This window comes from Lepidochelys kempii, chromosome 27 (genome assembly GCF_965140285.1).
Source record: "Lepidochelys kempii isolate rLepKem1 chromosome 27, rLepKem1.hap1, whole genome shotgun sequence".
NCBI classification, from domain to species: Eukaryota; Metazoa; Chordata; order Testudines; family Cheloniidae; genus Lepidochelys; species Lepidochelys kempii.
Genome location: NC_136406.1, coordinates 4,992,481 through 5,101,286, shown reverse-complemented (window position 1 = coordinate 5,101,286; position 108,806 = coordinate 4,992,481). Strand labels below are relative to the sequence as shown.

The 108,806-nt window shown below is 46.7% G+C and overlaps 3 protein-coding genes across 8 annotated transcripts in view; 2 read left to right on the top strand and 1 right to left on the bottom strand.

Moving 5' to 3' along the window:
- The window catches only part of LOC140903759 (ADP-ribosylation factor 2), a 19,812-nt gene extending 13,236 nt beyond the window's left edge, over positions 1-6,576 (top strand). For all 3 annotated transcript variants that reach the window (XM_073325527.2, XM_073325528.2, XM_073325529.2), the window contains exons 3-5: positions 1,580-1,690; positions 3,047-3,171; positions 4,789-6,576. In XM_073325527.2, the coding sequence (XP_073181628.1) occupies positions 1,580-1,690; positions 3,047-3,171; positions 4,789-4,950 (398 nt within the window). In that variant the 3' untranslated portion in view covers positions 4,951-6,576. The remainder of the gene's footprint in view (positions 1-1,579; positions 1,691-3,046; positions 3,172-4,788) is intronic.
- Positions 6,577-52,008: 45,432 nt separating this feature from the next.
- MEIOC (meiosis specific with coiled-coil domain) lies at positions 52,009-78,145 on the top strand. Of its 2 annotated transcripts, none has more exons than XM_073326058.1 (8): positions 52,009-52,160; positions 53,356-53,484; positions 58,617-58,777; positions 61,742-61,846; positions 68,527-68,623; positions 72,591-72,725; positions 75,516-75,696; positions 76,427-78,145. In XM_073326058.1, exons 1-8 carry the CDS (start codon positions 52,155-52,157, stop codon positions 76,654-76,656), a joined length of 1,044 nt encoding a protein of 347 aa, XP_073182159.1. In that variant the 5' UTR covers positions 52,009-52,154; the 3' UTR covers positions 76,657-78,145. The 2 variants fall into 2 exon arrangements, with proteins under 2 accessions (XP_073182159.1, XP_073182158.1); XM_073326057.1 differs by having other exon boundaries at positions 66,748-68,623.
- Positions 78,146-88,263: 10,118 nt separating this feature from the next.
- CCDC43 (coiled-coil domain containing 43) lies at positions 88,264-108,590 on the bottom strand. Of its 3 annotated transcripts, XR_012156342.1 has the most exons (7): positions 108,309-108,590; positions 106,315-106,402; positions 102,023-102,158; positions 100,969-101,027; positions 97,954-98,589; positions 89,694-89,867; positions 88,264-89,435 (listed from the first exon to the last, which is right to left on the bottom strand). XR_012156342.1 is itself a non-coding variant. In XM_073325631.1 (5 exons), the coding sequence occupies exons 1-5, from the start codon at positions 108,573-108,575 to the stop codon at positions 98,402-98,404; spliced, it is 738 nt and encodes a 245-aa protein (XP_073181732.1). In that variant the 5' UTR covers positions 108,576-108,590; the 3' UTR covers positions 96,917-98,401. The 3 variants fall into 3 exon arrangements, 1 of the variants encoding a protein (XP_073181732.1); XR_012156341.1 differs by having other exon boundaries at positions 88,264-89,867; XM_073325631.1 differs by lacking the exons at positions 88,264-89,435; positions 89,694-89,867 and having other exon boundaries at positions 96,917-98,589.
- Positions 108,591-108,806: the final 216 nt, after the last annotated feature.

The window sequence follows — 108,806 nt, the reverse complement described above, 5'->3', positions numbered from 1 at the left end:
GATTAACGAATTTCGTATTAACATGTTTTGCACACTTCCTTCTCAGTGTATCCAGCAACCTTCCAGCTCTGCCGGGTGGAGTGTAGCCTGGTCATAATGATTGAATCATGTCAATTAAATGTTTGTTCTAAAACAAGACTAAAGGGAAAAATTGTTCCATGAATGAACCAAACACACTTTTCATCTATGGAGTCTGGCTGGAATTTGCTCTTCATGCTTATGAACTCCTCCATGGTTTCTCTGGGTGATGGGTTTTTTTTCTTTTTTTTCTTTTTTTTTCTTTAAATACACTCAGGTAATTTGTCTGTTTAGTTACAGCTCTGCTGATGGGACCGGCAGATGATGAAGCTGTAGATATTGCAAATAAGTGTTCAATTCCCTTCGTCTAACCTAGACCATCGAAACAAAATGTTTTTTTTTAAAAAAGTCACTCTCTTACTCAGTGCAGGGTTTTTGTTTTAAAGGTCAGTGAAAGATTCCTCCTTGTTTAAATATATAACTTATTCTAAACCCAGTTTGACAGGGGAAATAAACAAATCATAAGGATTATATAAATCTATCTAACACCCTATCTCTAGCAACATACCAAACAGCTTGGGGAAAAAAAAATTTAATGTTAAAATTCATAAAGTCCTAATAAAACTGTACTTTTGAAGAGGAAATCTTCCCCTGGGGTGGTTGATTATGTTGAGCAATAAAAAATCATTTCAGAAGTCCGGCAGTGACAGTGAAAATGTAACTGATAAATACTTTGAAATTCATAAGTAATACACCAAAAACACACTTATGACCATCTAAGTGATCATTTCATAGACTATTAGCATTGGAAGAGACCTCAGGAGGTCATCTAGTCCCATCCCCTGCTCAAAGCAGGACCAACCCCAACTAAATCATCCCAGCAAGGGCTTTATCAAACCGGGCCTTAAAAACCTCTAAGCAGGGAGATTCCAGCACCACCTCCCTAGGTAACCCATTCCAGTGCTTCACCACCCTCCTAGTGAAATAGTGTTTCCTAATATCCAACCTAGACCTCCCCCACTGCAACTTGAGACCATTGCTTCTTGTTCTGTCATCTGCCACCACTGAACAACTGAGCTCTATCTTCTTTGGAACCCCCCTTCGGGTAGTTGAAGGCTGCTATCAAATCCCCCCTCATTCTTCTCTTCTGCAGACTAAACAAGCCCAGTTCCTTCAGCTTCTCCTCGTAAGTCATGTGCCCGAGCCCCCTAAACATTTTCATTGCCCTCTACTGGACTCTCTCCAATTTGTCCACATCCCTTCTGAGTGGGGCGGGGGGGTCCAAAACTGGATGCTGTACTCCAGATGTGGCCTCACCAGTGATGAGTAGAGGAGAATAATCACATCCCTCAATCTGCTGGCAGTGCTCCTACTAATGCAGCCCAATATGCTGTTGGCCTTCTTGGCAACAAGGGCACACTGCTGACTCATAGCCAGCTTCTCATCCACTGTAATTCCCAGGTCCTCTTCTGCAGAACTGCTGCTTAGCCAGCCGGTCCTCAGTCTGTAGCGGTGCATGGGATTCTTCCTTCCTAAGTTCTCTGACTTTCTTCCCATGCAGGTTTCAATGTGGAGACTGTAGAATACAAAAACATAAGCTTCACAGTCTGGGATGTGGGTGGCCAAGACAAAATCAGACCCCTCTGGCGACACTATTTCCAGAACACACAAGGTAAGTACACGTATTTAAACCGCATACGTACTGTGACTGTCACTTGGCTAAATGCTGTCAGCCTTGTGCATGTGACTGTTCAGGCCTCGGCCGTGGCTTCTCTAAGCCAACAAACGTCAGTCTTATATCTTGTCTTTCACTTCTCCCTCTGTGCCACTCTTTAATTCTTTACCTAGTTCTGGAGTGGCTGCTATGGTCTCCATAGTTAAGGTTTCTGTTTTAAAGCACTTTTTGAAACCACTCTTACCTGCCACACACACAGTTAAATCAATGTGACTGACATGGCAGTTCAGAGCCTGGATAGAGCCTTTTGTGTAAGTCCCCGGTAATTTAGTGAAGGGTTTCCTGCGATACAGCCCACACCTCCAAAATGGCCTATTTAAGAAATGCTTTTATTTGTGCAGCAATTGTGGGCGTGGAGGCCTTGAAAAGGATCCACATCCAGTTGATGCTGGATGCCCTCTGCTGAATTTTAGCACCTCGCTCTGGAAACAAGCTCAAACCAAGGTGGAAGTGTTGGAGTTTAGGTTTTGGCTCTGCAGAGCAAGTTGCTGGACTGCAGTGAGCCAGGCACGTTTTACAGTCCTGTGCACAGAGACTCTACTTCTTAGCTTACTCTAAGATGCACTGCTGACAAAACAGGCAGTTTGTTCAGTGATGGTTTTAGACGACCTCTGCTTACTAGGCCTTAAAAACATTGGGAGACCCAAATAGCTGGTTGGTTGTCCAGACAAAACTGTCCCAGAATCATATGATGCTGTGGCTTTGCTTGTGACAGTGATGGCCCAGGGTAGGCATTACTTTAACAGGCCTATAAAGAGGCAGTAGGGTTAGCTTTTTCTTGCAGCCTGCAGTAGAAATTGTCAGTTTCAATTTGACACTTTCAGAAATTGGGGTCTTTGGTTAAAATAAGATTGGCTGGGATGACACATTATCAATACTCCAACTTTACTTGGGTTTTACCAGGAGTGGAGGCTTGAGGAATTAGCCTTGCACAAGGTGAAAATTCATAATCTTTGGCTGTGTAATTGAAAGGACATGTTAGCTAATTTTTTCCTTCTCTGTGAACTAGGTCAAAGTGTGATGGAAGACCCACTAGTGACTATAGCCAAGATAGTCAGGGACACAACCCCATGCCCCAGGTGTCCCTAAACCCCCAACTGCCAAAAGCCAGGACTGGACAGCTGGGGTGGATCACTTGAAATTGCCATGTTCTGTTCATTCCCTTTGAAGCATCTGGCCAGTGTCCGAGGATACTGGGCTAGATGGACCATTGGTCTGACTCTGTATGGCCCTTCTTATGTGACCTAGTTATTACTGAACACTGATTGCATCTCTCCTCTTACTCCTGCTTAGGCTTAATCTTTGTAGTGGACAGCAATGATAGGGAGAGAGTGAATGAAGCAAGAGAAGAACTCACCAGAATGTTGGCAGAAGACGAGCTCCGGGATGCCGTTTTACTAGTGTTTGTAAACAAACAGGTGAGGTGTCTCCTGATCCCTATCTTTTCTAGGTCTTCATGGATGGCCCTTGTGATTGCCAGCATTGGCAGTCTTTAAATCTTCTGCAAGATCTGCTCTAGTTCAAAAGGAATTATTGTGGAGCAGTTCCAGGGCCTGTATTACACAGGATGTCAGACCAGATGATCACAATGGTTGCTTCTGGCTTTGGAATCTCTGATCCTAACCAGGAAAAGGTTCCAGGCTAGACAGTGAACTGGCTGTGGGGAATGAAAATATTTATCTTCTGAAACTGGAACTACCCTATGAGTTCTTGCTAGTGCACAGCCCTGGTGCAGTCTCTGCCTGGGAGAGATTAGATGGGGTGGAGGAAGAACTCCTGCATAGGTGAGATTGATGTTTTCGGACTTCTTGTAATTCAGCCTTTTTGAAATTTTGCTGCTCTGGGAAGAGTAAATCTTAATTTAGTGGAGCAAATATCCTTAGCATCTTAATTATCCTCATGAGGAGGGTGGGCAAACGGTATTTATACCTGAGCTGGTAAAATTTCAGTTGTTCTTGCAAGGCTGATCTGTTGTCACTCTGCCCCACTCTGCTGTCAATGTCTAGATTAGATTCTTCCAACTACAGTCAGCTCTTCAGTTAAAATTTGCTTGTAATCCATGCCAGCCTTACAATACTTGCCTGACATTCCCGCTGGTTCTTCCAGCCATTTTGCCTACCTGCTTAGGAATGTAGGGGTCATTAGTTCATTAGTGTGGCAGGCACAGCAAATCCAAATGACAAGTCAGACCTGTTCATACTGAAATTCATAGTCAGGCATAGGCTCATCTCCCCATCGTAGCAGACTTCAGTTAGTTGCTTCACTTTCATCTAAACCTTTCAGGTGTCCCTAAAACACTTGAAGTAAGTTGGGTTTAGATAGCAGACTGATGCAGGACCCCACCTATGTTCCCTCTAATTTTTTCCATCCGTATGCAGAATGAATTTTGTTATGTGCACCAATATCAAGGTGATGTGTCCCGCCAGTAGAAACAAAAATCCTAGATATAATATATACTTTTTTTAAAAGTTACCATAGGGATAATTACTCCAGCCAGGATAGGCATTTTAGTACTCACTACTCAAAGGATTAAATTTAAGCATAAGAGAAATAAAATGATAAAATGCACAGACCAGCCAAAACACTAAAATAGCAGCACTTTGAAAGAATAACATTACAGAGAAAGTGTGTGCATTGCAGGAAGTATCAAGAGGTAACAACAACAATAATACAAGTATGTGTTGGGAGGGGAGTGGGGGGGGTGTAGAAAGAGGGGCATGGGGGGTGTGGGTGTGACTATGAGAGATAGTGACGGGGGGGGTGAAGAGACACGGTGAATGTGTGAAGAGAGGCAGTGATTGTGTGTGAGGCGCGCGCGCGCTCTCTCTCTCTCTCTCTCTCACACACAGTCTCAGTTAGCTGGCAAGGATTCGGTAGTTTTGACAGAGCTCCACAGTGTACCGAGAGCTCTCTAGTTAAAGACCTGCGTTGGAATGTCCTGCCTTGTTTCAGTTTGAACGTTTAATCTTAATGTGTTTCAGTGGCTGCAAAGCATTTTTAGTTATAACATTCTGTGTGATTGAACTTCCCTTTAGGACCTTCCCAATGCTATGAATGCTGCAGAGATCACCGACAAACTTGGCTTGCATTCCCTTCGTCAGAGGAACTGGTACATCCAAGCAACATGTGCCACCAGCGGAGACGGGCTTTATGAGGGATTGGACTGGCTCTCCAACCAGCTCAAAAATCAGAAGTGATCAATTCCCTGAGCATCTCATCAGAACCAGCCAGCCTCTGCTGTGTGTGTGTGCGTGTGTGTGTCAGGGGGAGAGATCACACAGGTGTGCACGTCTGGGAGTGGGAGCAGCTTTCTCACACTGTGCCTTAAACATGCTGTAAAATAAAACCAATAGTATTCTATTTTAAACACTACCTTCCATAGCTTTGAACATAGCATTTTTACACCAGCAAGCAGAACTTAGGGTATTCAATGGGACATGATTGGAAAAAGGACCCTCAGCAACTGAAGGACAAGAAAACTCCGTTTTACACGCCAGGTTATCATTGCAGTTGTCTCATGCGAGTTTTGTGTTTTCCCCGTTATCAGTGCAGTCTGTTGCAGTGTATAGTTTGATCTCCTTCCTTCATCATTTTTCAGTAGAATAATTTTACTCTTTCTGAATGTTGCCATAGGACTATATACCAGCATGTTACTCAGTATTTCAAACCTCTGACCCACGCAACTTTCTGTAAAGCGAGATGTCTCTTCTGGTTCAGTTGAACAGTAGCATAGACAGTGTGTTCTGTGGTGGGAACTGTGTAATTTTCTCTGCTGTGTAGAACATACCTCATTGTAAAGTAATTTGTTTGGGGGGGTTGTGGGGCTTCTTTGGATCAAGGTTTCCCCAGCTCCAGTCATATATTAGCCCCTCTAGCTAATTCCTCTCTTGTGGGATGGCAGAAGCTCAGCTTGGGAGGAAGGATCAGATGTCTGGACAGGCCAAGTGACTTATTTCACAAAAGACCTTAGTTACTGGTATCCGTTAGAATCTCCATCGGCAGGCTGGAAACGAGGCTTCTGAGATTACTGCTCCCACTCCTGCTTTGTACAAAACATCCTATGCTCCCTTGGAACGGATAGCGATGTCTTGTACGGTTATCAATTCTAACTACCACTTTAGGTTATCTCTGTTACAGGAACCCTATCAGTCTGTGAACGTCAGTAATTTGGTGTCAAGGGGGAGAAAGGAATCGAATGATAAAGGGGATTTGGGGGACATGCATGGAGACTAGACTGGAGCAGCCTGGCTAGTGCTGTGTAAGCAATTCTCATGTTCAAAAAATCCATTCCAGTTTCAGCAAAACATATGTGGTTTGGCAAACGCTGCACTGTCTGATGTCATTGGGTGGGTCAAAAGTACTCTTCTGCCACTTGCATTTGCCATTCTCACCTGAAGTCTCCACTATCTCCTCATCCCTTTTGGTCCCAATGTGGAAGAACAGGCTGGTGCCCCTCTTCTTCCATTGATAGTAATGCTTTGCAGTGAACAGAATGTGCAGTTACTCCTTTGCCTCTTTTAAAAAAAAATAATAATAATAAAAAATGGAGGGGACCCAGTGGAAGGAGAGAATGTCTGTCAGTCTTTTAACCATTTGAAATCTACTTGGACTATTGAGAAAATGAAGCAGAAATGTCTTTTTAATAGAAAAGTTTCATATATTCATGTTCAAAAATGTACATCTATAAAAATACTACAGGGGGGCAGGGGAAGAAGTGAAGTGTGAATCAGATACAAGCCAAATGTGGATTTGGTTTTTGAACCATGTTGTAACTTCTCTGAGAAGTGCACTGTAATAAAGAGACTCTGTCTTGGAACAAGGAATGGGCTTGTGGTTGATGGCAGCCATATTCTTTTGTACACATGCATCCCTGTCAACAGTCCAAACTAAGAACACCAATCTCATTCCTGCAGTTCCTTATCTACTGATCAAGGAATCTTTCTCCCCGCACCATGCTCAAGGGAGCTGGTAAGTACAAAATTCTTTAATCTGTCCCAGATTTGCTCTGGGAACACAATTTTAGAACTTTGGTCTCTTCTGTTCCTGCAGGACTGGAAGTGTGGTGTGCATGTATAGTAGAGCATCTGTGCTCTGCGCTACCGTGCCTCAAGGAGCTAGACAGACCATAGAAAATGCATTTGGGAGGGCTGGAGGAAGCTGCCTTTTTCTGAAAGATTCCTCCCTCGGTGCCCAGCAGAGGAGCTGGGATTCATCTTGGAGAGCTTCATTTTCAGTATTGTAGGGCAAAGGGGAGACAACTGCCTTGTGGGGTCAGGATACAGCATATATGCTGTCATGTCAGCCAGGGCTGCTTTCTGCTCCCTGTTGCCTCCTTTTTCCATTTCTGCGGCTATACGCTACAGCTGGTTTTTGTAGAGATGGCTCACCAGCTGACCTAGCTACACAGCAAGAAGGGCTCCGAAGAACTCTGCCTGCTTGCATGCTGTGCTGACCACTGCTTGGTCTATTTCACAGAGCTTAAGGCCAGAAGGGACCATTATTACACCATTTAGTCTGACCTCCTGGGTCTGATGAGCCATTACATTTTGCTTGGATACCACTATATTCAGCACAAAAACTTCCATTAAACTAAAGCTTTTCAGTCCTCAGGAGACTAAGCTGTGTCAAGAACAGCAGAGACTGATTTCAGAGTGGCAGCCATTTTAGTCTGTATCAGCAAAAAGAACAGGAGGACTTGTGGCACCTTCGAGACTAACAAATTTATTTGAGCATAAGCTTTTGTGAGCTAAAACCCACTTCATCAGATGCGTGCCTGTCAGGGTTCCCTCCCCACTCTGAACTCTAGGATACAGATGGGGGGACACACATGAAAAACCGCCTCAGCTTATTTCTATCAGCTTAGGTTAAAACTTGTTCAAGGCACAAATTCTTTGCCCTTGGAGGGTACTATTGGATGAGCTATTACCAGCAGGATAGTGAGTTTGTGTGTGTGGTTTTTGTGAGGGGGTGAGAGAACCTGGATTTGTGCAGGAAATGGCCCAACTTTATTATCATGCACATTGTGTAAAGAGTTGTCACTTTGGATGGGCTATCACCAGCAGGAGAGTGAATTTGTGTCGGGGGGTGGAGGGTGAGAAAACCTGGATTTGTGCTGGAAATGGCCCACCTGATGATCACTTTAGATAAGCTATTACCAGCTGGACAATGGGGTGGGAGGAGGTATTTTTTCATATTCTCTGTGTATATATAAAGTCTGCTGCAGTTTCCACGGTATGCATCCGATGAAGTGAGCTGTAGCTCACGAAAGCTCATGCTCAAATAAATTGGTTAGGCTCTAAGGTGCCACAAGTACTCCTTTTCTTTTTGCGAATACAGACTAACACGGCTGTTACTCTGAAACCTGCCACCACCAAGTGATTTAACAAAGAATCAGGGAAAGGACCACTTGGAGTTCCTATTCCCCCAAGCCCTTACACCCCCTTTCCTGGGGAGGCTTGAGAATAATATCCTAACTAATTGATTACCAAGTGATCACAGACTCAAACCCCTGGGTCTTAGGACAATAGAGAAATCAGTCAGGTTCTTAAAAGAAGGATTTTTTTTTTTTTAAAGAAGTAAAAGTTACCTCTGTAAAATCAGGATGGAAAATAACTTTACAGGGTAACAAAAGATTCAAAAACACAGCAGAACTTCCTCTAGGCTTAGTTTCAAAGTTACAAAAAACAGGAATAAACCTCCCTCCAGCAAAGGAAAAATTCACAAGCAGAACAAAAGATAATCTAACACGCCTTGCCTGGCTTTTACTTACAATTTCTGTAATATGAGAGACTTTTAGGATGGTTTATAGAAGGAGTTTTCTGACCTGGTGCTTCTTTGCTTCCCAAGAGAACACACAAAACAAAGCCTTCCCCCCCGCCCCCCAAGATTTGAAAGTATCTTCTTTCCCCTTTGGTCCTTTTGGTCAGGTGCCAACCACATTATCTGAGCTTCTTAACCCCTTGCAAGTAAGGAGGAATTCTAGGCTACCCTTAGCTGTATGGTTATGACAATGCTAGACTAACAAATTTATTTGATCATAAATAAATCACACGAAAGCTTATGCTCAAATAAATTTGTTAATCTCGAAGGTGCCACATGTCCTCCTAATTCTTTTAGAAGAGACTGAGTGGCCACCACTGCCCAAGGCCCTGGCAGTGACAGGAAATGGATTAGGTGAGAGATTCCTAGATCATCCCAGCAGATGAACCACACTCCATGTTGTAAAGGAAGGCAAAAAAAAACAAAAAATCCAGCTCCCTGCCACTGTGACCTGGGGGAAAATTCCTTTCCAACACCACATGCGGTGATCAATTGGACCCTGAGCATGTGAGCAAAACACACCAGCCAGGCATCTAGAAAGGATTCTCTGTGCCACCTCAGAGCACTGCTTCTGCCCCCTCTAGGGTCTTGTCTCTAGCTGTAGCCAATCTCTGATGCTTCAGAGGAACGTGGGGGAAAAAATCCAGAACATATGTGGCCAAGTATGCAGTGAGGGACAAATTCCTTTCTGATCCCTACAGGTGACCAGCTGAAGCCTAGAAATGTGATATTAGTCATGTTCTTAATGCAGCACTGCGAGTATTATGGAGTCAGTCCTGTTCTCCACATGGAAGGAGATGAACAGGGGGACTTAGATTCACAGACTCCAAGGCCAGATGGGACCACCACGAACACTTAGCCTGACACCCCTTTTCCCCCTCCACCCACCCCGACAGGCTATAGAATTTCTTCCAGAAGCTGGATTGAAACATACCTTTTTAGAAAGAGATCTAATATCATCTTAGATGTCAAGTGCTTGTGAGTTCACCACCTCCCTTGATAAACTATTCTAATAATAAACCACATTCATGGTGAGAAAGCTGCATCTTATTTCAAGGTTCTAGCTATTGCAGGAGTCTCAAACATGTGGCCCGAGGAGTTATTTCCAGCGGCCTGCCAAACTCCCCTCACCCCCGGCTCCTGCTGCTCCACTGTTTGGCGGCGCTTAGGACTTTCCAGGAGGGAGTGGGGAGGAGCGCAGATGTGGCACACTCAGGGAAGGAGGCGGAGAAGAGGTGGGGTGGGGATTTGGGGAAGGGGTTGTATTTCCTATCCATGTGTCATGCCTAGATGCCATGATCACCTCTCAACGTTCTCTTTGATAAACTGAATAGATTTAGCTCAGCATTTCTCAAATGGGTCTGAGGACCCCTGGAGGTCCCCAAGGGAACCCCTGGGGATCCACTGGGCCCACTGATCAACTCCTCTTCCTCCCAGCGCCTCCTGCTCGCTAAAAGTCCGGTGGCGCACCGGGGCTAAAGCAGGATTCCTACCTGCCTGAGCCCCGCACTGCTCCCGGAAGTGGCCGGCACGTCCTGGGGGGCCAAAGGGTCTCCTTGTGCTGCCCTGAGCGCTGATTCCACAGCTCCCATTGGCCGGGAACTGTGGCCAATGGGAGCTGTGGGGGTGGTGTCTGCGGGCAGGGGCAGCACGTGGGAGACCCCCTGTCCTCCCGCAAGCACACACCTGGGAGCTACTGCCAGAGAGATATGCTAGTCGCTTTTGGGAGCCACCCAAGGTAAATACCACCCAGCCAGCACCCTCATCCCCTCCCTCACCCCAACCCCTGCCACAGCCTGGTGAAAGTGAGTGAGGGTGGGGGAGAGCAAGTGACAGAGGGGGGGAGGATGGAGTGAGTGGGTGCAGGGCCTTGGAAAAGGGGCAGGGCAGGGACATGGCCTCGGGCCAAGGGCTGAGCTGGGGGGGCTTGGGGTTCCTGAACATTTTTTAATCAAAATGGGGGTCCTTGGGTTGCTAAAACTTGAGAACTGTGATTTAGCTTCTTAACTGGTTAAGAGATAGGAAACAAAGGGAAGGAATAAATTATCAGTTTTTGGAATGAAGAGAGGTAAATAGTGGTGTCCCCCAGGGGTCTGTACTGGGACCAGTCCTAGTTAACATATTCATAAACCATCTGGAAAAAGGGGTAAACAGTGAGGTGGCAAAATTTGCAGATGATACAAAACTACTCATGATAGTTAAGTCTGAGGCAGACTGCGAAGAGCTACAAAAGGATCTCACAAAACTGGGTGACTGGGCAACAAAATGGCAGATGAAATTCAATGTTGATAATGTTGATAATGTAATGCAAAGTAATGCAGATTGGAAAACATAATCCCAGCTGTACATATAAAATGATGGGGTCTAAATTAGCTGTTACCACTCAAGAAAGAGCTCTTGGAGTCATTGTGGATAGTTCTCTGCAAACATCCACTCAATGTGAAGTAGAAGTCAAAAAAGCAAACAGAATGCTGTGAATAATTAAGAAAGGGATCAATAATAGGACAGAAAATATGCCTCTAAATAAATCCATGGTACGCCCACACCTTGAATACTGCGTTCAGATGTGGTCACCCCATCTCAAAAAAGATATATTGGAATTGGAAAAGGTTCAGAAAAGGGCAACGAAAATGATTAGGGGTATAGAATGGCTTCTGTATGAGGAGAGATTAATAAGACTGGGACTTTTCATCTTGGAAAAGAGGCAACTAAGGGGGGATATGATAGAGGTCTATAAAATCGTGAGTGGTATAGAGAAAGTAAACAAGGAAGTGTTATTTACTCTCTCATAATACAAGAGCAAGGGGCCACCAAATGAAATTAATAGGCAGCAGGTTTAAAACAAACACAAGAAAGTATTTTTTCATGCAACGCACTGTCAACCTCTGGAACTCCTTGCCAGAGGGTGTTGTGAAAGCCAGTACTATAACAGAGTTCAAAAGAGAGCTAGATAAATTCATGGAGGATAGGTCCATCGATGGCTATTAGCCAGGATGGGCAGGAATGGTGTCCCTAGCCTCTGTTTGCCAGAAGCTGGGATTGGGTGACAGGGCATGGATCACTTGATGATAACCTGTCTGTCCATTCCCTTTGGGGAACCTGCCATTGGCCACTGTTGGCAGACAGGATACTGGGCTTGATGGACCTTTGGTCTGACCCAGTGTGGCCATTCTTATGTGCATAAACGTCACATCATAAGGCTCATTTTCTAGCCCCTGGACCATTTTTGTGGGGCTCCTTTGAACTCTCTCCAATATTTCTGAATTCTTGAAGAGGGGACACCAGAGCTGGACACTTCTCAATGTGCTCAAGAGCCCTTTTTACTGCAGCACTGAACTGAAACCACCTGCTGAGACGATTTATCTACGATGAGTTCTCAATCCTTTTCCCATCATGTTAGGTATAACCTGTTTTCTTGGTTCCCACATTTATTATCTTGTATTGGCTGTGTTAAAACACATTTTGTTGCTTTGTTACCACTTTATCAGGTGATTCAGATCACTCTAGCAGGATCCTGTCCTCATGATTTACTGACCCCAAATCTCTGTGTCATCTGCAAACTTTACCAGCAAAAATTTGGTATCATTGTCTAGATCATTGATAACAATAGTAGCTAGCATTGGACTAAAAACTGATCCCTGGGGGACTCCACTGAAAACAACCCCACTTATTCATGTATCTCCTCATTGACCGCTACATTTTGAGATCTATCTGAAAACCAGTTTTTAATCCATCTAATGGGTTTCCTGTTAATTCCATGTCATGGAAGATTTTTTTAATCAAAATGTGTTCTGGTACAAAGTCAAATGTCTTAGAGAAATCCAAGGAAACTATATCAATACAGTTACCTTTATCAAACAGATCTATAATCCTTTAAAAAAAAACCAAAAAAGCAACAGGTTTCTCTGACAAGCCCTTACTTCTATGAAACCATGCTTACTGCATGGAGTACATTTTTAGCCTCTGATTCTTTGTTAATGAAGTCCTGAATTAGCCATTCCATTATTTTACCTGGAATTGGTGTCAGGCTAATTGCTCTGGCTCCCCTGGCTAACCCCTTTTGCCCTTTTTAAATATTGGAACTATGTTGACAATTCTCCAACCCTTTCGAATTTCCGCAAATGAATTAAATATTAGCATTACTGGTTTCAGAGAGCTCCTCACCTGGTTCCTTTAAGGTTCATGGGGTAAGTTGCTGGGCCTGGTGATCTGGAAATGTTTGATTTTTAGCAGATGCTTCCTCTCATCCTCTGCCATTGTAGCTGGTAAATTCCATCGCCAATAACTTGGCATAAACCAAATCCCATTGCATTTTTGACTGTCCTACAAACATATGTCTGATTTGCTGCCCAAACATTTACCTGCTGTTTCTAAGGTGTGCCCTCGGTGAATCTTTCAAATTATTTTCCCCATATGCATTTCCCCATGCTGCATTTTTCCATGAGTCTCCCACCATTGTTTTCTAAACACGTTTCTAACCTCTCTGGCTCCTTTTATATTGAATCCTTGTCCTCTTACTCCCCTCCCCACTTAACACCCTCGGTGTACTGTGCTAATGTTGTTTTACTCTCTGCTCTTCCAGATCACTCCCCAAAATGAACAAATGGGACCTATCAGAGCTCCCTGTGATCGCTCTAACCCGGTCGCTCTCAACCTATTTACCACTGTGGGCCTCCTATGCAGCTCTCTGGGTGTTGTGGGCTATATCCACACACTATACATACTAGCTGTGTGGCCCAGAAGATATCTCATGGGCCACAGCTGGGTGCTGATTGGACCACAATCGGGCCGCGGGAGCTGTTAAACGATAAGATCCTGATGCCCCTGCTGATCTGTTGGAAAATAGACAGTATGGTAAAGAGAGGCTGCTGTGAAGGATTCGGGGAAGTCATACTGCCTCACGACACCTGAGCAAGCAGAAGTGGAGGACAGAATCTTAGCAGCAGAAGAGCTTTGTAGCACTGGCCTGCCAGTAATCTCAATTTGTAAACCCAAAATTATATGGTCTTGCACTGTATAAAAATGTATATAGCATTGTCATAAGTATAGAGGGAAGAGTAGCATAAAATCCCTCCTTGGCAGCTGTACTGAATCGCCTTACCTGTAAGGGGTTAAACAGTTCAAATAACCTAGTTATGACTTATGAGGAGAGGCTGAGGGAACTGGGATTGTTTAGTCTGCAGAAGAGAAGAATGAGGGGGGATTTGATAGCTGCTTTCAACAACCTGAGAGGTGGTTCCAGAGAGGATGGTTCTAGACTGTTCTCAATGGTAGAAGAGGACAGGACAAGGAGTAATGGTCTCAGGTTGCAGTGGGGGAGGTTTAGGTTGGATATTAGGAAACACTATTTCACTAGGAGGGTGGTGAAACACTGGAATGCGTTACCTAGGGAGGTGGTAGAATCTCCTTCCTTAGATATTTTTAAGGTCAGGCTTGAGAAAGCCCTGGCTGGGCTGATTTAACTGGAAATTGGTCCTGCTTCGAGCAGGGGTTGGACTAGATGACCTTCTGGGGTCCCTTCCAACCCTGATATTCTATGATTCTATGATTCTAGTTGGCACCTGACCCAAAGGACCAATGAGGAAAGAAGATACTTTCAAATCTAGGAGGGGGAGGATTTGTTTGTTGGGCTCTTTTGTTGTTGTCCCCTCTCCGATGGAGGGAGAAGCCAAGCAGGTACAACATCTCCTGAAAATATACCTGGAATCATAGAATATCAGGGTTGGAAGGGACCCCAGAAGGTCATCTAGTCCAACCCCCTGCTCAAAGCAGGACCAATTCCCAGCCAGGGCTTTGTCAAGCCTGACCTTAAAAACCTCTAAGGAAGGAGATTCTACCACCTCCCTAGGCAACGCATTCCAGTGTTTCACCACCCTCCTAGTGAAAAAGTTTTTCCTAATATCCAACCTAAACCTCCCCCACTGCAACTTGAGACCATTACTCCTCGTTCTGTCATCTGCTACCATTGAGAACAGTCTAGAGCCATCCTCTTTGGAACCCCCTTTCAGGTAGTTGAAAGCAGCTATCAAATCCCCCCTCATTCTTCTCTTCTGCAGGCTAAACAATCCCAGCTCCCTCAGCCTCTCCTCATAAGTCATGTGTTCCAGGCCCCTAATCATTTTTGTTGCCCTTCGCTGGACTCTCTCCAATTTATCCACATCCTTCTTGTAGTGTGGGGCCCAAAACTGGACACAGTACTCCAGATGAGGCCTCACCAATGTCAAATAGAGGGGAACGATCACGTCCCTCGATCTGCTCGCTATGCCCCTACTTATACATCCCAAAATGCCATTGGCCTTCTTGGCAACAAGGGCACACTGCTGACTCATATCCAGCTTCTCGTCCACTGTCACCCCTAGGTCCTTTTCCGCAGAACTGCTGCCTAGCCATTCGGTCCCTAGTCTGTAGCGGTGCATTGGATTCTTCCGTCCTAAGTGCAGGACCCTGCACTTATCATTATTGAACCTCATCAGATTTCTTTTGGCCCAATCCTCCAATTTGTCTAGGTCCTTCTGTATCCTATCCCTCCCCTCCAGGGTATCTACCACTCCTCCCAGTTTAGTATCATCCGCAAATTTGCTGAGAGTGCAATCCACACCATCCTCCAGATCATTTATGAAGATATTGAACAAAACGGGCCCCAGGACCGACCCTTGGGGCACTCCACTTGATACCGGCTGCCAACTAGACATGGAGCCATTGATCACTACCCGTTGAGCCCGACAATCTAGCCAGCTTTCTACCCACCTTATAGTGCATTCATCCAGCCCATACTTCCTTAACTTGCTGACAAGAATACTGTGGGAGACCGTGTCAAAAGCTTTGCTAAAGTCAAGAAACAATACATCCACTGCTTTCCCTTCATCCACAGAACCAGTAATCTCATCATAAAAGGCGATTAGATTAGTCAGGCATGACCTTCCCTTGGTGAATCCATGCTGGCTGTTCCTGATCACTTTCCTCTCATGCAAATGCATCAGGATTGATTCTTTGAGGACCTGCTCCATGATTTTTCCAGGGACTGAGGTGAGGCTGACTGGCCTGTAGTTCCCAGGATCCTCCTTCTTCCCTTTTTAAAAGATTGGCACTACATTAGCCTTTTTCCAGTCATCCGGGACTTCCCCGGTTCGCCACGAGTTTTCAAAGATAATGGCCAATGGCTCTGCAATCACAGCCGCCAATTCCTTCAGCACTCTCGGATGCAACTTGTCCGGCCCCATGGACTTGTGCACGTCCAGCTTTTCTAAATAGTCCCTAACCACCTCTTTCTCCACAGAGGGCTGGCCATCTCTTCCCCATTTTGTGATGCCCAGCGCAGCAGTCTGGGAGCTGACCTTGTTAGTGAAGACAGAGGCAAAAAAAGCATTGAGTACATTAGCTTTTTCCACATCCTCTGTCACTAGGAATAATCCATCTAACACCATAGAAATTGTAAGTAGGGCAAGGAAATGCGTTAGGTTATCTTTTGTTTTAGCTTGTGAATTTTCCTATGCTACAAAAGTAGTTCTATTCCTGTTTTTGTAACTGTGAGGCTGAGCCCAGAGGGGAATCCTCTGTGTTTTAAATCTTTTTATTACCCTGTAAAGTTACTTTCAATCCTGATTTTGCAGATGTAATTCTTCTACTTTTTTCTTTATAATAAAGTCCTTCTTTTAAGAACCTGATTGATTTTAGTGTCCTGAAGACAAAGGGTCTGGTCTGTGCTAAGGTAATTCATTGGTATATTATTCTCAAGCCTCCCCAGGAAAGGGGGTGAAGGGGCTTGGGGGGATAGGGATTCCAAGTGACCCTTCCCTGAATTTTTGTGTAAATCACTTGGTGGTGGCAGCCATACCCTTCAAGGACAAGGAAAGGAATTTGTGCCTCGGGGAAGTTTTAACCTAAACTGGTAGATATAAGCTTAGGGGGTCTTTCATGCGGGTCCCCACATCTGCAACCCAGAATTCAGAGTGAGGGGGGCGGGAACCCTGACAATTGTAAGCTCATGAAATTCGCCTCCTCTGTCAATGTGGAGGAAGATATGCACAGCTTCCCCTCCACCACAGTTATGAAGTGCACAAACTGAGTTTTGCAATAAACAAAGAACAAGTTTATCAACTATAAAAGGTAAATTTTAAGTGTTTATAGGAGATAGCCAACAGAACAAGGCAGATTACTGAGCAAATAAAACAAAACACGCAAACTAATCTTAATACACAAGGAATACTGGCTACAAATAATAATTTTTTACCCTAAATGTTGTTTCAAGCAAGTTGCAGAATTTCTTGAAGGTAAACTGGACTGCTTGCAGCTTAAATCTTTTTTGCAGACTGAACTGTCTCACCTGGACTCAGCCCCCTACCCCAAGTTTAGATCCTTTGTTTCATCAGATGTTTTCAGAAGTCTTCCTTCTTGGGTGGGGAGGCAGTGGAAAAGAGCCTCGATTAATTTACTCCACAGCCTTAAATAGCATTTACATATGGCAGGAACCTTTTGTTTCCTAGTCTGACCCCCACCCCCCTCTTTTAATGGAAAAACACTGGAAGCCCAAGACAGGGGTCTAGTACCAGCTGTCATAATCACATGATTCTGTAGTGTCAAAGCAGCAACCCAGGAAGCTTCTCAGGAAAACAGGAGATTAGTCTTATTGTTCTTCCTAATGGCCCATCCAGGCTGATTGCCTACTCTCTGGTGGGTGTTCCCCAAGTACACACACATAGTTGTAATTGTTACATAGTCAATATTCCTAACTTCAGATACAGAAATGATACCTGCATACAAATTAGATAATCACATTCAGTAAATCAGAACCTTTCCAATGATATCTCACATGACCCATTTTGCATTAAACATCTTAGTTATGCCATATTCATATCATAAGTATATTTCTATAAAGAATATGGGGCATAACGTCACACCATTTATCTCTGGCTCAGCGTGGGCAGCATCTGCCATTAACATCACCAAAACATATCCATGAGAGGGGGAAACATTTCTTTAGGGGTAACAGATTTTGATTTGGTTGCTACCTGTCCCAGTTCCTGGGTGAACTGCACCTATGAACACTCCTGGCCTTGTCGAGTGCACGCCCTCCCACCTGTCAGGCCTGGGGCCATCACCTGGCTTGGGGAGGAATGATGTGATTCTCTGGCTCACAGATGGGCCCTGAGAGGCACTTCCCCGGGTCCTAGCTGTGATCACCTCACCAGATCTGATTTAGGCTCAGACCCTGCAGTTCTGGTCTCTCTTGGGCAATGAGAGTTAAAACCAGTGACCAAACAGCCTCCTTCCAGCGAACAATCATTTATTTAGAACAAAAGCATTTCAGAGAAAACAGCTTAAAAACAGCAAACCAGACATTCTGGATATCCAGCTTTTCCCCTAAGGCTTCCCAAGCCCTGGCTCTGAGGCGGTACAATTCCTTTAGCGTCCCTCCGCAGAGTCTCTCTCTGTCTCAGCCTGTCTCCCTCGACAGCTTCTGGTAGCTTCTTTTTAACTGTGTTTATCTCCTAGTTTCCAGCCTGGCAAAACAAACTTGCATCTTCTTCAGAGACAAACTCCTTGAAGCTAACAGCTTTCACCAGCTGTTCTCAAACTGGGTTGGGACCCCAAAGTGGGTCGTGACCCCATTTTAACAGGGTCACCAAGGGCTGGCATTAGCCTTGCTAGGGCCCAGGACCGAAGCCCAAGACCCACTGCCCAGGACCAAAACCCAAGGGCTTCAGCCTTGATGCAGGGGCTCAGGTTACAGGCCCCCTGCCAGGGGCTGAAGCCCTTGGGATTCAGCTTTGCCTTCCCGCCAAAAGTGGTGGGGCTCTGGCTTTGGCCCTGGCCTCCCTGCCTGGGGTGGCAGGGCTCAGGCGGGCTCAAGCTTCGCTCTACCCTCCTGGGGTCATGTAGCAATTTTTATTGTCACAAGGGGGTTGTGGTGCAAAGAAGTTTGAGAACCCCTGGCTTACACCATTGTCTTTCAAGTGTCTGCTGGGGGAGGGGTCTCTTTATCTAGATCTATTGTGTTGCTTGCTATGGTGACCTGTGATCTCCTAAACACCTGTTCTGTGACTCATCCTTTCATGGGGTGGGGAGGAGAGGGAGAGCTTAACCCCTTCTTCCCACTCCCTCTCACTGGGGGATCGCTGTCTCTTTGGTTCCCTCCTTGCCCCAGGCGGGTAGCTCTGCTGTCACTCCAAGACACCCTTTCCCTGGTCTCCACAAACACACACCCCAACATCACTAGAGCATGGAGCCGTTTGTGGGAGGCTAATTCAGCATGAGCTGGTCAGGTTAGCAGCCCTGCCTCTGCCCAATGGGATAGACACCTTAGGGAGAGGCACTTGCCTAGCTCTACTGGCCTCAGGTTTCCAAGCCAGCGTGGGTGGAGCACTTCCCTGGCTGCAATGGGAATGGGAAACGCTACAGTATCTGACACCCAGCCAAGTCTCTGCCTTTGTCCCGGGGGCTCTTTAGCAAGCAAACACCCCTGAGCACCAGCTGTGCACCCTGCCCACTGCACAGCTGGCTCTGAGCCTCCTGTCACCCGAGTATGGGGCCTGAAAGGGTCTGACTTACAGCAGCATCAGCATGGAGAGTCACACTCTGTCACTGGACCCAGAGCGGGAGAGTTCAGCCCAAATCATGGTGGGGCTAACTGGAGGATTAGAGCTGTGGGGTCCTCCGCCCAGAGAAGCAGTGTTCATTTGAGGCGGGGAGTGAGCAGCAATGCCAGCTACTCTGTGCATCCAGGTCAGTTTTTCCACATGGGCACAGGAGAGGGTGCAGGGGTTAGGGGCGCAGGGGGGAGGTGCAGGGGTTGAGGCAAAGGGGGCACAGTGCAGGGATTAGGGGTGCAGGAGGGGCGGTGCAATGACGGGAGTGCCGCACCCACAGGGGTGCCAAAATACAAGTTTGCCCAGGGCGCCATTTTCCCCTAAGGCTGGCCCTGCAGGCCAGTGACTGATCCCAAATGGAATCAAATGTCTGGAGGAGGCAAGCATCCAGCTCTGGGACCAGGGGTGTTTGTGGGAGGAAGGGGACAGCCAGTGATTGTTTGGAGCAGGGTTCTGAATCCTACTTGGCCCAACCAGGGCTAGCCCTGGAGCAGCTCGGGATTACACTGTACAGAGCTACAGCCCATTGTGTTTCTGTTTGCTGTCAAGAACCCATTCAGGGCATAGGAACCAAATACAAACCCTGCCTCTCAAGATGCCACAGAAACCCATTTTAAACAACTGCCTGCCTTAGAAATAAACCAGTCCAAGTCAGTCACAAATTGCTGACAGAGTGCTGATCAGTCTTTGTGCAGGGAGGGTGCAGTTCTGAGCACTCAAACACCACCGCCCCCTGCTAGCCAGGCTCAGTAGAGAGCCCAAGGCGTGAGTGGGCTCCAGAGACTGAGCTCCCTCTTGTCCCAATGGGAGCCCCTCCAGGGCAGGTGTGACATTGCACTCCATATGATTTGATGAAAATATGCTAATAAGAACATAAGAACGGCCATACTGGGTCAGACCAAAGGTCCATCCAGCCCAGTATCCTGTCTACTGACAGAGGCCAATGCCAGGTGCCCCAGAGGGAGTGAACCTAAGTGAACCTTATCCAGTTCTCTTTTAAGCCCTGTTATAGTCCTAGCCTTCACAACCTCCTCAGGCAAGGAGTTCCACAGGTTGACTGTGAGCTGAGTGAAGAAGAACTTCCTTTTGTTTTAAACCTGCTGCCCATTAATTTCATGGTGGCCCCTAGTTCTTATATTATGGGAGCAAGTAAATAACTTTTCCTTATTCACTTTCTCCACACCACTCATGATTTTATAGACCTCTATCATATCCCCCCTTAGTCTCCTCTTTTTCCAAGCTGAAAAGTCCTGGCCTCTTTAATCTCTCCTCATATGGGACCTGTTCCAAACCCCTAATAATTTTAGTTGCCCTTTTCTGAACCTTTCCTAATGCCAGTGTATCTTTTTTGCGATGAGGGAACCACATCTGTATGCAGTATTCAAGACATGGGCGTACCGTGGATTTATATAAGGGCAATAAGATATTCTCAGTCTTATTCTCTATCCCTTTCTTGATGACTCCCAACATTCTGTTTGCTTTTTGGACTGCCGCTGCACACTGCGTGGATGTCTTCAGAGAACTATCCACAATGACGCCAAGATCTTTCTCCTGATTAGCTGTAGCTAAATTAGCTCCCATAATATTGTATGTATAGTTGGGGTTATTTTTTCCAATGTGCATTACTTTACATTTATCCACTGTGACAAAGTTCCTCTTCTACCTTGGTGGGTCTTGTGCTTATTGGCAGGTTTGCTTGCCTTGGAGCTTCATGGCAGCCCTCAGTTTGGCCGTTTTCGTGAATCCACAGTCCAGGTGAACTCCTCCTGTGTCTGACCAGGAGTTGGGAGGATTTGGGGGGAACCCGGGCCCGCCCTCTACTCCGGGTTCCAGCCCAGGGCCCTGTGGAATGCAGCTGTCTAGAGTGCCTCCTAGAACAGCTGTGTGACAGCTACAACTCCCTGGGCTACTTCCCCATGGCCTCCTCCCAACACCTTCTTTATCCTCAACATAGGATCTTCCTCCTGGTGTCTGACAATGCTTGTACTCCTCAGTCCTCCAACAGTCTGCATTCTCACTCTCAGCTCCTAGCTTCTCTTGCTCCCAGCTCCTTACACGTGTACCACAAACTGAAGTGAGCTCCTTTTTTAAACCCAGGTGCCCTGATTAGCCTGCCTCAATTGATCCTAGCAGCTTCTTGATTGCCTGCAGGTGTTCTAATCAGCCTGTCTGTCTTAATTGTCTCCATAAGGTTCCTGATTGTTCTGGAACCTTCCCTGTTGGGAAACGGAACGTTCTTTGCTTGCTCCTTATCTATCTGCTTTCTATTCTTTCCTAAAGCCCCCTGGCCTGGATATTTCGTACTTTTTGCACCTGCCTTAGTCCCCCCCCCGACCAGGCCAGACGCCTTTTTTGCTTTGTTTTGATTTTTTGTGGATTTTTTTCGTCTACATGCTTTCGGGCGCAGCTATTTGCCTCAGCTGAGCCCCCCGGAGGAGAGGGGGGAAGATTGCCGATTTTGCTGTCCGGAGGGGGGAGTGAAAACCCCCAGACCCAGCCGTTTTGCTGGCAGCTCGGACTTTACAACATTCTCAGCATGCCGAAGGCCTTGGAACACAGCCAACACAGCTGGAGAAGAAGATTCAGAAGACAGGAGAAATAATCCAGGGAAGCTATAAATCATCGTGAAGGGGGCCGTAAAACTGAGTAATTTTCTGAATTATACTCTCGTGGGGGGGAGTTTGACTGTGGTTACTTGCGTTTGTGGCGGCACAGGGGGTGTGGCGCGGAGACCCCCAAACCCGATCCATCGGTGCCCCTAACTCCCCTACCCTTACTACAACTGTCACGGCCCCCCCGCCGTCCGTCCCTGCTGGCAACCTGCCATCTCCCTTCGGATCCAGCTGTTCGCTTTGAACTTTGCCTTTCAGATGGGATATAACAGCCGACCAAATGAGACTCTTTGGACAAACGTGCGTGGGTCTGCACACCACCCCCCCGGATTGCTTATCCCACAGCTTGCCCCTATTACCGGACCCCGATTTTGTTTTCCCCCCCCCTCCCAGTCCAACCCCTTTGGCATTCGCCCACCCCCCGCCTGCAGCACATAGGGAGGAGCGGCTACTCCGCTTCTCCCTTCCTCCTCCTCCTTCCAGTGTCTCCCCGTCTCTCCCTGCTCACAATGGCGGGGAATGAGAGGGGCGAGGCCCCTTTAACAATATCAGTTGTCCCTCCCCCCCACCACCTCTGCCCGACTCCCAAAGTCCCCCCCACCACTATTGTTAAGATACTTGCCACCCCCCCCTGCTGGGGCACCGGCAGCAGGAGGCACCGGGGTGATCGCTGCTGCTGCTGCACCCACCGCCCCCCCAGATTCTAGGAAACCCCCCCCGGTTGGCCAGAAGGGCCAGGGTGGGATGAAAGGAAAGGGCCCCGCTAAAACCACTAAGCCCTCCATGGCAGGGGCTGCCCCCACCGCTGCGGCCTCGTCATCAACCGTGGCACCCCTCCCTGCGTTTCCCTCCACCAGCTCTGCGATTGTTCCTCCCCCGGGCCCCAGGATGTATGCCCGAGCGGTGAGGGTTCCCCCCTGCCTGCCGCCTCGTCATCTCGACCCCCCCGCCTCCGCCACCATCACCAGCGGCCGGGGCCCTTTCCCTGCCTTGACCAGGAGGCACGGTGTCCGTTGCCTCCTGGTGCCCGCCTCGCCCCACGTGGAGACATACGTGCAGGCGTTGGCGAAGGTGATAGGACCCACGGCTATTGTGGTGGCCTCCAAGATGTATGGGAAGGTCGTTTTTTTCTTAGCTTCGGAGGCTGCCGCCCAGGAGACGGTGGAGAGGGGCCTGACGGCGGGGGGGGGGGTTTGTCCCCCTAGAACCATTAGAAGACCTGGGCGTTCGCCTCGTCCTCACCTCCATTACTCCCTTCTTACCCAATGCTGCCCTGTTACCCGCTCTTTCCACCCTGGGGAAACTTGTCTCTGTCATCAGCCCTCTCCCGTTGGGCTGCAAGGACCCCACCCTCCGTCATGTTTTTTCGTTCCGCCAGCAAGTGCAGCTTCTACCGCCGGCAGGGTCGCGTGATGAAGAGGCGCTCGAGGGGTCTTTTCTAGTCCCCTACCAGGGAGCCCGCTATCGGGTCTTTTACTCCACCAGAGAGGCCCGGTGCTACCTCTGCCGCTCAGCGGGGCATGTCCGCAGAGACTGCCCTTTGGCCCGGGGGGGAGGGGCACCCGAAACCCCCGAGACCCGGCAGGACATCGGCCCCGTCGCTGCCGACACCCCTGGCTGCCCGGCACCTGAAACCAACCCTCCTCCTACTCGACCCATCGCTGCTTCCGCCCGGGCCCAAGAGATACCTTCCCTATAATGCCCGGGCAAGCAAGGGAGTTCCACCCTTGCTAGTACCAATCCAGCAGAGCCCATGCAGGAGGGTGTGGCAAGGATATTACCGGGTATAGGAGAGGGCCCGCCCCAAGGAGAAACCCCCGCCCCTCATGCTGCCTCACCGCTACCCCCCCCGAACCCCTGAACCATCGCCTCCGCCCCCCGACATGACCCCTGCTAACCAGCCCCCAGATGACACTATGGAGGGCTGGACCCTAGTCCAGGGGAAGCGAGGCAAGCGGAAGGCTCGAGCTCCGCTGCATCCATCCGACGCAGAAGCCGCCCGGAAGACCAGGAAAGGAAGCACTGATATCGAGCCTCCCGCCACGGCCATGAGTGAGATCCATCTGCTGGTGTCGGGAGGGGAAGACGGACTGGCATTGGAGGGCAGAATCCCCCCTCCACGGGAGACCCTCCCCTCCGAGGCTTCTGAGGACGCCCCTTCTGCCTGGATACCACCCGAACCCCCCGCGGACCCCGAGGCGACCGTTGAGGCGGGCCCTAGAGGAGAGGCCCCCGGGGTGGCAGGAGCTGGCCTCTCCCCCCGTGTATGCGGAGATTGAGGCCCTAGATTTGACCCCGGTCACCCAGGGAGGGGATGATCTGCTGCCGGCTGGTCTCGAGCTGGGCAACCTTACCCCAGCCTCCCTTTCCCCATGCTCCCTCCCCTTAATTGCCTTCCCGGGCGAGCACCCTGCAGAAGGTGGTCCACCACCTGATGTCATGGCTGCTAAGACCACCATGGAGCCAGTGCCTAGCATTATTGGGAGCCCCCTCCCTTACCCCTTAACCCTTGACTCTGCTCAGGAGGCACTTTCCTTTAGCTGCTTGCCTCCTGAACCCCAGAGCCTTACCCCTGCCCCTGCCCCCACCCCTGTCCCTGCCCAAGTCCCCTCCTCCTGCAATGCTAATGCCGCCCCTGGGGTTATTTCCTTTCCGCCTTTCGCAGATTCCCCCCAGGGAGTAGTCTTTGCACTTTCTAGTCGCGACCCATTAGGAGTGGCAATTTTTTCCCTGCCATCCCCCTCCACCCCAAGGCGTGAAATGAATTTAATAACCCCAGCCTGTCGGACGCCCCGTCGGTGGTCCGCACCCTGTCTACCCGCCTTAGCGGACCACGAGGCTGTATTAAGAGTCGCACCAGGGAACACCTCAGAAATTGTAACCCCACCCCCCCATGAGCTGCGGCATGCGCTACGGAAGTTCCTAGAGCACTCCCGTGGCGCCCGCAATAGGGCACAGCTGGCTCTTCGGCTATGGGGGGACTTTGATCAACTCCTCCAGGCCACAAAGGCCCTTATAAAGGAGGGCAGGGGGCAAGGAAAGCGCGGTGCTGCGGCCTACGAGCGAGCCCGCAGCTTCCGAAGCGATCTACTCACCCACGGGATGGGTCATGGGTTGCTGCGCAACCCGCCGGGGGCCCTGAACCCCCCCGCCAATACAAGACCCCCACCCCCCCAGCCCTCCATATGATGCCTCTTATTATTGCGACCCTGAATACCAGGGGCTGTAGGATGGCTCTCCGCAGGTCCCAGGTGCTCTTTTACCTTCGGGAAGGGAGGTACTCTGTAGTTTTCCTGCAGGAGACCCATACGGACCCGGCCGCCGAGGACAGGTGGCAGCTGGAGTGGGGGGACGGGGTATATTTTAGCCACTTCGCGACCTGGTAAGCCGGAGTGGCGACCCTGTTCTCCCCCAACCTACGGCCCGAGGTGCTAGGGGTCACTGAGGCCGTGCCGGGCCACCTGCTGCACCTTCGAGTCCGTATGGAGGGGCTCATGGTCAATTTTGTTAACATCTATGCCCTGCAAATGAGCTCCAGGCGGCCACAATTTTATCAGCGGGTGTCCGACTTTCTCGGCCCCCTGGATTCGCACGAGTGCATGGTCCTGGGAGGGAACTTTAACACCACCCTCGAGGAATGGGACCGCTCAGGGGCCGAGCCGAGCCTGGCCGCCGCGAATATTCTTCGAGGGATAGTTGAACATCACTTCTTAGTGGACGTCTGGCGTGACCATCACCCAGATGACACTTCCACGTTTACCTTTGTCCGGGTGGAGGCCCATCGGTCATACCACTCGCGGTTGGACCGTATTTACTTATCCCGTTTCCATCTTTCACAGGCCCACTCCTCTGCCATTCGGCCGGCCCCGTTCTCCGATCATCATTTAGTCACCGTAACGGTCACCCTCCGTGCAAAGAGACCGGGGCCGGCCTATTGGCACTTTAATAACAGCCTGTTGGAGGATGAGAGCTTCGTGACGTCCTTCCGGGAGTTTTGGCTGGCCTGGCGAGAGCAGTGGCGTACCTTTCCCTCGGTGCGGCGATGGTGGGATCTCGGGAAGGTGCGCGCCAAGCTCTTCTGCCGTGACTACACTCGGGGCACCAGCCGACGGCGAAATGCGGCGATAGAGCAGTTGGAATGGGAGGTCTTAGAGATAGAGAGGCGCTTGGCCGCCAACCCCGAGGACCCGTCCCTCTGCGGAGCATGCCGGGAGAAGCAGGAGGAGCTCCGGGACCTCGAGGACCACCGGGCCCGAGGTGCCTTCGTTCGGTCCCACATCCGCCTCCTTCAGGAGATGGACTGCGGTTCCCACTTCTTCTATGCCCTGGAGAAAACGAGGGGGGCCAAGAAACATGTCACCTGCCTTCTTGCGGAACACGGCACCCCCCTCACGGATCCGGAGGAGATGTCTGGGAGGGCCCGTGACTTCTACACAAGCCTTTTCTCCCCGGATCCGACCGATCCTGGCGCTTGCAGGGTGCTCTGGGAGGAACTCCCCACGGTCAGCGTGGGCGACCGAGACTGACTAGAGCTGCCTCTCACCCTGGCCAAGTTCTCGGAAGACCTCCGTCGCATGCCCACCAATAAATCTCCGGGCATGGATGGGCTGACTGTGGAGTTTTACCGCGCGTTCTGGGACATCCTTGGCCCAGACCTAGTCACCGTCTGGGCTGAGTCCTTGCAGAGCGGGGTCCTCCCTCTGTCGTGCAGGCAAGCGGTGCTCGCCTTGCTGCCGAAGAAGGGGGACCTCCGCGATTTACGAAACTGGCGTCCCGTCTCACTCCTTAGCACGGATTACAAAATCGTAGCGAAAGCAATCTCGCTGCGGCTAGGGTCCATGATGGCGGACGTGATCCACCCAGACCAGACCTATACTGTCCTGGGTCACAGCATTTTTGACAACCTATTTCTAGTCCGAGACCTTTTGGAACTCGGGCGGAGAGATGGTCTGTAGTTCGCCCTCCTGTCTTTTGATCAGGAGAAGGCGTTCAATAGAGTAGACCACGGGTACCTCCTGAGCACTCTGCAGGCGTTTGGATTTGGACCTCAGTTTGTAAGTTTTCTCTGGGTGCTGTATGCCTCCGCGGAGTGTTTGGTTAGGCTCAACTGGACCCTGACCGAACCGGTCAGCTTCGGGAGAGGAGTGCGGCAGGGGTGCCCCCTCTCGGGCCAGCTGTATGCTCTGGCGATCGAGCCTTTCCTCTGTCTCCTCCACAGGAGGTTGACAGGGTTGGTGCTGCGGGAGCCGGAGCTGTGGCTGGTCCTGTCGGCATACGCCGATGACGTACTCCTCGTGGTCCAGGACCCGGGCGACTTGGCGTGAGTGGAGGCATGCCAGGCCATCTACTCTGCAGCCTCCTCCGCCCAAGTCAACTGGGTTAAGAGCTCTGGCTTGGCGGTGGGGGACTGGCGGCAGGTAAGCTCCCTCCCACCCGCGCTTCAGACGATCCGGTGGAGTGCGGGTCCACTGCTCTATCTCGGCATTTACCTTTCCGCCACGCACCCTTCCCCGCCGGAGAACTGGCAAAATTTAGAGGGCGGGGTGATAGGCGGATCCAGAAATGGACGAGGCTACTCCGATGTCTCTCCCTCCGAGGGAGAGCACTGGTGCTTAACCAACTAGTCCTGTCCACGCTCTGGTACCGGCTCAACACGCTGGCCCCGGCCCCGGGTTTCCTGACCCACCTCCGGAGATTGATTCTAGAGTTCTTTTGGTCAGGAATGCACTGGGCCCCTGTTGGAGTTCTTCATTTACCCCTGAAGGAAGGAGGGCAGGGCCTGAAGTGTCTGTACACTCAGGTCCACGTTTTCCGCCTCCAGGCCCTGCAGAGGCTCCTTTATAGTGCAGGTAGTTCGACGTGGAGCATATTGGCACACGCCTTCCTGCGCCGCTTCCAAGGGCTCCGATATGACCGGCAGCTCTTTTATCTCTGTCTGAGAGCTTTTCCGCAAGACCTCTCTGGGCTGCCGGTCTTCTACCAGGACCTCCTCCGGACCTGGAAACTGTTTCTAATGACCAGGTCCGTGGCGGCCACCACAGGAGCAGATCTCCTCACGGAGCCCCTGCTACACAATCCCCAACTCCGTGTGCAGGTGGCGGAGTCCCGCTCGGTGCGCCAGAGGTTGGTCCTGGCAGAAGTCACGAGGGTCGGAGACCTCCTGGACTACAACCGGAGAGACTGGCTGGATCCTCTGATGCTTGCTCTGCACATGGGGCTCTCTAGCCCTCGTACCCCCCGGCGCGTACTTCAGGAGGTGAAGGCCGCCTTGACCCCCGCTGCTCAGGCTTATGTCAACCGAGCCTTGCATGAGGGCGCACCCCGCCCATCCTCTACCTCAGGCCCGCCGGACCTTTCCATTGGGCCCCTACTCTGCCGATTTCAACAAACCCCTCACCCTTTCACTGCAAGCCGGCTGCATGAACTGCAGCCGGTCAGTTTTCAAATCGCACCATGGAAATATTTATACACACTCACGCTTCACACCCTTCATGCCCACACCCTGGTGTCCCGCCCCGATACAAAGTGGCGGGACCTCCTGCCACCTTTGGAGGGTGAGCAACCTCGGTGGGCCAGCCTGTATTCCACCTTGGTCCCGAGGCCCGTCGGGGACATCAGTTGGCGGCTCCTTCACGGAGCTGTGAGCACGGGCGTGTTTCTGACACAGTTTACCCCCATCCCGGACACTTGCCCTTTTTGTAATGTGAGGGAAACCCTGGCGCACGTATATTTAGAGTGTGCCAGATTGCAGCCCCTTTTCCGGCTCCTCACAAATATTCTATTGCGCTTTTGGCTTCATTTCTCCCCTCACCTTTTTAGCTATACACTTCCCATCCGTGGCCCCACAAAATCGCGAGATCTCCTGGTTAACCTCCTCCTAGCCTTGGCTAAAACAGCCATCTATAAAACCAGGGAGGGGAGGTTGGCCCATGAAGCATCTGGCAATTGTAGGGCCTTTTTCCGATCCTCAGTACATTCACGTATCCGGGCGGAGTTCCTCTGGGCAGCGTCCACCAACTCCCTTGACGCCTTCGAGGAGCGGTGGGCACTGTCCGGGGTTCTCTGCTCGGTGACCCCGTCCGGTTCCCTCCGTCTGACCCTTTGATTGAGGGGAAGAGCAAGAGACGCCAGCCCCAGCTGTTGCCGCTGTGGATACCATAATTACTGTCATCTAGGAGGGATCCTATAATACATGGGTGTCTACCCCACCACCACCAAACTGCCCACCCCGCAGCCGTGCCCATCTTGCCGGGCACTCTCAGGAGAGGGATAATCGGTGACACTGGGCGCGGCACTAGGTAACTCGAGGGGGTGGAAGACCACGAGTGTCAAGGAAGCCCCCCCGCTCTGGGTCCAGGCTAGCCTGAACACTTCTCCCTCCTGAAAGCTGCTGTGTTATACCTTCTGTTTGCATTGTTTTGTTGCATAGTTTGTTTTGTTTTCTTTGGTAATTCTTTGTAAGTGTTACACAATAAAATTCTTTTCTGTTTAAAAAAAAAACAACCTTCCCTGTTATCTTACCCAGGGAAAAGGGACCTACTTAACCTGGGGCTAATATATCTTCCTTCTATTACTCTCCTATAGTCACCTGGCCCGGCCCTATCACACCACATTAAATTTCATTTGTCATTTTGTTGCCCAATCACTTAGTTTTGTGAGCTCTTTTTGAAGTTCTTCACAGTCTGCTTTGGTCTTAACTATCCTGAGCAGGTTAGTATCATCTACAAACTTTGCCACCTCACTGTTTACCCCTTTCTCCAGATCATTTATGAATAAGTTGAATAGGATTGGTCCTAGGACTGACCCTTGGGGAAACACCACTAGTTACCCCTCTCCATTCTGAAAATTTACCATTTATTCCTACCCTTTGTTCCCTGTCTTTTAACCAGTTCTCAATCCATGAAAGGATCTTCCCTCTTATCCCATGACAACTTAATTTACAAGAGCCTTTGGTGAGGGACATTGTCAAAGGCTTTCTGGAAATCTAAGTACTCTATGTCCACTGGATCCCCCTTGTCCACGTTTGTTGACCCCCTTAAAGAACTCTAATAGATTAGTAAGACATGATCTCCCTTTACAGAAACCATGTTGACTTTTGCACAACAGTTTATGCTCTTCTGTGTGTCTGACAATTTTATTCTTTACTGTTGTTTCAACTAATTTGCCCGGTACGGACATTAGACTTACCTATCTGTAATTGCCAGGATCACCTCTAGAGCCCTTCTTAAATATTGGCATTACATTAGCTATCTTCCAGTCATTGGGTACAGTAGCTGATTTAAAGGACAGGTTACAAACCATAGTTACAGGTTTCAGAGTAGCAGCTGTGTTAGTCTGTATCTGCAGAAAGAACAGGAGTACTTGTGGCACCTTAGAGACTAAAATTTATTTGAGCATAAGCTTCCATGAGCTACAGCCCACTTCATCAGATGCATGCAGTGAAAATACAGTAGGACAATTTTATATACACAGAGAACATGAAACAATGGGTGTTACCATGCACACTATAACGAGAGTGATCAGTTAAGGTGAGCTATTACCAGCAGGAGAGAAAAAAAACCTTTTGTAGTGATAATCAAGATGGGCCATTTCCAGCAGTTGACAAGAATGAGTGAGGAACAGTAGGGGGGAAAAACAAACATGGGGAAATAGTTTTACTTTGTGTAATGACCCATCCACTCCCAGTCTTTATTCAAGCCTAAGTTAATGGTGTCCAGTTTGCAAATTAATTCCAATTCAGCAGTCTCTCATTGGAGTTATTAACTATTGTTAATAGTTCCGCAATTTCACATTTGAGTTCTTTCAGAACTCTTGGGTGAATGCCATCTGGTCCTGGTGACTTGTTACTGTTAAGGTTCTCAATTAATTCCAAAACCTCCTCTAGTGACACTTCAATCTGTGACAATTCCTCAGATTGATACTAAACTGGGAGGAGTGGTAGATACGCTGGAGGGGAGGGATAGGATACAGAAGGACCTAGACAAATCGGAGGATTGGGCCAAAAGAAATCTGATGAGGTTCAATAAGGATAAGTGCAGGGTCCTGCACTTAGGATGGAAGAATCCAATGCACCGCTACAGACTAGGGACCGAATGGCTAGGCAGCAGTTCTGCGGAAAAGGACCTAGGGGTGACAGTGGACAAGAAGCTGGATATGAGTCAGCAGTGTGCCCTTGTTGCCAAGAAGGCCAATGGCATTTTGGGATGTATAAGTAGGGGCATAGCGAGCAGATCGAGGGACGTGATCGTTCCCCTCTATTCGACATTGGTGAGGCCTCATCTGGAGTACTGTGTCCAGTTTTGGGCCCCACACTTCAAGAAGGATGTGGATAAATTGGAGAGAGTCCAGCGAAGGGCAACAAAAATGATTAGGGGTCTAGAACACATGACTTATGAGGAGAGGCTGAGGGATCTGGGATTGTTTAGTCTGCAGAAGAGAAGAATGAGGGGGGATTTGATAGCTGCTTTCAACTACCTGAAAGGGGGTTCCAAAGAGGATGGCTCTAGACTGTTCTCAATGGTAGCAGATGACAGAACGAGGAGTAATGGTCTCAAGTTGCAGTGGGGGAGGTTTAGATTGGATATTAGGAAAAACTTTTTCACTAAGAGGGTGGTGAAACACTGGAATGCGTTACCTAGGGAGGTGGTAGAATCTCCTTCCTTAGAGGTTTTTAAGGTCAGGCTTGACAAAGCCCTGGCTGGGATGATTTAACTGGGAATTGGTCCTGCTTCGAGCAGGGGGTTGGACTAGATGACCTTCTGGGGTCCCTTCCAACCCTGATATTCTATGATTCTATGATTTATCACCTACAAAAGATGGCTCAGGTTTGGGAATCTCCCTAACATCCTCAGCCGTGAAGACTGAAGCAAAGAATTCATTTAGTTTCTCTGCGATGACTTGATTGTCTTTAAGTGCTCCTTTTGTATCTCGATCATCCAGGGCCCCCACTGGTTGTTTAGCTGGCTTCCTGCTTCTGATGTATTTAAAAAACATTTCGTTATTACCTTTTGAGTTTTTGGCTAGCTGTTCTTCAAACTCCTTTTTGGCTTTTCTTATTACACTTTTACATTTAATTTGGCAGTGTTTATGTTCCTTTCTATTTACCTCACTAGGATTTGACTTCCACTTTTTAAAAGATGCCTTTTTATCTCTCACTGCTTCTTTTACATGGTTGTTAAGCCACAGTGGCTCTTTTTTAGTTTTTATTTTGTTTTTTGTTTTGGGGTATACATTTAAGTTGAGCCTCTATTATGGTGTCTTTGAAAAGTGTCCATGCAGCTTGCAGGGATTTCACTCTAGTCACTGTACCTTTTAATTTCTGTTTAACTAACCTCCTCATTTTTGCATAGTTCCCCTTTCTGAAATTAAATGCCACAGTGTTGGGCTGTTGAGGTGTTCTTCCCACCACAGGAATGTTAAATGTTATTATATTATGGTCACTATTTCCAAGCAGTCCTGTTATAGTTACCTCTTGGACCAGATCTTGCGCTCCATTCAGGACTAGATCGAGAGTTGCCTCTCCCCTTGTGGGTTCCTGCACCAGCTGCTCCAAGAAGCAGTCATTTAAAGTAGTTGAATAAGTGTGAATATAATGTCACTGGAATATGCTTCATGCAAAAGATCTCTTGTAAAGTATTATTACAAAGCTTATAATCTACTGAATGTGGTCATCCTATACATTGTATAAATGTATCACTCTTGTATCTGAAACTAGAAATATGAAATATAATTCTGAGGTCCTATTGTAGTTATGCAAAGTGTAGGCCATTAATGGTTGTTTGGAATCTTGATGGCTCCCATTAACCAGGACAATTGACTGTAGATGGCTCAGTTTACTTGCAAGCCTTCCTGTGAGCCAGGCTGGGAAGAATGAAGGTTTGGGGTTTCACAGGACATGTGACCATGTCACCTGGTACTGGAATCCATTTTAAACCTGGTGTTTTTCCATTTAGAAGGAGGAGTGGGAACCCAGAGCAGGACAGAGGATTCCCACCTTATGCCAAAGGTATACAAGGTGATGGAACAGAACAAAGGAAAACTCGTGGCGAACCGGGGAAGTCCCGGATGACTGGAAAAAGGCTAATGTAGTGCTAATCTTTAAAAAAGGGAAGAAGGAGGATCCTGGGAACTACAGGCCAGTCAGCCTCACCTCAGTCCCTGGAAAAATCATGGAGCAGGTCCTCAAAGAATCAATCCTGATGCACTTGCATGAGAGGAAAGTGATCAGCATGGATTCACCAAGGGAAAGTCATGCCTGACAAATCTAATCGCCTTTTATGATGAGATTACTGGTTCTGTGGATGAAGGGAAAGCAGTGGATGTATTGTTTCTTGACTTTAGCAAAGCTTTTGACACGGTCTCCCACAGTATTCTTGTCAGCAAGTTAAGGAAGTATGGGCTGGATGAATTCACTATAAGGTGGGTAGAAAGCTGGCTAGATTGTCAGGCTCAACGGTTAGTGATCAATGGCTCCATGTCTAGTTGGCAGCCGGTATCAAGTGGAGTGCCCCAAGGGTCGGTCCTGGGGCCGGTTTTGTTCAATATCTTCATAAATGATCTGGAGGATGGTGTGGATTGCACTCTCAGCAAATTTGCGGATGATACTAAACTGGGAGGAGTGGTAGATACGCTGGAGGGGAGGGATAGGATACAGAAGGACCTAGACAAATTGGAGGATTGGGCCAAAAGAAATCTGATGAGGTTCAATAAGGATAAGTGCAGGGTCCTGCACTTAGGATGGAAGAATCCAATGCACCGCTATAGACTAGGGACCGAATGGCTAGGCAGCAGTTCTGCGGAAAAGGACTTAGGGGTTACAGTGGACGAGAAGCTGGATATGAGTCAGCAGTGTGCCCTTGTTGCCAAGAAGGCCAATGGCATTTTGGGATGTATAAGTAGGGGCATAGCGAGCAGATCGAGGGACGTGATCGTTCCCCTCTATTTGACATTGGTGAGGCCTCATCTGGAGTACTGTGTCCAGTTTTGGGCCCCACACTACAAGAAGGATGTGGATAAATTGGAGAGAGTCCAGCGAAGGGCAACAAAAATGATTAGGGGTCTAGAACACATGACTTATGAGGAGAGGCTGAGGGAGCTGGGATTGTTTAGCCTGCAGAAGAGAAGAATGAGGGGGAATTTGATAGCTGCTTTCAACTACCTGAAAGGGGGTTCCAAAGAGGATGGCTCTAGACTGTTCTCAATGGTAGCAGATGACAGAACGAGGAGTAATGGTCTCAAGTTGCAGTGGGGGAGGTTTAGATTGGATATTAGGAAAAACTTTTTCACTAAGAGGGTGGTGAAACACTGGAATGCGTTACCTAGGGAGGTGGTAGAATCTCCTTCCTTAGAGGTTTTTAAGGTCAGGCTTGACAAAGCCCTGGCTGGGATGATTTAACTGGGAATTGGTCCTGCTTCGAGCAAGGGGTTGGACTAGATGACCTTCAGGGGTCCCTTCCAACCCTGATATTCTATGATTCTATGAAAGGGGGCTGCAGTCATGAAAAATCCCCTAGGTACCACCTGAGCTGAAAAAAGGACTGTACCAGGGGACATAGGCACTGACTCCATGGGTGCTCTGGGGTTGGAGCACCCATGAAGAAAAATTGGTGGGTGCTCTGCACACACTGGAAGCTCCCCCACCCCAGATCACCTCTGCCTCCTCCCCTGAGCGTACTGTCCCTGCTTCTCCTCCCAGCGCTTGCAGCCGTGAAACAGCTGTTTCACAGTGTAATAAGCTGTGGGAGGGAGGGGGGAGGAGCAGGAATGCAGCATGCTCCGGGGAGGAGGCAGGGAAGAGGCAGGGCTGGGGATTTGGGGAAGAAGTCTAATAGGGGCAAGTAGAGGGAGGAGTTGGGACAGGGACTTTGGGGAAGGGGTTGGAATGGGGGCAGGGCTGGGGTGGGACGGGAGGACGCAAGCACCCACCAGCACCAGGAAAAGTTGGCGCCTATGCCAGGGGAAAGGATTGGGCCCAGACTAGGAAGGAGTCTAGTCTGTGAAAGAAGCTTATTGGAACATCTCTGAGGGTGAGATTTACCTGCATTTCGTTTCCTACTGTATTAGGCTTAGACTTGTATGTTTTTGTTTTATTTTGCTTGGTAATTTACTTTGTTCTGTCTGTTATTACTTGGAACCACTTAAATCCTACTTTTTATACTTAATAAAATCACTTTTTGCTTATTAATTAACCCATAGCAACTAATTAATACCTGGGGGAGCAAACAGCTGTGCATCTCTCTCTATCAGTGTTATAGAGGGCAGACAATTTATGAGTTTGCCCTGTATAAGCTTTATACAGAGTAAAACGGATTTATTTGGGATTTGGATCCCATTGGGAACGTAATATCTGGGTGCTGTAGACAGGAAGCACTTCTTAAGCTGTTTTCAGTTAAGCCTGCAGCTTGTGGGGGACATGGCTCAGACCTGGGCCTGTGTTTGTAGCAGGCTAGCGTGTCTGGCACAACAAGGCAGGGCACTGAAGTCCCAAGCTGCCAGGGAAAACAGGCTCAGAGGTAGTTTCAGCCACATCAGGTGACAGTCCCAAGGGGGTCTCTGTGACCCAACCCGTCACAGCAGGATTAAGATACACTGGAGGGGGATGAGCAGGGGATGCTTGCCCTGCTGCTGCCTATGCTGGGCCTGCTCTGGAGAGAGGGGCTCTCCGTGCCATACCCTCTGTTTACACTGTCATCACCATAGACTGGGTTTAAACTCACTACCATGCTATACAAATGAACATGAGGGGTAACAGATGCCCTAATCACAAGTCCAGCCTTCTTCCCGAGTGGCTGCCTTGCCTAGTGGCCTCACTTTGGCCACCAGGGTGACACCATTCCACGCAGATCCTACAGGAATTTAGAGGTTGCCACACTGTCTCAGATCGGTGAGCTTTTGAGTCCAGGATTCTGTTTCCAACAGTGGCCAGGATGAACAGCTTCACAGGAAGGTGAAATTAACCCTGCAATGAGCAATGATGGACTAACCTGCCCCCAGAGAAGTTTCCTCCTGAAACATGCCCATTGTTAGAGATGCCCTGAAAAACGAGGGCCTCAATCCCTTCCAAAAGTTTTGTTCTGTCATCTTTATGATTATAACCAAATATTCCTGTCACACCCATAGATGTCCAGACCCGTTTTTGAATCCTGCATATTCTTGGCCTCAATGATTTTTTGTGGTCATGAGTTCCACAGGATAACTGTGGTTTGTGTGAAATAGTCTTTTCTTTGTTCAGTTTTAAATTTGCCATTTTTAAAAAATTTCATTGAATGTCCCCTTCTTCATCTATTATGAGAAGGCTGAATAGAAATTCCTGGTCTATTTTCTCTGGATCACTCAATTTTGTACTTTTATCAGGTCTCTTCTTCGTTTCCTTTCCAATGATTTCAATACCTCTTCATATGATTTTCCATATATTATTTTCATTGTGCTTCTCTGAATCTCCTCTGTTTCTGCAATACCATTTTTGAAAGAGAATGACCAGAGATGAGCAAGGATTCCAGGTGAGTGCCATGCTACTGATTTACATAAAGGCATTATAGCATTTTCCAATTATTCTCCAACCTATTCCTGGTGCATCCTAACATTTGTTTGTGTTCTTGACTGGTGGGCGTGAGGGGTGTCCAGCTTGCTACTGCCCTGCCCTTCCTCTGGGTGGTAGTAATCCCCCCCGAGTTCCATCCACTAGTCTTCTGGTCCGCATGGGAGCACACTCTTGGAACTCATGTAAATATTTAACAACTTCTTTATTAATGATGCAAGGCTACAGCCACTGGAGCTCTGCTGATCAAGCAGTGTCATGACGGGGTAACTGACCAGGAGATAGCTCCAAAGAACTGGTAACAGCATATAATACTTTATAGATAAACAAAGTAACCAAGTAACACAGAGTCTGAGCTGTTGCTGGGTAAAAAAGTTAACCAATTACAAGCTGTTGTTTGGTAAACCGGTGCCTCTCACATGAATTATAACCATAAGCAAGATTCTGAGACCTGCGTACTTCAGACCAGGAGTCCACTCTGCATGTGCAGACCCAAAAAGGTCACATAATGGGCACTTTGATTGACAGCCCTAGGTTGCACTTTGCTTGCCATAGCCTGGCAGTACAGCCTACATTGACCTTTACTGCATATTGAGAAACATCTTCATTGAGCTGTCCATTCTGAGTTAATGTACATCTACAGTTAATCTAGAACTCAGCGGTGGAACTGAGTAGTTCATATTATTCTGTGTGTATTTATTTGCATTTGTCAAAATTTAATGTTATCTGCCACCAGGCGGCACATTCACCCAGCTTGGTTATGTCCCTCTGAAGTTCCTCACAGCCTTCTTCGGTCTTGACAAATCTAAATAACTTTGTTTTATCTGCACATTTTACACCATCACTGCTTACCTTCTTTTCCAGATTATTCATACATATATTAGACAACAACTGTCATAGTATGAACCATTTTGGTTCCTGGCTTTCAGGCTTGGCCACGAAGAAGTTGACCTTTTATTCCTCCTTTTTGTTTTCTGTTTCTTACCTAATTTTTGGTCCAGGAAAGCACTTTGCCATTCTCTACAGGACAACTTAGAGGCCTTAGACGGCCCTAGTAAGGGGCTTTGTAAAAAATGTTTTTAAAGTCTACATAAATTGGTCATCTGGTTCCCCTTTATCAACTATTTATTGACACACTGTAAGGAGGGGTGCGTCTCTCCCCTTCTGACAGGGCGGGAGGCCACGCCTCCTCGCTGTTTCTTAAGCAGGGCGCAGCTCACCACTAGTGAGCCCTCCTGGTGATTAATCCAAGCAGCAGTTAGTCCCTCTGCCCAATCCCTCAATCACGGTAGTGAGCAGGCCTGGCTGACAATCAGCCCAGGCCTTAATTAGTCTTTCCACCCCAGTCCCTTAATCAGGGCAATTCACAGTTTATAGCTCCGGCTGAGTCTGTGCAATTCAGCCCAGCAATTCAGGGTGGGGAATTAGCTCCCAACCGGAAGCGACAGCGAATGTGCCTGGCACCCCAGCATCAGCAGGTGCCAGACCAATTCAGGCCTCCTGGCCTATCAGTGGGGAGGTGGCCAGGTGCCTGGGGTAGGGAGATGCAGGCCCTCCCACTCCCAGCCCTGGGCCCTAGTAGTGGCAGGGTAGTTCACCACTAGGTCAGCAGGGATCCACCCGCAACACGCTAGCCAGTTCACAATAATTCCACAGCCAAACCCTATTCAGTGTCCCTGGACTCCTTCCTACCCTCCCCAGTTTGGGGCACCTGGGTTCCGGGGTCATCTTCGGTCTCCCCTGGGTAAACAGCCAATGGCAGCCTCAGCAGTTCGTCAGCATTGCTGGTCTCCAGCAATTCAGGTAACTCCTCTGGACAGACAGGCAGCCACGTCTTTCAGCTCCAGGCTCCAGCAGCAAGGAAGAGACATCCTGCTCCTCTGGAAGCTCTCCCCCTACTGAGCTAGGAGGCTGGCCTTTTATAGTCCAGCTTCCTGTCCCACCCCTCTGCTTCCGGTTCTGCAACCACAAGTGGCCTGGTTCTGTCCACCAGAGGTTGATTTCAGGTCTTTCCCCTTCTAACAGGGCGGGAGGCCATGGCTTCTCACTACACAGACTAATAGAATTCTGAAAGATTAGTGAGATGTGATTTTCCTTTGCAGAAGCCATGCTGGTTAGATCCTGTCATATTATGATCCTCTAGGTGTTTTATTTTAATTATCATTTCAACCAATTTACCAAGTGCAAAGTAAGACTATTGCTCTGTATTTTCCTGGATCAGCCCCACTGTCTTCTTTAAACAGAGGTAGAATACTTGCTACCTCCAATCCTCTGGCATAGTAGCTCATTTTAATGAGAGATTGCATATTATTATTAACAGCTCAGCCTCTTCATTCTTAAAGTTCTTTCCAAACTCTGGAGTGTATGCCATCCAATTGTGTGGACTTGTTGCTCATTAATGTATCAGTCTGTACCATGGAGAAGGGACTTCATTAAGGATATTATCATATGATATCTTGCTCAATATATGCACAATTTTAAAAAGATGTTAAATGTCATCAAAGTCCCGGGCCTAACATTCCCAGGCCCACCATTAGGGACTAGACACCATTGGAAAATAAAATCTATTAGTCGTACGAGGGAATATGCAGACTAAGGGACAGATTGGGCATGAATGTATGGATGGCAAAGTAAGGTGACCACATAACAGTATTTAGTCCATTGGATCATCTTCAGTCCATGCATTATGCTTTTCTGGATCAATGGGTAAACATCCTCCCTGTAAAAATACAGAAAGTGGAGGAATGTAGTAGAAAGATAGCCTGAAACATAAGGCCTTGCCTGGTGTGAGGCCTAAGGCCTGAACTAAAGTAGTGGTCAAGCTTTGCAGATATAAAGCAAAGCAGCAAAGTGAGCAGAAGTCAGGCTTTGCCTGCTTGCAAGCTCACAGAACCTGGCAAGAACAGAGCTGGTATTGCAAAAACATACACATTCCTAAGAAAGGCTCGACACAGGACACACTCACAAACACATTTCAGAAGGATGGTACCAGAACATACCCCCCAAAGGAAATGAGAACACACTGACCCCTCCTGAAGATGCAGTCAAAATGACAGTGTGATGAATAGAGATGTTTTGATCAAACCAACATGTACAAGGTAATGAGCAGTAACTAATCACGTCAGAGGGGCAAATATGTAACTTGTTTGTATTGGTGTATAAAATGGAATCTGGAGCGTCTTTGGCCAGACAAGGTGGGAATGGAAAGTCCTGCCATTCACTGAGCTGTGTCCATTGTCACAGGCATACATGTCTTAGTATCCTTGTAGAGTCTGTCAGGTGCTATTACTGTGCTTTGTCGACAATAAACCTGGCTGGGTGCCTTCCCTACAAACCGAGTCAGTGGATTTATTGTGCAGTCTGACTGAGGTCTGCTGTCTCCACTATCTGCACAGAGCTGAGACAGCACACTGAAAGAACACACACGCAGCCAAACATCTGACAACCAGCAGTAGCGATGCTAGCAGTGTTGTATGAAGCAGATCCGAAGAGCAGTCTGTGTATCTGTTAGGATTCAGACTGGTAGTAATGGCCCTCACAGAATCAATGCCCATCTGGACCCAGAGGCTAGTGACATCAACCATCAGAAAATGAATTGCGCATTCAAAATATCTACCGCACACGTGGAAGCTTGCCTCCGCACAACCAGAAGACACGTATTTATGCAAAGTCAAAGTCCATCATAAGGACCAAGTGGAGGTGTCTAAACTTAAGAACCAAGTTGATGGATTGGCAAAGCAGGCAGCCCTATTGGGTGAGAAATAATTATGGATCAAATCCAACTCAAAGGCATTCAAAGTACAGCCACGAGATAATGAGGTTGACAGCCAATTGGACATTATTGAACTACAGAAGGAGGACAAATAAGTTCAGACATTGCTGCAGAAAGGGGAATGGAGAAACTACAATGTTTTCAAAAACTATGATGGATTAATCTTGGCCTGTAAAAAGGATCAGGCAGATGTGACACCGGTATTGGTCCTACCTACTTCTCTAAGGCGAGAGTTAGTCGGTCTCAAGTACAGTGAAGGCCACTTCTGTACTGAGAAAACCTTGAACAGGTTGTCATGAGTGGGATGGTGGCCAGAGATGTCCAAAGACGTGGACATACATATCAGGAACTGCTTAATGTGCACTGAGAACAACTCTGACCACAAAATAGTAAATAGGCCAATGCTCCACCAAAAAATAGTAGAACCATGGATTATATTACAGGTGAACTATATCACTGCTCCCGTGCACTAGCAGAGGAAATAAGTACTACCTGTTGGTGGTAGATGCATTTTCAAAGTGGATAGAAGCCTACCCCACCCATAACAATACAGCATTAACCACAGCCAGAGTGTTCTAGAACAGACCTTTGTGCAGTTTGGCTTACCTGAGGTCATTGACTCCGATCAAGGGCCTCACTTCGTGGGAGAAGTGATGAAGAGTGTTTGCCAAGCTTTTGACATCCAGCAACGGTTCCATATCGTGGGACATCCACAAAGTAGTGGTCTTGTGGAGCGTACTAACAGGATGATCAAAACCACCTTGCACAAAATAATAAGTAACACTGCAAGGATTAGGATCAGATGCTCCCACTAGTGTTGATGGCCATCAGATCAGCAATATCAGCACATGGGTTCACACCCCATGAGGTGTTTACTGGACGTACTATGCGAACCCCGGAGCACTGGTGGTTGGTGGGGAGTGCCTCCTGATAACTACCAGCCACAGGTCTTAATGGACGAATTTATGAAAAAGCTCCTGACCAACATTAGAGAGATGCAAAAGCAAGTTACCCAGCAGCTAAAAGCAAATATCAGATACATGGATAAACGGTAGGACAAAGTTTAAAAATTATTGAGTGGAATATCAGGGATAAAGTGATGTACCAATTTTATTCCAATAAATGGCATGTTTTGAGTCTGAAATGGGTGGGCCCGGTTACCATCGTCCGTAAAGTGAGCCCTAATGTTTACCAGGTTGAGTTGAAAGGGAAAAGGGGTAGGAGCTTAAAATGATTCCACTCATCTCAACTCAAAGAATGGAAAGGTTTTGTGACATGAGTGTCAAGGTAACCATGTCACCAACTGTTGTCTTTGTTTATGTCATAGGTTGTATCAAGCCTCAATCGCCTCATACGGTTACTAGTATGCATACACATGGGGAATATGTTACTTGTTAAAAATGAGGAACACCATTTTTGTGACGCAAAAAAAGATATATATAGTACAAGTAATACCAGTCTGTTGTATATGTTTGACATGGATATGACTCTGCATTGTTAGGGGTTACAGGCCCCATTGTTATCTATGTTTACAAGGAAGAGTCTAACTGTAAGCTTGTGTGGAGGAAGAGAAGGGCAGCCACGGCGTGATGGCCACTGCAGCAAGTAATGAGTCCCAGTCGACGACATCTTATAAAGGGGCAGGGCAATCAGTTTTGGTTAAAAAGGTTAAAAACCATTGTGAATGGATAATAGAGGACAAGCATTTAGAGTATTGCTCAAAGTCCCATATATAATGGTTAGAAAGCCCTCCAAATTGTACTTGTATTTCTTCTAATATAGAACCCCAAGTAAAGGTGGGAAACATACAAGTCAAAGTGTATATAAATCTACAATTTAATGTAAATAATGTAATGGCAAGATCACAGCTTCCATCTAAGTCATACTTTATAACTTTAAGCAGTATTACAATGCTTCATCCAGTGCTAATTGTTTCTGTTTTCTAAAAAGTCATGTAATGCTTATAACAGAGTGCAATGGTTTTGTAAATGTTAGTGTAAATATAAACAATGCAGGTTTGTGGACCATCATGGGATTGTATGGAGACAAACAGCAAATAAACATAAAAGTTGTATCAGAGCCATATGTTAGCCCCATAGGCCTAGAGGTTGTTAAGAAAAACTTTGAAAGATTACTGCTTGTCAATCCTAGGTACTCTTTAAAAAAGGTTATGGTGTCCCTGCAGATACTAGTGCAAGGCTTTGAGACAAAATGTAAACCCTTTGTGCAATCGCAAGTTAAGGGATGGTATGCTTGGGTAAAAAGCATTTTGCCTGGAAAGCATAAGATAAAAAGAAATCTAGTTGCTAAGGTACTAGGAGGGGTGGGAGCCGGTCTTGGGGTTGTAAACCCACTTAATACCGACAACTTGGCCAGAAAAATCAGCCATGTGGGGCATGATATGGCCTCACTGAGCCAGCCTCTAATGGCTTTCTTAAATCAAATAAGTGAGCTAGAATATGAAATCATAAAAACCCTTCCAGAGTGATACCATTTGCCGGAAAAAGATCATAAGAAAATAATCGATGCCTTGGGAGTTGTGCAATATAACGTCTCATGGGCACTTACCTGCATACAAACACAGGCCTGGCTGTTAAATGTGGCAGGCGAGATCCTCAGTGGAGGTTTCAGGGGTAATATCCCTACAGAGATAAAGAACATGCTGTTACGAAATGTTAGCCAATTTGAGAGTAACCACCATGAGTGGTGGAAATTGCTTAATTTCTCTTTTGGCCCTGAGTTAAATAAAGTGGCTAACTACCCATGTCCTAACCGCCCTCAATGCCAATGAGGATTGGGTTTATGCTTTAATCCCAGTGGGAATTAATGTAAATAATTCTACCATGACACCTACAGATATTCCCAAATGGGTGCAGAGAAATGGAACCAAATGTAATAGATTTAAGCATGTGTGTATGGGAACAAAATATGGGCTACACTTGTACTAATGAAGTGTATAAAGCTCCCCACATTTGCCTAAATGCGGACCAAGGTAAGTGCCATTATAACCTTCAACCCAGCTACAACAAGCATTCTGTCACTGTATTGACAAACAGCTACTGCATCTGTATCCGAAGCTGGTGTACAAAGTTTGTTGTCAATATATTTTATGAGGTAGAAAACAACCCTTATGTGTATTTGTTTTGTGGTGGCTGTAAGCGGTTGCAATGTTAATTTTGTGTCTCAGATAATTAAGTATTTATTTGTCGTATGTCTTATATGAACATATAGAACCTGTAAATGTAGAGCAGACCTTGAGGCTCTAAAACAACTAGTTAAGCATCTGAGTCTGGAAAGGCACCTTCAGGAATTAGCAAAAAAAGGTAATAACGTGATGCTAACTGTACATTACTCCTCCCAGAGAAGTGAGAAGATTTTACAAAGGTCAGGTGACCTAGAGAATTCTGCCTGGCAACTAGAGATTATAAAGGTGTGCAGTGTCCTGTGACGGGTGCTGTCCGTCATAGAGGCAGCCAAGTGCTAACATCTATTCCCTGCTGAGATGACTTGGCAAGCTGAGAAGAAAGAAGACAGAAGATTGCTTACCTGTTTCTGTCCTGGTGTCCTGAATATCCTGGTGTTTGTGTTCATGGTTCCTGTCCCTTGATGTCCTGTGGTCCTGGTGGTGTCCTTGGTTCCCGTGCGTCCAGGGTCCAATGTGAACAGCAAGAAGAATGGTGATGTGTTAACCCTTTTACTTTATCTTACCCACCTCTGGTGGTGTATGGTTTGGGGGCCTTGGCTTAAAGCCTGTTTGTATTGTTAACACCCGAGTGGTTTTCCCTGCTTGTTGTTTGGGTATAGTTGTTGGAGTTCTTTAATAAACTGTTATTTTGTTCTGCACTCAATCCTGCCTCCTTGGTTTCTTGGGAATAAATCAATAACTGATAATAGATGCGGAAGGAGTGGAAAGCTTCCAGTGTGGGGGTTTGGGCTTGATTTGGGTTTGATTTGGGAAGAAGAAGGATCCTGGGAACTACAGGCCAGTCAGCCTCACCTCAGTCCCTGGAAAAATTATGGAGCAGGTCCTCAAGGAATCAATTCTGAAGCACTTAGAGGAGAGGAAAGTGATCAGGAACAGTCAGCATGGATTCACCAAGGGCAAGTCATGCCTGACTAATCTAATTTCCTTCTATGACGAGATAACTGACTCTGTGGATGAAGGGAAAGCAGTGGACGTATTGTTCCTTGACTTTAGCAAAGCTTTGGACATGGTCTCCCACAGTATTCTTGCCAGCAAGTTAAAGAAGTATGGGCTGGATGAATGGATTATAAGGTGGATAGAAAGCTGGCTAGATTGTCGGGCTCAACGGGTAGTAATCAATGCCTCCATGTCTAGTTGGCAGCCGGTATCAAGTGGAGTGCCCCAGGGGTCAGTCCTCGGGCCGGTTTTGTTCAATATCTTCATAAATGATCTGGAGGATGGTGTGGATTGCAAGTTTGCAGATGACACTAAACTGGGAGGAGTGGTAGATACGCTGGAGGGTAGGGATAGGATACAGAGGGACCTAGACAAATTAGAGGATTGGGCCAAAAGAAATCTGATGAGGTTCAACAAGGACAAGTGCAGAGTCCTGCACTTAGGATGGAAGAATCCAATGCACCGCTACAGACTAGGGACCGAATGGCTCGGGAGCAGTTCTGCAGAAAAGGACCTAGGGGTTACAGTGGACGAGAAGTTGGATATGAGTCAACAGTGTGCCCTTGTTGCCAAGAAGGCCAATGGCATTTTGGGATGTATAAGTAGGGGCATTGCCAGTAGATTGAGGAACGTGATCGTTCCCCTCTATTCGACATTGGTGAGGCCTCATCTGGAGTACTGTGTCCAGTTTTGGGCCCCACACTACAAGAAGGATGTGGAAAAATTGGAAAGAGTCCAGCGAAGGGCAACAAAAATTATTAGTGGACTGGAACACATGACTTATGAGGAGAGGCTGAGGGAACTGGGGATGTTTAGTCTTCAGAAAAGAAGAATGAGGGGGGATTTGATAGCTGCTTTCAACTGCCTGAAAGGGGGTTCCAAAGAGGATGGCTCTAGACTGTTCTCAGTGGTAGCAGATGACAGAACAAGGAGTAATGGTCTCAAGTTGCAGTGGGGGAGATTTAGGTTGGATATTAGGAAAAACTTTTTCACTATGAGGGTGGTGAAACACTGGAATGCGTTACCTAGGGAGGTGGTGGAATCTCCTTTCCTAGAAGTTTTTAAGATCAGGCTTGACAAAGCCCTGGCTGGGATGATTTAGTTGGGGATCGGTCCTGCTTTGAGCAGGGGGTTGGACTAGATGACCTCCTGAGGTCCCTTCCAACCATGATATTCTATGATTCTGTGATTCCATGATTTCCAGCTCCCTTAAAGAGAAGGGAACTTTAGGGTTAACTAGATGGCTCCATGGCTAGACAGACATCTGGGCAGCGTGAATGAAATCTACCAATATGTGCTGAGGGTACAGCACTGAGCCTGGCGAAAGGACACGAGAAGGCGCTACCTGATTTTGCACTAATCCGGGTCAGAAGAAATCCAAGAGGAATGGCCCAGGATGCTACAGTGACACTAGGGTGAGCCGAGGCATGGTGGGGGGGGCCTTGTTGCAGGATGAGGTAGTGCAGGATCTTTTTATATAGCACACACAGTCACCCCCACACACATAGTCACTAGTTAACTACCTGGCAAAGAGATCTGCCAATTGCTCTGTGCTGGCCAGGAGGGGTAGAGATTGCCCCGTTTGCCTAAGGCAGCAGATACCTCCCAATCAATACACAAAGGAGCTCGCCCAGCCCCTTCCAACATGCGGGTCAAGAGGGCCTAGCACATTCGGACAGGAGAGGGGTCTTCAGTGATGAGCTGCCAGAAGCTCAAGAACCAGTTCCTTCACTTGCTCCAGGTCTTCGGCAGCACTTCGGCGGCATGTCCTTCAGTCCCTCCAGGTCTTCGGCGGCACTGAAGAACCCGCCGCTGAAATGCTGCCAAAGACCCGGAGTGAGTGAAGGACCTGCTGCCGAAGTGCTGCCGAAGGCTCAGAGTGCCGCCGGGTCAGTAAAAATTCACATGGGAGCCTCCCCAGCCGAGAGCTCAGGCAGGATGGACGGATGGTCCCACAGGCCACATCCTGTCTGTCTCGCCCCTTTAACAACCGGTTCTAAATCGACTTCAAAATTTAACAACCGGTTCGCGCGAACCGGTGCGAACTAGCTCCAGCTCACCACTGGCGGGCTTCCTGGCACAGGAAGGGTATTAGCCATCCCTCCCTATCTCATTAGATTTTGCTTCCCCATGCTTGGAGGTAGATTCATAAAGAGATTTAGGTGCCAAACTCCAAGAGAAGACTCATGGCTGAGATTCCCAAGCAGCGCTAGGCACTCTCCTTGGCATTTCCTATTGGCTAGTTTAAGCAGCTCCTGCTCAGCCAGCTGGATTTTGTGAATCCCGTTCTTAGGTGCCTAACTTTCCCCATGCAGCACACGGGGAGCCTGGTGCCTAACTCAGGGCTGTGGATTCCCCTAGTTGTCAGGGCACCTACAAGTTCGGCATTGCAACACTCAGCATTGAGGCACCTGTCATGGAGTCCCCAGGCAATGCTCTGGAACTGCTCCCTACAAAGCCAGTCAGGACTCTGAGGAAGTCTCCTCTCTGTGAGCAGATGGTCTGTAGGGCAAAAAGCTCACATAGCTGCCACCTTCCTGGGTCTGACCTCGGAGCATTCAGCATCCTCTGCCCCTCCCTATGCTTCCCACAGCAAGTCCACCCAGGCGGGCTCCTGGGGAAGCCAGGGGGTTCTGCACCCCAACTTCGCAGTCAGAGGTGACTCTTAGCCAGCCAGTAAAACAGAAGTTTTATTAGATGACAGGAACATGGTCTAAAACAGAGCTTGTAGGTACAGAGAACAGGACCCCTCAGCTGGGTCCATTTTGGGGGGCAATGAGTCAGACAACCACGTCTGCACTTCACTCCTCGTCCCCAGCCAGCCCCAAACTGACTCACCCTCCAGCCCCTCCTCCTCTGGGCTTTGTCCCTTTCCCGGGCCAGGAGGTCACCTGATTCCTTTGTTCTCCAACCCTTTAGCTCTTACCTTGCAGGGGGGAAGGGCCCAGGCCATCAGTTGCCAGGAGACAGAGTGTCAGCCATTTATGTACACTGGCCCTTTGTCTGCAACAATTACACCCCCTTATCCCACCACCTAGAGACTTAAGAAATGCACAGGGGAAACTGAGGCACCCCTACAGTATTCAGAGGAAACATTAAGAACAGTCCCACTTCGTCACAGCGCCTAAGACCCCACTTGTATGCTGTTGGCGCCGCCCAGTGGGAAAAACTGTCCATAATGGCTGCATCAAATGTCACTGGCATCTTATTCCTTCCCTGCCCCCCAGGAAGTAGACTCATAGACTCAAGGCCAGAATGGACCATCGTGATCATCTAGTCTGCACTCCTGCAGGCCACAGAACCTCACCCACCCATTCTTGCAATAGACCCATAACCTCTGGCTGAGTTAGTGAAGTCCTCAAATCATGCTTTAAAATCTTCAAGTGACAGAGAATCCACCATTGACACTAGTTTAAACCAGCAAGTGACCTGTGACTCATGCTGCAGAGAAGGCAAAAAAAAAACCCCAGTTTCTCTGCCAATAAGACCCAGGGGAAAATTCCTTCCTGACCCCAAATATGGAGATCAGTTAAATTCTGAGCATGTGGGCAAGACCCACAAGCCAGACACCTGGGAAAGAATTCTCTATAGTAACTCAAAGTCCTCCCCATCTAGTGTCATATCACTGGCTGTTGGGGATATTTGCTACTAGCAGTCACAGATCAGCCACATGCCATTGTCAGCAGTCTTATCATATCATCCCCTCCATAAATTTACCGAGCTCAATCTTGAAGCCAGTTAGGTTTTTTGCCCCCATTACTCTCCTTGGAAGGCTGTTCCAGAACTTCACTCCTCTGATGGTTAGTAACCTTCATCTAATTTCAAGACTAAACTTGTTAATGGCCAGTTTAAAGCCATTTGTTCTTGTGTCAATATTGGTGCCTAACTTAAATAACTCCTCTACCTTCCTGGTATTTATCCCTCTGATGTGTTTATAGAGAGCAATCATATCTCCCTTCAGCCTCCTTTTGGTTAGGCTAAACAAGCCAAGCTCTTTGAGTCTCCTCTCAGAAGGTAGATTTCCCATTCCTCAGATCATTCTAGTAGACCTTCTCTGCACCTGTTCCAGTCTGAATTCATCTTTCTTAAACATGGGAGACCAGAGCTGCACAGAGTGTTCCAGATGAGGTCTCACCAGTGTGTGTCTTGCTCTCTGGGATGTGGCCGCTGCTCAGATATACCTGACATGTTTCACTCTCCATCACTAAGGCAGGAAGGGTGTTACTAACTTGCTACATCTCCAAGACCCTGCTCTGCTGCAGGGAGGTCTCTAATGAAAATGAGGTCTTTTAATCCACAGTAGCATTAGGTTTCAGAGTAGCAGCCGTGTTAGTCTGTATCCGCAAAAAGAAAAGGAGGACTTGCAGCACCTGAGAGACTAACAAATTTATTTGAGCATAAGCTTTCGTGAGCTACAGCTCACTTCATCGGATGCATGTGTCATGCTCCCCTCTAGTAGCTGGACTACTAGAGGATAACAAATCTACTGCTGCTGGTGGTTAATGGAGTTGCTCCTTTAGCTCAAGTGGCAGTAGTTGCTAGTGAAGGTCTAGCAGCATCATTAGAGCTGCGCATTTGCAGAATCCCCAACTTGTCCTTTGTTCAACTTTCAAACAAAAGCAGCCTTCTTCAGTCATTTCAAACTCTGGTGGAACAGTAGATGCCTTCAAAGTTGCAGACGACAGCAGTATGAACCTTTCTCCCATGACCAACAAATACTTCCTAGGTTTATTCAAAAGATCAAGACCAGAGGAGGCAACCTCGTACTAATAACATCTGCTCCTGAGCAGTAGCGTCATCGGAGCAATCACAATTATCATTATACTGCAGTGGCACATAGAATCCCCGTTAAGAAATCTGGGCCTCATGCTGCTAGGCACTTTATACATATATAATACTCCCTGCTCAGTCATCTTTATCAACCAAATTTGTAATCCCATCAAAGAATGAAATCAGACCTTTTTTTCATAAAACCATATTGACTGGCATTAATGAAATTTCTGTCCTCCTAGGAACAAAGAATATATGTCACACTTATAAAATGAGGAGCTGTGTTTTGGAATGCAGTGACATTGAAATGTACTTAAGGGGCATTGAGAAGCTCCCAGTGTGATGCTGCAGCCTCTCCTGGATGTATAAGCAGAGGACTTTCAGGAAGGAGTGGGGAGGTAGATGATGTTGCCTCTCTATATGGCATTAATAAGACCATTTCTGGATATTGTGTCCAGTTCTGACATCCAAACTTCAAAAAGGATGTTAAAAAATTGAAAAGGCATTCAGAGTTACAAGAATGATCTGAGGTCTGGAAAACCTGTCTTGTAGAGTGGATATCTCTCTCTAACAGATATGCCTTTGCTTAATCAAAAGTTATTGACTTGATGCAAGAATCACTTGGTGCAATTCTCTCACCTATGTTATGCAGGTGGTCAGACTAGATTATCATAGTGGTCCTTTCTGGCCTTAAAAACTATGAATCTTTTAATTCACCCTACAATGTTGTCAAATACTATCTTAAACGCAATCTGAAAACTAGTGGCCCAGTGGAACATATGATGGAAAATGTCAGCGAGTACAAGAAAATTGATTGCTATGCTAGGAACTCAAAGTAAAATTGACATGAAAAATCCCACAGAAGCACAATACATCGAAAATGTTTCTAAATCTTCCATTTTGTTTCAAAGAGTCTCCTTTCAAACATGGACATCTTGGCATAACACCCAGGTCTAATATTTGCATGCTCATATGGGCAGATAGGCCATAAGAATCTGGATGTGCACTATTGCCAAGCTCAAATGTTCAAAAATCATGACTCAAATTCCAAAGAATCATGAGACTATCTTAAAAATTATAAGATTAAAAATAATAATAATAATAAATGTTAGATGCTTCTTATTTGCCTTCTGGTTTCTGAGTATTTAGGGGGATTTAATGAAAACCGAGTCTCATATAATCACCTGACTCCAGGAAGTGTTTTTTTAAAAAATGCCCCAAATGGCAAGACTTGCAATATAATAGCAAGAGTTGGCAACACTAGGTCCAATAAAGACAATGATGTTTGGAAAACTGGGTCCCAAGAGTATCCTCTTCACTGGTGTTCCCACTGCCACGCCCCCAGGCCCCTCCCTGCCCTGTTCTTTTGAAGCCAGCCTACTTCCAAACACCTCAGAAAAAATGGCAACTGAATACATGGGAGATGGGGCAGCCGTAGGCTTAGTCTCAGTAGGTGGCCACCACAATGGGCCACAACTAAGGAAGGCATCGATGGAACACCAGGACCACTGGGGCCACTCTCTGGTCAGTGGAAAGAGAAAGGGTACCCTTCTGCTTTCCTTTGGAACGGTGCAGTTGGCAACTTTGGGGTGAGGTGGAGGGAGTGTAGCCCTTTCTCTGAACCCTTTGCAGAAGCTGCTATCCCCTTTAGAAGTGCAGATCAGTGCCCTGGTGTGTGTGGGTCACTTTGGTATGGGGGGTAGGGCACTGCCCTCATGTAGGGCTGGTGAGTAGGGGAGTGCCCCGGTGTGTGGGGTCACTGACAGGGTCGTGGGCAGAGAACTGCCTTGGCATGTGGGATCACTGATGGAGCAGCAGGCAGGGCAGTGCCTGGTGTGTAGGGTCACTGATGGGGGTGGGGGACAGGGCAGTACCCCAGTGTGTGGGGTCACTGTAGGGTTGCCAGTTTCAGTTGTACTATTCCTGGAGGTTTCATCATATGACATAATCTTTAATTAAAGATTGAGCTTTAATTCCTGGAGACTCCCTTGGCAACCCTAGGTTACTGACAGGGGCAGGGCAGTGCCTGGTTTGTGGGGTCACTGACGGGTGGCGGTAGGACAGTGCCTGGTGTGCAGGGTCAGTGACGGGAGCAGGGCAGTGCCTGGTGTGTGGGGTCAGTGGCGGGTGGGGGCAAGGTAGAGACTGTTGTGTGGGGTCAGTGGCGGGGGCGGGGCAGGGCAGTGCCTGGTGTGTGGGGTCAGTGGCGGGGGCGGGGCAGGGCAGTGCCTGGTGTGAGGGGGGCAGTGGTGGGCAGGGGCAAGGTACAGACTATTGTGCGGGGTCAGGAGGAGAGGAGGGATCGCTCAGTGGTTTGAGCATTGGCCTGCTGAACCCAGGGTTGTGAGCTCAATCCTTGAGGGGGCCCTTGGGGGATTCGGGGCTCAAATTGGGGATTGGTCCAGCTTTGGCCTAGATACCTCCTGACGGTCCATTCCAGCTCTGAGAGTCTATGATGTGGGGGCGGGGCAGTGTCTTTGTGCGGACTGTGCACAAACTGCAATGTAGAAAAGCCCTAGCCAAAGGTGACCTCCGCTTCCCCCCCTGACCCTTTAGCCAATCACGCTGTTGGGTTTCTAAACCCTTCTGTTCCCAGATCCAATGAGCATCTACCCTGTTTTTGAGCGGGAAGGGGCTGCAGCGGCTGTAACCGTCCCTAACTAATCTCCTGGTAAACAAATCATTTGACGATTTCCCATTGGCTGGAAGGTAGCCAATCAGAGACTGGAGGTCACGAGATCAACTGGGCTAGAGTAGGGGGAATGAGTCGGCTCGTGATGCGCGTGTTGGTGGGAGCGGCGTGCGAGGCGATTCCTCATTGGTTAAGTGGCGGCCGTCGCGGGGCTCCAAGTGAATCTCCTATTGGCTTTCGGGAGGTCAATGCCCTCGTGGGATAGGGCATCACGAGGCGTTAGCGCCTCGAGGGAGTCAGGCGGTTTGTCATTGGCTAGGTGAGGGTGGCCAATCCTCTGGTGTAGTCCGCGCTCGAGATTGGCCCCTCCCGCGCTGTGGTGTGAGGGGTAACGGCCGCTCAGCGCCTTCCTCAGCCCGGCAGAGGAGAGCGTCGGCGGCTCCGGGCATGGGGGGGATCCCGCCGCTCAGCCGCCCCTGCGTGCCCCAGGTGCCATTATAGTCGGGGTCCGACCCTTCGCCGGCCGGCCGCCCATGGAGGTGAGGGGAAAAGGGGGCCGGGAGGAAGGAGTCAGGGAATGGATGGGGTAGGGCGGGGTAAGGGGGGAGCTGAGCTGCCGGGAGCGGGGCGGGTACTAGGTGTAGGCATGTGGGGCTGGAGGGGCAGAGCCCGAAGTGGGTCTGTGCCCCCTGGCGAGGCGGTGATACGTCCCTCATAGCGACCCTCTCACAGACAGGTTGGCCGGTGGTACCCAGGTGCCTTTGGTGGGCTTGGGTAGCTAAGGCCCCTTGCCTGCCCCAACCGTTCTCCAGCCTGGGGGGCCCAACTTGCCGGTCAGGAGATGCCATCGTCCCACGCCTGCAAGCCTCTCCCCTGTTCCCAGCCCTAGCAATGAGCTGTGGGAGAGCTGCTGCCCCACATGCAGCCACCTGCTGCTGACACAAAGTGACTTAGGGTTGGTCTGGGCCTGATTTTCCAAAGCGGTCCCCACGCACCGCTCTCACTATGATTTATGGTCAGACTGGGGGTGCTCAGGTCTTAAAAAGTCTAGTCTGATATATAACTGGCAGTGGGAGGATCACTCAGACTAGGGGATCTTCTGGCAGCATAGAGATGGTGTTGTGGTGCCTGTGCCACCCTCTTGTTGCTGTTGAAAGGGCAGTGTCTGGCTTCCTTACACCTGGCAATCTCCAGGTCCTACTTCAGCCAAATCAACCCCAAAAGGCTCCTGGGGGCTTTTGGCAGGTGGCATAATTTAGAGCTTTCAAGGTGTTCAAAAGTATGGTGGGTGAACAGCCTGGCATACAGGTGGCCCATGAGTCGGAGAGTGCAGAAGCCAGTTTTGTAATGGCCCCCTCCCTCAATCCCTCTATGCAGTCTTCATGCTTAGTCAAGGGTCTAGCCCATTAAATTAAGGGAAGGATTAATTTGGACCATTAGTATATAAAAGGGTTTTATTCTTCTTCTCAGGTGAACAATTTGCTGAAAACCACCTGGACAGAATCTGCAGGCAAATTTAGAAGAGTTAAACAAAAAGAAAAGGAGTACTTGTGGCATCTTAGAGACTAGTTAGTCTCTAAGGTGCCACAAGTACTCCTTTTCTTTTTGTGAATACAGACTAACACGGCTGTTACTCTGAAAAGAGTTAAACAGTTTGACATCAGAGTAAAATTAAAATCTTTACTTAGGTTAATGTGTAATTGTGTCTTTCTACCCCATTCTTTTTATACATAGCCTAAAGTTGCATTCAGAGGCACCAATCGCTGCTGGAGCAGCGCAGAAACCAGTGGAAGGCTAACTGATGTATTCAATAGTGTTATCATGACAGGCTCCAGCTCGTTCTATGATTGCTACAAATTACAGGTTCAGCTACTTATTTCTAAATAAATTTACATTTTACAGGCATTTGTTTTCACTAAGAAATGCCCGCAACTATTGTTAAATACAGCTGCATGGACAGCAGAGTATAAACAGTTTAGTTTTGTTTGAGTGTGTGCTTCATACTAACTCTTTATTTAAAAGGGTGGTACTCAAGTGAAGGAGTTTTTTCTTTATGGTGGCAACAATGGAAGATGACAGCTATTTTCAGTTTATATTCATTCTTCTATTCCCCTTCTTTCCCTTCCAAAAAGAAAGGGATGTAATCCGTGACCTTTCCCTTAATTGTCAAAAATATATAAAACAGAGAGAATTCCCCCCAAAAAGATACTTCAGTTTGAGAACTGTACTTTAGAATAACACACATGAGCTCCCTATTAACTCTTTTTCTGTTGTCTGATATATTAGGCCTATAATTTGTGGTGATTTAAAAGAAGCTTGGTTTATTATTACTTATTTATATAGCAGTAGTACCCAATGACCCCAGTCAAGAGCAGCTCCCCATTGCATTATGCTAGATCCACAGAGGTACTTAGGTACCCTACTGCCTCTTTAAACACTTAAATCCAACGTTCTCAGAACCACTGAGCTGCTGCCTAACCCCATATTTACCTAAAGTCCCATGGTATGTCTGAACTGCAACGTAAGCCCAAGCTCTAGCCTAACCCTCCTGTTTCTACACTGCAGTTACACTAGCCCAGAGCTGGAGGGCCCAAGCTCAAGTTAAGCTGGGACCCAGGGTCTGAGCCCTATTGCTTTGCATGGTAGATGTAGCCCTGCTTGATTCAGAACCTGGGAGTCAGCTAGAAGTATCCCATATTTCCATGGGACATCTTTCTTAGTTCTCTCTATCCCAACAATCTACCCTCCACACTGTTGCAAATGGAAACCACCCTCTGACCCCCACCTTTGCAAATGGCAGCAGCTCAGGTCAGTGCAACCCATTCTTTTCTGATCACTGATCTGCAAGCACACAGTCAGCCTCCTGAGCTTGCAATGAAGAGTGAACTGATTAAGCCTTTTGCAAAGCAAGCTGCTTCCTGATAACACGGCGGGGGGAGAAGAGAGAGAGTAAAATTTTCCCATAGTGCACCATAGTCCTAGGGATAGAGTTGTCACATTTCAGGGGGAGTGGGCACTAGGGACTCTTGGATATGGTTACTCTGGCCTGTGTGCTGCAATGTGATTGCCAGAGCCCTAGGTTTGAACATGGATTACAAAAGTCTTAACATTGGATTAAAATACAATTTAGACACTCAAGGTTAGGGTTCCCTAACATGGGTCACATGGCTTGAGTCCCACTGGCCCTGGGCTTACCTTGCAGTGTAAGTTACCACCTATAGGCAAGCTCACAGCCACTTAAATTCTGATGCAGCTCTGTAGCTAACAAACTGCACAGAGCCCTTGCTGAATCCCCAGCAGCCCTAAAGTGGGATTCTCAAATTAGGTATTCCCCACCTACCCTGTCAATGGGGCCTGATCCCATAGGTGTTCTCAGGGCATGCATAAAACTTGTTACTAAAGGCAGTCAGCTTAGGAATTTTTGGTATATCCCCATGCCTTGTGTTTAGAGCACTTACTGAGGCTGTGGGAAACATTTTTGTAAGACCCTGCTCTGCCAGATTTGGAGGAGGGAGTTGAACCCAGGTCTCCCATACCATAAGTGAGTGCCCTAGCCACCAACCTCATGGGTTTTTTGGAATGGGTCTGTCTCAGTCTCCTTTGAGCTGCTCCACTTTGTATAAATAATTCATTGATTGCACCTTTGTGAGACTGATTTGGATACTGGTTAGGGCGCTCATCTTAGATGTGGATGACCTGGGTACAAGTTCCTGCTCCAAATCAGGCAGAGTAGGGACTTGAACCCAGGTCTCCTACATAACTGCCCTAATTTCCATGCTATCTGCTATGAGAGAGTAGTTCTCTTGTTTTTCATGATAAATGTCTGGGTTTTGTCTACTAGGGTGTAGGCTGAGCTGGCTTAGGTATCGTAACTCTAGAAGAGGGTTCATAGTTGAGAATCCTGAGTGGAAATAGGTGTCTCACTCTAGCCTGTCAGTCAGATGCCTAGAGGTCCCAATCAATGGCAGTTAAGTCCCTGATATCTGACGGGGGGGCCTAGCCCCAGCCTTTCTTTTGCATTTCACTCCTGGCTAGTTTAGGTGGCTTTCTGCTAAACTTACTGTCTTCTGGGATTTCTTCCTTAGGCTCCTAACTCTCCCTATGTGTTGTATGGAGAGCCAAGGTGCCATGGGGATAGGGATTGCAATGCCTAAGTACATTTGTGGATTTAGCCTATAGTCTCTATTTCTAAGAAAACAAGTGATATACAAGGATGGAGGAAGAAATATAGCCATATATACAATTGATATATATTTGTATTTTTAAAAAATATGATGAATAGAGAATGATAAATTATCCCTATCCTGCCTCTTTATCTGTCATTAGTTGGCTGCTTCCTCATATACATCATAGCCAAAGTGGGTCTTGAGAAAAAATCAGGAGGAGGAGGATGCAATGGACATACAAGTAGCTCAGATTGAGTGTTCCATATGTACTGCGCAGTGTGGAAGAAGGCCCAGACATGTTTGTGTGGAAAGCTGACAGATGGGTAAGGTGGGTGGTGTTAATAGTGACAGAGAATGTTATGAGTGAAAAAGATGTTGGAGGAAGAATCAGGATTTCAGCTTAGCCATATTAAGTTTAAGTTAACAGCAAGACATGCAGAAGGAGATATCAGATATGTTAAGATGCAGGATTGGTTGAAGGGAAACAGGCCAGGAGTGTGAAGGTAGATCTTTGAGTCATCATCTTAAAGATGATAGTTGAAACTTTGAGTACTGATTTCAGAGTGGTAGCCGTGTTAATCTGTATCAGCAAAAATATTGAGGAGTCCTTGTGGCACCTTAGAGACTAACAAATTTATTTGGGCATAAGCTTTTGTGGGTTAGAACCCACTTCATCAGATGCATGGAGTGAAAATACAGGAGCAGGTATAAATACATGGAAGGATGGGGGTTGCTTTACCAAGTGTGAGGTCAGTCTAACAAGATAAATCAATTAAGAATAAATGGACACATCTGACATCAGGAATCATAACATTCAAAAACCAGTAGGAGAACACTTCAGTCTCTCTGGCCACTTTTAGGTCTGTTATTGAGTGACCGTTCTTCAACAAAAAAAACTTCAAAAACAGACTCCAGCATGAAGCTGGAGAACTGAAATTAATTTGCAAATTGGATACCATCAGATTAGGTCTGAATAGAGACTGGGAGTGGTTGGGTCATTACAAAACCTAAACTTAATTTCCCCAATACTAATTTCTCCCTATTGTTACTCACACCTTCTTGTCAACTGTCTGTAATGGGCCACTCTCTTACCACTTCAAAAGTTATTTTTCCTCCCTTGGTATCCTGCTGTTAATTGATTTATCTTCTTAGACTGACCTCACACTTGGTTAAGCAACCCTCCTCCTTTCATGTATTTATATCTGCTCCTGTATTTTCACCCCATGCATCTGATGAAGTGGGTTCTAACCCATGAAAGCTTATGCCAAAATAAATTTGTTTGTCTCTAAGGTGCCACAAGGATGGCTCGTTATTTTTGGGTACTGGTTTCACCTAGATAGTAAGTGTAAAGGGAAAAGAGGCTGGGGTGCCGAAGACTGAGAGTGTCACAAAGAGTGATTTAGGTGTTGGAGGACCTACCAAAGAAACAATTTGAGAAGTAGGAGAACAAGAGAGGACAGTCAAAAAAGGAAACAAAGAGCTCAAGGAGGAAGGTATGATCAAAAGCAGTAAGCAAGTCAAGAAGGGTGAAGTTAGAGTATAGCCCTTGATATTTGACCAGAAAAAGATAGAAAAATTGATGAGGGCAATTTTGGTGAACGAGAGAGGATAAAATCCAGACCTAGGGGAACCAGAATGTGGTTCCAACAGTGGTGAAGAGAGGAACTTGAGGTAAACATTATAAGTTACTCTTTATTTAGCTGTGAAGCAAGATAGTGTGGTTGGAAAAACAGGTGATTTCAAAGTTGGGGGATTTATTGTAGCTTACTCTTTTCAAATAGAAGTTCTATTTCTTTTCTAGATAGTTCTCTGCATTCTTTGGAAATATTTACACCAGCTGTCTTTTGTCTTTCAGTTAGTTCCATGCCCCCCTTAAGAATTTTGCCTAAAAGAGTCTTAGGTTCAAGATTTAAGTCATAGATTCCAAGGCTAGAAGGGACCATTGTAATCATTGTAGTCTTATTTCCTGCAAAACATGAGCCATAGAACTTTTCCAAAATAATTCCTCGAGTATATCTTTTAGAAAAACATCTAATCTTGATTTTAAAATTCAGTGATGAAGAACCTGTCACACCGCTTGGTAAATTGGTACAGAATCTCAATACTCCCTGTTAAAAATTTATGCCTTTTTCTAGTCTGAATTTGTCTAGCTTCAACTTCCAGCCATTGGATAAGGTGTGAGATCAGCTAGAGGAGTGCCTATAAACATATATAGTGTAAAGGAATATGCAGGTATTTTGGGCTCCAAAAGTAGTGTGTTTATCAAAATAAATTTTACAGAATGTTTGTGTTTTCATATATTAAGAAAATTCTGTGAAAATGTATGTTGTTTTTTTTTTAAATGTAAACACTTGTCTGCAGTGTTTACAACCAGAACATTGAAGCATCCTGCTGTTGTAGGAGAGCCATTAAACTGAAACTGACTAGGAACGAGAGTGTAACACAGTCTGTTTCCATTGTCCAGCACAATGTAGAATTAGTTATACCTGTAAAATTCTCAGGTTTAACAATTTATTAGCAAAACAGGTAAAGAACTTATCTATTGAATCCCAATAATAATAAGACTGATAGAAGGTAGTACATAGTCTTTGGGCTGGCAAAGAGTGAATTTCACTCTGCTGTGTGAAAATGTCCTGAGCTACGGTCAATGTCATTTAATTGTTCTAGAATAATTTTCTGTTATTAGTGTCCGTTTTTAAACTAATTGAACTGTTCACAACCTCACCCTTGCACCCCCCCTAGCATGAACCCAGTTACAGCATTGTACAGTGAAATAAATTACAAGTTTATATTATATTAATCCATTATTTTATTGCATTTAAAATATAGAATGAAGACAATGTAGACCTACATCAAACATACAGTTCTTCACTTTCTACATCATCAGAATATTCAACTTCTGTTGACTCTTCTCTCTTATATGCACCATGGTCTACATATGGAGATGATATTAAACAATCTGCTGTTTCTCAGATTAGTGTAAAGAACAGGTATGTTATTTTAATAAGTCATCCTGGCAGAATGAGCATCTACTTCTTAAAGGGAATATTTTTTTTGTTTGATTTAGGGTAAAACTTTCAAAGGGACTTTGTCGTACTGTCTTGAGTGGCTCACCACTGTGAGTGCCTATCTTAGCGCAGACTTTAAGAAAACAAGAGCAGACACCCCAAACTGGTGGTATATTCTATTAGATTTCACCAAGATAGTAACAAATGTGAACTGGATCACTAGACTAGTCTTACCATAGAGTCACCGACAGTCCCCTTAGACTCTCCAGCCTTTCTTGTCATCCAGACAAACTGAATTTAGTGATAATGGTCACATACATAGGTGCTGACTCCGCGGAGTACCCATGGGGAAAAAATTGATGGGTGCTCTGCACCTACCGGCAGCCAAGCTCCCCGCCCCAGCTCACCTCTTTCTCCTCCCCCGAGCAGGCCATCACATCATTTTGCAGCATAACAAGCTGTGGGAGGGAGGGGGGAAGAGGCGGGGCTGGGGAAGGAGTCCAGTAGTGGCAGGGAGGGGGCGGGGTTGGGGCAGGGACTTTAGGGAAGGGATTGGAATGGGGGCTGGGGTGGAGTCGGGGGGGGGGGCATGAGCACCCACCGGCGCCAGGAGATGTTGGGGCCTATGGTCACATAAACCAAAAATCACACCACATCAGGCTTCTCCCAGTCCCAAAGGACCAGTCACCCCCAGATCAATTGATACTCTAGATCTTACACTGGCAGCCAATTCTATAGTAAACTAACTATAGGTTTATTAGCTAAGAAAAAAGAATGAGTTATTGAGAAGTTAAAGCAGATAAAATTTAGTAACAGGTGAGTCAAAGTTTGTAAATCCAAAATGATAGCATAGATGTAGTAATCTGCCAGTTTCCCCAAAATCTTTTCAGGACTACCCAAAATAACTCTGGGGATCTCCACCTTCATGTTAAGTTATTCTGCCCTCTTAGAATCCAAACAGTCCAGAAATGGAGGATCTTCTTTTGAATCGGTACTTATAGCTTCTTCTCCAGACAACAATCTGATAAGTGTTTTTACTCACACAATGGCCACTTGCTTTGTAATTAGCATTTCCAGTTACGGTGCTTCATTAGCATTTTACAAGATTTCTTTGAGTAATTTGGTTACAGTGTTATACACAAATGCAATTGTTTGTAATAGCAAACAATAGAGTATTTCACTAGTTTTCATGAATTGAACAGCTGAATACATTCTCATACTAACATTCACTTTCATCTAGGGTTATATAATTATAGGGGTATACAAAATGTAAATGTAATTACAGGGTGTATGCAATGTAAATGTAATGGCAGACAACCGGTTACAGATAAGTGAATACAAAACATTAGCATCTCTTTTGATTAGCATTCAAGTGAATTAGTTTGAATACATACTAATACACTTAACACTTTGATATTCACCCACAAGTGAATTGGCCTGTATTGCTTTTCAAAGGTCTTAGGTGCCTAAAGATGCTGATAGGCACTAGTGGGTCATTCAAATTCAAAAGCAACTAAGCATGTTAGGTGTCTGACTCCCTTGATTTTAAAGGGAATTAGCACCTGACCTGCTTAGATGCTTTTGAACATCCCAGCAGGTGCCTATCTGCAATCCCATCAGGTTGCAGGGCTCTACTTTGAATAGTTCTAAGATCTGATACCTGTCAGACATAGCAAGAGGGCAGGTCGCCATTAGGTGGGTGAGCAGCACGGTACCTGTACAAAGGACAGCTGGAGGACGCATAGAGCAAGTGTAAGTGGTACTGGGTGTGAGCAGGAGGTGAAGGGAGAGATGTTTCAACTGCTAGCATAGGTGGTGGGTATAATAGGCCAGGGCAGGATGCCGGTTGCAGGTTGGATGGGGGAAGTTTTTGCTGCTTATTATGCTCCATGCAGGTTCCGGGGCAGCTGAGGAGGCAGTATCTGCTGTTCAGTGTCCTGGGTTCATAAGTAATCTCCTTGGACTCTAGGGAGATTATTGATGAACCCTGGAAGCATACCACCTCCTCAGCCGCCCGGAACCTGCATAGTGCATATCAAACACTCAGGTTCTTCTTCCGGAAGAGAGACGAAAGAAGAGCTTTTCCCATAAGGCGGTTTGGGGTCTGGGGAGGCATGGTGTGGCTGGGGGCTCCTCTGGCTATAGGGGGTAGGCGGGCTCAGGGCTCCAGCTGGCCCGGGGCTCCTCTGGCCAAAGAGGGGTGTCTTGGGGCTCCGGCTGCAGCAGGGATGGGGGGAGGGGGCAGAGTCGGGAGCTACCCTCCCCGAAGGAGGGCTCCACCCACAACTGCTAGGGCATGGACTACTTAAGCAGCTGAACTTGCTTAGCTACCTAAATCCAGAAGACTGTTCATAGCTGAGGATCTCGAGTGGATTGAGGCATCAACCTTTGGCTTATCAGCTATGCGCACTAGATCAGTACCTAAGCCCCTCTCCGCTCCCTGTCCCTCTCCTTCGCATTTCACTCCTGGCTATCTTACGTGTCTCCCTGCTTAGTTTGCTGGCTTCTGAGGAGCCTTTCCTTTACGTACCTAAATTAATACAATACAGTGCATGGGGTGCCTGAACACCTAGATCCGGGCTGAGAGACACTGTATTGGCAATTACACATGCAACAAAGACGGACATTGATAGACCTGTTAGTTTGGGTTTTTTTTTATGTAAAGACGGTTTGTTTTTACACGCTGAGCCCAATATTGTAAAGTGTTGAGTAAACTCAGTTCCGTTGAAGGTGTTCACAAGTTTCGGGAGCAGACCCTGTGTCAGTACACCCTATTTTTGCTCTACACAACATAGATTCATTTTGTTTACACACCAATTTTAGAATAAAGAAACATAAAGACTGTAAAATGAGTAGTATCTGGTGGCCATATTTGAGATTTTCACTGAGCCTTTTAAAGAGCGAATTCAAAGGAGGTAATTATCCTAATGTATATGATTTTTTCAGGATTCAAACGGAAAGAAATGATTATGGTAGTGAAACAGACTTATATGGACTTGTATCTAACATCTTGGAAGAACAAGATAAATCACAGCCGTATTTTGCTGAGGGGTTAGTATATTGTTGTACATGGACTACTAATCTTCCCCCCCCCCTTTGCAGAAGCATTTTCTTTCCTTTTTCCCTTGTTTGTTTCAATAGCCATTTCTGCATCTACTGGTCCTGGGGGGAAGCTTGCAACTTCTACAACCTATTTCAAACCCTACTAAAAGATGGGTGACCTTACTAAAAGCGATACGCGTTTTTGACCAGCTATTCAAATACTCCTTTTAGATTTTTCACTTGCTTTGTAGCAAGTGCTGTAAATACCAATTCCTTTTCATGGCATTCTGGAAATGGCTTATGCAAATATTATAAACTTATTCCATTGAATCCTACAGCCTTGTGCTAATTTTCTGCACCAGAATTTATTTAAATTTCAGGTTAGAATTTTATCTTTTTTTTCAGTTAAATGAAATGCTCAGAACAAGCAGGTATAATATTTTTTTCAATAAATTATTTTTCATTAATATTTGAGAAGATGGAGAAAAATCCTACCTGCAAACTGTAGAGCATAAAATATTCCTTTTAGTACTACCTATGCAGAATTTGGTTATTACCTAGCTTTCCAATTAATGCTTCATAGATATCATAATGGTCTCTTCTTCTAACCTTATTCTAAGGCCCCCATCTGAGCGCCTCACAATCTTTAAAGTATTTATCCTTGCAACAATGCTGTGAAGGAGATATTATTCCCATGTTACAGATGGGGGAACTGAGACTCAGTGAGATTAAATGACTTGCCAAAGGGCACACAGGACATCTGTGGTGGAGCAGGAAATTGAACACAGATCTCCAGAGTCTTAGACTAGCGTCTGAACCACTGCACCATCCTTCCTCTCTGATCTGCATAACACAGGCCAAAGAATTTAACCCAGTGATTCCTGCATCTAGCCCAATGATGTTTGGTTAAACCTAAGCATATCTTAGAATAAGATTCACCCTTGATTGAAAGACCTCCAAGTAAGGAAGAATTTACATAAAGTACAATTGGAAGTGGAGCTCTTCTTTCAGTGTCAATTTTGTGGTCTTCCTACATGGTTTAATGAGTTTTAGGTGTAATTCTAGTCTTTAATCTGTAAAGTAATAAGCAGACTTAGAATCATAGAATATCAGGGTTGGAAAGGACATCAGGAGGTCATCTAGTCCAACCCCTTGCTCAAAGCAGGACCAATCCCCAATTAAATCATCCCAGCCAGGGCTTTGTCAAGCCTGACCTTAAACTTCTAAGGAAGGAGATTCTACCACTTCCCTAGGTAACGCATTCCAGTGTTTCACCACCCTCCTAGTGAAAAAATTTTTGCTAATATCCAACCTAAACCTCCCCCACTGCAACTTGAGACCATTACTCCTTGTCCTGTCATCTTCTACCACTGAGAATAGTCTAGAACCATCCTCTTTGGAACCACCTCTCGTGTAGTTGAAAGCAGCTATCAAATCCCTCCTCATTCTTCTCTTCCGCAGAATAAACAATCCCAGTTCCCTCAGCCTCTCCTCATAAGTCATGTGTTCCAGACCCCTAATCATTTTTGTTGCCCTTCGCTGGACTCTCTCCATTTTTTCCACATCCTTCTTCTAGTGTGGGGCCCAAAACTGGACCCGGTACTCCAGGTGAGGCCTCACCAATGTCAAATAGAGGGGAACGATCATATCCCTCGATCTGCTGGCTATGCCCCTACTTATACATCCCAAAATGCCATTGGCCTTCTTGGCAACAAGGGCACACTGCTGATTCATATCCAGCTTCTCGTCCACTGTCACCCCTAGGTCCTTTTCTGCAGAACTGCTGCCTAGCCATTCGGTCCCTAGTCTGTAGCGGTGCATTGGATTCTTCCGTCCTAAGTGCAGGACCCTACACTAGTCCTTGTTGAACCTCATCAGATTTCTTTTGGCCCAATCCTCCAATTTGTCTAGGTCTCTTTGTATCCTATCCCTACCTGCCACCGTATCTACCACTCCTCCTAGTTTAGTATCATCCGCAAATTTGCTGAGAGTGCAATCCACACCATCCTTCAGATCATTTATGAAGATATTGAACAAAACCGGCCCCAGGACCGACCCTTGGGGCACTCCACTTGATACCGGCTGCCAACTAGACATGGAGCCATTGATCACTACCCGTTGAGCCCCACAATCTAGCCAACTTTCTACCCACCTTATAGTGCATTCATCCAGCCCATACTTCTTTAACTTGCTGGCAAGAATACTGTGGGAGACCGTGTCAAAAGCTTTGCTAAAGTCAAGAAACAATACATCCACTGCTTTCCCTTCATCCACAGAACCAGTAATCTCATCATAGAAGGTGATTAGATTGGTCAGGCATGACCTTCCCTTGGTGAATCCATGCTGACTGTTCCTGATCACTTTCCTCTCGTGTAAGTGCTTTAGGATTGATTGCTTGAGGACCTACTCCATGATTTTTCCGGGGACTGAGGTGAGGCTGACTGGCCTGTAGTTCCCAGGATCCTCCTCCTTCCCTTTTTTAAAGATTGGCACTACATTAACCTTTTTCCAGTCGTCCGGGACTTCCCCCGATTGCCACGAGATTTCAAAGATAATGGCCAATGGCTCTGCAATCACAGCCGCCAACTCCTTTAGCACTCTCGGAGGCAGCGCATCCGGTCCCATGGACTTGTGCACGTCCAGCTTTTCTAAATAGTCCCCAACCACTTCTTTCTCCACAGAGGGCTGGCCACGTACTCCCCATGCTGTGTTGCCCAGCGCAGCAGTCTGGGAGCTGACCTTGTTAGTGAAGACAGAGGCAAAAAAAGCATTGAGTACATTAGCTTTTCGCACATCCTCTGTCACTAGGTTGCCTCCCTCATTCAGTAAGGGGCCCACACTTTCCTTGGCTTTCTTCTTGTTGCCAACATACCTGAAGAAACCCTTCTTGTTACTCTTAACATCTCTTGCTAGCTGCAGCTCCAGGTGCGATTTGGCCCTCCTGATTTCATTCCTACATGCCCGAGCAATATTTTTATACTCTTCCCTGGTCATTTGTCCAATCTTCCACTTCTTGTAAGCTTCTTTTTTGTGTTTAAGATCTGCAAGGATTTCACCGTTAAGCCAAGCTGGTCGCCTGCCATATTTACTATTCTTTCGACACATCGGGATGGTTTGTCCCTGTAACCTCAATAGGGATTCCTTGAAATACAGCCAGCTCTCCTGGACTCCTTTCCCCCTCATGTTATTCCCCCAGGGGATCCTACCCATCAGTTCCGTGAGGGAGTCGAAGTCTGCTTTCCTGAAGTCCAGGGTCCGTATTCTGCTGCTTATCTTTCTTCCCTATGTCAGGATCCTGAACTTGACCAACTCATGGTCACTGCCTCCCAGATTCCCATCCACTTTTGCTTCCCCTACTAATTCTTCCCGGTTTGTGAGCAGCAGGTCAAGAAAAGCTCTCCCCCTAGTTGGCTCCTCCAGCACTTGCACCAGGAAATTGTCCTCTGCATTTTCCAAAATCTTCCTGGATTGTTCGTGCACCGCTGTAGTGCTCTCCCAGCAGATATCAGGATGATTAAAGTTGCCCATGAGAACCAGGACGTGCAATCTAGTAGCTTCTGCAAGTTGCCAGAAGAAAGCCTCGTCCATCTCATCCCCCTGGTCCGGTGGTCTATAGCAGACTCCCACCACTACATCACTCTTGTTGCTCACACTTCTAAACTTAATCCAGAGACACTCAGGTTTTTCATACCGGAGCTCTGAGCAGTCATACTGCTCCCTTACATACAGTGTTACTCCCCCACCTTTTCTGCCCTGCCTGTCCTTCCTGAATAGTCTATAACCATCCATGACAATACTCCAGTCATGTGAGTTATCCCACCAAGTCTCTGTTATTCCAATCATGTCATAATTCCCTGACATCACCAGGACCTCCCGTTCTCCCTGCTTGTTTCCAAGGCTTTGTGCATTTGTATATAGGCACTTGAGATAACGTGCTGATCGCCCCTCATTCTCAGTATGAGGTAGGAGCCCTCCCCTCCCAGACGTTCCTGCCTGTGCTTCCTCCCGGTGTCCCGCTTGCCCACTTACCTCAGGGCTTTGGTCTCCTTCCCCCGGTGAACCTAGTTTAAAGCCCTCCTCACTAGGTTAGCCAGGCTGCTCGCAAAGATGCTCTTCCCTCTCTTCGTTAGGTGGAGCCCGTCTCTGCCCAGCACTCCTCCTTCATGGAACACCATCCCATGGTCAAAGAATCCAAAGCCTTCTCTCCAACACCACCTGCGTAGCCATTCGTTGACTTCCACGATTCGACGGTCCCTAGCCCGGCCTTTTCCTTCGACGGGGACGATGGACAAGAACACCACTTGCGCCTCAAGTCTTCATTTTTTTTCTATATGTGTTACTCCACATAAGCAGCCAAAGTTAGTGTGCTGGCACATTCAGATTCCTTCATTTATGCTCAGTGGTTTGATTTGCCTATAGGACATAGCGACGTAATGTAAAGTACAAGCACTCCTGAAGATATAATCAAGATGGTACAGAGAAGCCTTATGTTCTGAGTACTGAAAGATGGATTTGGGGGTATTGTGGTGGTTTGGGTGTTATTTTGCAAGTTAAAATAAATACAATGGTCATAGAGTATCAGGATCTTTTAGTACTTTATTTCCATTTGAACAGCGTCAGATGGTAAATCTTTCTCCAGTGTGATATATGTATATATTGCTGCATTGACACAACCTAGCACTTTGAGGGAATTGTGCACCAGTTGGAAGCAGCCCTTCAGTTTAAAGGGAATGTTGAGTAGATGATAAAAGAATGATAGTGGTTATGATAATATATTGGGATATAGAATGTATAAAATATGGGGGAAATGGTGGGATCTAAGAGAAGAGAGATCTTCTATCTCTTTCCCCTGCTCCTTGGGAGGAATACAGAGGACAGAATTGTAAATACATGATGTTTACTTCTTCTAGGACCTGCTCCTCAAATTTAAAGTCAGTATGGCCTGTGAACACAACCAGATTTGCGGACCACCATGACCTGTTGTCAGAATCAAAAAGGCCTGTAGTTGCAGCCATCTCTCAACAGGTTTTTTATAGTGGTGAATCCGTATCTGCTGCTGAAAAAACGTGCTTGCACAGTGGCAATCTCGCATCACAACAGAAAATAGATGAACTTTATCATGGGTTTACTAGCATGGACCTTGAAGAGCAATGGTTGTACCCTTCTAGAAATGATCATGGCAGCTGTTACAACATGCAGACCAATGAGAATGCTAAAACACCTCCATTACAAAGCTATTCATATATCAAAAACTCTTTTATACCACAAACTGGTTTTTCAGAAGTAATAAAAGAATCAGGAGCAGATATTTATTCATATGGAAGAGATAAAGTGTGTTCCAAAGGACCTGAAGTACAGTTGCATCAAAAGCGGGCAGAAATGTTTCTTCCACAAATTAACAGATACAGTGAAACTGCAGATTATTGTAGATACCCAGAATATTCTCATCCCAGTAAAGCAAAGCACAATAAGAGTACAAACTTCAGTGTCCAAGATAGTAAAAAATTAACAAATGGAATACCTGAAGCACCAGCTGTAGATACAGATACCTACACTAAACTATTTCAAGTTAAGCCAGCAATTCAGAAAAAAATTGAAGATACAATTCCAGATCAGCAGAACTTTACATTTTCTAAAACTTCAGGACTCTTGTCAGAAAAGCAATTTGCAAATGAACCTTCATTTATCACTGACTTTGGGTTAAAATCTGAGTATGGACTAAAATCTCATGCAGCTTGTCCAGGGACTAGTGATTTTGCAAATGCCACGGAAAAACAGCTCTTTCCCAAATCTGATCCCCAGAATTCTGAATATTTTAAATCCCTGACTTTATTATCAAACTCAGCAACCACTTCAGCAGGCACTAGTGCAAGGCCAACTTGGATGAATATTCAAACTAAAAACAATACTTCTGTCCTGTACCAGAATCCAAGCACCTTGATGAAGTTGAGTAACCATCTGTCTGCTACTCCAAAAGGTTCCAATAATTCTAATGATTTTTCTCAATTGTCATCTTCAAATTTAACTTTAAATAGTAACTTGTTTCAGAAATTCTGCCAAGAAAATCCTTCAGCATTTTCTAGTTTTGATTTTGGTTATAACACTGCAGAACGAATTCAGCCTGCTAATCGTATGGAAGGACTAACTAAGGTTGGAGAAGAGAGTCTCTTTGAATCAATTACTGATAAAAAAATTAAGCAGTCAAACGGTTTTTGTGAGAACTATTCAGCTCAACAATATGGGATCACTGAAAATTTGAACAAACACAACTTCCAAGCTAAGCCACAAAGTGGACATTATGATCCTGAGGAAGGACAAAAACATTTAGATGGATTGCCACAGAACACATACCAGGATCTGTTGGAATCTCATGGTCACTTTAATAGCCACAGACAGGGAAGTGGAGATAGTAATATTGTCAGTAGCCGTGTAAATCGCACACAGGCTTCCTGCTTTTCAAACAATTATATGATGGGCGATTTAAGACACAATCATAACTTTCAACAACTTGGTTCAAATGGCTTTCCATTGCGATCCACACATCCATTTGGCCATTCAGTTGTTCCACTGATGGATTCCTATGATTTGTTTTCTTATGATGATTTAAGTCATTTATATCCTTATTTTAATGATATGATGTATGGTGATGGTTCTTTCTCTGGTTTTGTACCAACATTTGGCTTTCAAAGACCAATTAAAACTCGTAGTGGGCCTGCCAGTGAACTTCATATTAGACTGGAAGAATGTTATGAACAATGGAGAGCGTTGGAAAAGGAAAGAAAAAAGGTAATAATAACTATGACATGACTATCTCTGTCTTCTGTAGATAGCAAGTTTAAATCTAGACAGTTAATGTGTTAAGGTTTGAAAGTGATGAAGTCCTAAAATGGGGATTTAGGGAGAAAATTAGCTTTTTCTGTAAATTTAGCTTTTTCCTGAAAACAGGAAATAAGAAGTGAAATCTTGATATCTGTGATTATGTATGTTGGCTGCAGCTCCATAGTTAAGCTTGAATTGAGTTTTGCACTTAAACCAGGGTTCAACTTCTCTTATATTATATTTTTCATATATATCTTCACCAAAACTGCAGCACTTACTGTTTTGAGTGTACAATGAATTTCCAGAGAATTGACAAGTATTTCCATTAATTGGGTTAGGAGTTAATTTTAAAATGGATCCTTTAAGAAATTTAACAACTGGTGTCAGACTTTTTTTTTTTAATTCCCTAACAATCTTTATAATGGAATAGCAGACTTTTCAAACTTCTCTTCCAGTTAAACTCACTGGAATCTGGGGCATAGGCTGTATTTGAGGACTTATTTAGGATTAGAAGTAACTTTTTTTTGTCATTTTTCATAAATAAAATTTTGCCCTTTAAGAAAGGCTGAAGAATAACGTTCTTCTACAGAGAATTCCAGAAAAATCTGCCTTCTTTCTAAGGTATGTTTACACAGCATTTAGCTGTGCAGACAGCACTTTTAAGTTATGGCTCAGGCTGGAGCTCGGGCTCTGAAGCCCAGCCTAGGCAGGGGGCTGGGCTTCAGAGCCTGAGCTCCAGCCTGAGCCATAACTTAAAAGTGCTGTCTGCACAGCTGTTTTTAGAGCGCTAATGCAAGCCCCGTAGCCTGAACCTGCCGACATGAGCTAGGAGGCTCACCCTTGCGTGCTCCAAAACGTTGTGTAGACATTCCCATAATGGCTGCCATTTCCGGTGGTTCTCAGTGGGATTAAAGCCACAGGCTGTCTCTAGAAAAAACAGTTAAACTTGTGTGATAAGCTTTCGTAAGCTAAACCCACTTCTTCAGATGCATGGAGTGAAAAATACAGTGGGCAGGGGGGTGTGTGTGTGTGTGTATTACAGCACATGGAAAGGATGGGAGTTGCCTTACCAAGTCGGTCAGTGCTAACGGGGCTAGTTCAGTCAAGGTGGAAGTGGCCCATTCCCAACAGTTGACAAGAAGGGGTGAGTATCAACAGAGGAAAATTATTTTTTGTAGTGACCCAGCCACTCCAAGTCTTTATTCAGGCATAATTTGATGGTGTCAAGTTTGCAAATTAATTCCAGTTCTACAGTTTCTCGTTGAAGTTTTTTTGTTGAAGAATGGCCACTTTTAAGTCTGTTGAGTATCCAGGGAGATTGAAGTGCTCTCCTACTGGTTTTTGAATGTTACTATTCAGACAGGGTTTTAGCCCACAAAAGTTTATGCCCAATGAATTTGTTAGTCTCTAAGGTGCCACAAGGACTCCTCATTGTTTTTGCTGATACAGACTAACACGGCTACCCCTCTGAAACCTCTCAGTTAAACTCGTTCCTCTTCACCATCTGACACCATAGGGAGCTGCCATCTTCCATTAGGGAAGTTTAGCTAATGGGAAACAATGGGCCTCTGGCCATGTTGAAAGAGCAGTTCTTCCTGAGTTTTTTGTGAGGAAACTCCAGTCTCTGTTGAAAGAAAAGAACTTACGAAAAATATTGATAAAAATTACCATTAATCCCAAACACTTATTTTCAAAATCTCATTGTTGCACCACATTTGCTAAAGAGCAGGAGGGAGGAAGAACTAGTGGTTTTGTGTGTGTGTGTGTGTGTGTGTGTGTGTGTGTGAGAGAGACAGACAGACAAAGGGAGCAGTGTGTCTGTGCATGTGTGGTGAGGGAATGCTGAAAGTGCAGGAGGAAGAGGGAAACTAAGTTTTTGTGTGTCTGCAGAGCAGTGTAGAGAGGCTCCGGGGAGGGGTGGGAATTTGGAGAACAGGCAGAAGCGGTAAATTGGGGTGTATACGCTCAGGCTGCGTTGGTGAAACAAAGCAATTGTAAACCTAGCTTATCTGGCCAGTATGCTGTGGCTGCTTTGTGCTGCTCCAGAGAGGCATAAAATGGCCACAGTATATTGGTGAATCTGGTCATTAAAAGTTAAACCAAAAAAAACTTGGTTTGAAAAATTTCATATTTTCAAATCATTAAAATCGCATGGTAATGTTCTCCCTGAGTGTTTTGTTTAATATTCATATATGAAATTTTGAAATAAAAAATAAGGAAATTCCAGACCAAAACTGTTAAAATGGAATTAAGGTTGAGATGCATACAATTAATTCAACATAAAGTACATTGCAGGGATGGTGTTATCCAAAAAACTATTGTTAACCCAGGAAATTTGAGGTAAAGTTTAAACTTGAAAAAATCCAAACAGGAAATGCAGTTAGGGCACCCAATAATCTTTATTCTGTCCTATTGTGACACCATTAATTTAATCTGGGACCACAAACATTAACATGTCTTAATCCTACAGTTATTGCATGGTGCCTCTACAAGGAAGAGTTAAAGTGCTCTAATTCTGCACTTTTGTACCTTAAATTTAGGTTTCTTACAAGTTTAACCTTACTTCTTGAATTTCTTTGTTAACAACACTTGATTTGGGGATCATTGCAACACCCCTGTAATGTATTTTATCTGAAATTACTGATATGTACTCTAACCATAGCTCTATCTTGAAGTAGTTATTTTGTCTGGAAATTAATTTAATCAATATTAAAATATGCATGTATCAGCCCAATCCATTTTATCAAAAGAAAGTGCAGTTATGAAAATGGGTTCTTGATACTGCGATGCATACTGTTGGCAAAACTAGTGTCCAGTGCTCATAGTTTGAGGATACAAATTTTACAGTGAGGGCTAGATCCACAAAGGGATTTTGACATCTAAGTCCAAAATTTAAATCCTCAAAACCCAGCTTAGCTGCTGCCTAACTCTGTAGGTGCCTACGTTTCTGCCAGTAAAGTCCCCCTGGCACTTAAATATTGGGATAGAGAATGACTACAGCCCAGTGTTCAGGGCGGTCATCTGGGAGACCCAGATTCCAGTCCGTGCTCCTATGAATATTTAAAGCTGTTCCACATTGTATAAAATACTTGAGAGATTGAGAGGGCTCAGAATATCCTATAGTTTGGTGGTCAGGGCACTCTCACTTAGGCGGTGGAAGACCTGGGTTCAAGTTCAAATTTTGGAATTAAACAGAGTGGGGGCTTGAACCTGGGTTTCCAACATTCTGGAGGAGTGTCCTAAGTACTAGATTATAAGAGGGGGCATGACAACAATCCCCTTCTCTTCCTCACTCCTTTTGGGGAAAAGCAAACTCGGGAGATAATTAGGTAACTACCCTAGAGTTAGGTACCTAACTCCCTTGAGGGGGAGGGCTTAGACCCCACCCCTCTCCTTGGCATTTCCTGCTGGCTAGTTTAGGCAGCTCTCCAATCAGCTTGCTGGCTTCTGTGAATCCCATTCTTAGGGATTTAACTCCCCACGCATGTTCAGGAGTCTGGGTGTCTGACTCAGAGCTATGGATTCCTCAAGGCAACAGGGCACCTAAATGTTAGAGATTGCAATCCTGAGTCCTTTTTGTGGAGCTAGCCCTAAATAGTTAGTTTAAATACAGTCATTCTAGAAACTCCTTTGAAGTGAATGGGCAGCTTATTCCCTTTAAATGACAGAGGATTGCCAAATCCACTTTGGGAGCTAGTGATCCGGTGTTAAGTGTCTGCTTATTGAGCAGACTGAGTGCGAGCCCAAACTAGCAATTTTCAAGCCACATGATTTCTACAACTATATCCATTTCAGCATCTACTTTTTTTTTTTTTTAAGAATTTTTAGGAAAAAAGCTTCCTAGGGGAAAGAGTTTATTATTGTTCCCTACAAGAATAATTAGACAACACACTTCATTAACATCACAAGACAACTAAGTCATATTTTTTCTCAGACTGAATCTGCTCTTGCCAAGAACTACCCAGGGAAAAAGGTTTCCAGTACTAACAACACTCCAATTCCAAGGCTGACATCAAATCCATCGAGAGTTGATCGCTTAATTGTGGATCAGCTACGTGAACAAGCCAGAGTGAGTTGACTAGTAGTAATGGCATAAAATTATGTTAGATTACTTTATATACTTGTCATAAGTGGTAGTCCTCATGAAACATGTATTCTTTACAATTAAGTAAAGTTAGGATATCTTGAAATAAACTACAAAACTCGTAAATATATAAACTTAAGAAGTGGCAGCACGTCTGTTCTCCTGTACCTTTGAATTATTACTATGGAATGGTTCCCACTGTCCCTAGCAATTGATTTTATTTTACTCTTTGTGTGAAGGTGTTCTGCCCCAGTTCCTTACATTACATCTACCTGCCTCACAGGTATGTTATGTCCTAGTTTTTGACTCTCCCACCACCCGCTTACCACTGTAAGTTCTGTCACCTGTATGAATCCCTTTCGTAATGTTGGGTCACTTCAGATTCATCATTACAAAAAAGTCCAAATCCTTTAATATCTAGCATAATTTAGATTATCCTGGCTGGGATGGTTTAGTTGGCGATTGGTCGTGCTTTGAGTAGGGGTTTGGACTAGATGACCTCCTGAGGTCCCTCCCGACCCTGATGTCCTATGATTCTTCAGGGTTGGTATCATTGCCCTGTACTATATCCTTTCCCAAAGACGGCCAATGTAGCACACAGCATTCCAATTTAAATCTAAATCCTACTGGAATGGTATTGTCTTTTTCATACTTTATTCTGCTAATGAAACTTAGTATTGTTTACTGTTTTTACTGCTGTTATGTAATGGGATTATTAGAAAATGTTAATGGAATAGATACTGTCATAGTCAAATGATCTCCTTTTCTTCATTTCAAGAAGTAAAACTGATTTTAAAATGTACTATCACCATTTTACAGTTTCATACCCCAGAATGTTTTAAAGTAGTACAACTCAATTCACCTGACATAACACTGTAGTTTCCAGTCGGGTGGAACATGATGTATCCATTTATAGACCGATTTACGGCCCAACTGCCCAACAATTTGGGATATGAAGGGAATTAAGTAGAGGAGAAGCATAGGTGGACCGCATGTAAATGCCCGGTTTAGGATTTTGCTAGAACACCAGGATCAATAAGTAGAAGTCAGCCATCCTACAGTCTGGTTGGGTTGCTTATGTTTCGTTTAGTAGGATCACTTCTTGTTTTGAACTGCAAAAAGTCATTAGAAAATAAGCTCAAATACTTAAAATAACACACTGCTTGGTGCTTACAGGTTTTATATATGTGTACACAATGGTTAAAAATATAGTGGTTGTGATGGAATAAGGGATAAGAACATTTTTTAGAGAGTTGGGGGGCTGAAAAATCATTGAATTGAATAAGAATAATAGATGCTGAATGGATAGGCAGGTTTTCTGTGGCTGGTGAGTGGACGGATTGAAGCAGGGGCATCGGAAGCTTCCTAACAATGGGGGGCCACCAGTGCCCAACTGTAGCCCCAGCACCGTCCAAGGCCCTGTCCTTGTGCTGCCTCGAGGCCCTGCACCTTCTCCCTGAGCCCTCACACTGCCCCTTCCCCCAAGATCCTGCCTCCTCCCCCCCGCCCCCATGGCTCGTCCTTATGGCCAGTAAAAAGTGGGGGGACCATGGCCCCCTGGCCCTCGCTGTTCTGGTGCCTCTGGATTGAACATAGCTGAGAATTGAGGGCAAGCAGTTTATAATTTTAAAAATAAAATGCAGAGAATTGATAGTGACTGGCTGGAAGGGACTGCTGGCGATGGTTTCTGTAGGTTTTTGTTTGTTTTTTTAAATTAAGAAGTATGCTTCCCCCATTCCCTTACCATTATGTGTTCTTGTCTTTTTTAGATTGAGCATTCTTGGGGTAGGGACCATAACTCCTGTATTTGGAAAACACTTAACATATAATAGGTGCTACCAAAATTGAAATAATAAAGGAAGGGTACTGGCTTTTTTTATTTTAATTTTATTTTATTTATATTTTTTTAAAAGGAGAATGCTATTTACACTCAGTCTTGCTCATTGGTGATAGGAAAACACATAATTGATAGTTTTGTAAAACTCTATAAAACCGAAGTGTGGTAAGGAGCTTCTTCCACAGCTGAGGGATTTTTCCAGCTTTGTTCCACATTTCAAAGGTGGACCTAGGAGAGAAAATGTTTGAGATTTTCAAAAACAGTACAGTTTTAGAACGCTTATCTCTTCAATTACTAATGGAAGAAGAATTGCTAAATAGTCCACACTGACCTGAAAATCTCAACCATTGCATTTAGCAAAGCATTTCAATTGTTTTTAAACAAATTTCAGCCTTGACACTTTACTAACATGGTTCTTAGTCTTAAAGTATGTCTTCTCAGCTAGAGAAGTAAGTTCTCAGGGAAGCTGTAGGGCCACAAGTGTGCTTAACAGGAGGAGCTGGCATTCACCTTGAGGGGTAGGGGGAAATCCAAGCTTGTGTCCGCTCCAAAGTGTGGAATGAAGGCAAAGGCTAAGATTTTCAAAAGTGACTGGTAATTTTTTGGGTGCCTGATTGAGACACTGTCTGAAAATCAGTCCCTTTTTAAAGGTATTCCAAGTTGAGTACACAAACATTGAGGCACCCAAAATCACTAGTTAATTTTGAAAATCTTGGCAGAAAAGCCCATGAGTATTGTTTTTTTTTACTATCCCCAAACCAAGCACTGTTTGGCTTCTTGTTTGGAGAAAATAAAATTACAGGTAAGGATTTTACCTATTTCCAAAGCATACCATTTTGTAGCAGGATGATATTCATCTCTATTCTACTTCAGTTTAATTTTCACTTAAGTCTAGATGAAGACAACATGATCTATAACAGATATAAAATGTTCATTAGGTCGTGACTTTACTTGGAAAAATGGAACGTCTTCGCAGTTCTCCCCTTCATGCTAATATCTCCACTGCTCTTGATAAACATCTGGAGGTAATTCATATAGTGCAGTCACGTAGGAAGGATGAAATTGTAAATGCTTCAAATCGGCAAAGGCAAGGAGCTCCGAGATGCCAAGATGACAGAGGTATAAATGTCCTTCTACAGTCTCCTGTTGTAGCAGAATAAGCCTAAATCTATCATAATTCCATAATAGGAAATAGTGCTTTATTTTATTTTTTAATTTTTATTGAGAGACTTTGATTTGAGTTTTTGACTCAGGAAATATGGCAGAATTTTTCAATGGTTTAAACTGATTCCTTTTAGCTAGGAATGTAGAGTAAAATTTTTTGAACAGTAGGTAAATGTAATCAATTTATAAGAGGTCAGCAGGAGGTAGATATAAGTAGCAAGTTTATGCAGCTAAGCAAGAGGTTTCTATATTGAACTTATCACTCTAGTACCAGAGGCCCAGTTTCAAAGATATTTAGGCATCAGGAGTTAGGTGCCAAAGTACCTTTGAGGATCTGGGTCTAAGTGCCTAAAATCATTTGTGCCACTCCCACTTGCTGATTTAAGGCGCTATATTGATAGACTCAAAAGGGAGTTTCAACCCATCCTCATAGGGCAGCAATACAGGGTTCTGAGTGTTCCTCAGGAGTTCATCTAATCTCAGGTTTTTAAGGTCAGGCTTGACAAAGCCCTGGCTGGGATGATTTAACTGGGAATTGGTCCTGCTTTGAGCAGGGGGTTGGACTAGATGACCTTCTGGGGTCCCTTCCAACCCTGATATTCTATGATTCAGTGAAAAAAATTTCTCATGGTGTCTAATATTAACAATATTTAGTGGATGTGTAATACCTTTTTCTTCCCCACAGATGTTTTTGCTCTCGCTTTGGCAATTAAAGAGATGAGTATAGCAACACGCAAAGCACGTACTACCCTTTGGTGTGCACTTCAGATGACCTTGCCAAAAACTACCACTATAGCTGGACAAGTAGATGTGGAGAAAGCTTTTCAGGAGATGGTACAGTCTGAAGATAAAGCATGTGAAAATATGAACAGCAGCAACCTCTTGAACCAGAGAGGTGAAACAAACAAACACTAATTAAATGTTCACCCATGCAAGAGTAAAATTTGCAGTGTGGATCTGGCAAGACACAGTATACTGTGACTATTTTAAACGAACTCTTAAAGCTTGAGAAATTAATTGATTTTCTTCCAAATTTAAAGTTAATACCTGAATGAAGCAAGTTCAGCTTCTCAAAAAAAAAAAAAAAAAAAAAAAGGTCCAATTTCTAACTAATTGGAGACAAACCCACTGAACTAACAGGTTATACTAGCAGCTTCAGCAATACATTATCTAGTCAGATTTGTTCCTTTAAGTAATATGATTATTTTTAGCTGCCACTCTGCAGTGCAGGTAAGCACCAGTGTGAAATTCTTCTAAGTGATAAGTTTCATTTAGGTTTGCCTTAATAAACATGTTTTCAAATAATGAATCTCAGTGACTGTAACCCACCATAGGCTGCAGTCTAGTAACCGACAAGTTTTGATTGTGATGTAAAAAGGTTTTCCTTATCAAACTAATACCTGGAAACAGGAGGAAAGCAATGCTAAACATACCCAGTATTAATGTAAAAATTAAATATTTAAAATATTGACATATTTATGAATTTGAAATTTTAGAATCTAAATTTATGAAAGGAAATGCACCAGATTCTCCTAAATTAGTGATATTATAAAACTGCCATTGTGAAACCATGCAATGTAGTGAAGGTAAAACTTGTTCAAATCATTTGTGCATATTCTTTAAAAAAATTATATCTCTGTTTTAAAATATTTAAGTGTAATCAAAACATTACATTTACACAATCTAAATCTTAAAAAGCTGCAAAGTAGCTGAAATAATGAGTATTGTTCTTATACCCTTGGCTTAATACTTTTAAAGAGGGTATCACGAGGTTCTGAAATGTATTTTTTTTTTTAAAGTTACTCTTTAGCTAGTTTGGTTTGAGATTGGTTAGCATATATTTTGTTAAATTTATTAGTTTTGCTTCTGTATTTTTGAAAGCTATTGAATGCTTGGCTTTTTCTGTGTTTCTTATCTCTTAATATCTTTGTATTGAATGTGAATAATTTATTCCTTAATATGAAATGTTGATATTATGTGGCTCAGGAGATCTTGGGTTTTAACAATTCTAGCATGAAGTTAAACTATAATGTGTGGATTAAATTTATTGAGCTATCCTTGGCTAGATTCACTGATACTTTAAATATCGGTGTTCTTCTTAGTTTTAGAAATCCTCGTATGCAAAAAGTGTAATCACACCACATAAATTGTCTTTGGATGACGTGAGAGAGAAACTGATTGAGAACGCAGGATAGACTGTAGTAGAACTATTTTGATCATTGATATGACTTACAGTACTGCCAAAATTAATTGCATAGGGGCAGCAAAATAAAATACAACATCATACCACAGTAGTCACTGCACAAAGACTGGTTAAGTTTGACGTAAGACATGTTGGATGTTATGAAAACAAATATTGTACTGAATTTAGTCTGGTAAGAAATAAAGTAGCTTTAGTTGAAAAGTGTTGTTTTACTCTGCATATGCATATTTGAATATGTTTTAGCGAATTAGACTCTTTATGTGCATGTTGATATAATGAAGGATAATTTTATATTCTCATCAGGAAATGAGATTACTGAATTTCGTTGAAAGGGATGTTGACGGTAAAAGAATGCCAGCATTGTAATCAGATTAAATACACCATAGAGAACTAAACATTTTTGCAATGGATCATAATGGTTTTTTAATTGGTTTGCACATTAACTATGGTTGATAAAAGCCAGAAGCTGGCAGAGGTTGCCTACTTGAGGAATTCAACAGATCCATCTGAAATTCTGGTAGTACTACTGGTGGGTTGTTGTTTTTTTTTGTTTTGTTTTGTTTTTAGGGTGTGGGGGGAGAATTCATTAGCATAGACACAGACTCTTTGGGGCAAGGTAAAATTAAGCAAGAAATAAGATTCCTTTTCTCCTGCTTACCTTAACTCAGTTTAGATGCTGGGAATTCCACAAGTAGTGTACAAAAGAGGGAGCTATAGGGTGGATGCTGAACAAACCCTGAATGTTGCTGCTGCATAAGATCTGCCATACAAAGGCAATGTCTTTCTGGCTATTGAGTCTGTAACAAGAAAAAGCGTTGAGGTTGAAGCACACTCTTGTAGCTGCCGTGCAGTTTGATGGAAGGCATATTTTCGTTCCAGGATGTGGTGAGTCTGTGGGCTCAGACAGCTGAGGGGAAGACTAAGGCCTAGTTCCTCAAAGATACTTGGTCATTGCTCTGCTCAGTGTTGCAATACCTAATCCTAGGTGGCCTGCCACTGAGGAATCCTCTGCCCTGAGCTAGGTGTCCAGGCTCTCCATGGACTGTATGAGGAGAGTTAGGTGCCTAAGGAAGGAATCCTTAGAAACCAGCAAGCAGAGCAGGGAGATGGCTTAAGAGGGAGATGGCAAGGAGAGGGGCTTAGATGCCTAAGTGGCTGATCACATGCACCTGGCTGACAGGACAGACAGGTGCCTCCCTACATGTATGATCCTCAGCTGGGGTTTGGAGCTGTTGATAAAGTCCAGTCCCATTTCTTTGAAGACAAGACAAAAGCGGAAAGGAAAAGAACAGCAAAGAAAGAAAACACAGCTTCTGCCTGTGGAGCTGACTGTTACTTGCAACCTCACTGTTAAAGAAACTTAGGCACAGCATATGGTCTCATTAGCCACTCTGAGACCTGGGAAACTTGGAACAGCATCAGGCTGTTTAGACGAGCCTTTCTGGTTACTGGCTCACAGTTCTAGTCTGAAAGACAGTCTTGCAGAGCCAGACTCTTAAACAGAAAGTAAACAGAGATGAGAAAAGAGGAGAAATAAGGTGGGGAGGAAAATGACATATGGGGGAGGGGATAGGACCAGGAACTAAAATCTCACATTCAAGGTGTTGGGGAGTTAGCTAACACTGGTAGAGGTGTCATCAGTCCCCTCTTCCTGCTGTGGTCTAGTCAGGAGATTTCTCTGGATCAGGACGGTGAAGGTCCAAGGGTGTAATGGATCCTGGGGTCCCAGGAGATGCTGGGGATGTCAGCTTGCTTCTTTCAGTCCAGCCTAGTGTTTTGATCCTCCCTATGTTCTAAGTTTCTCTTAAGGAACAGCCCATCCCCTCATTATTTTGTCTACCAATCAGGTCTAATTTCTGCATTTCTGATGTTGGTCTATTTTCTGATTCCATTCTTGCCTTGATCTCAACATAATCTGTTGGTGGTATAAGTAGACTTTTTTTGTTGGACTAATTGTTTTTCTATCTCCTTTTTCATGTAACATTCTGAGCTCGACTTTGATTATCTTAGACAACTTAGAGTTCAGGCCTCTGCACAACACCATCCACATGTGAGTAGTCTGCACCCAGCCTTCCTGCTGCAGGGTCTGACACATCAGGTATGAGGGGTGCACACCTACAGGATCGGGGACCACTGGTGAGATAGGCATTCTTCAACTTAGTTTGCAAATCCCACTTCAGGACCTCTGGGGCTTTGAGCTGCTTGTTAGCTGTGAGGGGAGGGGGCTGTCAGGGCTTAGGTGGCTTTCTGAATGCCATCTGGTGGAAACCTAGGAGTATGTGTACACTGAAGCTGAGACCATGGTACCCAGCCTGGATGGACAGACGTGAGGTACCTCAGCTGGTGCTAGCACACTAAAAATAGCAAGATGGACATTGTTGCACTGATGGAGGCTCAGGCTAGCCACCCGAGCTCGGACCCACAGCTTTAGGTAGATCTAAGCTCCCACCCCCTCGGGTCTGAGATCAGGTGGCTAGCCTGAGCCTCAATGTTCACACTGATATTTCTAGCACACTTAGCTTGAGTTGAGCTAGAGTGAGTCTGTCAACCCGGGCTGGGAGACACTTGCCCAGCTGTAGTGTAGACATCCTAGAGTCTGTGTGATTAAGGGTAGCAGGTGAGTGTCAGTTTTGAAAATGTCAGTGATGCCTAGCCGGTGAATTTAGGTGTGTAAAGGAGGCTGGTTACCCCCTGAATACCTTTTGAGGACCGGGGCTTTAGGTGTCATTGATTCACCCTTACTCCCAGATCTCTGTGGTCCCTTTTTATCTGCTGAGGGTCATGCCTCCTAGTATAATTAGTGCCCACATGGATGAGTAGCATAGGGTAATAAAGGGCAGATGATCCTCAACAGTCCCTCCATAACGTCTCACATATGGGCCCATGGCATGTCCAGGCAACAGATGGGTGCCTCCGTCCCCTTCAGAAGAGAGTCACCAAACACCACGACCCTATGTTTCCTCCTGGGAGCGGTGGTTGCGATCTTCCTAGCCTTGGGGGTACATGGCCTTTCCTCTTCCACCTTTGGAGGTGAATCCTCATAGCTCGTTGCTAGGGCAACATAACGTTTTTCCATCACCATGGTGGGAGGGGTGGGAGTAGGGGTGGAGCACTGCTCGCTGCCAGAAGTAACTAGCAGCCAGTGTCCTCCCTGTGACTGACAGTCATATCCTCCTTCCCTGGTAGTGTGACAAAGTGGCTTTGTGACTTCCTCTGTAGCTGGATAGCTTCCTCAGCCTTGGATGTCTTCATATGAATACTCTCGAGGAATTCCTTCTGGGCACAGATGCTCCTCAGCCTAGCCACTTCCTCCTGTAGTTCTCCCACCTGCTTCCTGAGAGATTCTACTAGCAGGCACCTTTCACACTGGATGGTCCCCCCAGCCTGGCTTTCTGTGAGTGGAATATGCAGGGCACAGTCTCTGCAAATCCACACCAGGATCTGGGTAGAGGCATCCATGGTAAGGATGTACAAAAATTGGAAAGAGTCCAGCGGAGGGCAACAAAAATGATTAGGGGTCTGGAACACATGACTTATGAGGAGAGGCTGAGGGAACTGGGATTGTTTAGTCTGCGGAAGAGAAGAATGAGGGGGGATTTGATAGCTGCTTTCAACTACCTGAAAGGGGGTTCCAAAGAGGATGGATCTAGACTGTTCTCAGTGGTAACAGATGACAGGATAAGGAGTAATGGTCTCAAGTTGCAGTGGGGGAGTTTTAGGTTGGATATTAGCAAAAACTTTTTCACTAGGAGGGTGGTGGAACACTGGAATGCGTTACCTAGGGAGGTGGTGGAATCTCCTTCCTTAGATATTTTTAAGGTCAGGCCTGACAAAGCTCTGGCTGGGATGATTTAGTTGGGGATCGGTCCTGCTTTGAGCAGGGGGTTGGACTAGATGACCTCCTGAGGTCCCTTCCAGCCCTGATATTCTGTGATTCTAAGGTTGTATGTCTAGATACAGGCACAGGTGGAGGAGATGAGCAGTGCTGGCACTGGCAATGCGGCCCTTCCTAACCATAATGATTATATAATATCTCTGTGTGTGTAACAGAAGGGGTACCTGCAGCAGGGGTACTCACTGGAGGTAGTAAGGGGGCAGTGTTGCTCCCTGTCATGGTGGCTGGGCAACTGGTGCAAACCCAGGACCCAGCGCCAGCCATCAGTCAGTGCCTCCCTTTGAGACCCCCTCCCAGGGCTGGGAACCAGGGCTGTGAGGGAATGGACCAATCTGCTGTGGATGCAGGGGTGGGACCAATTGGAAAGTAGACCAGTCAGGCCCTTTCTGGGCTGCACTGTCAGCTCTGCAAAACCCCTAGACTTTAACTCCTATTTTAAAAATCCACCCAGACGGAGAGCAGACTACCAAAAAAGAGGTCATGTCTTGTAAACCTACCCATGTTCCTAGCACTGGTGTATAGGCAATTCAAGAATTTCTTCTTTATGTCCTTTGGTTCCTTGATTTTGTTCTCAACATTTCAATTTTTTTGCTGCATACTCATATCTTCCCTCGTTTTATCCTTCCCTTTTGCTATTAGTTTACTACTATAGCCAGCCTGTCCAGGAGAATATTGGTCCCCCTTCTACTGAGGTGGAGGTCATCCAAACTATTCAGCCCCCTCTCGCCATATAAGGTGGGCTAATGTTCCACGAAACCCAAACCCTCCCCTCTACACTTACTTAGCCATCATTTTACTTCCAGAATCTTCTGCCTTCTTTTGTTTTCCTTTGGACAGGAAGAAACTCAGAAGTTTGCTTGGACATTCTTCTTCAGCAAGCTTCTCCATTCCCTGAAATTATCTTCTGTCTGTGAGAGATCCTGTGGTGCAGTGTCATATGAACCATCACCAGTGGATCCTTGCCTGTCAACTTCAGCAGACTACCCAATCTTAGAGTGACGTCCTGGGTCTTTTTCTCCAGGAAAGCAGCATGCTGTCCTGTTGTTTGCCTGTCCCTTGCAGAATGTTCTTTCAATTACCCTGAGTTTCAATACTCAGAAGATGTCTACACTATGAAATTAGGTCGATATTATAGAAGTCAATTTTTAGAAATCAATTTTATACAGTCGATTGCATATGTCCACACTAAGTGCATTAAGTCAGCGGAGTGCACCCTCACTACTGTGGCCAGCATCGATTTATGGAGCGGTGCACTGTGGGTAGCTATCCCACAGTTCCTGCAGTCTCCACCGCCCATTGGAATTCTGGGTTAAGCTCCCAATGTCTGATGGGGCAAAAACATTGTCACGGGGGGTTTTGGGTACATGTCGTCAGTTGCCCCTCCCTTCATGAAAGCAACGGCAGACAATCATTTTGCGCCTTTTTTCTGTGCGGGCATCATACTGCTTTCAGCAGATGGTGCAGTAGGACTGCTAATCGTTGTCATCTAGCGCTTCTGCTGCAACTCTGCTCTGCTGCTATTGTCTCAATAGTGAATTTCTCCATGTTGTCTGTCATGGGCTCCTGGGTACATGTGTTCTTCCTCGGGAAATATGTGCGGTGCTAACTGTCAGCCACCGCTTCCACTGCAACCCTGCTCTCCTGTAGACGCCACACCACAGCAAGCATGGAGCCCACTCAGATGACCGCGGGAGTTATGAGCATTGTAAACACCTTGCGCATTATCCTGCAGTAGGTGCAGAACCAGAACCTGCAAAAGCAGGTGAGGAGGCGACAGCAGCACAGTGACGAGAATGATGAGGGTCATGGGCACAGACTTCTCTCAAAGTATGGGCCCTGGCAATTTGGACATCCTGGTGGCAATAGGGGCAGGCTTATGCTGTGGAATGCCGATTCTGGGCCTGGGAAACAAGCATAGACTGGTGGGACCGCATAGTGTTGCAGGTCTGGGATGATTCCCAGTGGCTGTGATCCTTTCGCATGCATAAGGACACTTTCTTGGAACTCTGTGACTCGCTTTCCCCTGCCCTGAAGCTCAAGAATACCAAGATGAGAGCAGTCCTCACAGTTCACAAGCGAGTGGTGATAGCCCTGTGGAAGCTTGCAGTGCCAGACAGCTACCGGTCAGTCGGGAATCAATTTGGAGTGGGTAGATCTACTGTGTGGGCTGCTGTGATCTAAGTAGCCAACGCAATCACTGAGCTGCTGCTATCCAGGGTAGTGACTGTGGGAACTGTGCAGGTCATTGTGGATGGCTTTGCTGCAATGGGATTCCCTAACTGTGGTGGGGCGAAAGACAGAACACACATCCCTATCTTGGCACCAGAGCACCTTGGCAGCCAGTATGTAAACCACAATGGGTACTTTTCAATGGTGCTGCAAGCACTGGTGGATCACAAGGGACATTTCACCAACCTCAACGTGAGATGGCCAGGAAAGGTACATGATGCTCGCGTCTTCAGGAACTCTGGTCTGTTTGAACAGCTCCAGGAAGGGATTTACTTCCCAGACCAGAAAATAACCGTTGGGGATGTTGAAATGCCTATAGTTATCCTTTGGGGACCCAGCTTATCCCTTAATGCCCTCGCTCATGAAGCCATACACAGGCACCCTGGACAGGAGTCAGGAGCTGTTCAACTCTAGGCTGAGGAAGTGCAGAATGGCGGTAGAACGTGCCTTTGGACATTTAAAAGCGCACTGGCACAGTTTACTGACTTGGTTAGACCTCAGCGAAGCCAATATTCCATTGTTATTGCTGCTCGCTTTGTGCTGCACAATATCTGTGAGAGTAAGGGGGAGATGTTTATGGCGGGGTGGGAGGTTGAGGCAAATTGCCTGGCCGCTGATTAAGTGTAGCCAGACACCAGGGCAATTAGAAGAGCACAGCAAGGCGCGCTGTGCATCAGAGAAACTTTGAAAACCAGTTTCATGACTGGCCAGGCGACAGTGTGACAGTTCTGTTTGTTTCTCCTTGATGAAAACCTGCCCCCTTGATGAAAAACTTGGTTCACTCTACTTCCTTGTAAGTCAATCACCGCTTGCAGAGGCAATAAAGTCATTATTGTTTCAAAATCATGCATTCTTTATTAATTCATCACACAAATAGAGGGATAACTAAAGGTAGCCTGGGAGGGGTGGGAGAGGAGGGAAGCACCAAGTGGAGTGGTGGATGAGGGAAGGACAAGGCCACACTGCACTTCAAAACTTATTGAATGCCAGCCTTCTGTTGCTTGGGCATCTGGGTGAGGAGGCTATGGAACTTGGGGAGGAGGGCAGGTGGTTACAGAGGGGCTTCTGCGGTGGTCTGTGCTCCTGCTGCCTTTCCTGCAGCTCCACCAGACGCCAGAGCATATTGATTTGATCCCCCAGTAGCCTCAGCATTGCATGCCACCACCTCTCCTCTTGCTCGTCCCTCCTCTCCTCGTGTTCAGTGTCTGCTTTCCTGGACTCTGCCATTGTTTGCTTCCATGCATTCTGTTGAGCTCTTTCAGTGCAGGAGGACTGCATGAGCTCAGAAAACATTTCATCTCGAGTGTGGGTTTTTTCGCCTTCTTATCTGCGCTAGCCTCGGGGCTGGAGATGATAGGGGGAGTGTTGAAACATTTGCAGCTGCGGGAGGAAAAAGAGGGGAGAGTAGTATTTAAAAAGACACATTTTAGAGAACAATGGGTAGACTTTCACAGTGAACCAAGCTGTTAACATTACAGAGCACATGTGCTTTCGGTACAAGGTTGCATTTTGCCTCTTATATTGAGGGCCTGCCCATTTGGTGTGAGAGATCACACACGCAGGGCCAGGCAACAGAATTCGGTTTGCAGGCAGCCATAGTAAGCCACAGTCTTTCGGCTTCTTCAATCTTCATTACGTGTGGGAATGGTTTCAAACAGCAGCGCCCTCCTTTCCCATACCAAGCATCTGTTGGGATGGCCATTTAACAGGAGGGGCTGCTGTTTTTGGGTTAACGTGCAGCACAAATCCAACTAACCCCCCCCACTCACTTCTCTGGGATGATCACCCCTCCTCCCAGCGCGTGACTAGTATCGGGGAAGATCCCTGCCAGCCAATTGTGAACAGCTCAGCTTGAATGCCCCACCCCCAGCCCACCGCGTAGCTAAAAGCAGGGATGATTTCTTTTCAGCTGCAGGGAAACAGCTCAGCAGGAACAGCCACCTCTGAATGTCCCCTTAATAATGTCCCTGGAGGATTTCTGCTCCATCCCCAGACACGTTAACAGACTTTTCCAGTAGCTGTACTGGCCGTGAATGCATCCCAAGTCTTCAGGGCAAATTAATCATTAAACACGCTTGCTTTTAAACCATGTATTATATTTACAAAGGTACACTCACCAGAGTTGCCTTCTCCGGCTTCATGGTCCGGGAGCCTGGGTTGGGAGGGTATTGGCTCCAGGGTGATAAACAGTTCCTAGCTGTAGGGGAGAACAGTTTCTCCGCTTGAGTGTTGTGTGCTATCCTCCTCCTCCTCATCCCTGTTGCATGAGACTCCCCCCCCCCACCCGCAGGTGTCCATGATCAGGGGTGCGGTAGTGGTAGGGGCACCCCCTAGAATTGCATGCAGCTCATCATAGAAGCGGCATGTCTCGGGCTCTGACCCAGAGCGGCCGTTTGCCTCTGGTTTTTTGGTAGACTTGCCTGGGCTCCTTAATTTTCACGCGGCACTGCTGTGGGTCCCTGTTACAGCCTCTGTCCTTCATGTCTTTGGAGATTTTTTCAAATATATTGGCATTTTGTCTTTTGAAACGGAGTTCTGATAGCACTGATTTGTCTCCCCATACAGTGATCAGATCCAGTACCTCCCATTCGGTCCATGCTGGAACTCTTTTGCGATTCTGGAACTGCATGGTCTCCTGTGCCAATGAGCTCGCCTCGCTGGCCAAACAGGAAATTAAATTCAAAAGTTCCCAGTGCTTTTCCAGTGTACCTGGCTAGTGCATCTGAGTTGAAAGTGCTGTCCAGAGCGGTCACAATGGAGCACTCTGGGATAGCTCCCAGAGGCCAATACCGTTGAATTACATCCACGCTACCCCAAATTCGACCCGGTGATGTTGATTTCAGTGCTAATCCCCTTGTTGGGGAGGAGTACAGAAATAGATTTTAAGAGCCCTTTAAGTTGACAAAAATGGCTTCGTTGTGTGGATGGGTGCAGGGTTAAATCGATCTAACCTGCTAAATTCAACCTAAACTCATAGTGTAGGCCAGGGCTCAGTGTTAGCACTCAGTGTAGAAAGGCACAGCCCTGTTTAACATCTACAGTTGTACTCACTCCAAGGTCAACCTCAGCCAGCTGCCTTGACAGTAAACATATCAGTGCCTGATGTCTCCGCTGTTTAATGATCAGTTACCACAACTTACGGTCATGTTCTAATATTGTGCTGTGGCAACATAAACCTTTAGTGTGGATTAATTTTATGAATGCTGTATGTGACCTAGTTATTGAGAAACTATAACTATATTGGGTTAGTGGAATGTTTATTATAACCCTAAATTGCTTTAATTCAACAAGGGCTGTTGCCAGGAGAAAGACAATACCCCCAAAGCTATTAGTGTCAAGGATCCTACATCTTATCTCCAATGAAGTAGTGTTACCGGTGTTGGGAGCTAACAGATCAAAGGGGTATAAACAGTTGACAAGTGACTTGGTCTTATGGGGTGGGGGAAAGTTTGGGGGCAGGGGTTTAAGTTAAAGATTGAGCAGAATTTAAAGACAAAAACTCAAGCAGAGGGAGTGAACTGGTTTGTGAGTTAAGGGAACAGACTGCATACCTAGCTCTAGATGCCTTGGGGTGTCTGTAGGAATCTTAGTCCTATCTGGATGTCCATGTGCAAGGTGGACCGACACCTGGTAAGCTAGACATGCATATTGTCTGTTCATTGATTTTAAGATCTTTTTCTCTGAAATGCTGTGGTTCTAAAACAATAATTCACATTAGAAAGGCTGTCTGGTCACTGGATGCCACTGGTTATAACTCCAGAGGAGTGGAATGGCAGCTACTGAACCTAAGCTGGGCCTGGGGCAATCAGGACTGCATCCCAAGAGAGGTGGTGGCTGAAGGCTTGGGGTAAGTGCTCTCACATGAGATGGGGCAGAGATGCTGTTAGCTTGGGAACTGAGACAGGTGCCTGTCACAGTTCAGAGCAACTGCACCTGTATTTCCCCCCCCCCCCCCCATAGTCCGTCAAGGATCCACAGCTCCTTGGCAATCACCTCTCTTGGGCAGAGACACGCCATCTCTCTCCCCCCTGAGCAGGGTTTTTCCAGGCAGCACAGTTCCCTGCCTACCCTATATTATCCCCAGCAAGCCAGACTGCCTACACAAGCCAGTATCTGTGCTGTGCTTGCTCTCCAAAGGCTAAGAACAATGTAATTGTCAGCAGTTATGAGTTACCACACAGCACTTTGTACGCAAGCACATTTATTCTTAAGATGAAAGCATTACAGAAAAAACATATTAAAAACAATACAAGAACCTACATATATGCTAATAGGCTTACCAGAGAATATCCCCCAAATCTAAGAAGGGCTTGGTCAGAGGCAATGCTTCAAACCCTACAAAGGGGGTTTTCTGTGGTTACAAGTTAATAGTAGTTAACAGCCACCTTAGCTCAGAACTAGCCCACCCATGAATAAGTCAGTCTTTCCTTTATACAGTTTGGGTCTCTGATCTTCTCTTGGGACCTTGGGAACAGGTAATCAGACAATGGCCCCCTCCTCCGATCATAGCTTCAAAAGGCAAGGTGGTTTTTGTATAACTGGATGGGGAGAATTTGCACTCACTTCCCCCGAGAGAAGTTACATACAGTCCCGGCCCACAATAATACATACACTTTACATTTTTAATACAGTAAACACCGGTGATACTTAATTCAATGGAGTTTTTTCTGAAGATGGTACAGGAAATGGCCATATCTGTTACATGTCTCACTGAAGAAGTGGGTGTGAGAAGGGTAATTGACTGGAACCCTAGGGGCACCCATTGTCTTGTTTCTTGGACAGAGCATCAGCAACCACATTTGCATTCCCTTTAACATGAATTACACCCACATCAGAGTTGTGGAGCACCAAACTCCATTTTAGCAGCTTGGTGTTTGTCCCTTTCATTTGATAGAGCCAGTTGAATGGTCAGTGTACAGTGAAATGTCACCCAGCAAAGTCAGGCTGTAGCTGCCTTGAAGGCCGCCATCATAGCCAAACATTCATTTTCCATGGTCACAATTTTTCTCTCAGAAAAGCAATTTCTTGCTCAGATATGCTATGGGGCATACCTCCCCCTTTTCAGCAGTTCGCATCTGCCCAAGCCTTGTGTCAGAGGCAGCTTCTTCAAGTGCTTGCATGTCAATTCCAATGCAGGTATTTGTGCGCCCTGAACACAGTTGCTGGAAATTTTTCCATCTGTTCAGCTCTAGTGCCCTCTGGCGTCGCACACTTATAGTGTCAGTAAAAGGGTCGGCTGACCCTGCCCTCCTTCAGTTTACCACTCGCGATGGTTGTCGGAACCCCCCGTTGCTTAGGCAATCTCTTTCCTTAGTTTCAGAGTGGTCCTCATTCTTCTTCCCGTAGTGGTTCTCTCTCTAGAATGTGCTGTAAATAGTTTGTTGGTTACGTATCAGTTTTTAATCGTTTTAGGTAGTTTAGATACCTTGGACAACCTCGCTTTATACAGTGGAGCTGTCCATTGTCCTGGTGCCGAGGCATGCCCCAGTCACCGGGACTTAAGACTTGCTCTGTATGTAACAGGTCCATTCCCTTAACCAACGTGCACTCAAGCTGCCTCAGGTGCCTAGGGGAAGCTCATAGGAAGGACTGTTGACAAATTTGTAAGGACTTTAAACTTCATACCCAGAAAGACCGTGCTGCTCGCTTGAAGGTCATGCTCAGGGAGGAGGCCCTAAGACCAGCCTCTGAGCCGCATTCAGACTCTGCATCAAGCACCTCAGCCTCAGTGCAGAGCATGCCTCCATCCTTGAGAGCTTCCTGGCACCTATCATCTTCTCTGGTGCCAAAGAAAAAACACTGCAAAGACATGGAAAAAAGCTGGTCCCCAGTGCCAACAGACAGAGGGGAGTGAGACAGAGCAAGACCTGTGTCAGGCTGCTTTTCACCCCTGCACTGCACTGTTAGGTGCCCACAGTGACGGGGTAACCGTGTCCTTTGAGGCCTCCCCCCACCACCAGACCAGCACACACAGTACCATTGATCCCTGAAGTGTTTGCAGCTGCTAGAGATCTGATGACCTTGCCAGTACCAAGCTTTCTGGAGGGACAAGGCTCTGCACCCCTGGTGCCTCCAGGTGGTAGAGTTGGGAACAGGTAATCAGACAATGGCCCCCTCCTCCGATCATAGCTACTACTAGACCAGGACCAGCACCACACCACCTATCCAAAGGCAAGCCGGTGTTTACAGCACTGAGGTCTCCTAGGCAACCTTCCCTGGCTTGTAGAGGCATGGCCCCACCCTGCTACCCATGGTATACCTCCTCCCTCTCAACATCTGACTTGGAGGAGGAAACATACTTTTGGCATCAAAGCAGCCCCACTGTACTCCCCTGGCTGCTCCCACTCCTTCGCAGTGATAAGTTCATCAGGACCTCCTGGTTCCTGGTCACAGTACCCTTGGGGCCCAACCACAATGCAGTGGCCCTTTTGGAACCTGTGGGGATTCCCACCACTGCAAGGAGCCTCTTCCAGAAAGTCCTATTTGGTTGTCTCGTAGGTCAGGGCACCACAGGCACCATGCAGGGACACCCCAGAACCCGATTCCAGGCTCCTGCTGGCCCCGAGGCACCAATGGAGGTATCCCAACCAATTTTAACATCCTCGTTGTCCTCTCCAGATGAGGCTACAGTAGTGCCTGGAGCCTCTCCACTGACGGATGACCATAAGACTTAACAAGACCTCATGAAGTACGTAGCCTCAAATCTAGGAGTCCAGGCTGAGGTGGTTAAGGAGGTGACATGGCCTCTTGGATATCCCTTCCAGAGTGGCCCTACCAGTAGAATCATAGAATATCAGGGTTGGAAGGGACCCCAGAAGGTCATCTAGTCCAACCCCCTGCTCGAAGCAGGACCAATTCCCAGTTAAATCATCCCAGCCAGGGCTTTGTCAAGCCTGACCTTAAAAACCTCTAAGGAAGGAGATTCTACCACCTCCCTAGGTAACGCATTCCAGTGTTTCACCACCCTCTTAGTGAAAAAGTTTTTCCTAATATCCAATCTAAACCTCCCCCACTGCAACTTGAGACCATTACTCCTCGTTCTGTCATCTGCTACCATTGAGAACAGTCTAGAGCCATCCTCTTTGGAACCCCCTTTCAGGTAGTTGAAAGCAGCTATCAAATCCCCCCTCATTCTTCTCTTCTGCAGGCTAAACAATCCCAGCTCCCTCAGCCTCTCCTCATAACTCATGTGTTCCAGTCCCCTAATCATTTTTGTTGCCCTTTGCTGGACTCTCTCCAATTTATCCACATCCTTCTTGAAGTGTGGGGCCCAAAACTGGACACAGTACTCCAGATGAGGCCTCACCAATGTCGAATAGCCTCAGTACATGAGGCTATCATGGAACCTGTTAAACCCCCTGGTGGCAAACTCCCACCAACAGCAAAACACTGTGAGTGGAAGTACTTTGTTCCAGCGAAGGGGTACAAATTACTCTTTACACCTTCCCCTCCTCCCAGTTCATTGGTGGTTGCAGTGGCTAATAAGCGAGACTATCAGGGACAATTGGGCTGTACGCCCAAAGCAAAGGACCCTAAAAAGATGGACCTCTTTGGGCAGAAGGCTTACTCCTCAAGGGCCTGCAACTGCATATGGCAAATCAGCAGGCCCTACTGGGGTGCTATGACTTCAACATGTGGGAGTTGTTAAGTAAGTTTAACGACTTCCTTCCTTAAGACTCCAGGCTGGAGTTTTCCTCCCTAGTAGAGGAAGGGAAGATGAGCCTCCCTACAAGCTGCCTTGCATGCTGAGTCCAAATCAATGGTGACCATGGTAATGATGCACAGGATTTCCTGGTTACAATCATCAGGGCTGCCCCAGAAGGTGCAACACACTATTCAGGACCTCCCTTTTGAGGGCTCATCGCTTTTCTCAGAGTAGATGGATGCTAGGCGATATGGCCTTAAGGACTCCAAGGTGATGTTGCAGTCCTTGGGCCTCTATGTACTGGCAAGTGTGAGGAAACAGTTTAGAGCTCAGCAACCCAAGTAACCAGGCAGGATCAGCAGAGGAGAAGGCATAGAGGCTACAGATGTAGGCGTCCTCCTCCTAAGTCAGCCTCGGTGGGCCCTACACACTGAGCCTTTAGACATCCCGGGTTGTCAAAGGCACTTCTTTTTTTTTTTTTTTTGGAGACACTCAAGTTAACCCCGTCACATTGGATCCAGCTACACACCACTGTTTTCCAACCACCCTTCCCAATTCCTGGATGCGTGGACCCTGATTACTTCAGACAGATGGATACTCAATAGAACTGGGTCATAGAACTGGGTTACACCATCCAGTTCCTATCCTTCTCACCCACCCTGTCCCCATCCCTCTTCAGGTACCCTCCTCATGAGCTTCTGTTGGAACAAGAAGTCCAATTCTTCCTTTGGCTGGGAGCCATAGAGCAGGTGCCTCCCCACTTGAGGGGCAAGGGGAGTCTACTGTTGCTACTTCCTAATCCCAAAAACCAAAGTGGTGGTGGTGGGGGGGTGTATTTCAGACCCATCTTAGACCTGCGGGGTCTCGACAGATTATGAAGAACTTTAGGTTCTTGAGATGTCTCTTTGGCCTCCATCATTCCCTCGCTGGATCCTGGGGGTTGGTATACTGCCCTTAATCTAAAAGACACTTGCTTTCATATTGCGATCTTCCCTGGTCATAGGTGTTTCCTAAGGTTCATAGTGAACCAAGATCACTACCAATTCAGTGTTCCTGTTTTCGTGGGTTTTCACAAAATATATGGTGGTAGCAGCCGCATTTCTAAGGAAAAAGGGAATACATGTGTTTCCATACCTTGATGACTGGCTGATCAAAGACTGGTCCAGAGCTCAAGTGAAGGCCAACATATGACTCATCCAATTGACCTTCAGTGCGTTGGGCCTCCTGTTAAACCCCCAGAAGTCCACCCTGACTCTGGTTCAAAGGACAGAGTTTATAGGGGCAGTGCTCAACTCCGTGCAAGCAAGGGCTATACTTCTGCATGACTGCTCCTCATGATCTCGTCCCTGGTAAATTCCCTCCCAAGCCACCCGATCACAACAGTGCCTGTGCCTTCTGGACCAGATGGCATAGGGCATGTACGTACTATGACACGCAAGGCTCCAACTCAGACCTCCTCAAGCCTGGCTGGCCACAGTTTACGCCCCTGCCCAACACCCCTGGACCTCAGTTCTTATGATCCTGGCTCAAGTCCTAGCCGCACTTCAGTGGTGGCTGAACGAGAGTGTAGTATGCGATGGGGTACCCTTCTCAAGACCTCGCCCAACTCTGTCACTCGTATGCAACGCATCGGCCCTTGTCTGGGAGGCACACTTAGGCCTTGTGTTCTGATAGGCCCTATGGACCCAGGAAGAACTCTTTCCTGACATTGATATGCAGGGACTCAGGGCAGTGGGCCTAGCATGCCAGGCATTTCTGCCTCACCTGACAGACAAATCCATTTCAGTACTCACAGACATGATGGCCATGTTTTACATAAAAAAGCAAAAAGCTGTGCACTCTTCCTCACTAAGCCTGGAAGCGGTCTCCTTGTGGCTGTTCTGCATCAAGCAGGACATCTCACTAGAAGCTTCCTACCTTCCTGGAGCTCAGAACCAGCTAGCAGATCGCCTCAGCAGGTCTCTCTCTTCTCACCGCAAGTGGTTTGTCCATCCAGACATTGTGAGGGTGTCTTCCGACGGTGAGGGCCCTCCGTTTGCCACTCAATCCAACCGGAAATGCCATCAGTTCTGCTCCCTCAGGGGCCATGGGCGGGGGTCTCTTGGAGATGTGTTTGTTACCATGGACGCAGCACTTCTGCCAATTCCACTCATTCACAAGATTCTGATGAAGATCAAACAGGATTGAGCTCAAGTCATCCTCACAGCTCCGGCATGGCCCATTAAGCACTGATTCTCCTCTCTCTTGGCCATGTTGGTGAAGGCACCTCTACGTCTCCTGTTGCACACGGACTTAATATCCAGGGATCACAGGTGAATGCTTCATCCAAACCTCACATCATTACATCTCATGGTCTGGAAGCTCCATGGCTAAATCCAGAGGAGCAGACCTGTTCGGAGCAAGTCCAAGAAGTCCTGATGTGCAGTAGAAAGCCATTGACCAGAGCTACTTACCTAGAAAAATGGAAGAGGTTTTCCATCTGGTGCTCACAAGTTCCACCCCTGCAGTTCTTCCTGCAACTCATCCTAGACTTTCTGCTTCCATTGAGGTAGGACGGACTGGCCCTCTCCTGAGTTAGGGTCCATCTGGCCGACATTTTGGCCTTTTATCCCAAGGTTGACAACTGTTTGATCTTTTCTCATGATATGGTGGTCAGGTTCCTCAATGGAGAGGGTGTACCCCCCAGATCAGAGACCCCACCACTTTATGGAATCCTGGTTCTTTCAAAGCTTACGGATCCCCCCTTTGAACCATTGGCAACATGCTTGCTACTACACCTCTCATGGAAAGTTTCCTTCTTCGGGGCCATCCCCCCAGCCAGATGGGTTTCAGAGATTAAGTTCTCACCTCAAAGCTCCCATATACGCTCTTCTGCAAAGACAAGCTCTATCTGCTCCTGCACCTGTCATTCTTCCCAAAAGTGGTGTCTCAGTTCCATTGCAATCAAGCAATTTTTCTGCTGGTATTCTACCCTAAACCGCATACCAGAGAGGAATAACTACTCCACTCACTGGACGTCTGGCACGCCCTGGCATTCTACGTACAAAGGAACAATCCAGTCTGCAGATCCTCCCAGCTTTTCTAGCAATAGCGGACAGAATGAGAAGCCTCCCTATTTCAGCACAAAGACGCTCATTGTGGATCACGTCATGTATCAAGATATGCTACACCCTCATGAACATTCCACTCCCGGCTAATCTGACGGCTCATTCTACAAGGTCCCAAGCCTCCTCTGCTGTCTTTTTGGTGCAGGTACCAATTCAGGACATATGCAGGGCAGCAACCTGGTGATCGGTCCATACGTTCATCATGCACTGTACCATTACACAGAAGGCCAGAGAGTCACCTGCGTTGGAATGGAGATGTGCAAGCACTCAAGAAAAAACAGTTACTAACCTTTCTATAACTTTGAGATGTGTTGCACACATCCATTCCAAAACCCACCCTCTTTGGAGGTGGTCAGTAAGAAGAAACCGAAGGAGAACAGCATCTGCAGGCCCTTATACCGGTGTCATGAGCGTGCGATGCCAGAGAATGCTAGAGCCAACCCAATGGACCCCACTCAGGGAAAAGATTCTGTCAACTTTGCTCGGGGTGCACAAATACCTGCATTGGAATGGACATGTGCAACACATCTCAAACAACAACTGTTACATAAAGGTTAGTAACCATTTTGTCTGTGAGTACCATAAAAGACTTGTCAGTGCCTGGGCATGCTAGAACTGAGTCTCTGCTCAGGGCTTCTTTCAGTTCACAAAAGCCCTGTTGGTGCTGTTTGGACCAGACAACCTTGTCTGGCTTCCCCTGCTTACACAGATCAGTGACAGGAGCAGTCAGAATACTAAAATGCAGGATGAACCATCACTAATATCCTGCCATCCAATAAAGGATTATGCCTGTTTTCTTGTCTGGGGCAGGGGCCAATTCTTAGCCTCTGCTTTGGCAGGGTCCGGTTTTATGCAGCCGCCTCCCCAATCTATGGCTGAGAGCCTACTTCTGCCATCCCCACCTTGCATTTCTCTACTTTTACAGTCAGGCCTGCTGTCAGAGTGTTGTGAAGCACCCGCCTTATGTGGGTCATGGGCTTGTTACAGATCTGACTGAAAGTACAAATATGCATATATGACACGGCAAATCCCCCCAGTCCATCAACTAACTGATCTACCAGCCTCTGGCAGGAAGCTAGGGCCCCCTTGAAGCCAAAAAGACCAGGAACAGGTACATGCCCGTGGTACAAATGGGTGGTATATGCCAATTTGAGCCTGGCATCCAAGTCCAAAGGCATCTGCCACTAACTGTTAATGAGGTCAACTGTGGTCAGGAATTGGGGCCCCTCCCAGCTTGTCCATTCTAGGCATAGGGTACACATCAGACACTGTGATAATATTTAGCTTTCTGTAATCCACATACAATCCAATGTACCCTTCCTTCTTAGGCCTTAGAACAACACGGGACACCTCTGGATTATTTGATCATTAGAATCACCCCCAACTCCTGCATGTCAGTGACTCCTTTCTCCAGGCTCTGGGCTGCTCTCCCAGTAACCCTGAAGGGTGAACTTTTTATTGGGGCCAGGGTTCCACCTTGTAGACAGCAAGTGCGGTCTGGCCACACTTACTCAAAAAAGCCTGTAGCCCCCCTCTGATCTCTGCTTGCTGTGTGGGGGTTCAGTGAGCAGAGAGGCCTGTGGAGGGCAGGCTCCTGTTTCTGCTCACAGATCTATTAGGGGATTCTCTCCCTCCACCACACCTGCGCACAGCCAGAGTCTCAATCATAATAGGGTTTCATCATGTTCACATGATACACTTGGTGCTAGGGGGAGCAATTAGCTCCACCAACACTAGTGAGAGACCCCTGACTGTAGTGAACTTACTCCAGTTTACACTGAGATGAGATTTATAAAACGTGCCAAACTCGCCCATGATATAAATCCATTGAGTTCATCTATGATACCGTGGGGGTGAAGCTAGACCATATGCAGTACAGTAACTAAAATATGCAAATTATTTTTCATTGTACCTACCTACACTCTGCAGCATATAATATGTTTTAAAATGCTTTAGATATTTTAGAAGAAATCAGAAGCAGCAGCAAACATTGTTTTGTTTGAGGGAGAGTGGGTGTAATGTGGAAGATGTTCACACTTATTTGCTGTAGTGCTCTGGTTCTAGGGGAATGGAGCCAGGAAAAAGTAAAACATTCCTTAATCTCAGCCAAGCACCATTTTATTGTCTGAGTGAAAAGGTAACGCAGGTGGAGAGTCACACTCCCAGCAGTTAGCTGAACAGAAAACACGACCCTTTAATCAGATTTGTGCGGAAAGCATTCAGTGAGGAACAGTAGCTGCCTAGTTGTCACAAAGGAAAGAGGTTTGCAAGGGTAGCACATGCTGACCCAACAAGGAATATAGACTGCAGGTGCCAGGGCGGATGCACATTGTTAGGTCTTCCCATGCCACTTGAAAAATAAAGCAAGTCTCTGACCACCTACAAACACAGTTTAGGACACCTAAGTTGTGCATCTTTGCAGGAGCCTGATAAGCTTTTCAGGGGAAAAGGCTGAAAGCCACTGATCACCAGCCATTAACTTGTCAGCAGAAACAGCCCCACGGCTGGTCTACTGCCACAGCTCCACCAGTGGGAGTGCTAGAAGAGACACGGGGCTGACAGGCCAGCAGCATTGTAACCACCATTCTTTCTGGAGCTGCTCCGAGCAGAGTTAGGCAACACTGGGGTAGAGGATCAGCACCCAGTGTATTCCGGAACACCCAGTGGTGCTAGCAACTGTAGGAAATTTTAAGAAAAAAAGTCCTAGGACAGACAAACCCCATGAGACTTTTTTCAACCCGCACAACAGCCTCCCACACAGTCCCGAGACAACAACTGATCTTCAGCTTACCAGCATCAAGGCTTATGGTGATGTTAAAATGCAGAATGTTTCTAGTGCTGCTTAGTATAACCTAGACGGGACAAGGGCACTTCCCCAGGACAGGGGCCCTCTTGTGTGAAACAGGATCAGAACGAGCCCATAGGCAATTGCTCCAGTTATCACCTTTTCCAGCCTGTTTCTTAGCCCTACATTCCCTGGGGCTTTACTTCTCAGTCTTGGGGCAATAAATGTGACCTGCTCCCAGCTCAGGCACAAACCCTTGCCTTCACCCCCACTGAGGAGGAAATCACAGACTCTTCACTGTCCAAGAAAAGGCCATTTGCTCAGGCTAGTCAAACAATACACACCCACCTGATAGCAGCTCAGCCTCAGTATCAAAGGCCCCAGGCCATGCCTTGGAAATGGGGCTTTGCTTACGCTCACCCCCAGCGGCACGACTTTCCTGCGGGTCCTGGGGCAATAAGAGGAGGCAGAAGTTTAAGCTCCTCCAACAGCCCCCCCCTGTATTTCAGTGGTCAAAGGTAAAATATGACATTTTAAAGCCTAGTGCAGCCACTTCACAGGTCTTTGGTACAGACATTGGCCACCACAACTGACCAGCACACGTGACACCACAAGCACATGGCACATTTTGCATTTCAGCGTTTGCAGTTTTTGTTTTTTTGCCGTGTAAACAAAAGGGAAAATGCTTCCAAGACCCACGTGCCAGCCACCTGCCCAGAGTTTCTGTTTTCTTTAAAACACCCCCTATGCATAATTTATTCTATCCTTTGAAGGAGTCCAAAAGGAAAAATCCCAGCTATCGCTTCCGCTCGCCCTTCTGTGTCCTCTTCTTCTCCTTCTCCTTCCGCTCCTGCTTGGCTAGCTTGTCCTTCTCTCGCTGGTGTTTGTCTTGCTCTTTTTTCTTCTGGGACTCGTCCCGCAGAGAATCTCTCTCCAGCTTCCTCGCGTTTAAGACACCCTCCACATTTGTGTTACGGAACAGCGCTGGTTTCAAGGTAAGGAGGATGAAGGACATGCTTTGGCTGGGCTCATGTAGGTCCCTGGGCTCTCTCCCCATGGGTGTATATAAACTGGTGTGTAGAAGTCAGTGCATGCAGGCTGTAGTGGGGGCTGCCTTATTCCAGACCCACCCCTCACACTTTCCAGTAGCACCTAATATTGCAGCTTTCCTTTACCATGTCCACACTGCACTCTCTCCATGTCTGCTTTGCAGTGGACCCCAATAAAAAGCAGAAATTTAAAGGTGGCTTCTCCATCCAGGTGCTACATGCAGCTAAGCTGTGCTCCACTGCTGTGAGCCTAGGAAAGCAGCATGTATGGAAGCTGCTCTTCAGAGATTCTCTCACTTCACAGTCTGCCAAATGCTAGCCCAGTGCACCCCCAGAGCCCCTTGGCCACTCGCAGAGGGCTGCCATAAGGGCCAGGGAAGAGATTCTCCCTCAGATTGCTGAGCAGTGGTTTTTCACAGCTGTGACCATGAACAGCCTTCCTGGCTCCTGCACTACAGTTTCATGGGGTGAGGGGACTAGCCAGCAGTTCCACCAGCCCCACTCCTGGGCCCCCCCAAACCCCTGTGTGCTAGGGTGTGGTGATGCTATGGACAGCGACTTTTTATGCCCCCTGCTCAGGGCCCCAGAATCTCTCCTGCCTTGCTGAACCACATCCATGGCACTGCCATCAGGGGCTACTGCTCTGCTGTGGCCGGGGTGAAGAGGATTTGCCTCCCTAAGCCCTGGTGGCTCCCATCTAGCGGCACATGGAACCTGGCTGCCCACGCTGCTCAGACTTGTCATGCCCCATTCACCTGATCAGGACTCTGCTCCGCTGAGTAACCAGCGCTCACATACTAGTAGCCATGGCTTCTGCTACAGGTGATGTGCAAAGGGAGGGAATGGATTTGTGCCCTTGGCTTTTGCTTCTTTATGACGCAAGCCTGAAAGTTTGGGGCAGAGGGCAGAGCAAGGGAGGTGCTGCTTGGTTTTTACATTAGAACAATCAGGAATGGCAATCTGGTTACACCCCTCTTTTTCTGGAAAAGCATGTGTTGCTTTGAGATACTAAGAGCTGGACTGCCCAGGGTCTGTACCCTTAACAGTACATCTTAAAAACTGAGATGGTGACAGGTGGCCAGTACCTGTGGCAGCTGATGGGATTTTTATGTACTGTCTGTTAACGTTAGGGCAAAGCCTTGGAAAAGCAGCATTTTAATTATTTTAAAATCTAAATAAATAGGTAAAGTGGTACGACCCCCTTCCGTGGGCATAGTGATAGCCATATAGAGGTCTCATCCTGGCCTAGCGTACAACTGTGACTAACCATATAACTTTACCCACGCCAGCAGCTTTGTACCACTAACCAGGTTGTTTCTAAACACATCGAAAGATAGCAGTACAAAGCATTGTGCAGAGTTGTACAAGCACCTCCCAACAGGGGCAGATCCTCAGCTGGGGTAAATCAGCTCCACTGACTTCAAAGGAGCTCGGATGATTTGCATCAGTTGTGAGCCTGCCCCAGGCGTGGCTTGGGCTCTCTCCTTGTGTAACTGAAGTGGGGAGCTGAATCTGTCAAGGAGTGCCCCTCCATCCCCATGAGTGCTGGATGCTTAAGTGAAATGTGGTTACTAAGAGGGTAATGATCTGAAGAAGTCATTCCTCTTGGGTATGCAGGGAAGAGCTGCATTTCCAAGGTAACAAAACCCAACAGTGGGCGAATGGTAACTTTCAGATTTTTATACATCAGGAAGCAGGTGAGGACACCGATGCTGTGTTGTTCCATGGCAAGTCACCTTTAAACTCACTTCCCTTTGTATCTTACACAGTGCAAAGGCCTATGTTATTTCACCTCGCCAGCTGGAACATGAGTCCCAGCACATGGTGTGATTTACAGCCATGGCTATGCAGAGCCGAGAGCAGGATACTTTTAACTTCTTAACACATGAGTTTTGAGCAGCAGTTGCCCCTTGATAACTTGATTAATTGGCTCTCTAACTGTAAACACAGCTAGGTGGAGTTTGACATTGTGGATGTGGAGGGTAGAACTAGAATTCCAGCTGTCCCACTGGTTATGGAGGAGTCACACCAATTGCTTCTGTCCTCTCTGAAAACCCCACCCTAAGTTTTTTGAGAGTGTTTAGTATTGGCCCAACTCTGCCCCCACTGAAATCAGCAGATTTACCTTGGACTTCATGGGAGCAAAGTCAGGCTGACACAGGGCACTTCTGGAAACACCACGCTTCAAGTTTAACAAGCCAAACCCAGCAGCTAGTGTCAGCTCAGAGACAGGACAAAGGGAAATTCAATGCAGAACTTACAGTTCTTCCAGAAAAGCCCCTGTGGCTAGCGAGCTGGGATTTTAAAAGGATACATTTTTCTGATCCAATCGTTAGTGCTGCTGCAGTGGATCCATCCTGTTCGTCTGCTCCAGTGAGAGAACTAAGGAAACTTGGAGACTATCTATGAAACTTTGCACCTCAAGTCTCTCCTTTGTCCCAGGATCTCAAAACACATGTGACATTCATTCTTTCAACAAAACTGGTGAGGTGCCAGAGGCTGGGGCACAGACTGATCAAGGGACTTGCTCAGTGTCTCGTAGAGTGAGGAATGGAACCCAGGAGTCCGAACTCCTTTTCCTCAGCTCTAACGCCACGTAAGAGTCCCTTTATTTTAATACACCCAGCTCTCCACAGGAAAGCCTGCCCTCCGCCCACACGAAGAGCCCCACCTATTCACTCCTGGCAGAGGAGCCGCTTGACAGTCTTCTGCAGAAAGCGAAGGCTGCATACGACACATTAGCTGAGCAGACTGCTGTGACCAGCCCATTCTATTCCTGGAAATGGCTTCCATGAACAGATCTCACACGCTATTGCAGGCAGCGGCCCAGCCCATATTGTTGCTGGGGCCTGGGGTGGAGGTGGTGGATGCCAAAGTCAGTGCAAAGCGGGGGGGGCAGGAAATCTCTCCCCACTGCTACCCAAACCTGCATTGCACAATTAGCTAGGCACATTAGAGCCCTTTTTACACCCTCCTCCAAAACCTCAGGGAGTAGCTGCTGCCAGAGGCAAGGAATCAAGTTCAATGGACCAATGATCTGCTCTGCTTTGATCTAGCAGGACGTAGGATGTTACTATTAGGAAAACTAGTGACAGAAAATGAAACAGTTTCCCATAGTAACAGTTCCCCGCCTTTGATTTGCTTCCCCGGCTCATTCAGACTGTGCTGCACAGAACACTGAGCGATACAACTCCTGCCAAACCAGCTACATCAGAATAGAAGGGGGCTTGAGTGGTTCTAGGTCACTAACTAAAATCCGAAGGGGCAAGAAAGCCACGGGAGGCAGATTTAAACTTTCGCCCTCAAAAGCAGCCTGGGAAGGTGGCCAGCACATTCGCAACATGGGACTTGTGGCAGGGAAAGGATATTCCTCCTCGTCTGTTACATTGGCATACTGGGCCAGGAGGGCAGCTTTCCTCAGCTTCTCGTCCTGGGAAACCTTCTTTGGCTTCACGACGATCTGGGCCTGCTTTTCGATCATGCTGGCAATTGCCTGGATCTCATCTGGGAAGGAGAGAAATCAGGGCATTAATGAGTGCTTCCACTACTGTCAGCAGCTGGCGTCCGACATGGCCAGATAGAGGCCGTGTGCCTTTTCTCAACAGGCGATGGCTGGCGTGTCTGTCTGCAAAGCCTTTCAGTCACAATGCTTCACACACACATAGCACAACTGAAATGCAGCCAACTCTGGGGAGGAGCACAATAGTCAACCAGCACACGTGGGCGGGGGGGAGTTTTGGCCAATGAAATTTCTCCTCTTACAGAAATTGCCATGGGATCTTCAGTGTTCCCACAGAGCAGACAGGTCGGACATTAAACCTGTAACCCAGCAAGTAAGGTGTGGAACTCTAGCTGTGTGCTTCAGAAAACGAAGGGCAGAGCTGGACCCTGCTGAGATTTGAACTTGTGGCTCAAGGGAGTTGGGTTATTTCAGAGCTGAGGCATCCAAGCCACTGGCTGCTCGAGGAAATGGCTCAGACCCTCGCAATCTGGTTAGACCGACCACCTTTGGCTCAAAAGAAAGCGTTCCCCCTTCTGCGTGTATACGTGGGCACCCAATACTCCTGGGGGAAGAGCGGAAGTTCACTGCTCGTTAATTTCCTTATTTCACAAGATCTTGATTTCAGCCTCAGTGTAAGGAACTTAAAGACTACCGAAACACAGAGCTTCGTGTTCTAGTAATACCAGTTGTGGCCCAATCACACAAATGGCTTCATTCAGCATAAATCAATCCCACTTCAAAGAACTATTTTAGTGGAATTTATCCTTGTAAATTAATAAGATTTAGTTAATAAAATCCATTCTGCTCTTGGTCTCTCCCTTGCAGTTTAAAGGCACACTTAAGCTAACAATCATGCCTGTAAACAAGTTTCTTTACCTGCATTGCTATCATGGTAGGTTATTAACTGAAAGACTTCTAAAAATCCATATCACCGAATGCTATTTATGCTCCCCCTCCCCCCCCATTTGTCTCAAGTTAGACAGTAAAAGTTAAGTCAGTCCTTTGTTTATAGTCAATTTTACTGTCAGCTTCTTAATACCAGGCAAAGGCCAGCAGAAGAGGTGCATTTTTCCAAAGATATCGATCTCAGAGTTAAGAGATTTAGAAAGCCAAGAAGAAAATAAGGATCTAAGTGCAATAAATCCTGATGGTTCTTCAAAGTACAAATATATATTGCTACCTACATTCTGAATGTCCACATCAGAGACATGGTCTGGAAAATAAAGCTCTTGTTGATCCAGTCAGAAGACAGGCTATTGCATGGGAGATCTAACCAGTTCACGATGTTTCAGACCCCTGTATCGTTCACAGCAGAGATGGTAAAGAGAAGGAAGTTTCTGATTTAGTCATAAGCCAGCATGTGTCTTGTAACAATCCCTTGTCCCCAGAGTGTCATTTACTTTATCTGATGAACAAGATAGCAGTACGTTTTTCCATCCACATCTGAGGCCTGGGTTGGCCGGATTTCATGACAACTGTGCAAGGCTCTTTGATGCTGGGGAAGCCACTTCTCTGTACCTCGATTGTGCTAGTTGTAAAATGGGGTTAATGACTGTGATGGTGTGCTCCCCACACTGGCCCTGAGAGAGCTGAATTAGGCCGAGTGGGCCCAATCAGCCAAATAAGCAGCAGAGGAGAGGAGGCCGCTAATTGGAAGCGAGCTCATCTTTGAGGAACAGGCAGGGTTTACATAAAGCCAAGAGATGGCACCAGAGAGAAGGCTGCAGGGTGAAGAGTGAGTCACTCTCCCTGAGGGAAGGGGGGAGAGGAATCTGAGACCTAGCAGACCCTTGGAGTCTGACTAGAATGAGTGGAAGCAGGGTAGGAAGTAGCCCAGGAGTGAGAGCAGAAAGATTCGGGAAGCTGCAGACCTGGACTGCTTGCTACAGGGCCCTGGCCTGGAACCCAGAGCAGAAGGTGGGTGTAGGTTCCTTGCCACCCGCTGCCAAGTGGTACTGCTTGGAACAGCGAACTAGCAGACTGTCTGGGTCACTGCAGGAGTGACAGAGTCAGTGCGGCGGGCATGGGATTGCCTAACGCCACTTGGGCAGAAAGGCTTTGAAGGACTCTACCCCAGAAGGCCAAGCCACTTAGTGACCTGGCTGGAGGGCCGCGTCATGAAGAGGAGACAGCAGCTCCCGGAACTAGAGAAGGGCTGCAGAGAGAGAGACAGGGAGCAGCCAGAGCACAGTGCGTGGGCCTGGTGCAGCAAATCCTCCGAACTGCCAGGAGGTGGCGTCGTCGAGTGGTGAATGGAGCACCCTGTCAAAATGACACTCGCCTTTGAGAGGTGCTTTGAGATCTACAGCTGAAAAGCCCTGTTAATACTCTGATTTACATAATGGGCTCTTAGGGGAGCACTGTTACCCGTATCATGTTGACCAAAGTTGACTGCAGCCTGTTGAAATGTGAACTAAGAAAAAAATGCAAAACAAAGACAGACTGTGCTGGAAGGAATGTACAATACCAGACCCAGCCAGAGACAGACAGCAAAGTTAGCCGCTGGCCTAAAAATTAGCAGTTGCCTCAGTGATTGTGATCTGGTTCCATTTGCTTTGTGCAAAGAGAAGATGGCACCAAGCAGCAATACGTGTACCTGGAACGTCCAACAGGCCAAATTTCCAAAGCTTAAAGCAGCTGTCGACAATTCCCTGGGAACATCGAAGTGGGAAACCTAGGAACTGTTTGAGGATATCCTACTGGATGCCAAGAAGCCACGTGGGGAAGTCTCCTGACTGTAGGCATGCCCTCTCACAGCTGGGGGTACTGTAGCAGCTCTCCTCCGGCGCCCCTGCCGTAGCAGCTCTCCTCCGGCGCCCCTGCCGACAGCCGTTGTGGCCCTGCCTCACCCTGTGACTGGGGCATCTGGCCAGGTGACCTTTAGTCCTACCCCTTCTGAGAAAACTGAGTCCACACCAAAAGCTCCTTCCCAGCAATTACTTCCCTTTCCCTCAGCCCCTCCATTACCCCTGAGTCCCCCAAGCCTTTGAACTGCTTCTGAGTGGTGCTGGAAATACAGTTCTGTATTGTAGTTTAAATGAATTATTACTCAGAGTATTGTATTAATATGCCTAGTAAGGAATCTATTTGTCAAAAAGCATTTCCTGAATCTTTTTTGTTGTCTGTATTGTTACAGACATACTTGCTGACAGGTATTCTGAAATAAATGATCAAAAATAATTGAAACTGGTTTGATTATATGGTGTTATTCTGACAAATTTTAAAATATTGTGTGCAGAATTTTTAATTTTTTGGTTTAGAATTCCCCCAGGAGTAGTTATTTGTGTTGTCTGTCACAGAGCAGGACCCCACCATGCTTGGTGCTGTACAGACACAGAACAAAAAGACTCTCCCTCAAAGTGCTTAAAATCTAAGTATAAAACAAGAAATAATAGATGGATACAGAAAGGGGGAGCACAAGAAAACACTGACACAATACTGGTCCTCATGATGGGCTGTGATCTCACCAAACCAGCTGCTTAACTATTCTCAAATTTTCTGTAAACATCACAGCAAAGGAGTTTTAAGGCGGGATTTGAAAGAGGATAATGAGGTAGCTTTGTGGATGTTTACGTGGCGCTCCTCCCAGACATGAGGGGCAACGTGGGCAAAAGCATGAAGGTGCTTGTTAAACATCTATACCAGTATAAAAGTGCTTATCCCAATACAGTTTATGACAGTTTGAGGAATCAACATAAACTATACTGGTATAAGCATTTTGATACCGATCATACCCCTAGCCACATAGTTATGCCAGTAAAATTTAGTTACATCTTTCTTTAAAGAAGCAAAGAGAAGTAAACCCTTCCAAGGCAGGTTGCATGGTCCAGGGCTGAGCACCTATGGAAACCCAAGTGTAGCCCAAGCTGTAGATTTCTGTGAAGGGAGGTTTTACACAATCTAACAGAAGTAGTACTCTCTTCCCCCTACAGGACTATGAACCCAAACAGCAGCGGTAAAACCAACCAACCGTTCTAAGCAGAGAGTGAAAGGCAAAAATGCAGCAATGCCAATGAATAATAAATGAGATTTGCAACCAGATTAATAATCACAGCGTTTACTGCTAACAAAGCTAGGCAGTTTTAGGTGCAAGATTCTCGTCTCGTCCCTTGTCTTACACGTGCTGTTTGACTAAGACATGCGAAGCGTCAACACTACCTGCTTTCTTTTCTGTTACACCAACATTCTGCGCTTCAGACCACTTTACGACTATTTCCCTGCAGACATCTGGCAACAGATCTTCTTCCTAGTAAGAAAAACAGAGATGTTCAGTTTCTGCACTGAAAGTCAGTCTGCTTTAAAATCAGCATGAATAAAAGACTCCTAAAGAATAAGAACAGCAAGAGCCAAGCCTGAAGTAGAGATTTAAGTGTAGCATGAAGAGTTAATAGGCTATAAGCAGTTCTTAAATTCTTTGTTGAACTGGGGATCACACATACTTTTGGCCAACACGGAGAAGTTTTCCAAGGCCCTTACGTAGTTTAAATATCTATGACAGCCTTCAGGTGTACATTCACGTAATCCCCACACAAATATCAGCACAAAGGTTTTGATCACTTGGCAGCATTTCAGGAGATGCTGTGCTGGTATTTTTCTTTCTTTAGCGCTGGCAAGGTGTGCTGGGTTCATAGCCCTAGCGAGTGGTGCCCTCTGGCTGCAGTGCAGAGCGGGCACAAGACGGGCAGCAGCAAGGCAGAAGTCTCCCACCAACAGGCAGCCTGAGCGCTGTTCTGAAAGGGAGCCCCTAAAGAAGCGTCACAGGGACTTTTTGCTTAAAACATCCCACTACTGTTTCCGCCACTTCAGCTCCCCTGGTGGCAGCATTAGCGTTGGCACCAGATGCGCTGTGTGGCATAACCCAGCTGAGAGCTGCTTCCCATGGTGAGCGGCTCACGGCAGGGGGCTGGAGGGGCTATGCCCTGATTCCACCCCCTTCCCCAAGGTCCCTGGAGCAGAGAGAGGCACTGCGGCTCCGCTTTTCCGTCTCCCCCTCCGTAGCAAGGGCTGTCAGCTAATGGGCAGCAGGGAAGGAGAGGTGGAGGGGCAGGAACCCCGCACGCTGGGGGAAGAGGTGGGGGAAGGGGGAAGATTGCCTGCCCTGCAAGGAGAGCGCAGTGGGCGGGGGGCAGAAAAGAGCGGGCCGGGCCAGGCAGGATTTTTAGTGGCACGCTGCTGTCTGCCCAGGTCCAGCAGGCAGAGCGTGCCATTAAAAATTGGCTCGCATGCCATGTTTGGCACGCTTGCCATAGGTTTGCTGACCTCTGGTCTACAGGAATCTCATCTGGCAGCTCACCAGACTCACTGGCTAACGACCCTGAAGTTCAGAAACAGATATATTCATCAGTCAAATAGTTAGATCTTGAGTGTTTCTCAGTGGACAGATGATTATGACAGACCATATGTTTTTTTAATGTAGTTTTAAGGGCCTATTACAATACCATGTTATTTGACTCAGAATCAAAGGCAATTTAACCCTATATAAGCTGGTAAATGAGCAGAATTGCAAAACCTAGAGCATCCAGCCTTCTAAACAGACAACTGCATGGAGCCTCGGAAAAAACAGAGAGGTCAATCAGGACTAAGCTCTTCCCATGGGACAAAGCAAACCAGCCACAGGAAGAGAGTATCAGGGGAGCGGGAAGGAAAGTCCCAGGGTATATCCAGAGAGGGCAACGTCAGGGAGATAATAACAAGACACAGAATAGCCACATGGGTCCCAGGATGTAACCCTACCAGGGGATTTGAAAAGACACGAGTCAGGGTTTAACAGACAGAGGACCAGAGCCCAGAGACAGAAGTACAAGAAAAAGGATGGTGGGGATGGGGATTAATAATCATCAAGAGGATGGACCCCAGGACTGGGGTACGGTATCAACACAAGTGAGGCAATTCAGAGGTCACGTGGGGATGCCTTCAGGGTCTTCGGGCATCAGGGCTGGGGGTTAACATCCCCCGGGGTCTCAAGCCCTGCGGGGGTCGGATCCAGGGAGGAACTAACACGCAGAAGACACTGGGCGGGGGGGGGGTGAGCTGCCCCCCCCGGTTCCAGCCCCCCCCAGTGGTCGGGGGGGAATAAGTCCTCCCAGCCCCCGGCCCCCATCGCTCCCAGCCCCCGGCGGTCGGGGAAGGACCCGGCCTCGCCGCCTCCTCACCAGGCAGGCGGCCAGGACCCCGCGCAGCGCGTCCAGCCGCTCCTCGTCGCTCTCCTCCTCCCGGAGCAGCCCCTGGATGTAGGTGGCGTAGACAGCCCGGTCCAGCCCCAGCGCGTCCAGCCGCCCCGCCAGCCACGGCTCGAAGCCGCCCGGCCCGGCCGCCGCCTCCCCGCCGCTGGGCGCCGCCATCTTGGAGCGGGCGGGTCGAAGGCGCCACACGCGGGCCGCCGAGGGGCCCTCTCTGCCCATGCGCAGGGGCTCGGGCATGCGCAGCCTTGGGCACAGGAGGCTCACGGGAGCTTTAGCACCCCCCACCCTCGCCCAGACTACGGCAGCCGCTTGGGCCAAACTGCTGGTGTCCTCGCGCCTGGAGCCCGACCTGCCCGGCACAGGGGCAGACACACGGCTGCCGGGGGGGGGAACACGGACAGACACACGGCTGCCGGGGGGGGGAACACGGACAGACACACGGCTGCCGGGGGGGGGGCACGGACAGAC

Bases quoted from the DNA above. Each gene is read 5' to 3' on its own strand.
- CCDC43 (XM_073325631.1), bottom strand. From the start codon at position 108,575: ATGCCCGAGCCCCTGCGCATGGGCAGAGAGGGCCCCTCGGCGGCCCGC. The intron at 101,028-102,022 runs ATATCCTTTCCC...TAGTTCTCTCAC, and splicing joins AATGTAACAGACGAGGAGGA to TGGAGCAGACGAACAGGATG. The intron at 98,590-100,968 runs GTATCCTTTTAA...CCTTGAAACCAG, and splicing joins AACGATTGGATCAGAAAAAT to CGCTGTTCCGTAACACAAAT.
- MEIOC (XM_073326057.1), top strand. The intron at 61,847-66,747 runs GTTAGTATATTG...TACTTCTTCTAG, and splicing joins CAGCCGTATTTTGCTGAGGG to GACCTGCTCCTCAAATTTAA. The intron at 72,726-75,515 runs GTGAGTTGACTA...AATGTTCATTAG, and splicing joins AGCTACGTGAACAAGCCAGA to GTCGTGACTTTACTTGGAAA.